The sequence below is a fragment of the Clavelina lepadiformis genome, chromosome 6 (genome assembly GCF_947623445.1).
Source record: "Clavelina lepadiformis chromosome 6, kaClaLepa1.1, whole genome shotgun sequence".
NCBI classification, from domain to species: Eukaryota; Metazoa; Chordata; class Ascidiacea; order Aplousobranchia; family Clavelinidae; genus Clavelina; species Clavelina lepadiformis.
In genome coordinates, this window is record NC_135245.1 from 4,085,597 (window position 1) to 4,228,094 (window position 142,498).

At 36.3% G+C, this 142,498-nt stretch overlaps 13 protein-coding genes and 2 long non-coding RNA genes across 16 annotated transcripts; 10 read left to right on the top strand and 5 right to left on the bottom strand.

Annotated features, from left to right (window-relative positions):
* The first annotated feature begins 1,618 nt into the window (after positions 1-1,618).
* Positions 1,619-5,975, top strand: LOC143462911 (retinoschisin-like). Its single transcript, XM_076961227.1, has 9 exons — positions 1,619-2,896; positions 3,136-3,201; positions 3,694-3,804; positions 3,939-4,133; positions 4,223-4,336; positions 4,457-4,576; positions 4,791-4,934; positions 5,194-5,366; positions 5,666-5,975. The coding sequence occupies exons 1-9, from the start codon at positions 2,629-2,631 to the stop codon at positions 5,804-5,806; spliced, it is 1,332 nt and encodes a 443-aa protein (XP_076817342.1). The 5' UTR covers positions 1,619-2,628; the 3' UTR covers positions 5,807-5,975.
* Positions 5,976-9,150: 3,175 nt separating this feature from the next.
* On the bottom strand, positions 9,151-14,331 carry LOC143462922 (UTP--glucose-1-phosphate uridylyltransferase-like). Its single transcript, XM_076961239.1, is given in 11 exon segments — positions 9,151-10,008; positions 10,360-10,464; positions 10,765-10,931; positions 11,078-11,156; positions 11,365-11,562; positions 11,776-11,867; positions 12,032-12,231; positions 12,904-13,021; positions 13,133-13,704; positions 13,845-13,979; positions 14,107-14,331. Coding segments are annotated over 8 exon segments (969 nt in total). The 5' UTR covers positions 12,924-13,021; positions 13,133-13,704; positions 13,845-13,979; positions 14,107-14,331; the 3' UTR covers positions 9,151-9,900.
* A 3,609-nt stretch (positions 14,332-17,940) lies between these two features.
* Positions 17,941-21,187, top strand: LOC143462913 (EGF-like repeat and discoidin I-like domain-containing protein 3). Its single transcript, XM_076961229.1, has 9 exons — positions 17,941-18,242; positions 18,540-18,605; positions 18,969-19,079; positions 19,225-19,419; positions 19,511-19,624; positions 19,742-19,861; positions 20,076-20,222; positions 20,464-20,633; positions 20,926-21,187. The coding sequence occupies exons 1-9, from the start codon at positions 17,975-17,977 to the stop codon at positions 21,064-21,066; spliced, it is 1,332 nt and encodes a 443-aa protein (XP_076817344.1). The 5' UTR covers positions 17,941-17,974; the 3' UTR covers positions 21,067-21,187.
* A 9,088-nt stretch (positions 21,188-30,275) lies between these two features.
* Positions 30,276-33,518, top strand: LOC143462179 (EGF-like repeat and discoidin I-like domain-containing protein 3). Its single transcript, XM_076960232.1, has 8 exons — positions 30,276-30,513; positions 31,281-31,391; positions 31,537-31,731; positions 31,825-31,938; positions 32,056-32,175; positions 32,389-32,529; positions 32,780-32,949; positions 33,248-33,518. Exons 1-8 carry the CDS (start codon positions 30,276-30,278, stop codon positions 33,386-33,388), a joined length of 1,230 nt encoding a protein of 409 aa, XP_076816347.1. The 3' UTR covers positions 33,389-33,518.
* Positions 33,519-37,445: 3,927 nt separating this feature from the next.
* Positions 37,446-41,803, bottom strand: LOC143462923 (UTP--glucose-1-phosphate uridylyltransferase-like). The gene is given in 9 exon segments (XM_076961240.1): positions 37,446-38,305; positions 38,657-38,761; positions 39,062-39,228; positions 39,375-39,453; positions 39,662-39,859; positions 40,073-40,164; positions 40,329-40,528; positions 41,201-41,318; positions 41,430-41,803. Coding segments are annotated over 8 exon segments (969 nt in total). The 5' UTR covers positions 41,221-41,318; positions 41,430-41,803; the 3' UTR covers positions 37,446-38,197.
* Positions 41,804-41,861: 58 nt separating this feature from the next.
* LOC143462927 (uncharacterized) lies at positions 41,862-42,813 on the bottom strand. Its single transcript, XR_013118228.1, has 3 exons — positions 42,404-42,813; positions 42,136-42,276; positions 41,862-42,001 (listed from the first exon to the last, which is right to left on the bottom strand). It is a non-coding gene; the product is annotated as an uncharacterized LOC143462927 (long non-coding RNA).
* Positions 42,814-46,237: 3,424 nt separating this feature from the next.
* Positions 46,238-55,705, top strand: LOC143462907 (EGF-like repeat and discoidin I-like domain-containing protein 3). Of its 2 annotated transcripts, none has more exons than XM_076961221.1 (9): positions 46,238-46,539; positions 46,837-46,902; positions 47,266-47,376; positions 47,522-47,716; positions 47,808-47,921; positions 52,558-52,677; positions 52,943-53,077; positions 53,343-53,512; positions 54,704-55,705. In XM_076961221.1, exons 1-9 carry the CDS (start codon positions 46,272-46,274, stop codon positions 54,848-54,850), a joined length of 1,326 nt encoding a protein of 441 aa, XP_076817336.1. In that variant the 5' UTR covers positions 46,238-46,271; the 3' UTR covers positions 54,851-55,705. The 2 variants fall into 2 exon arrangements, with proteins under 2 accessions (XP_076817336.1, XP_076817337.1); XM_076961222.1 differs by lacking the exons at positions 52,558-52,677; positions 52,943-53,077; positions 53,343-53,512; positions 54,704-55,705 and adding exons at positions 48,039-48,158; positions 48,373-48,513; positions 48,768-48,937; positions 49,235-49,549.
* Positions 55,706-56,976: 1,271 nt separating this feature from the next.
* Positions 56,977-61,259, bottom strand: LOC143462919 (lactadherin-like). The gene is made up of 9 exons (XM_076961234.1): positions 60,564-61,259; positions 60,226-60,291; positions 59,323-59,433; positions 58,818-59,009; positions 58,614-58,727; positions 58,358-58,483; positions 58,047-58,181; positions 57,632-57,804; positions 56,977-57,222 (listed from the first exon to the last, which is right to left on the bottom strand). The coding sequence occupies exons 1-9, from the start codon at positions 60,802-60,804 to the stop codon at positions 57,076-57,078; spliced, it is 1,305 nt and encodes a 434-aa protein (XP_076817349.1). The 5' UTR covers positions 60,805-61,259; the 3' UTR covers positions 56,977-57,075.
* Positions 61,260-69,787: 8,528 nt separating this feature from the next.
* Positions 69,788-72,680, top strand: LOC143461554 (EGF-like repeat and discoidin I-like domain-containing protein 3). The gene is made up of 9 exons (XM_076959307.1): positions 69,788-70,089; positions 70,388-70,453; positions 70,805-70,915; positions 71,061-71,255; positions 71,348-71,461; positions 71,579-71,704; positions 71,915-72,055; positions 72,308-72,471; positions 72,603-72,680. The coding sequence occupies exons 1-9, from the start codon at positions 69,822-69,824 to the stop codon at positions 72,678-72,680; spliced, it is 1,263 nt and encodes a 420-aa protein (XP_076815422.1). The 5' UTR covers positions 69,788-69,821.
* An 11,507-nt stretch (positions 72,681-84,187) lies between these two features.
* LOC143462921 (retinoschisin-like) lies at positions 84,188-86,523 on the top strand. The gene is made up of 7 exons (XM_076961238.1): positions 84,188-84,435; positions 84,581-84,775; positions 84,867-84,980; positions 85,097-85,216; positions 85,431-85,571; positions 85,825-85,994; positions 86,258-86,523. Exons 1-7 carry the CDS (start codon positions 84,309-84,311, stop codon positions 86,405-86,407), a joined length of 1,017 nt encoding a protein of 338 aa, XP_076817353.1. The 5' UTR covers positions 84,188-84,308; the 3' UTR covers positions 86,408-86,523.
* Positions 86,524-98,022: 11,499 nt separating this feature from the next.
* LOC143462916 (EGF-like repeat and discoidin I-like domain-containing protein 3) lies at positions 98,023-101,340 on the top strand. Its single transcript, XM_076961232.1, has 9 exons — positions 98,023-98,331; positions 98,630-98,695; positions 99,059-99,169; positions 99,315-99,509; positions 99,600-99,713; positions 99,834-99,953; positions 100,167-100,307; positions 100,559-100,728; positions 101,033-101,340. The coding sequence occupies exons 1-9, from the start codon at positions 98,064-98,066 to the stop codon at positions 101,174-101,176; spliced, it is 1,329 nt and encodes a 442-aa protein (XP_076817347.1). The 5' UTR covers positions 98,023-98,063; the 3' UTR covers positions 101,177-101,340.
* A 1,704-nt stretch (positions 101,341-103,044) lies between these two features.
* LOC143463103 (uncharacterized) lies at positions 103,045-104,030 on the bottom strand. The gene is made up of 3 exons (XR_013118251.1): positions 103,935-104,030; positions 103,692-103,843; positions 103,045-103,626 (listed from the first exon to the last, which is right to left on the bottom strand). It is a non-coding gene; the product is annotated as an uncharacterized LOC143463103 (long non-coding RNA).
* A 15,217-nt stretch (positions 104,031-119,247) lies between these two features.
* LOC143462906 (EGF-like repeat and discoidin I-like domain-containing protein 3) lies at positions 119,248-122,587 on the top strand. Its single transcript, XM_076961220.1, has 9 exons — positions 119,248-119,559; positions 119,867-119,932; positions 120,301-120,411; positions 120,557-120,751; positions 120,840-120,953; positions 121,074-121,193; positions 121,409-121,549; positions 121,798-121,967; positions 122,266-122,587. The coding sequence occupies exons 1-9, from the start codon at positions 119,292-119,294 to the stop codon at positions 122,425-122,427; spliced, it is 1,347 nt and encodes a 448-aa protein (XP_076817335.1). The 5' UTR covers positions 119,248-119,291; the 3' UTR covers positions 122,428-122,587.
* An 8,106-nt stretch (positions 122,588-130,693) lies between these two features.
* LOC143462912 (EGF-like repeat and discoidin I-like domain-containing protein 3) lies at positions 130,694-134,113 on the top strand. Its single transcript, XM_076961228.1, has 9 exons — positions 130,694-130,995; positions 131,297-131,362; positions 131,726-131,836; positions 131,982-132,176; positions 132,268-132,381; positions 132,492-132,611; positions 132,826-132,969; positions 133,220-133,389; positions 133,688-134,113. Exons 1-9 carry the CDS (start codon positions 130,728-130,730, stop codon positions 133,829-133,831), a joined length of 1,332 nt encoding a protein of 443 aa, XP_076817343.1. The 5' UTR covers positions 130,694-130,727; the 3' UTR covers positions 133,832-134,113.
* A 2,576-nt stretch (positions 134,114-136,689) lies between these two features.
* On the top strand, positions 136,690-140,589 carry LOC143462180 (lactadherin-like). Its single transcript, XM_076960234.1, has 7 exons — positions 136,690-136,765; positions 138,469-138,663; positions 138,755-138,868; positions 138,979-139,098; positions 139,313-139,456; positions 139,707-139,876; positions 140,175-140,589. The coding sequence occupies exons 1-7, from the start codon at positions 136,690-136,692 to the stop codon at positions 140,316-140,318; spliced, it is 963 nt and encodes a 320-aa protein (XP_076816349.1). The 3' UTR covers positions 140,319-140,589.
* The last annotated feature ends 1,909 nt before the right edge of the window (positions 140,590-142,498 follow it).

Below are 142,498 nucleotides of genomic sequence, written 5' to 3' on the forward strand. Positions count from 1 at the left end.
GTCCTAGGAATGACTTGCATACGTTCAGATAAACACATATTAATTTCCATTTGTTTAATTTGTTTGACCGTCTGGGCAAAAAGCCTGGACGGTCAAAAGTGGTCAATTCAAATTATTACATCTTTAACTGTTGTAAAACTAAGTGTGTCTTGGGACAGAGATACAGCTTCCTTTTTAAAATACCTTGTTGACACAACAATCACAGCAAGTTTTCAAGTACCAACACCAATTTCAACCGATTTTCAAAATATGCGAAACACAGCTACAACCTACGGCGCAGTCTGCGGTTTATGAATTAAAACAAATAATCTCAAAGTTCCACGCACATAAAAGATTAGGTTCCGCGACTTCTGATTCTAACGATCTTGTTGTTGAGATCATAAACACAAATTTTCAACATACAGATTTGTTCAATAAGTAGGCTATATGTCTTAACCACTGGCGACAATTTTATCCACTGCGTGATTTCAGATGAATTGTTTTCAGCCATGTCTTGGAAAAACTGCCAAAAACAGGATTAATTTCTAAGACAACCTGTTGATCAAAACTTTTCAGTTGAATTCAACTTGTTTGTGTTAATAATTAAGTATAGTTGTAATAATTAGGTATTGTACCATGTCATGTGTATTCTCAATTCGCTTACTTATTCACTTAAACTTTGACCATAATGTTGCTGTTTAAGGTAGATGAAATAAAGGATAAAATTAATGTTTTTGTTATTTTGTGTCTAACTGTACCGACCCAACGGTGGGCCGATTGTAGCAGTATCGGTTAGTGTGACCAAGCGGATATTATGACACAAATAGTGTGGTCCCAAAGTGGTCATAATAATAAGCGGAGTCTACTGTAGTCTGTACATAATCATAAAAGCTAATTTTACAAATAAAAGTATTAAACATTGCTGCCATGGATACCGATTTGAATATTGGCCAGAATGACTGGCATATAGTGAATTCAATAGATTTCTTTTCAAGCTTTGTTTTGTTAAAATAAAAATCTTTTCAAAATTGTTAATAGTGCAATTGTTAAAATTTGCTCATCACTCGCAGCTTTTATGATTTGAGAAACATAACGTGCTTTCAAAGCCCTTTGGCGTAAGTTTTTAAACCATCTTCTGAGAGCTTGTAATATCAGATGGCACAGTTAAATGAATAGCATCCTTTGTGATTCCATGTTGTAGTCATCACCTCACAGTTACTGTGTGCCTTGGCTTCCTCCGGGCATTGAACATTTCCCAATTTATGTTTTCTATAAAGATTATATTTATGCGCTTGGCATTCGTGCGTTTGCGAAATTCGCTCTCAGTTAACTCATACTGTGTCTCTGTAAACGATAAATTATCTTCAGAATTCCCACTTCATCTACAGTCTTATGTATTAGTCATAGGTAAATTACTGATACTGCTGTACGATTGTGATAAACAAGGTACTTGACTTCACTTTGCTAATCCTTTCGCACTATGTCATTAACCTATTCAGTGACTAACTCTAACGTACAGTATATGTAATGTCACTTAGTCAAGATCGAAACCTAATCGTTAAAGCCAATGACGATCGACCTTCGTGTTCGAAAAAAAGGTTTACAAGTTCGGTCTGAATCAGTAAAACTTATCAACCAAGAGTCGTAGGAACAATTTTGTCAGCAAATACACTTGGCCCAGTATGGAATGTAAGTTTTTGTGCACCGGCGGCGTCATTTTCAAAGACTGGTGAGCACCAGTAGGCAACAAAAAGTGTGCATCGGTATGCGCGAGTGTGCATTAAATGTCCCCGATTTGGAATTACTTAGATTACAAAGGAGCTTTTTTGACCCATTTTGAGCACCAGATAGTTACGTTTTGCACCCGAGAAAGCTTTCTTTCCGAATGGACATTTAGCTGTGAAAAGACAATCACCACCAGAGAAAGTATGTAGACTTGTTATAGTCAGTCAGACCATCATCTCTTGATGCAAATATGATTGTGATGTCAGCATCAACAGAGGAAGCAATTCTGCTGATCCTTTGGTTAAAACTTACGCAATATAAATCAATAAAATATAAACCCCAATCGGTAAAATAAAACGTTGAAAATCTTCAAAAAGTTCGAACTAAATATTTTGATCCACAAAGTTCATTCGAGTGTATTACTAAATGAAACCTAAAACGACAGTTGACAATACATTTGAATTAACTGAAACCACGTGGGCGAGATTACAAATCTTGATAAGCTTTCACTAACCGTTGTGAATATTTTTACATTAGCCTGTGTGCTTCGCTAATGAAGTGCAGAAAATGAACGAAAAAAGCAAATAGAAAAGAAAAAAGCTTTGTGTGGAGTGAGAAAAAGATTTCCAGGATTTTTAGTCTTATCTTGCATGCATGTGATATAACAGCGGATGATATTATAAGTGCCATTGAACACAACGAAAATTTAAGTAAACTTCCAGTAGGCGTTGATTTCGTAAAGAAAAAATACTCACTTTTACTCACCAGTGAAACAGATCTCTAAATGTAATAATAGCTTCATATCTTTATAGTGCAAGGCAGATTCGTTTTCAGCAAAAACATTTGATAAATTAAACCGATTAACTCTAATGTGCTCATTAATTCTCAGATCGCAAACGTTACGATTTTGTTGAACCAATCAAAATGATTTCTCTCCATATTTCGTGGTTATTGCTGATGACGTATTTCTCGTGGAAAGGAGTGATGAGCTTGGATAGAGAAGCGTGTATGCCCATACGATTATCACCGACCCAGCAGGATTCGTTACCAGATATGGAAACGTTAAGGACTCAAAGAGGATTACCTGGCAAAGCTGGAGGAATTGGGCCAGTTGGACCCCAGGGAGCTCAAGGACCCAGGGGGCTTCCCGGAACTTGTACTTGTGATCCGAGCGAAATTGCTCAAATACATGGTAAGTTCGAAAAAAATAAAATTCATATCTTTTATATCATAACTGAATTGCTTATATCGAATAACTTCACCTGCATGGTTATATTAATGGCAGTTTGAAAATTAACCTTATCGGTGCAAAAATGTTAAGTTTTTATTGACCAATTCACTATTAAATCTCAAATACCACGTATTGCAATTTCTTAAATTACTTTACAAAAATTAAAAAACTATATAATAATTTATGCTGGATTTGTTCAGTTATCCTTGCAAATATTACCGCAAAGCTCGAAAGCTTGATTGGATTGCATCATTACGCTATGGAAGGTTGGTTATTTTTTTAATAACATTACTTTTTGTTGACTTAATATTATACTGTCGTATGGTTTTTGTAAATTTATTGTAATTATTACCAAGTTGGAAGATTTATCTTTAAACGCTTGCGAATTTAATTGCATCTCATAATACGATTTATCTTTTTATTTTGTCCATTCATGTTCGCCATTTTATTTCCCGGTTAACTGATTGTTACCTGATTTTTTTCTAATATACGACAAACAATAAAAGCATGTCACCTATAGCTGATTGCAATGTAATCTATTTCCAGCTGCGATAAAATTTTTTGGCTTTTCTAATTCTATTGTTTTTATTATTTTATTTATTTATTTATTTGTATAATGGACATATATTTAACCAATCAATGTCAATCATGTTTTCTCTGTGTTGTTAGTATTAACGTGACTAATTGTTATTGCTAATTGATTGATTGATGACAATGAGTTTATGAATATAATCCATTACATGCAAACAAATATTTAGTCGATCAATGCGACCACATGCCATGCAAAAATGGAGGAACTTGTATCAACGATGGAAACTCGTATATATGCAACTGCACTGATGATTACGAAGGACATGACTGCTCCATAAGTGAATAGTTTTCATAACAAAAATATAAACGAGTGTATTTGAGTTGATTTTTGGGATATTTTTAATGACGACTCCTTAAAATTTGATTATATCTATATAGTTTGGTTTATAAAAAATTGCATTATTTTGCGCAGGAATCTCGTGCGTGGTGCCGTCGGCGCCCAATAACGGAACGATCTCTCGAGAAATTGGTCAGCTGGTTCCTTATAAGGAAAACATTACATACAGATGCAACGATAGACACGTGGTGGCTTATGAAGTAAAAAATTTTCTAGTTGCAACTTGTCAGAAAACTAAACAATGGACAAAAGATACTCCAGTGTGTGTGGGTAGGTTTTTAACTGACTTTAAATTTGTTTTTACAAACAACAAGTCTAAATTTTGCATCTGTTTTTATCAAACTTGTTAAAATTTTCAGTTGATGATTGTAATTCCGACTCATGCTCTGGAAGAGGAACTTGCATCAATCAAATCGGCCGAACAATTTGTGAATGTGATGAAGGATACGAAGGAAGCGATTGTTCAGTTCAAAGTGAACTTTCTTGAAACAAACTCGGCGATTATTGCAGTAAATTCAAAGCAAATTGTGATTATGACGTAATATTGAGCTCAGCATTCAACTCGAATCACTCATAATAGAAAGTATTTGTAGGTAATCCCTGTGATCTATCTCCCTGCGGTCAAACAGGAGTTTGTGTGTGGGAAGAAGACATGAACTACACCTGCCGATGTCTCGCTGGATATTTCGGAACAAACTGCGAAACATATAACGGTTTGTAAATTTCCTTCACATAACTAAAAAGCCGATGTATGGGTTCGGTGATTTTCGTTTAAAAAAATTCAAACTTAAGGTTTTTTATTATGCGCTAATCGGATATGCTTTTTCAAAATTATTTAGTAAGAAGTTTAATATTTATATTGAATTTTATAACCATTTAGATTATAGCTTTATTTAACTCTTGTTTAACTCATTTTTGTAATTTCAGCAAGTGATTGTGTACGCGCTGTTGGTATGGAGGACGGCAGAGTAGGAAATAACGATATTACCGCCTCACGGTTACATAGTAGCAGTTACCCACCGTATCATGCCCGATTGGAAACATCTGGAAGTTGGCTGTCACCACATCCACGTAAATGAGCAACTAGATGAAGTTTTCATTGTGACTTGACAAATTGCCGCAGTTGCCAAATGTTGTTTTAATAATTTTAAATCACTTTTCTTCCGAAAACAGAAATATTTGCTATATTGTGATGTTGTTCGATAATATTGCTTAGATATTTATGCATTTTACATGGTTTTATTAAAAGCCTTTTAATTTAATTCGACATATATACGAGGAGAATGATTTGCCCACTTTTTAACTTACAGTTTTCTTACTTGTTTGTTAGCTCATCGCGATGACTGGCTTCAAGTGGATTTAAAAACATCTACGACTGTTGTTGCTGTTGCAACTCAAGGTATTCCATACGGTGGTTCATATTGGACGACTGGTTACAAAATAGCGCATGGCTTCACCGAGAACGATTTGCAGATTGTACAAAACAATCAAGGACAAGATTTGGTAAGTTCATTCTTGTGGTTCCTATATGATTGTTTCAGAGAGTTGACCGCAACAAAAACTAAATTACGTAAGCACCCATGCATAACTAAGCTAACTGTTAGTGTTCATGAAATGTTACGCGAATGGAACAGAAGCAATCCAGGGTTTCTGAATCGTGCATTGAAACTACGGTAGCAATTTTAACCATTAGCGTCTTAAGTATTATATAAGCATTCCACGTTGATGATTTTGCAAACTTTTGTGCTTATAAATTTTATCCAGTTAAATTTTTGAAATTATTAGTCAGCATTTTCCTGCAGATTTTTCAAGGTAACCGGGACAACAATGGCATCGTTAGAAACGATTTTCCGGCTCCAGTGACCGCGAGATATTTCCGAATCCTTGTACAAACATGGCATGGCACTTTAGCAGCCCTTCGTGTAGAATACTATACCTGTTAACGGTTAAGAATTTCTGCAAAACTTTTCAATGAATATTTGTCATCTGCTATTGAATCTTTCCTCTATATACCGTGTAAGTTTGTTTGCAATCTCATAATTCATATTCTTCACGAGCAAAGTTTCTACTGTACGGAACAATTAACATATCAATAATAAACATGTTAGCTCTTGATATTGTGTTATGTGAGCATACATTGCAAACGTTCGATTTAAGTGGTTGTTAGTATATAGCTGCATATGTCCAGGGCAATATTACAAATCTTTGAAGGACATAAATTGGGAAAACGCGGAAGCCTAAAAAATAACATATCATGGGAATCCTGTTCTCCGTTTTGCATTGCCGTAAATGGTAGGCTGAAGAATGTTAGAGAAATTAAGCTCGAGGAATTAATTACATCAAATTTTATCCTGGTGGCTTTAGGTTTGGGTGGGGAGATATAAAAATTTCTTTAATTTTCAATACAGTCCATACAGCTAATTAGCATTAACCAATGGTTCCTGTCCTGAAAAAATGTGACTATAGTTAACAATAATACTCGTATGCAATAGAAACAAATCAAGATATTACATTGCATAGTTCAGAACTAACTCAAATTTCAGTAAAACCATATCTTATATCTAATGACTTGACGTTCATCAGGTAAGTCGATAGTAAGGAAAATTTCTCGAGCTGTCGTGATGTTCTTTCCTGGCTGCCATAAAACATATGGGAAGTCAGCTGCATGGCGTTACCTCCAACTTGGCTCTGCTTAGAGCGTATCTCGATGTACAAGTTCAAATACATTAGCGAAAAAGTATTTCACCCATCTTGGACACTGGCCGTACATCTCCTTCGATTGCCAGAGTAAACGGAGTGAAGCATGATCTTTACGCAAAAGAAATAGCAGCAGAAAAGCAAATAGCAACCAAGCAAATAACAACAGAAAAGCTTTTTACGGGCGGCATGTGCGGCAATGCTGACACAAAAAAATTCTAACAGAAATTCTTCAAAGTCCTCGTTGGAATTGTATTTTGATGAGAGTACCACCGTATTAAAAGCCGTTATCGGTTCTGTGAGGGCAACCGGCAAACAAGACGTCAATACTTCGCGCTCTCCAATTTACGTTAGATTTCTTCCACTAACGGCCAGTCACATCAGCCAAATCTTATTAAAACCAAATTTATTTGCCGGCAAATGACAGCATAACAAAGACCTTCAAGCCAGGCACCACACCCAGACTAAAAATTTAATTACCATCCCGTCGGTCTACTTATTTTTCTGCGGCGAGTCAAAGAGCGCTGCGTTTCATGCCTAGGGCAGGACAGCTTCAAAATGAAGTGGAGAAAACATGTAAACGTGTAAACGCTTGAAAACGTGTACAAACAAACCTATAATGTGAAATACTAGAGAACAACTTAAAAAGTACAAAACGGTATACAACATGACGTATATCTATATGTATATCCGCAACATGTTACTTGCTTTTGTTAATCGTACCTCTGATATATAGCCTATAACTGCGGTATGGTGAAAATTCCGTTGCAAATACGCCACTGATTGCAGGGCGTACATTTTTTTGAAAGCAAAAGTGGGGCTTGGGACAAAAACGTTTGGGAAACACCGGCTTATTCTGTTGTTATCTGAACGTAAAAACGGTATATATGCATATATATACCATACGAATAAGTTACCGGTGTAGGCATAGCTCAGCTTGCCGGCACAAACCTGTTTGTGCCGGAAAATTGCTTCCTAAACACAGCAAGACGTCAGAATTAGCCAGACTGCAGCGTTATAAGTTACGTCACGTGCACACCACAGTTATTTGCACGCCAAAAGTGATGCACACCAAGGCGTATTACTCATTCCAAAAAAGTATAGTTTTTCATTATATCCTTACCAAAATTCCAAGCTAAAGCAAACTGTTTTCCGTATTAAGATTTAGCTCATTTTATTACTGATACCAAAAATCATCCCTTGCACAATTCGTCCTTTAGTAAAAGCGTTAAAATTCTCGGACACGTAAATGGTGGCCATCTCTTCTTCAAAACAAAGGCGAAAACAAGGGTTCCCAAACTTTTCTGATACATTTCTAGTGCAGCAGCAACACTCGGTTTTTCTTGGTTTCTGCGTTCTTCTGGCTTGTGGCAAAACGTCCAATATAAATGGCTATTGATAAAACAAAGGTAAAATTATAAGAGTTTATGAAATTTTGAGTTTATAACTTTCAATTAATTTCATTTTACTTTCGTTTTAAAAGATAAGGCTTTTTGTTATACAGTAAGATATTACTTTGGATTTATTGAAGAATACAACTTTAGGAATACAGAAAAAGTCAAGTTTGTACATGATTTGTGGTAAAGAAATGTAATTAAACCCTCATACGAGGTAGTCAGCATGCATGGCAGTTGCCAATCTAATTTTAATTGTTAAAAACTCACTCATGTTCAAGATACAAGTATACATCTGCCGCAAATACGATATTGTAAAGTAAAGTAAAGATCAATTATGTCAAAAGTAAAAAAACCTGATAAAGTATACCATTTATCAATTACTTTTGGAACAACGATTATAAAATATGTCTTTTGATATTCAAACGGATACTCAGAAACTATTGTACGTGAAACACAAACAACTAGTAGTAGTGCAAGTGTAGTTGTGACAAAAAATGTTCAATACAGGAATTTATTCAATTGTTTTCAACGCCAATTCTGTGTATTAAATTCTGTATATCCAAGTTTTCCTTTAAAACTTTGCACCCAAGTTTCATCAGAAGACTAATGCCTGGATCAAACTTAATGAAATTTTCTGACTTTCGGCGAATAAAAGTTTTTATCAAGATTACTGACGCCAGCACATATGCTTGTATAGTTAACATACTTTTTCGCAAATGTGATAGGGTATATCAATTTTTTTAAGTTTCTTCAAATTTTTTTGATTCTTTCTAAGTTTCTTGTAGTTACCATGAACTTATTTGAAATTCTTTAAAATTTTTGTTTCATTTGTGTTGATTTATTTGAATTTTTATTGCTTTGATAATTCAATTTATCAGAATTTTTTGCAACTTTTACTGATTTATTCAATTCTACAACAATTTCTGTGAATTTATTTAAATTCATAACTTTTACGACAGGAAGCAAAATTGTTAAGCAACTTCACATTTTGAATAACTGACTGATTAAGTATACCGGAAACCTCGAAACAATTTAACGACGGTTTAATTCCAAAAAAATCTGTCTTCTAGAAAATAAACAACAACTCATTTTCTATTTCGCGATAATTTATTAGATTATAATTATGCAGGCCCATTTGCAATGACAACTGAAACTCGTCAAGCGAAAACACTGACTGACTTAAGGTCGAGATGTATGGAAGAATTTTCATTGTTAAGAGAAATGTAGCAATTGGAAGGAATTAACGCAAACACATTGAACAACAACTACAATAAATAAGTCTACATAGAAGCTATAGTGTTATCAGAATCTTACAAAAAATCGCAATCCCAGTATAGTTAGATGGATATGAGGAGTTTACCAGAATACAAGAGTCTTACACAAACAAACAAGAAAAGGAACAAGCAACTCTGAAAATGGCGCACAATTACCGAATTTCATTGATCACGACTTAAACTGAAAAACACAAGTATTATACGTCTCAGGGACCCATTTGCCTGCGATGCAACAGCATATAGGAGATGCAAAGCATAGAATTTTGTTGAGCTTACACCAAGCAGAAAAGTAGAAGTTGCCAAAAACTTTTGGCAAATAAAATTGTATTAAGATTACTGACACCAGCAAGGAGCATATGAAATAAGTGTACACTGCGCATGCTCTTACCCAACAACGACACAGCATCAAGTTAGCAAAGTAGGTCGATAACCTCAGTTCGCTTATTATCTGGGCAATTTTGATAGAATGAAAGACAACTCAGTTCTCAAACAACTTTTACATATGTACGCATCGGGAAAGATTTTGTTTTGGATGTTTGTTGAATTATGAAAATATTTTTGCTTTTCATCACAAATTAAATTTTGCAGAACGCGCTTTGCATAATTTAAGATGTCATATATAAGAGGACGGAAGAAGAAAAAAAAACAAGTTGATGATGAAATGAGAATTCAATGATCGAGGATGCGGAGGTTGCCGGTCACGATCTTGTTCTCCAGGAAAGCTCCGGATGGGATATCGATCCTCTCTCCGTGATTAGCGATGATAATAACAGTTCCCTGATGAGAAGGATGAAAAACATTAAAAATCCTGAGGAAAAATTCTGATGAAGAGATGCGGAGTTACAAGATTCATGATGCGGAGACAGCATATTAACAATAATATTTATTTTTATGCAGAGACAAGTATGATTTTACATGAAAAATTGGATGTTGACATTAAATAGTTTTCGTCAACTTAGTAAATTTCAAATTATTGCTGTACAACTGAATGCAAGTGCTACAGATAAATTTTGTGGTTTGACAGAAAAAAAATTATCTGGAAGATATGACATAACAATAAATATTAAGAATAATCTAAAACCTCAAGAGTAAGTGTTTAGTAAAATATGAGCAAAATGCTAAAATCACCTTGAGAGTGACATCCTTCCCAAACGTGACGTCACCACTGACCGTGAGATGATCTAATTCGAGCATATCAGGGATGTTTGCGAACCGACCCAAAAACTTGTGAATCTGAAACGATAACTTCGGATGAATTAAACTGGTCAATAAGATTGCACATTAAAACATTCTAAATAATCGAACTGATAGAAAAACGCTCAGACGAGTAAAAGCAAACAATTTTAACACGCTTCATGAAATTTTAACTCGAACCATTAGTTTGAAATCGTTTTATTCTTTGATGAAAATAAACAAACAAATGGAAAGTCACTTATACTACAGCAACAAAAAGTACAGCAAAGAAAAGCATCTATGAAATAGGGATGTACTTTAGCTGAAGAAACAACTGAGTACTTTCACTGCTGACATTACCTTGGAGAAATGTTCATCTCCAAGCTTGACCAGCGGAGTGGTCGGGAATTGTCGATGACTGCTCATCCTCATACTGCCGTGGGTGAGCTCGTAGAGGTTGCTCATCACAAGGAGGAGGTCCGATGTCTTCTTCACTGGGAGGAAGCGACTACGCGGTACGTTGATGCCTGGAGGGTAGTAAAGGAAGTTAAGGTTGACGAAAACTCCGTTAAATTTTGAAAATTTGTAAATTTTCATTCAAAAGACAATGAGAGTTTTGAGACAAATGAGACAAATATCAAAAACTTTTGGGGTCATATATTTTTAGACTTACCAATTGCATTATTAAAATTTTATATTCCAGCGCCGCAAGCAGTCTCTAGCTGAATGACGTTGGTGCCGTTTGACAATCTCTGTTATGTATAAACAAGACAAATTTCTAAACTTCATAAAAAGTCTTTATTGACATGCACTACGCAGTAACAAATCCTCACCCAAGGAAACATAAAATAACAAAACTATAACTAATCATCAAAAGTTTTAAAGAGACCAGAAACAAATGCAGCAAAGTTAAATTATATTTCGTCAACCGCCAACAACTAAGAGGGATAAAAACCTCACCTTATTATTAACAATGACTTCCATGTCGAGTTCACTGGAGTCAGAAAGACGTTGGACGGCTGACATCTTCATCCATAAATTGTTGGTGTTGAAAATCTTGAACTTGGAGACGCTCTTGAACTCATCTACGTATTCCTTGGGCACTTGAGCGATCTCAAGCAAACGGAGTTTTTTCTCATACTCAATCAGAGTTCCTCCCTGTGAAATGAAAATGTTTCGGGATGAATTTAAAGTCATTTAACAAAGATATGAAATATTTGCAATTGCAGAGCTAAACAACGTTATAGACAGACGCAGTATTATCACCGTTGCGGTTATCCCTTGTAATTATTACACTTAACCACTACCAACGTCAATGACTATTAAAAAGCTATTTTATTAGTTGACTGAAGTTTCGAGTTAATTCCTTACTTTGACGTCGGCTCGCGTCTTATCAGTTACTTCCATGACGAATTCACAAGGCTTTGATTGGTCGGCAGGGTTGGCCAACATATTCAAGATACCTTTAACAAGACCAGTTAAGAAAAAACATAACATAAAGCTTATACTTTTTAATATTATATTTAACGAAACCAAAATGACTAAAAGTTTTGAAACGAGCTCAACAACTGCCGCTAGATGTCGCCAATAAACCACCGGAAATGCGTTGTTACTGTTAAAAGGATACGAAGGTCAACTGTAGCGCCAAGGTTGTCGATATTTGAAACGAACATGAACTCCCGGCCTTCGTCTAGAAATTTCTTGAGTAAATCGGATTTGGCGAAACACTCGTACACATCGCCGTGACCTGGAGGGTACCAGGCCTCCAGCGGGTCATCGCAGGTTTGTGCAATAGGAAGCAGAGATTCCTTGTTTATTCGCGGATATCTGTGGTAACAAAACACTCTTAATACATAAATCGGCAGAAGGATACAAGACAATAGCCCGGGTTTGCAGCACAAGCAAACACACCGAAGCTTGTGACGATGCAACAAAAAGAGTGTACGTAGTAGCAACAAAACAACAGGTTTTTGAAACAATCACATGCATATTTAAAAGTATGGCGAAACAATAGGGTTTTTTGCAATAAATTATTTGCATCCAAAAATGCATAGAATTTATGTTACACGAGAGCGGCTTCTACTTCAGGGTAGCTAAGAATAGTGACCACAGTATTGCGCCACGCGTAAGAGCGCCAATTTTTCTTGTAGGTCCCCAATTAAATTTTACTGCGGCGCCCTTCAAAACGATTTAATGCTTTTGCGGCGTCACAGCGAAAAGCTTAAAAGGGCCATAAAACGGGAGATTCAGCATCAAAACAAATCATTTACAACAATACGTTAGTTGCGCCAAACCAAAAACATAAACACGCAAATAAATTTCGATTTGTTTGCGACTTTGAAAATTTTACCAATTGCGCTTAGCACAAGTAGCCACCTATGGAGCAAGGTAATCAGGCTTAAACTTGTCTCATCGTTGAATGAAAATAGCAGTATATACTCACATGGTAACCCATCTGGTTTAGTTGTAACTGGTACCTTATATTATAAGGTTACAAACCTTATATTTTGACATTGCATGACGCGTATTTTCGCAGAATCATGTTCGTGTCGTCGTGGGTATTGAAAGAATTCATCAGCACCAACGGCACGCTAGCGTCGTACAACTTGTTCAAAGACTGGAATAAAAGACATCGCTTTTCAGTGATTTTTGTTTAATGGAAAAATTTACCATTTGGTTTTCCTTGCAGGCTACGAAATGATGTATTTCTTCGTGTTAGCTGCCTTACTGTGTACGATCCACAATCCAACCACCATTATTAATCAACGAGAAAAAGGATTCGCGGGTAGTGTGACTTGCTTCGGGAAAGAGTTGTAGGGAACAAAGGAAAACGTGTACGCGTATCTACATCTACAATTTGCTAAAAACGATAAAAGTGTCACAAGTGTCACAACGGTAAAATATTACTACACGATAACAAACTACACCGCAAAATAGTGTCTTAAACATTGGATTATATAATTAAAATGCAGTGCTTCTTAAAACAAGTGCATAAAGATATTCTGGTGTACAGACACTTAATCACGCGACACTTAATCACCGACACATAATTACTTAGACAGTTAATCACCCGAAATTTAATCGTGATTAAATTTTGTGGTTATGTATTATGTGATTATGTGTCGCGTGATTAAATGTCGTGTGATTAACTGTCCAAGTGATTAAGTGTCACCAAACCGATATTCTCGTGACACTTGTACCGAGGCCGCCATTGCTGAGTTTGACTACGACCAATTTGCTGAGCAGCTCTTGCTCTGAAGATTGCATAGGTCTCGCCGACATTTCGCTATATGACCTAATCTATAAATAAAACTCGCTAGTTGCAGTGAAACATCAGGAATGTTGCTAAGTGGAAGTTAAGATTGAGGAAAAATCAAAGAAAAAAATCATCAAAAGGTTAAAGACCGAAGTGGTAATGAGTAATGACACTTTACCTTTACCCGCAATAAATATGTCTGTGGCACGGGCTAGGACAAAATGCGTTTCTTCTGGTGATGCTGACATGGGTGCTTCTTCAACAGAGTTCAAACTATCCCGAACCGATTTCTTGATGAGGGACACGCTGGCACTAGTATCTACCAAGGCACGTATTACTTTATCCCGGAAAATTACCGTCACAAAACTATACAAATCTGCACTCGCATTCTATTCCGCAATAACGACTTTTTTAGTCATCGAAGAAATTTCTATCGAACCGTTTACCTGCTTGAGTTCTCGTCGGCCATCGTGACTGCTGTAAATGGAAAAATCAAGATTGTGTCTACATAGTCGCCGAAACTCCCTGAAAAGTTGCCTTACCAAACCGCATACAAAACGCTTATAATGGCGTCTCATCTTGGAAAATCCTCGGTTAAACAATGTAAGAGGAGTTATTGACGTACTTGTACAGTAAAAGCGATGATTAAAACTTGTTTAAAGCGGACTCGTGTAACACAACGAGAACGAAGGTTTTCACTCTGGGCCCGTAAGTCTAGAATGCCCCCTCGAGCAATGTTTTGCATCAAAGGAAAATCCAATTACACAACAATGCCTGCAAGCTACCAATCGCGAAAAGACGCCTATAACACCTTTGTGGTCAACTCTATCGAAGCGTTAAGCGACAAATTACATAAAAATCCACAAAGTTACAATACTGTGCACAAAAGAAATCAGTGTACGATAAAAACGTAAAAATACCAGAAAAAACCGAAGTTCGAGAGAAAGAAAACACAGATAACAAAAACAATTACAAGTGCAAATATTTTGCCACAACTGGATTGGGATATCGCTCTAGGTTTGCTGTTGCAATGAAAGATGATGCTTTTACGTCAAGTTATCAAGACTTTCTCGGTAATTTTCGTGACACAATGTTAAAATCGCGGTGGGCAACCGTTTGAGCATGACGACCGACTTAAAAGCAAACTGATGGGTTGCAATCGACCTATGGTCTATGGATCACTAAACACATCTTTTTTTGCTGTAATCATACATCTGTGAGTTGTTAAGTCAGTGTATTAGTCATAAACCGCTTTCTAACGGTGGGGTCTAAAGAAGCCAAATTTTTACAAAAAGTACATTTTGATACTGGACAAATTATAACCTTCATCGATTTTCGCTTAACTACTGAAGCGCTACGCCAAGGGTAAAAAATTATCCTACACCCTTTCTCGTAACCCACTTTTTCAAGAGAAGATAGAAAAGTGCGCATGCTGCACCTACACTAAATTATGCTTGACCAAAATGGTTGAACAAATTTTGATTATTTCACTTAAGAATAAGATTCATTAATTTTGATGATTAAAACATATTTAAAAAGACAAAGCATTTTTTTGTACTCTGCAAGCGTTAAATCGGACGTTTACAACCTACTGACCTACTGCAAAAGCAGAACCAACAAACAAGCCTTGTTACTGCACGTTAGCATTGACATCACACAAATGAATTATGATGTCTATGGCCAGTGCAAATATTTACAGTCTGAGCTAGCAGTGAAAGCAGGTAAGGTAAAGCTCATGTCCAAGTAATGACGATTGCAGTTATATTTTGAACACTTTGTGAAAATATTATTTAGTAATGGTTGTGCCATTTACGATGTGCATAATGCAATACACATACGCTAAATGTGACACAATAAAATCTTTACAATGATAATAATAATAATTACTCTGTAGAAACTAATGGTGGATTCAAAGTAGCCTACTGTACATGAACAAAAACGGTGAGAGCACTTCGCCGTAGTCATGCCTTCAACGGAGACCATCGATCGACAATTTGCAAACCATGGGCTTTAAAAATTGACTCAGAATTTTAAATCAGAGTAGGTGTATCCAGTGACGTATAGTTTACGTTGTTGCGGAAGTTGCGTTCACAGTACCACATAGACATCTAAAATTGGGTTTGACCTCAATTAATTGTATTTTTCCATGGAATATTATATATTGTTATATTTACATTATATTTGTTATAGCAGTGTATGATTTTTAGCTTTTTATTGACGTGTTTTCTCATTGGTTTGTTTGCGTGTCAATGTCACTGACCATGTTGACCGGTTAATTTATTTTGCAAATGTCACTGACAGGCGCACAGCATTTTATTTCGAGCGTGAAATAACAAATGAAATACGGTACAGATTGGTTTATGCGGCATTAGTTAAAGCTCTAGTTAAGGTACGGTCTAGACAAAAGACCATCCAAACAAACAACCACTGCTGCAGCAGCAATGTCAAATGTGAAACTTTGCAGGGTTTTATTTTGCAGCTGGGTTAAGGTAGTTCATGAGCATTGTAACGAAACATTTGAAATTTTCCAGGAAATAATTTAGGTTTGATTCCAATATTTTGGGTTACGCAAACGTGCTTGCAATTATTTAAATTGTCAATATTCAAGAAATAATTTCCTTTATTAAGCATTTCTGCTACTACATGGCGCCAATGTTACCTCAATTTAAGTTTATAAATGCGTTTATGGTTTGTACTTGGCAGTGAACTTTCTGGGAAACTCTAAGGCAAAAACAACTTTTAATTCAAATCAAACTTGTTGACCACATTTAAAATGTCAACGTCAGGCAAACAACTTCCACATTTCTATGTAATTTAAACTGCAGTGGAAAATTTATTTTGTTTAAATTTATTTTGTCTCGAGTCTTTGTCATAAGAAGTGCACCAATTATGAAAAGTTTACAGAACTGTCGATATGCCAGCAAGCTGTTTAGTGACTGAGTTCCCATATATTTATTACATTTTGGTGTTATTGACATTTCACTTTTTTTTTAATTTACGACAAAAATTACCAAAACACACAGTTTGTTTTGTTCATTTGTATAGGTGAAACTTCTTTCAACAGCTGAATTCAAACGATATAAAGCAGCAATCATGACAAAATGCTTTGCAAAATAGTATTTTCTCCTATTTTTATTTCGTAAATACAGTTTGTATTTGTAAAATAAGAATATAAAAGTCTATAAATAAATCGTCATTACATCGCTGCAACAGAATATACGCTATACGTGAGGCAAACACAAAACCTGCAAAAACGATTAAAACATAACCCACTGCCTACTGCGTGTAGCTCAGTATTTCATTAACGTGTGATAACTTTCGTCAGCATTCCTGTTTGGTTTATCTGGTGACAGAGGATCTCAGGGTTTCGACTTTGCATAGTCTGCAGTTTAAATTTAACACCAGGTACTTAAAAGTTCTCACGTGAAAAGATTTGGTTCCAAAATTACAGATTTCAACGATGTTGTTGGTCAGGCCAGAAACAAATATTTCCAACATACAACTTCCTCTGTGACGTATTTCTTTCAACTACTGGCGTCATTGTCAACCACCTGTTTTCGAGTAAATTGTTTTTAGCAATGTTTTGGAAAAACTGAACAAAAATAGTTAAATACCAGAGACAACGTTTTGATAAAACATTTTGAATTTAAATTGACTTATTCGTGTTAAAATTTGGTAAATTTACACTTGAAAAATTTGCTCAATTTTTACTACAATGTTCTGCAATACTGCATGAACCTTAAAGCGGTTCTTGACAAAACATTTGAACTGACTACACCACGTGGGCTAAAAACCCTATTGTGATAAGATTTTACTACAGTTTATCTGTGATTTCTTTTTGTAAGCTAATTGCGGCTCACGGAATGAGTGCTGGATAGGAAAGAAAAACGAAAAGAAAAAATGAAAAGAAAAAATGAAAAAGAAAAAATAAAAAGGTTTTGTGCGTTGTGAGAAAAAGGATTTCCACAATTTTCAGTTCTTGCATGCTTGTGGTGTAAATTGTATTTGTGAGCGCTTTGAAGCACATAAAGACAACGTAGCATACTTCAGCAATGCAGGTTTAAAGCGAAGATTGATGGAGGTGCTGCAAGGTTAGAGTATGAGGTTTTTAAATTATGACAAGGATTTTACCTTTAGTTGCACAAAATATACAAAAGAATGTATTCATCACTGAAGGGGACCTTTAAATACAGTAGCACCAAAACTATTGCACGTAGAAAATGTTTTCAGCAAATAAGTTGAGAAATTAAACCGACTGACTATAAGATTTTCGTCTCAGATTTGAAGCATTAAGAGTTTGTTGCAAAATTTAAAATGATTTCTCCACGTAATTTGTGGATATTGCTGATGACGTGTTCCTCGTGGAAAGGAGTTATGAGCTTGGATAGAGAAGCGTGTGTGCCAATACGATTATCGCCGAACCAGCAGGACACGTTACCAGATGTGGAAATGTTAAGAATTCAAAGAGGATTGCCTGGGAAAGCTGGAGGAATTGGGCCAGTTGGACCCCAGGGAGCTCAAGGACCCAGAGGACTTCCCGGCACTTGTGCTTGTGATCCGAGCGAAATTGCTCAAATACATGGTAAGTTCGAAAAATTGAATTTCATATTTATTAAACAATAACTGAAGTATTTAAACCGAATAACTTCAACTGCACGGTTATATTGATGGCAGCCCAAGAAATAACCTTGTTTGTGATAAATTAGTGTCTATATGTTAATCGAATGGAAAATCGTCATTTCTTGTTATGGGAAATGCAAATGTTTGTAGTCTTCGGATTTTGACTCGTTCAAACTATATAAGATCATGTTTAAATCTTTTCAAACCACTTTCAAAAATTAAAAAACTATATAAAAGGACTTGTGTTTTATCTCCTTAGTTTTCCTGGGAAATATAACCGCAAAGCTCGAAAGTTTGATTGCATTGCATCATTACGCTCTAAAAGGTTGGTCGTACTTTAAATATAATATTTTATAAAAATATTTTATTACTGTCGTAAGTTTCTTTTACATTTCTTTTAGACGTATTATTATAGCTAAGAGACAAGAGTATTTTTTAAGGGTTGGAATTTATTCGTATCCTATAACCACACTTTAGTCTTTCCAATTTATTCGTTAAACGTCGCCATTTTGTTTTAACGCTTAAAGAGCTGATTAAGTGTTCACATACTCTTTGAAATTTGAAACAATTTAAAAGAGCATCACCTATATTCCTCACTGTATTATGGCTTATTTCCTACCATGATATCATTTGTGGCTTTTTATCGTTTTTATTGCCAAGTTAAAATACATAATGGAAATATATTTAGTCGATCAATGCGACCACATGCCATGTAAAAATGGAGGAACTTGTATCAACGATGGAAACTCGTATATATGCAACTGCACTGATGGATATGAGGGAAATGACTGCTCCATAAGTAAAACGTTTTCGCAATAATAATATTAAAAAATTTATTTGAATTGACTTTAGTGATACTTTTGGTGACGACGCAATGGTGGTAAAAATTGTTTCCAATTTATTTGTATAGCTTGATTTATAAAAAATTGCATTATTTTGCGCAGGAATCCAGTGCGTGGTGCCGTCGGCGCCCAACAACGGAACGATCTCTCGAGAAAGTGGTCAGCTGGTTTCTTATAAGGAAAACATTACATACAGATGCAACGATAGACACGTGGTGGCGTATGAAGTGAAGAATTTTCTAGTTTCAACTTGTCAGAAAACTAAACAATGGACAAAAGATACTCCAGTGTGCGTGGGTAGGTCTTTTAACTGACTTTAAATATTTTTTTATAAACAACAAGTCTAAATTTTGCATCTGTTTTTTTCTAAACTTGTTAAAATTTTCAGTTGATGATTGTAATCCCGACTCATGCTCTGGAAGAGGAACTTGCATAAATCAAATCGGCCGAACAATTTGTGAATGTGATGAAGGATACGAAGGAAGCGTTTGTTCAGTTCAAAGTGAACTTTCTTGAAACAAACTCGGCGATTATTGCAATAAATTCAAAGAATATTGTGATTATGACGTAATGGTGAGCTCAATCAACTCGAATCACTCATAATAGAAAGTGTTTGTAGATAATCCGTGTGATCTATCTCCATGCGGTCAAAAAGGAGTTTGCGTGTGGGAAAAAGATATGAACTACAACTGCCGATGTCTCGCTGGATATCATGGAAAAAACTGCGAGACATTTATCGGTTTGTAAATTTCCTTCAAATAAATAAAAGCCGAGATATGGGTTCGGTGATTTTCGTTTTAAAAAAATTCAAACTTAAGATTTTTTATTATGCGCTAGTCGGATATGCTTTTTCAAAATTATTTAGTAAGAACTATTATATTTATATTGATTTTTACAACCATTTAGATTATAGCTTTATTTAACTCATGCTTAACTCATTTTTGTAATTTCAGCAAGTGATTGTGTACGAGCTGTTGGTATAGAGGACGGCAGGGTAGGAAATAACGATATTATCGCCTCACGGTCACATAGCATAGCAAGTTACCCACCGCATAAAGCCCGATTGAGACAACCTTCAAGTTGGCTGTCACCCCATCCACGTAAATGAGCAACCAGATGAAGTTTTCATTGTGACTTGACAAACTGCCGCAGTTACCAAATGTTGTTTCAATAATTTTGTTTCCGAACACAGAAATATATTAAATATTGTTCGAAAATTTTGCTTTGACATTTATGCATTTTATACGTTTTTATTAAAAATCTTTTACTTTAATTCGACATATATACGAGGAGAATGATTTACCCACATTTTTCTTTATAGTTTTCTTACTTGTTTGTTAGCTCAGCGAGATGACTGGCTTCAAGTGGATTTAAAAACATCTACCACTGTCGTCGCTGTTGCAACTCAAGGTCATTCAAATGGTGCATATTGGACGACAAGTTACAAAATAGCGCATGGCTTCACCGAGAACGATTTGCAGATTATACAAAACAATCAAGGACAAGATTTGGTAAGTTCATTCTTGTGGTTGCTAAATAATTGTTTCAGAGAGTTGATCGCAACAAAAACTAAATTACGTAAGCACCCATGCATGACTAAGCTAACTGTTAGTGTTCATGAAATGTTACGCGAATGGAACAGAGGCAATCTAGCATTTCTGAATCGTTCATTGAAACTACGGTAGCAATTTCAACCATTAGCGTCTTAAAAGTATTATATAAGAATTCCAAGTTGATGTTTTGCAAACTTTTGTACGTATCAATTTTATCCAGTTAAATTTATTAGTGAGCATTTTCCTGCAGATTTTTCAAGGTAACCGGGACTACAATAGCGTCGTTAGAAACAATTTTCCGGTTCCAGTGACCGCAAGATATTTCCGAATCCTTGTACAAACCTGGAATGGTTATTACGCACCTCTACGAGTAGAATACTATACCTGTTAAAGAAACCTTTCCTCTATTTACCATGTAAATTATTTTTCCATCTCATAATTCGAATTAATCACGAGCAAATTTTTTACTGTATGGAACAATTAACATACAAATAATAAACATGCTAGCTCATGATATTGTGTTATGTGAGCATGCAGTGCAAACGGTAGATTTAAGTGGTTGTGAGTATATAGCTGCATATGTCCAGGACAATATTAAGGGAGTTGAGTTGTTTTGTAACTTCTGAATCTGTAACAAAGTTATCAAGGAATGGGCCACGCGGCTAAAGCGTAAACAAATTGACAAATATTTAAAGGACATAAAATTGGGAAAACGCAGTACTCTTAAAATTAACATGTCTTGAGAAACCTTGTCTGCAAAATGTTAGAGAAATTAAGCTTGATAAATTAATGATATCAAATTTCCTCCTGTGTGTGCGCATAGACCTCACTGCAGCGGTGGCTTTAGGTTTGGTTGGGAAGACAAAATTTTTTTCTGAAGATTTTAGAAAGTTGCAACCATATTGCAACAAAACATTTCCATGTTTAACAAGTTAAGCTAAATAATACCTCGTATATTTGAGAATTCAATTTGTACAAACATAGAAAAAATATTTCGTAATTTCTCACTTTCCGTAAATTAGTATCGCCTTACTCGGTTTCCTCTTTCCGTAAATTAGTGTTGTTTTGGTCTTGGCATGATGTTTTAAATCACGTGACCGTTTAAGCATTATTAAAAAGTTTGTTTCCAAGCAAATAGCAGCGGAAAAGCTTTGAAGCATAAACAATCGCCAACAATTCATTTCTGGTCGTAGAATAGTTCCGTTCGCCTTTAAGGATCGATTGTCATAACTCATAAGCAAACATTTGTGCGCCGCCATCAACTTCCTGAGATAAGATTCAACCAACGGCGACACTGAAGCGTCGGTGTCGAAAATAAAAGCTTTATTAAAATCGGGGTAGCTTGAAACAGGTGAGCTTATTAAAACACGTTCTGGCACTCGCCGGTCCAGAAACACGTTTTTCCTATATCAGTAAGTTTATGTAGAGATGCTGCAATTAGTGCATAAAGTCTTGAATGAATTTTCTATAGTAAGAAGTCAATCCAACAAAACGTCTAACGTGCACGACGGACAGCGGAATTGGCCACTCCGTTACAACGCGAGCCTTGTCTGGATCGCATTTTATGCCCTATTGGGACACCACGTGATCAAAAAATGTGAACCTTGAAGTAAAACAACGCACATTTCGTAGGCTTAAGAGTGAAGCGCGCAACTTTAAACCGCTCCAGAATTAATTCAGCCTATCCAGGTGTTCTTCAAACGTACAACCATACACAATTATGTCATCGAAATTAGTTAAGACGCCGTTCCCCTCCACGCCATTATTCGCATAAGGCACTGAAAAATGGTAGTAGAGTTATTCACCCCCTTAGGCCAAGACTTCTCAAACCTTTTGGTTCTGCGACCTCATTATAGAAACGAATTTCTATGCGACCCCTTAAGGCAGGGGTTCCCAACCGGTGGTACGCGTACCACTAGTGGTACGCGGGAGCTTTTCAGGTGGTACGCGAGCAGCTCTCCGTTGCATGCGATATACAGCATAGTAGTATAACAATTTAATTTTGAGTTGCTAAAATATGCGAACAACACTTTTATTTCTTTCCGTACTAAATTCTCTGCACTCAGTAAGCTACTTTTGTCGATCTTGCTCCCTGCTGTCATTGTTATTAATACAATGCTGCTGTGCGAATACTGGATCAAATTAGTTGTTTTGAAAATAGTGGTACGTGTTGACAATCCGTGGTGGCTAAGTGGTACGAGAACATAAAAAGGTTGGGAACCCCTGCCTTAAGGGGTAGCCTACATGTTAAAGATATTAAGACAATAAACGCCCAATTACAAATCTCATGTGGTATTTTGTCTCTAGCAAAATCATACAAGTGCACACAATCCACCGAAGTACAGTGACTGTAGCCTGCAGTAATAAAAGAATCTCGTAATGGAAACAGTAAAGCGAATAAAAAATTGACAAAAAACAATTCAATTTTTAAAAATTGAATTCGTTTCCCGACACCAAAATTACATTTTGTGACTCCAAACGCGGTCGCGACCCACAGTTTGAGAAGCTCTGCCGTAAGCAATAAATTGAATTCGAAACGACTGACATGGCTTGTGAAGGCCGTAACCTTGCACGATGGCTCTTATTCATGGTGTCCGCCAATACTTTTGACTTCAAGCAGAGAAATATTTACAACCCACAAACTCGTCGAGACTATCGTTAATGCTGCAGTTCAGGAAACTATTTTTCTTGGCTTTTTTATTTACCTGACGGTAGTCGACACAAAATCACGTCCCACCTGCTTTCTTCTTCACCAACACCATTGGACTGGACCAAAGCGACTTAAAGGTGCTTATTAGGTCTTCTTTGGGCATGTCTTTGATAATATCTTCCACATGTATTTTCTGCTGAAATCCCGTCCGCTCTGCGTCTGTCGCGTTGGATTGGCGCCTTGTATCTATAACATGATGAATAAATTCAGTGCAGCCAAGATTGTTTTTCCTAACTGAAAAGGCACTTTGGTGTTTTTTTTAAACTGCTAAAACCGCTTGTGTTTGCTTGCCAGACACCCCATCGTTAAAGTTGAACTCACCTTGTATCTTATGTGCCAGTTTACAGGATTATTTTGCAGGGCCTTCGCGAGTACAGTAGGTTAAACTGTTCACTGCATAAACACATCCGTAACCAATATAACTGCTGCACTTTCGAATAAGATTCTCAATTAAGGCACATAATTGCCGGGCACTTTGTAAGTCACTTTAACTATTACAGAGATCGGGAAAACGGTGGTAACTTGCGTACCATTGGGTATTATAACGCTGTCGTCGCTAAAGTTTGCCAGCAACACTGGAACACGTGCATCAAACGCAGTCACAATACAACTAGCTGTAAAAATTCCATACTTAACTCTAAATTCAGTATTCCGCTCTAAATAAGCTGAAAAGGATAAACATATTCTCTATGGACGTCGTTGTTGAGTTTAATGACGCTGATCTCGGAAGAAGGCGGAACGACTACGATCGCTGTCACAAAGATCTCGTTGCGTTTCGAGACAAGCGGCCGTTTTAGTAGAGGAACGTCAGCTTCGCTTATAGACATGCTCATAAAAGTATAGCACAAAGCTCAATGACGAAACTTAAGGAAATCAAGGCCGATTATAAAATCATGCACTTAATTGGAACAAACAAAATGATCAACATTAAAGGTTAAACACCCAAGTGTGAACGAGACTTTACCTTGACCCACAATGACGAAGTCGCTTCCGCCGGCTCGGACAAAATGCGTTTCTTCCGGTGATGCTGACATGGGTACTTTTACAACAGAGTTCAAACCATCCCAAAACGATGTCTTGATGAGGGACACGCAGGCACCAGTATCTACCCAGGCACATACTACTTTATCTCGAAAAATTACGTCAAAAAACGGTGCAAATCTGCACTCGCGTTCTGTCCTGCAATAATTACATTTTCAGTTATCGAAGAAATTTCTGTCGAACCTTCCACCGGTTTGGGTTCCCGTCGGATATCGTGACTGCTGTAAACAGACGAATCAAAATTGTTGTTACAACATCGCGGACACCCCTTAACAAGATACTTTACCGAACCGCATACAAATTATTTAAGACGGCGCCGGACGGTGTTGGTAGATAGGCACCAACCATCACCTTTATTCGAAAAAACGTTAAGCATTAGTTGCATCGATCTGTTCGTTGGCTTATCTCACCTATTAGTTCTGAAGCGGTTTCACAGTGGCGTTCTTTATACGCTTTCATCTCTCGCTCCATACTTTACTTTGCTTAAAACGGCAGAAACGTCCTGGGATGAGGGCAGCGCTGAACAAGTTTGAGTCGACTCCAGCCCCACTGAAACATTGGAGTTTGCGCTGAAAACTTTGTCGGCCGTGGCCATAAAATCACGTTCATACCTGAGCGTTGCTGGTATGCTGGAGGCCAATCGCCGGTCTCTCTAACACTTGTTCAGTCACAAGTACAGTACTTCGTTCCTCAGGAGGATGTCGTCGTCTTTAAGGTGACATCTACTGTGGAATGCTTTCAGTGTATAAACAAAATCCTGCGAATCTTCTTGTGGCGGTTCGATACGCTGGACCAATTCCAAACGCAGCTTGTGGGCAAATTTTGCGCTGTTGCTGGCTTCGTTGGCCCTTTCGACTAAAGATTCGAACGAAATCACGTAAAAATAAATTATCCTCACTTCGAATCTTCCACTTCAAATCGTGATTGATGGCATTCACGAACAAATGCCTTTTAACATTTTCGAAAGCCTGAGCAATAACACAATAAGATAATAAACTTTCAAAACTTGACCAGATCATCACCTGGATTGAAGCGAGGCGGTGTCATCAATAAGTCAGAGACCATTTCACATCAGCAAAGCTGGTAATCCTAGAAATGGGGATTAATCTTGGAGCGCTCGCCAATTTGTTACCGAATTCGGCTGCCAGATACTCTGTTACAGCTTTCACGGTGAGCTCCAAACAAAACGAGCAGAACAAAACCAGCTAGCAATTGTATTATAACGTGAAACTCGTCGATTAAAACATATAAGAAGAGTCACTAACGAACTGGTATAGTAATGAGATAATTAAAACTTGTTTACAGCGGACCCGTGAAACACAACAAGAACGAAGGTTTTCAATCTGGGCCCGGACTTCTGGAATGCCCTCTCAAGAAATATTTTGCATCAAAGGAAAATCCAATTACACAACAATGCCTGCAAGCTACCAATCGCGATAAGACGCCTATAACAGCTTTGTGGTCAACTCTATCGAAGCGTTAAGCGACAAATTACATAAAAATCCACAAAGTAACGATACTGTGCATAAAAGAAATCAGTGTACGATAAAAACGTAAAAATACCAGAAACGAGAAAAATTCGAGAGAAGGAAAACACAGATAATACAAACAATTACAAGTGCAAATATTTTGCCACAACTGTACCGGGCTATCGCTCTAGTTTTGCTGATGCAATGAAAGATGATGCTTTTACGTCAAGTTATCAAGACTTTCTCGGTAATTTTCGTGACACAATGTTAAAATCGCGGTGGGCAACAGTTTGAGCATAACGACCAACTCGAAAGCAAACTGATGGATTGCAATCGACCTATGGTCTATGGATCACTAAACACATCTTTTTTATGCTGTAATCATACATTTGTGATTTGTTATCTCAGTGCGTTAGGCACAAACCGCTTTCTAACGGTGGGGTCTGAAGATGCCAAATTTTTACATTTCGACACTGGACAAATTATAACTTTCATCGATTTTCCCTTAACCACTGAAGCGTTGCGCCAAGGGTAAAAAAATATTCTACACCCTTTCCCTTAACCCACTTTCTCAAGGGAAGATGGAAAAGTGCGCGTGCTGCACCTACACTAGATTATTCTTGACCATAATGGTTGAACAAATTTTGATTACTTCATTTAAGAATAGGATTCATTAATTTTGATGATTAAAACATATTTAAAACGACAAAGCATTTTTTTTACTTTGCGATCGATAAATCGGACGTTTACAAACCTACTGACCTACTGCAAAACCAGAAACAAGAAACAAGTCTTGTTACTGCACGTTAGCATTGACATCACAAAAATTAATTATGATGTCTATGGCCAGTGCAAATATTTCCAGTCTGAGCTAGCAGTGAAAGCAGGTAAAGTAAAGCTCATGTCCAAAAGTAATGACGATTGCAGTTATATTTTGAACACTTAATGAAAATATTATTTAATAATGGTTGTGTCATTTACGATTGCGTCGCGACCCCCTGTTGGGTTGTTTGCCTTTTCTCCGGGGGTCGCGAAGACGACAATTAAATACCAATCACTATTACGAGAATGCAAATTAATTACCATAAAAAATTAACTCTAATGAGGGATGTGCATGAATTCAATAAATGAGTATTTTTTTCAACAGGGTGGTATCATAATTTATTTTATTTTTAATTATAAATTTTTGTGCTATTGCGCTTACACAAATGTATTACATACGCCTTAATCAAAATTTTTGGAAGGGGGTCGTTAGCTACATTGGGTTGTTAAAATGGGTCGCGGTATGAAAAAGGTTGAAAACCACTGGTCTAGACAAAGGACCATCCAAACAAACAACCACTGCTGCAATGTCAAATGTGAAACTTTGCAGGTTTTTATTTTGCAGCTGGGTTATGGTAGTTCATCAGCATTGTAACGAAATATTTGAAATTTTCCAGGAAATAATTTAGGTTTGATTCCAAGATTTAGGGTTACGCAAACGTGCTTACCCTCATTTAAATTGTCAATATTCAAGAAATAATTTCCTTTATTAAGCATTTCTGCTACTACATGGCGCCAATGTTACCTCAATTTAAGTTTATAAATGCGTTTATGGTTTGTACTTGGCAGTGAGCTTTCTGGGAAACTCTATGGCAAAAACAACTTTTAATTCAAAACAAATTTGTTGACCACATTTAAAATGGCAACGTCAGACAAACAACTTCCACATTTCTATGTAATTTGAACTGCAGTGGAAAATTTGTTTTGTTGAAATATATTTTGTCACGAGTTTTTGTCATAAAAAGTGCACCAATTATGAAAAGTTTTCAGAACTGCGGATATGCCAGCAAGCTGTTTTGTGACTGATTTCCTATACATATTTATTACATTTTTTTAAGATTCCGACAAAAATTATCACCAAAACACACAGTTTGTTTTCGTTCATTTGCATAAGTGAAACTTCTTTCAACAGCGGAATTCAAACTTTAAAAAGCAGCCATCATGACAAAATGCTTTGCAAAATAGAATTTTCTCCTATGTTTATTTCGTAAATACAGTTTGTATTTGTAAAATAACAATATAATAGTCTATAAATAAATCGTTATTACATCGCTGCTACAGAATATACCCTATACGTGACGCAAACACAAAACATGCAAAAACGATTTAAACATAACCCACTGCCTAATGCGTGTAAATCAGTATTTCATTAACGTGTGATGACTTTCGTCAGCATTCCTGTTTGGTTTATATAGACAGATATAATAGATATAATTATATTGTATTTGTTATAGCAGTCTACGGTTTTTAGCTTTTATTGACGTGTTTTCTCATTGGTTTGTTTGCGTGTCAAGGCCACTGACCATGTTGACCGGTTAATTTATTTTACTCATGTCACTGACAGGCACACAGCATTTTATTTCCAGCGTGAAATAACAAGTGAAATACGGTACAGATTGGTTTATGCGGCATTAGTTAAAGCTGTAGTTATTAAGGTACGGTCTATCGAAAGGACCATCCAAAAAAACAACCACTGCGGCAAAGTCAAATGTTAAACTTTGCAGGTTTTTATTTTGCAGCTGGGTTAAGGTAGTTCATCAGCATTGTAATGAAATATTTGAAAATTTCCAGGAAATAATTTAGGTTTGATTCCAAGATTTTGGGTTACTCAAACGTGCTTGCCCATATTTAAATTGTCAATGTTCAAGAAATAGTTTCCTTTATTAAACATTTCTGCTACTACATGGCGTCAATGTTAACTCAATTTAAGTTTATAAATGCGTTTATGGTTTGTACTTGGCAGTGAGCTTTCTGGGAAACTTTACGGCAAAAACAACTTTTAATTCAAAACAAACTTGTTGACCACATTTAAAATGGCAACGTCAGGCAAACAACTTCCACATTTCTATGTAATTTGAACTGCAGTGGATAATTTGTTTTGTTGAAATTTATTTTGTCACGAGTTTTGTCATAAGAAATGCACCAGTTATGAAACGTTTTCAAAATTTTCGATATGCCAGCAAGCTGTTTTGTGACTGAGTTCCCACATATTTATTACATTTTGGTGTTATTGACATTTCATATTCTTTTAAAATTCCAACAAAGGTTATTAGTTTATTACCAAAACACACAATTTGTGTTTGTTCATTTGCATAGGTGAAACATCTTTCAACAGCGGAATTCAAACTTTAAAAAGCAGCCATCATGACAAAATGCTTTGCAAAATAGAATTTTCTCCTAAGTTTATTTCGTAAATACGGTTTGTATTTGTAAAATAAAAATATAATAGTCTATAAATAAATCGTCATTACATCGCTGCTACAGAATATAGGCTGACGTGACGCAAACACAAAACATGCAAAAACGATTAAAACATAACCCACTGCCTACTGCGTGTAGCTCAGTATTTCATTAACGTGTGATGACTTTCGTCAGCATTCCTGTTTGGTTTATCTGGTGACAGAGGATCTCAGGGTTTCGACTTTGCATAGTTTGCAGTTTAAATTTAACACCAGGTACTTAAAAATTCCCACGTGAAAAGATTTGGTTCCACGATTTCATATTTCAACGATGTTGTTGGTCAGGTCAGAAACAAATATTTCCAACTTACAACTTCTTCTGTGACGTATTTCTTTCAACTACTGGCGTCATTGTCAACCACCTTGTGTTTTCGAGTAAATTGTTTTCAGCAATGTTTTGGAAAAACTTAACAAAAATAGTTAAATACCAGAGACAACTATTTGATCAAACATTTTGAATTTAAATTGACTTATTCGTGTTAAAATTTGGTAAATTTACACCTGAAAAATTTGCTCAATTTTTAATATAATGTTCTGCAATATTGCATGAACCTTAAAGCGGCACTTGACAAAACATTTGAGCTGACTACACCACGTGGGCTAAAAAACTTATTGTGACAAGACTTTTCTATAGTTTATATGTGATTTCTTTTCGTGAGCTTTGCGGCTCACGGAATGGGTGCTGGAAATGAACGAAAAAATGAAAAGAAAAAAGAAAAAGGTTTTGGGCGTTGTGAGAAAAAGGATTTCCACAATTTTCAGTTCTTGCATGCTTGTGGTATAAATTGTGTTATCGAACGCCTTGAAATATATTAAGACAACGAAGCATGTTTTTGCAATGCAGGTTTAATGCGTATATCGATGGATGTGCTGCAAGGTTAAAAGACGAGGTTTCTAATTTTGACAAGGTTTTTACCTTTGGTTGCACAAAATACACAAAAGAATGTATTCATCACTGAAGGGGACCTTTAAATACAGTAGCACCAAAACTATTGTACATAGAAAATGTTTTCAGCAAATAGGTTGAGAAACTAAACCGACTGTCATTAAGTGTTTATTCTCAGATTTGAAGCATCGAGAGTTTGTCGCAAAATTTAAAATGATTTCTCCACGTATTTTGTGGATATTGTTGATAACGTGTTCCTCGTGGAAAGGAGTGATGAGCTTGGATAGAGAAGCGTGTGTGCCAATACGATTATCACCGAACCAGCAGGACACGTTACCAGATATGGAAACGTTAAGGACTCAAAGAGGATTACCTGGAAAAGCTGGAGGAATTGGGCCAGTTGGACCCCAGGGAGCTCAAGGACCCAGGGGACTTCCCGGAATTTGTGCTTGTGATCCGAGCGAAATTGCTCAAATACATGGAAAGTTCGAAAAATTGAATTTCATATTTATTAAATAATAACTGAAGTATTTAAACCGAATAACTTCAACTGCACGGTTATATTGATGACAGCCCAAGAAATAACCTTGTTTGTGATAAATTCAAAGCCAATTAGTGTCTATATATCGAATGGAAAATCGTCATTTCTTGTTATGGGAAATGCAAATGTTTAGGCTTCGGATTTTGAATCGTTCAACCTGTATAAGATCATGTTTAAAATCTTTTCAAACCACTTTCAAAAATTAAAAAACTATATAAAATGACTTGTGTTTTATCTCATTAGTTTTCCTAAAAAATTTAACCGCAAAGCTCGAAAGTTTGATTGCATTGCATCATTACGCTCTAAGAGGTTGGTCTTACTTTAAATATAATAAGTTTATTTATAAAAATATATTATTACTGTCGTAACTTTCTTTTACATTTCTTTTAGATATATTATTGTAGCTAAGTGACAAGAGTACTTTTTAAGGGTTGGAATTTATTCGTATCCTATAATCACACTTTACTCTTTCCAATTTATTCATTAAAAGTCGCCATTTTGTTTTAACGCTTAAAGAGCTGATTTAGTGTTCACATACTCTTTGAAATTTGAAACAATTTAAAAGAGCATCACCTATATTCCTCTCTGTATCATGGCTTATTTCCTGCCATGATATCATTTGTGACTTTTTATCGTTTTTATTACCAAGTTTAAATATATAATGGAAATATGTTTAGTCGATCAATGCGACCACATGCCATGTAAAAATGGAGGAACTTGTATTAACGATGGAAACTCGTATATATGCAACTGCACTGACGGATATGAGGGAAATGACTGCTCCATAAGTAAAACGTTTTTGCAATAATAATATAAAAAAATTTATTTGAATTGACTTTAGTGATACTTTTGGTGACGACGCAATGGTGGTAAAAAATGTTTCCAATTTATTTGTATAGCTTGATTTATAAAAAATTGCATTATTTTGCGCAGGAATCCAGTGCGTGGTGCCGTCGGCGCCCAACAACGGAACGATCTCTCGAGAAAGTGGTCAGCTGGTTCCTTATAAGGAAAACATTAGATACAGATGCAACGATAGACACGTGGTGGCGTATGAAGTGAATAATTTTCTAGTTGCAACTTGTCAGCAAAATAAACAATGGACAAAAGATACTCCAGTGTGCGTGGGTAGGTCTTTTAACTGACTTTAAATATTTTTTTTTACAAACAACAAGTCTAAATTTTGCATTTGTTTTTTTCTAAACTTGTTAAAATTTTCAGTTGATGATTGTAATCCCGACTCATGCTCTGGAAGAGGAACTTGCATAAATCAAATCGGCCGAACGATTTGTGAATGTGATGAAGGATACGAAGGAAGCGTTTGTTCAGTTCAAAGTGAACTTTCTTGAAACAAACTCGGCGATTATTGCAATAAATTCAAAGAATATTGTGATTATGACATAATGGTGAGCTCAATCAACTCGAATCACTCATAATAGAAAGTGTTTGTAGATAATCCGTGTGATCTATCTCCATGCGGTCAAAAAGGAATTTGCGTGTGGGAAAAAGGTATGAACTACAACTGCCGATGTCTCGCTGGATATCATGGAAAAAACTGCGAGTCAATTATCGGTTTGTAAATTTCCTTCAAATAAATGAAAGCCGAGATATGGGTTCCGTGATTTTCGTTTTAAAAATATTCAATCTTAAGATTTTTTATTATGCGCAAGTCGGATATGCTTTTTCAAAATTATTTAGTAAGCACTGTTATATTTATATTGATTTTTACAACCATTTAGATTATACCTTTATTTAACTCTTGTTTAACTATTTTCGTAATTTCAGCAAGTGATTGTGTACGCACTGTTGGTATGGAGGACGGCAGAGTAGGAAATAACGATATTACCGCCTCACGGTCACTTAGCGGTCACCCACCGCATAAAGCTCGATTGAGACAAATAGGAAGTTGGCTGTCACCACATCCACGTAAATGAGCAACTAGATGAAGTTTTCATTGTGACTTGACAAACTGTCGCAGTAACCAAATGTTGTTTTAATATTTTTGAATAATTTTGTTTCCGAACACAGAAATATATTAAATAAGTCCGAAAATTTTGCTTTGACATTTATGCATTTTATACGTTTTTATTAAAAATCTTTTACTTTAATTCGACATATATACGAGGAGAATAATTTGCCCACATTTTAACTTACAGTTTTCTTACTTGTTTGTTAGCTCAGCGCGATGATTGGCTTCAAGTGGATTTAAAAACATCTACCACTGTCGTCGCTGTTGCAACTCAAGGTTATTCATATGGTTCATCTTGGACAACAAGTTACAAAATAGCGCATGGCTTCACCGAGAACGATTTGCAGATTATACAAAACAATCAAGGACGAGATTTGGTAAGTTCATTCTTGTGGTTGCTAAATGATTGTTTCAGAGAGTTGATCGCAACAAAAACTAAATTACGTAAGCACCCATGCATAACTAAGTTAACTTGTAGTGTTTATAAAATGTTACGAAAATGGAACAGAAGCAATCCATGGTTTCTGGATCGTTTATTGAAACTATGGTAGCAATTTTAACCATTAGCGTTTTAAGCACTATATAAGCATTCCAGGTTGATATTTTGAATACTTTTGTGCTTATAAATTTTATCCAGTTAAATTTTTGAAATTATTAGTCAGCATTTTCTTGCAGATTTTTCAAGGTAACCGGAACTACAATAGCGTCGTTAGAAACAATTTTCCGGCTCCAGTGACCGCGAGATATCTCCGACTCCTCATACAAACATGGAATGGCTATTACACAGGTCTTCGTGTAGAATACTATATCAGTTAACGGTTAAGAATTTCTGCAAAACTTTTCATTGGATATTTGTCATCTGCTATTGAATCTTTCCTCTATGTACCGTGTTAATTTGTTTGCAATCTCATAATTTATATTATTCACGAGCAAAGTTTCTACTGAACGGAACAATTAACATACACATTCTAGACATGCTGGTGTAACCATGATTTTCCTTAGACAGGAAATTTCCCGCTTTTATGGCTAGTGAATTTAGCTCCTTTTGCTTTTCTGTTTTTTTTTAGCATTTCTTTGATAAAAACAGCCATCTGTCTTCTATTACATCCAATAGTAGACTGACTCAACACTCGCCCAGCACTTCCCAGCCGAGTGCAACATCACACAAACACAGATTCCACCATTGTCACGCAATGAGAAAATAAACGCGGGACTCTAAATACCATTTAGGCCCTATAGTGGTAGCGATGTAAGACGTCACAAGAGATTACTAAAAACATGTGTACATATGAATAGGTAATATACTGCAGCACATGTGTAAACATAAGAAAACCTGACGAGTGAGAAACATACGAATGAGACAATGCATAACGCAATTAAAAACAGAAGTTGACCCGCACATTGGAATAAATTAACCTATAAGAGTGGTGCGAAAAAGCAGTGCACAATGTGAACAATTGACTCCCTAATTGGGTAACTAAAATGCAGTCTACCTAAAACAGGTAACAACTCACACCGTAAACAAGTAACTTACAAATTTGGTCACCAATATTAAAAGGTATTGGTTCTAAAACGGGTGCATAAAAATAATCCTGTGACACTAGCTCTTGATATTGTATTACATGAGCATGCAGTGCAAACGTTCGATTGAAGTGGTTGTGAGTATATAGCTGCATATGTCCAGGGCAGTATTCAAGGAGTCAAAGTGTTTTGTAACTTCAAAATTTGTTAAAAAGTTATCAGGGATTGGGCAACGCGGCTAAAGCGTAAATGATTTTACAAATCTTTAAAAAACATAAATTGGGAAAACGCAGAAGCCTAAATAATAACATATCATGCGAATCCAGTTCTCTGTTTTGCATTGCCGTAAATGGTAGGCTGAAGAATGTGAGAGAAATTAAGCTCGAGAAATTAATTATATCAAATTTCCTCCTGGGTGTGCACAATGACCTCACCGCGGTGGTGGCTTTAGGTTTGGTTGGGGAGACATAAATATTTCTTTAATTTTCAATACAGTCCATACAGCTAATTAGCATTAACCAATCATTCCTGTCTTAAAAAAGTGTGACTGTAGTTAACAATATTACTCGTAAGCTTATAGAATATAAACAATAGAAACAAATCAAGATATTACATTGCATAGTTCAGAACTAACACAAATTTCAGTAAAACTATATTTTATATCTAATGACTTGACGTCCATCAGGTAAGTCGATAGTAAGGAAATTTTCTCGAGCTGTCGTGATGTCTTTTCCTGACTGCCATAAAACATATGGGAAGTCAGCTGGCGTTACTTCTAACTTGGCTCTGCTTACAACGTAACTCGATGTAAAAGTTCAAATTCATTAGCGAAAAAGTATTTCACCCATCTTGGACACTGGCCGTACATCTCCTTCGATTACCAGAGCCAACGGAGTGAAGCATGATCTTTACGCAAAAGAAATTTTTTACCAAGCAAATAGTAGCAGAAAAGCTTTTTACGGTCGGCATGTGCGGTAATGCCAACATACAAACATTCAAACAGAAATTTTTCCAAGGCCTCGTTGGAATTGTATTTTGATGGGAGCACCACAGTATTAAAAGCCCTTATCGGTTTTGTGAGGGCAACCGGCAAACAAGACGTCAACACTTCTCGCTCGCCAATTTACGTTAGATTTTTTCCGCTAACGACCTGTCACATCAGCCAAATCTTATTAAAACCAAATTTAATGCCGGCAAAAGACTGCATAACAAAGACCTTCTCGGTCAGACACCACACCCAGGCTAAAAATTTAATTACAGTACCATCGCGTCGGTCTACTTATTTTTCTACAGCGAGTCAAAGAGAGCTGCATTTCATGCCTAGGGCAGGACAGCTTCAAAATGAAGTGGAGAAGACATGTAAACGTGTACAAACAAACCTATAACGTGAAATACTACAGAACAACTTAAAAAGTACAATACGGTAAACAACATGACGTATATCTATATGTATATCCGCAACATGTTACCTGATTTTGTTAATCGTACGTCTGATATATAGCTTATAACTGCGGTATAGTGAAAATACCGTTGCAAATACGCCACTGATTGCAGGGCGTACATTTTTTGAAAGCAAAAGTGGGGCTTGGGACAAAAACGTTTGAGAAACACCGGCTTATTCTGTTGTTATCTGAACGTAAGAACCGTATATATATATATATATATATATACCATACGAATAAGTTACCGGTGTAGGCATACCTCAGCTTGCCGGCATAAACCAGTCTGTGCGGGAAAATTGCTTCCCACACACAGCAAGACGTCAGAATTAGCCAGACTTCAGAGTTATAAGTTACGTTACGTGCACACCACAGTTATTTGCACGCCAACAGTGTTGCACACCAAGGCGTATTTGCCCATTCCAAAAAAGTATAGTTTTTCATTATATCCTTACCAAAATTCCAAGCTAAAGCAAACTGTTTTCCGTATTAAAATTTAGCTCATTTTATCACTGATACCAAAATTCATCCCTTGCACAATTCGTACTTTAGTAAAAGCGTTAAAATTCTTGGACACATGAATGGCGGCCATCTCTACGTCAAAACAAAGGTTTCCAAAATTTTATGATACGTTTCTAGTGCAGCAGCAGCACTCGGTTTTTCTTGGTTTCTGCGTTCTGCTGGTTTGTGGCAAAACGTCTAATATAAATGGCTATTGATAAAACAAAGGTAAAATTATAAGAATTTATGAAATTTTGAGTTTTTAACTTTGAATTAATTTAATTTTCATTTCGTTTTAAAAGATAAGGTTTTTTGTTATACAGTAAGATATTAGCCTACTTTGGATTTATTGAAGAATACAACTTTAGGAATACAGAAAATGTCGAGTTTGTACATGATTTGTGGTAAAGAAATGTAATTAAACCCTCATACGAGGTAGTCAGCATGCATGGCAGTTGCCAATCTAATTTTAATTGTTAAAAACTCACTCATGTTCAAGATACAAGTATACATCTGCCGCAAATACGATATTGTAAAGTAAAGTATAGATCAATTATGTCAAAAGTAAAAAAACCTGATAAAGTATACCATTTATCAATTACTTTTGAAACAACGATTATAAAATATGTCTTTTGATATTCAAACGGATACTCAGAAACTATTGTACGTGAAACACAAACAACTAGTAGTAGTGCAAGTGTAGTTGTGACAAAAAATGTTCAATACAGGAATTTATTCAATTGTTTTCAACGCCAATTCTGTGTATTAAATTCTGTATATCCAAGTTTTCCTTTAAAACTTTGCACCCAAGTTTCATCAGAAGACTAATGCCTGGATCAAACTTAATGAAATTTTCTGACTTTCGGCGAATAAAAGTTTTTATCAAGATTACTGACGCCAGCACATATGCTTGTATAGTTAACATACTTTTTCGCAAATGTGATAGGGTATATCAATTTTTTTAAGTTTCTTCAAATTTTTTTGATTCTTTCTAAGTTTCTTGTAGTTACCATGAACTTATTTGAAATTCTTTAAAATTTTTGTTTCATTTGTGTTGATTTATTTGAATTTTTATTGCTTTGATAATTCAATTTATCAGAATTTTTTGCAACTTTTACTGATTTATTCAATTCTACAACAATTTCTGTGAATTTATTTAAATTCATAACTTTTACGACAGGAAGCAAAATTGTTAAGCAACTTCACATTTTGAATAACTGACTGATTAAGTATACCGGAAACCTCGAAACAATTTAACGACGGTTTAATTCCAAAAAAATCTGTCTTCTAGAAAATAAACAACAACTCATTTTCTATTTCGCGATAATTTATTAGATTATAATTATGCAGGCCCATTTGCAATGACAACTGAAACTCGTCAAGCGAAAACACTGACTGACTTAAGGTCGAGATGTATGGAAGAATTTTCATTGTTAAGAGAAATGTAGCAATTGGAAGGAATTAACGCAAACACATTGAACAACAACTACAATAAATAAGTCTACATAGAAGCTATAGTGTTATCAGAATCTTACAAAAAATCGCAATCCCAGTATAGTTAGATGGATATGAGGAGTTTACCAGAATACAAGAGTCTTACACAAACAAACAAGAAAAGGAACAAGCAACTCTGAAAATGGCGCACAATTACCGAATTTCATTGATCACGACTTAAACTGAAAAACACAAGTATTATACGTCTCAGGGACCCATTTGCCTGCGATGCAACAGCATATAGGAGATGCAAAGCATAGAATTTTGTTGAGCTTACACCAAGCAGAAAAGTAGAAGTTGCCAAAAACTTTTGGCAAATAAAATTGTATTAAGATTACTGACACCAGCAAGGAGCATATGAAATAAGTGTACACTGCGCATGCTCTTACCCAACAACGACACAGCATCAAGTTAGCAAAGTAGGTCGATAACCTCAGTTCGCTTATTATCTGGGCAATTTTGATAGAATGAAAGACAACTCAGTTCTCAAACAACTTTTACATATGTACGCATCGGGAAAGATTTTGTTTTGGATGTTTGTTGAATTATGAAAATATTTTTGCTTTTCATCACAAATTCAATTTTCCAGAACGCGCTTTGCATAATTTAAGATGTCATATATAAGAGGACGGAAGAAGAAAAAAAAACAAGTTGATGATGAAATGAGAATTCAATGATCGAGGATGCGGAGGTTGCCGGTCACGATCTTGTTCTCCAGGAAAGCTCCGGATGGGATATCGATCCTCTCTCCGTGATTAGCGATGATAATAACAGTTCCCTGATGAGAAGGATGAAAAACATTAAAAATCCTGAGGAAAAATTCTGATGAAGAGATGCGGAGTTACAAGATTCATGATGCGGAGACAGCATATTAACAATAATATTTATTTTTATGCAGAGACAAGTATGATTTTACATGAAAAATTGGATGTTGACATTAAATAGTTTTCGTCAACTTAGTAAATTTCAAATTATTGCTGTACAACTGAATGCAAGTGCTACAGATAAATTTTGTGGTTTGACAGAAAAAAAATTATCTGGAAGATATGACATAACAATAAATATTAAGAATAATCTAAAACCTCAAGAGTAAGTGTTTAGTAAAATATGAGCAAAATGCTAAAATCACCTTGAGAGTGACATCCTTCCCAAACGTGACGTCACCACTGACCGTGAGATGATCTAATTCGAGCATATCAGGGATGTTTGCGAACCGACCCAAAAACTTGTGAATCTGAAACGATAACTTCGGATGAATTAAACTGGTCAATAAGATTGCACATTAAAACATTCTAAATAATCGAACTGATAGAAAAACGCTCAGACGAGTAAAAGCAAACAATTTTAACACGCTTCATGAAATTTTAACTCGAACCATTAGTTTGAAATCGTTTTATTCTTTGATGAAAATAAACAAACAAATGGAAAGTCACTTATACTACAGCAACAAAAAGTACAGCAAAGAAAAGCATCTATGAAATAGGGATGTACTTTAGCTGAAGAAACAACTGAGTACTTTCACTGCTGACATTACCTTGGAGAAATGTTCATCTCCAAGCTTGACCAGCGGAGTGGTCGGGAATTGTCGATGACTGCTCATCCTCATACTGCCGTGGGTGAGCTCGTAGAGGTTGCTCATCACAAGGAGGAGGTCCGATGTCTTCTTCACTGGGAGGAAGCGACTACGCGGTACGTTGATGCCTGGAGGGTAGTAAAGGAAGTTAAGGTTGACGAAAACTCCGTTAAATTTTGAAAATTTGTAAATTTTCATTCAAAAGACAATGAGAGTTTTGAGACAAATGAGACAAATATCAAAAACTTTTGGGGTCATATATTTTTAGACTTACCAATTGCATTATTAAAATTTTATATTCCAGCGCCGCAAGCAGTCTCTAGCTGAATGACGTTGGTGCCGTTTGACAATCTCTGTTATGTATAAACAAGACAAATTTCTAAACTTCATAAAAAGTCTTTATTGACATGCACTACGCAGTAACAAATCCTCACCCAAGGAAACATAAAATAACAAAACTATAACTAATCATCAAAAGTTTTAAAGAGACCAGAAACAAATGCAGCAAAGTTAAATTATATTTCGTCAACCGCCAACAACTAAGAGGGATAAAAACCTCACCTTATTATTAACAATGACTTCCATGTCGAGTTCACTGGAGTCAGAAAGACGTTGGACGGCTGACATCTTCATCCATAAATTGTTGGTGTTGAAAATCTTGAACTTGGAGACGCTCTTGAACTCATCTACGTATTCCTTGGGCACTTGAGCGATCTCAAGCAAACGGAGTTTTTTCTCATACTCAATCAGAGTTCCTCCCTGTGAAATGAAAATGTTTCGGGATGAATTTAAAGTCATTTAACAAAGATATGAAATATTTGCAATTGCAGAGCTAAACAACGTTATAGACAGACGCAGTATTATCACCGTTGCGGTTATCCCTTGTAATTATTACACTTAACCACTACCAACGTCAATGACTATTAAAAAGCTATTTTATTAGTTGACTGAAGTTTCGAGTTAATTCCTTACTTTGACGTCGGCTCGCGTCTTATCAGTTACTTCCATGACGAATTCACAAGGCTTTGATTGGTCGGCAGGGTTGGCCAACATATTCAAGATACCTTTAACAAGACCAGTTAAGAAAAAACATAACATAAAGCTTATACTTTTTAATATTATATTTAACGAAACCAAAATGACTAAAAGTTTTGAAACGAGCTCAACAACTGCCGCTAGATGTCGCCAATAAACCACCGGAAATGCGTTGTTACTGTTAAAAGGATACGAAGGTCAACTGTAGCGCCAAGGTTGTCGATATTTGAAACGAACATGAACTCCCGGCCTTCGTCTAGAAATTTCTTGAGTAAATCGGATTTGGCGAAACACTCGTACACATCGCCGTGACCTGGAGGGTACCAGGCCTCCAGCGGGTCATCGCAGGTTTGTGCAATAGGAAGCAGAGATTCCTTGTTTATTCGCGGATATCTGTGGTAACAAAACACTCTTAATACATAAATCGGCAGAAGGATACAAGACAATAGCCCGGGTTTGCAGCACAAGCAAACACACCGAAGCTTGTGACGATGCAACAAAAAGAGTGTACGTAGTAGCAACAAAACAACAGGTTTTTGAAACAATCACATGCATATTTAAAAGTATGGCGAAACAATAGGGTTTTTTGCAATAAATTATTTGCATCCAAAAATGCATAGAATTTATGTTACACGAGAGCGGCTTCTACTTCAGGGTAGCTAAGAATAGTGACCACAGTATTGCGCCACGCGTAAGAGCGCCAATTTTTCTTGTAGGTCCCCAATTAAATTTTACTGCGGCGCCCTTCAAAACGATTTAATGCTTTTGCGGCGTCACAGCGAAAAGCTTAAAAGGGCCATAAAACGGGAGATTCAGCATCAAAACAAATCATTTACAACAATACGTTAGTTGCGCCAAACCAAAAACATAAACACGCAAATAAATTTCGATTTGTTTGCGACTTTGAAAATTTTACCAATTGCGCTTAGCACAAGTAGCCACCTATGGAGCAAGGTAATCAGGCTTAAACTTGTCTCATCGTTGAATGAAAATAGCAGTATATACTCACATGGTAACCCATCTGGTTTAGTTGTAACTGGTACCTTATATTATAAGGTTACAAACCTTATATTTTGACATTGCATGACGCGTATTTTCGCAGAATCATGTTCGTGTCGTCGTGGGTATTGAAAGAATTCATCAGCACCAACGGCACGCTAGCGTCGTACAACTTGTTCAAAGACTGGAATAAAAGACATCGCTTTTCAGTGATTTTTGTTTAATGGAAAAATTTACCATTTGGTTTTCCTTGCAGGCTACGAAATGATGTATTTCTTCGTGTTAGCTGCCTTACTGTGTACGATCCACAATCCAACCACCATTATTAATCAACGAGAAAAAGGATTCGCGGGTAGTGTGACTTGCTTCGGGAAAGAGTTGTAGGGAACAAAGGAAAACGTGTACGCGTATCTACATCTACAATTTGCTAAAAACGATAAAAGTGTCACAAGTGTCACAACGGTAAAATATTACTACACGATAACAAACTACACCGCAAAATAGTGTCTTAAACATTGGATTATATAATTAAAATGCAGTGCTTCTTAAAACAAGTGCATAAAGATATTCTGGTGTACAGACACTTAATCACGCGACACTTAATCACCGACACATAATTACTTAGACAGTTAATCACCCGAAATTTAATCGTGATTAAATTTTGTGGTTATGTATTATGTGATTATGTGTCGCGTGATTAAATGTCGTGTGATTAACTGTCCAAGTGATTAAGTGTCACCAAACCGATATTCTCGTGACACTTGTACCGAGGCCGCCATTGCTGAGTTTGACTACGACCAATTTGCTGAGCAGCTCTTGCTCTGAAGATTGCATAGGTCTCGCCGACATTTCGCTATATGACCTAATCTATAAATAAAACTCGCTAGTTGCAGTGAAACATCAGGAATGTTGCTAAGTGGAAGTTAAGATTGAGGAAAAATCAAAGAAAAAAATCATCAAAAGGTTAAAGACCGAAGTGGTAATGAGTAATGACACTTTACCTTTACCCGCAATAAATATGTCTGTGGCACGGGCTAGGACAAAATGCGTTTCTTCTGGTGATGCTGACATGGGTGCTTCTTCAACAGAGTTCAAACTATCCCGAACCGATTTCTTGATGAGGGACACGCTGGCACTAGTATCTACCAAGGCACGTATTACTTTATCCCGGAAAATTACCGTCACAAAACTATACAAATCTGCACTCGCATTCTATTCCGCAATAACGACTTTTTTAGTCATCGAAGAAATTTCTATCGAACCGTTTACCTGCTTGAGTTCTCGTCGGCCATCGTGACTGCTGTAAATGGAAAAATCAAGATTGTGTCTACATAGTCGCCGAAACTCCCTGAAAAGTTGCCTTACCAAACCGCATACAAAACGCTTATAATGGCGTCTCATCTTGGAAAATCCTCGGTTAAACAATGTAAGAGGAGTTATTGACGTACTTGTACAGTAAAAGCGATGATTAAAACTTGTTTAAAGCGGACTCGTGTAACACAACGAGAACGAAGGTTTTCACTCTGGGCCCGTAAGTCTAGAATGCCCCCTCGAGCAATGTTTTGCATCAAAGGAAAATCCAATTACACAACAATGCCTGCAAGCTACCAATCGCGAAAAGACGCCTATAACACCTTTGTGGTCAACTCTATCGAAGCGTTAAGCGACAAATTACATAAAAATCCACAAAGTTACAATACTGTGCACAAAAGAAATCAGTGTACGATAAAAACGTAAAAATACCAGAAAAAACCGAAGTTCGAGAGAAAGAAAACACAGATAACAAAAACAATTACAAGTGCAAATATTTTGCCACAACTGGATTGGGATATCGCTCTAGGTTTACTGTTGCAATGAAAGATGATGCTTTTACGTCAAGTTATCAAGACTTTCTCGGTAATTTTCGTGACACAATGTTAAAATCGCGGTGGGCAACCGTTTGAGCATGACGACCGACTTAAAAGCAAACTGATGGGTTGCAATCGACCTATGGTCTATGGATCACTAAACACATCTTTTTTTGCTGTAATCATACATCTGTGAGTTGTTAAGTCAGTGTATTAGTCATAAACCGCTTTCTAACGGTGGGGTCTAAAGAAGCCAAATTTTTACAAAAAGTACATTTTGATACTGGACAAATTATAACCTTCATCGATTTTCGCTTAACTACTGAAGCGCTACGCCAAGGGTAAAAAATTATCCTACACCCTTTCTCGTAACCCACTTTTTCAAGAGAAGATAGAAAAGTGCGCATGCTGCACCTACACTAAATTATGCTTGACCAAAATGGTTGAACAAATTTTGATTATTTCACTTAAGAATAAGATTCGTTAATTTTGATGATTAAAACATATTTAAAAAGACAAAGCATTTTTTTGTACTCTGCAAGCGTTAAATCGGACGTTTACAACCTACTGACCTACTGCAAAAGCAGAACCAACAAACAAGCCTTGTTACTGCACGTTAGCATTGACATCACACAAATGAATTATGATGTCTATGGCCAGTGCAAATATTTACAGTCTGAGCTAGCAGTGAAAGCAGGTAAGGTAAAGCTCATGTCCAAGTAATGACGATTGCAGTTATATTTTGAACACTTTGTGAAAATATTATTTAGTAATGGTTGTGCCATTTACGATGTGCATAATGCAATACACATACGCTAAATGTGACACAATAAAATCTTTACAATGATAATAATAATAATTACTCTGTAGAAACTAATGGTGGATTCAAAGTAGCCTACTGTACATGAACAAAAACGGTGAGAGCACTTCGCCGTAGTCATGCCTTCAACGGAGACCATCGATCGACAATTTGCAAACCATGGGCTTTAAAAATTGACTCAGAATTTTAAATCAGAGTAGGTGTATCCAGTGACGTATAGTTTACGTTGTTGCGGAAGTTGCGTTCACAGTACCACATAGACATCTAAAATTGGGTTTGACCTCAATTAATTGTATTTTTCCATGGAATATTATATATTGTTATATTTACATTATATTTGTTATAGCAGTGTATGATTTTTAGCTTTTTATTGACGTGTTTTCTCATTGGTTTGTTTGCGTGTCAATGTCACTGACCATGTTGACCGGTTAATTTATTTTGCAAATGTCACTGACAGGCGCACAGCATTTTATTTCGAGCGTGAAATAACAAATGAAATACGGTACAGATTGGTTTATGCGGCATTAGTTAAAGCTCTAGTTAAGGTACGGTCTAGACAAAAGACCATCCAAACAAACAACCACTGCTGCAGCAGCAATGTCAAATGTGAAACTTTGCAGGGTTTTATTTTGCAGCTGGGTTAAGGTAGTTCATGAGCATTGTAACGAAACATTTGAAATTTTCCAGGAAATAATTTAGGTTTGATTCCAATATTTTGGGTTACGCAAACGTGCTTGCAATTATTTAAATTGTCAATATTCAAGAAATAATTTCCTTTATTAAGCATTTCTGCTACTACATGGCGCCAATGTTACCTCAATTTAAGTTTATAAATGCGTTTATGGTTTGTACTTGGCAGTGAACTTTCTGGGAAACTCTAAGGCAAAAACAACTTTTAATTCAAATCAAACTTGTTGACCACATTTAAAATGTCAACGTCAGGCAAACAACTTCCACATTTCTATGTAATTTAAACTGCAGTGGAAAATTTATTTTGTTTAAATTTATTTTGTCTCGAGTCTTTGTCATAAGAAGTGCACCAATTATGAAAAGTTTACAGAACTGTCGATATGCCAGCAAGCTGTTTAGTGACTGAGTTCCCATATATTTATTACATTTTGGTGTTATTGACATTTCACTTTTTTTTTAATTTACGACAAAAATTACCAAAACACACAGTTTGTTTTGTTCATTTGTATAGGTGAAACTTCTTTCAACAGCTGAATTCAAACGATATAAAGCAGCAATCATGACAAAATGCTTTGCAAAATAGTATTTTCTCCTATTTTTATTTCGTAAATACAGTTTGTATTTGTAAAATAAGAATATAAAAGTCTATAAATAAATCGTCATTACATCGCTGCAACAGAATATACGCTATACGTGAGGCAAACACAAAACCTGCAAAAACGATTAAAACATAACCCACTGCCTACTGCGTGTAGCTCAGTATTTCATTAACGTGTGATAACTTTCGTCAGCATTCCTGTTTGGTTTATCTGGTGACAGAGGATCTCAGGGTTTCGACTTTGCATAGTCTGCAGTTTAAATTTAACACCAGGTACTTAAAAGTTCTCACGTGAAAAGATTTGGTTCCAAAATTACAGATTTCAACGATGTTGTTGGTCAGGCCAGAAACAAATATTTCCAACATACAACTTCCTCTGTGACGTATTTCTTTCAACTACTGGCGTCATTGTCAACCACCTGTTTTCGAGTAAATTGTTTTTAGCAATGTTTTGGAAAAACTGAACAAAAATAGTTAAATACCAGAGACAACGTTTTGATAAAACATTTTGAATTTAAATTGACTTATTCGTGTTAAAATTTGGTAAATTTACACTTGAAAAATTTGCTCAATTTTTACTACAATGTTCTGCAATACTGCATGAACCTTAAAGCGGTTCTTGACAAAACATTTGAACTGACTACACCACGTGGGCTAAAAACCCTATTGTGATAAGATTTTACTACAGTTTATCTGTGATTTCTTTTTGTAAGCTAATTGCGGCTCACGGAATGAGTGCTGGATAGGAAAGAAAAACGAAAAGAAAAAATGAAAAGAAAAAATGAAAAAGAAAAAATAAAAAGGTTTTGTGCGTTGTGAGAAAAAGGATTTCCACAATTTTCAGTTCTTGCATGCTTGTGGTGTAAATTGTATTTGTGAGCGCTTTGAAGCACATAAAGACAACGTAGCATACTTCAGCAATGCAGGTTTAAACCGAAGATTGATGGAGGTGCTGCAAGGTTAGAGTATGAGGTTTTTAAATTATGACAAGGATTTTACCTTTAGTTGCACAAAATATACAAAAGAATGTATTCATCACTGAAGGGGACCTTTAAATACAGTAGCACCAAAACTATTGCACGTAGAAAATGTTTTCAGCAAATAAGTTTAGAAATTAAACCGACTGACTATAAGATTTTAGTCTCAGATTTGAAGCATTAAGAGTTTGTTGCAAAATTTAAAATGATTTCTCCACGTATTTTGTGGATATTGCTGATGACGTTTTCCACGTGGAAAGGAGTGATGACCTTGGATAGAGAAGCGTGTGTGCCAATACGATTATCACCGAACCAGCAGGACACGTTACCAGATGTGGAAACGTTAAGAATTCAAAGAGGATTACCTGGAAAAGCTGGAGGAATTGGGCCAGTTGGACCCCAGGGAGCTCAAGGACCCAGAGGACTACCCGGAACTTGTGCTTGTGATCCGAGCGAAATTGCTCAAATACATGGTAAGTTCGAAAAATTGAATTTCTTATTTATTAAACAATAACTGAAGTATTTAAACCGAATACCTTCAACTGCACGGTTATATTGATGACAGCCAAAGAAATAACCTTGTTTGTGATAAATTAGTGTCTATATGTTAATCGAATGGAAAATCGTCATTTCTTGTTATGGGAAATGCAAATGTTTGTAGTCTTCGGATTTTGACTCGTTCAAACTATATAAGATCATGTTTAAATCTTTTCAAACCATTTTCAAAAATTAAAAAACTATATAAAAGGACTTGTGTTTTATCTTCTTAGTTTTCCTGGGAAATATAACCGCAAAGCTCGAAAGTTTGATTGCATTGCATCATTACGCTCTAAAAGGTTGGTCGTACTTTAAATATAATATTTTATAAAAATATTTTATTACTGTCGTAAGTTTCTTTTACATTTCTTTTAGACGTATTATTATAGCTAAGAGACAAGAGTATTTTTTAAGGGTTGGAATTTATTCGAATCCTATAACCACACTTTAGTCTTTCCAATTTATTCGTTAAACGTCGCCATTTTGTTTTAACGCTTAAAGAGCTGATTAAGTGTTCACATACTCTTTGAAATTTGAAACAATTTAAAAGAGCATCACCTATATTCCTCAATGTATTATGGCTTATTTCCTACCATGATATCATTTGTGGATTTTTATCGTTTTTATTGCCAAGTTAAAATACATAATGGAAATATATTTAGTCGATCAATGCGACCACATGCCATGTAAAAATGGAGGAACTTGTATCAACGATGGAAACTCGTATATATGCAACTGCACCGATGGATATGAGGGACATGACTGCTCCATAAGTAAAACGTTTTCGCAATAATAATATTAAAAAATTTATTTGAATTGACTTTAGTGATACTTTTGGTGACGACGCAATGGTGGTAAAAAATGTTTCCAATTTATTTGTATAGCTTGATTTATAAAAAATTGCATTATTTTGCGCAGGAATCCAGTGCGTGGTGCCGTCGTCGCCCAACAACGGAACGATCTCTCGAGAAAGTGGTCAGCTGGTTCCTTATAAGGAAAACATTACATACAGATGCAACGATAGACACGTGGTGGCGTATCAAGTGAATAATTTTCTTGTTACAACTTGTCAGGAAACTAAACAATGGACAAAAGATGCTCCAGTGTGCGTGGGTAGGTCTATTAACAGACTTTAAATATTATTTTATAAACAGCAAGTCTAAATTTTGCATCTGTTTTTTTCTAAACTTGTTAAAATTTTCAGTTGATGATTGTAATCCCGACTCATGCTCTGGAAGAGGAACTTGCATAAATCAAATCGGCCGAACAATTTGTGAATGTGATGAAGGATACGAAGGAAGCGATTGTTCAGTTCAAAGTGAACTTTCTTGAAACAAACTCGACGATTATTGCAATAAATTCAAAGAATATTGTGATTATGACGAAATGGTGAGCTCAATCAACTCGAATCACTCATAATAGAAAGTGTTTGTAGATAATCCGTGTCATCTATTTCCCTGCGGGCAAAAAGGAATTTGCGTGCGGGAAAAAGGTATGAACTACAACTGCCGATGTCTCGCTGGATATCATGGAAAAAACTGCGAGACATTTATCGGTTTGTAAATTTCCTTCAAATAAATAAAAGCCGAGATATGGGTTCGGTGGTTTTCGTTTTTAAAAAATTCAAATTTAAGATTTTTTATTATGCGCAAGTCGGATATGCTTTTTCAAAATGATTTAGTAAGAACTATTATATTTATATTGATTTTTACAACCATTTAGATTATAGCTTTATTTAACTCATGTTTAACTCATTTTTGTAATTTTAGCAAGTAATTGTGTACGAGCTGTTGGTATGGAGGACGGCAGAGTAGGAAATAACGATATTACCGCCTCACGGTCACTTAGCGGCCACCCACCGCATAAAGCCCGATTGAGACAAGCTTCAAGTTGGCTGTCACCACATACACGTAACTGAGCAACTAGATGAAGTTTTCATTGTGACTTGACAAACTGCCGTAGTTACCAAATGTTGTTTTAATATTTTTGAATAATGTTTTTTTTTTCGAACACAGAAATATATTAAATATTGTTCGAAAATTTTGCTTTGACATTTATGCATTTTATACGTTTTTATTAAAAATCTTTTACTTTAATTCGACATATATACGAGGAGAATGATTTGCCCACATTTTTCTTTATAGTTTTCTTACTTGTTTGTTAGCTCCGCACGATGACTGGCTTCAAGTGGATTTAAAAACATCTACCACTGTCGTCGCTGTTGCAACTCAAGGTCATTCATATGGTTCATATTGGACAACAAGTTACAAAATAGCGCATGGCTTCACCGAGAACGATTTGCAGATTATACAAAACGATCAAGGACAAGATTTAGTAAGTTCATTCTTGTGGTTGCTAAATGATTGTTTCAGAGAGTTGACCGCAACAAAAACTAAATGACGTAAGCACCCATGCATAAGTAAGTTAACTGTTAGTGTTCATGAAGTGTTACGCGAATGGAACAGAGGCAATCCAGGGTTTCTGAATCGTGCATTGAAACTGATAGAACTTTTTACCATTAGCGTTTTAAGTATTATATAAGCATTCCAGGTTGATGTTTTTGCAAACTTTTGAGCTTATAAATTTTATCCAGTTAAATCCTTGAAATTGTTAATCAACATGTTCCTGCAGATTTTTCAAGGCAACCGGGACCCCAATAGCGTCGTTAGAAACAATTTTCCGGCTCCAGTGACCGCGAGATATTTCCGACTCCTTGCACAAACATGGCAATATTATTACGCAACCCTTCGTCTAGAATACTATACCTGTTAACGGTTAAGAATTTCTGCATAACTTTTCATTGATTATATTTGTCATCTGCTATTGGACCTTTCCTTTATATACCGTGTAAATTTGTTTACACTCTCATAATTCATATTCTTCACCAGCAAAGTTTCTACTGTACGGAACAATTAACATATCAATAATAAACATGCTAGCTCTTGATATTGTGTTATGTGAGCATGCAGTGCAAACGTTAGATTTAACTGGTTGTGAATATATAGCTGCATATTTCCAGGGCAATATTAAGGGAGTTGAGTTGTTTTGTAACTTCAGAATTTGTGACAAAGATATCAGGGAATGATCCACGCGGCTCAAGCGTAAAAGATTGACAAATACTTAAAGGACATAAAATTGGGAAAACGCAGCACTCTAAAAATTAACATGTCATGTGAAACCTCATTTACACCTCCGTTTTGCATTGCCGTAAAGGGTAGGCTGAAGAATGTTAGACTAATTAAGCTTGATAAATTAATTATATCAAACTACCTTCTGTGTGTGCGCATTGACCTCACTGCAGCGGTGGCTTTAGGCTTGGGTGGGGAGACAAAAATGTTTTCTTTGAAGATTTTAGAAAGTTCCAAACACATTGCGACAAAAATATTTCCATGTTTTCTACTAGCATTTACTACAAACATAGAAAAAAGTATTTCGTAATTTTTCACTTTCTATAAAATAATGTCGCCTTACTTAGTTTCCACCTTCCGTAAATTAGTGTTGTCCTCGTCTTGGCATGATGCTTTAACCACTTGATCGTTTAAACAACAAGCTATATGAAAATAATCTCAATGCAGGAGCGGACCAATTTACACGGAGGTTTGATTTTCACAACTTTCCCCAATTCTATATTCAGTTCTTACAGCTAATTAGCAATAACCAATGATCAATTCCTGTCCCGGGAAATCGCGAATAGTAATACTCGTAACAATAATACTCGTATGCAATGTTTGTTCCTTTAGAGCGCGTATACACAATCAGGGGGGCCCACTTGGAGGGGGGATTTCAGGCAACCGTCTTGCTCGCCTCATCTTGAAGCCCTTTTAAAAAACGGTCAAAACATTTGAAAAGTTTAGCATTGTTTATTGGGATTTTAAACATATTGCATTAAATTAGGTAATAATCTTATCGAGCACAAATATTTGCCTATAATGGCTAATACGCCTATTTATTTATAACTAATACATTAAAAACGAATAAACATCGGCTAAAATTTGGGATATATAAATAGTATACATTTCGTATTTACAACCCCTTCAAGATCTTTTGCACTTACCATTAAAGTTGATGGCCGTTTTAACAAGAGATTGATTTAATCTCATCTTGGGTCTATATCGGACAAAAGTAAAAAGAAAACAAACATTTAAATCTTCGTCAAAAATGAAGTAAACATAGAAACAAGTCAAGATATTACTTTGCATTTTTCAGTACCAACACAAACTTCAGTCAAATGCATGATTCCACCATAATCTTAATCAAGATGTTACAAGTTTATAATTAAAGAGCTAACTTCTAAACTTCAGTCTGTCATCCCGCCTCGAAAAAGGTCTTGGTTATACGTTTCACAGTGCAAGGTAAATAACTTTTCTACGCAAACACAAACGTTTTAAAAATATTTTTAAAAGACGATCTTCCATCTGGAAATAAGATGTTCGTAAATGCTATATCTGGCCATTATTTTCTCATGATGCTATAACTTGGAAGGTCGATAGAAGAGACACACGTAACAGAATTACCGCTGTAAGAACGTGGTTCCTGCTGAGGCAAATACTATATACACAGTCATCACCATTGTCCCACGACAAAGGTAGCTCTGAGCGACTGTAATGAAGAAACAGCTGTGGTTCCTTGTACAGTTAATGCATAAAGAAGCTTTCTAGATCTTCATACATACCGGGAAAACAGGCAGGCAGTCGTGCCTAGAATATAGAAAAGAAAGGTGTTCCAGCCATCTTGCACACTGGCCGTACATCTCCTTCGATCATCAGAGCCAATGGAGTAAAGCATGATTTGTACGCAAAAAAAATTATTACCAAACAAATAACAGCAGAAAAGCTTTGAAGCATAAACAATCGCAACAACTCTTTTATGGTCTTAGAATAGTTCCGTTCGCTTTTACATAGTGATCGGTTGTAATAAGCAACCACTTGTTCGACGCCATCAACTTTCTGGGGTAAGACACAACCAACGGCGACATCTGAAGCATCGGTGTCCAAAATAAAATGTTTATTAAAACCGGAATAGCTTGAAACAGGTGAGCTTATTAAAACACGTTCTGACACTCGCCGATCCAGAAAAAACGATTTTGCTATTTCGGTAAGTTTATGTAGAAGTGCTGCAATCAGTGCATAAAGTCTTTAATGAATTTTCTATAGTCAGAAGTCAAGCCAACAAAATGTTTAACGTGTTTGATGGACAGCGGAATTGGCAACTCCGTTACGACGGAAGTCTTGTCAGGATCGCATTTTATACTCCGATGGGACACCACGTGACCACAAAAACGAACCTCGGTGTTAAACAACGTACATTTCGTAGGCTTAAAATTGAAGCCAGCAACTTCAATCCGCTCCAGAACCAATTCAAGCCTATCCAGATATTCGTTTAAAGTACGACAGTACACAATTATGTCATCGAGGTTATCATAAACGCCGTTCCACTTCACGCCATTATTCGCATAAGGCGCTGAAAACTAGGAGCAGAGTTACACAACCCCGTTAGCTTTACATTAAATTCTAAAAGACCGAAATGGCTTGTGAAGGCCGTAGTCTCGAGAGAAATCTTATCCATTGGTATCTGCCAATATCCTTCAAGTCTAGAGTAGAAAAATATTTGCAAAAATAATTTCTACCGGTGATGCTAACATGGGTGCTTTTTCAACAGAGTTCAAACCATTCCAAAGCAATTTCCTGACGAGTGACACGCTGGCCCAGTATTCACCAAACTACATCTTATTTTGTCCTGGAAAAATTACTATAGGTAATATTGATGAAGGGTACGAAGGAAACGATTGTTCAGTTCAAAGTAAAATTTTCTTAGAGCAAACGCAGTAAATATCGCAATTAATGCAATGATGATTGTCATTATTTCGTCATATTGAGATCATCCGATTCTACGATATGTAAAGTTCTATATTTCTATACAAAATCACATTTGCTTACAGGCTACACTTTATATAGGTAATCCCTGTGATTTGTTTCCCTGCGGTGAAAGGGGTGTTTGTATCTGGAATGGTGGTACCAGCTACACTTGCAGATGTCTCGTTGAATTTCGAGGAAACGACTGCGAGACATATGACGGTTGGTAAATTTCTAATAGAGTTAACAATAGAAGTGCTCGTCTCCAATTTAGAGATATCAGTTTTGCATATTGGGGTGCTAGATCAATCAAAATTGCTGACTACTGACTACTGACTACTCATTGCTCACCACTGGAGCAATAGCTGCATCTATTTCATTTATATTACAGCTTTAATTTTGCTTGACAATTGTCTTGATTTACGTTTGCAAAACTAGTGCTTGTATAGCGTACAGGTAAAGTTGATTTTATTCTGCTGTTTTTCAGCTAACTTGTGTGTACATACCGTTGGTATGGAAGATGGCAGAGTGGAAAACGGAGATATTACGGCATCACGTAGTAGTAATTATCCATCGTACCGAGCTCGATTGCATAATTCTTACGGATGGGAAATATATTCAGGTATATCATATAATGTGCACATTTATCTACGATATTTTGCTACATGACCATCGTCATATAAAGTTAGGCTGTATTATAAAGATGTCAATTTTTATAAGTATTTACAGCTATTATGTACATATTTGAGTAGTTTATTAAGTTATATTTATTATAAGGTATATTAAGTTTGTATTATTTCTATGAATATATTAGTAGCATAGCCTAATTCTAGTGCATAAATAAATCCGGCCTTTTATTTACCATTTATCATTCTTATCTCTTATAGCCAACATTTATGACTGGCTTCAAGTGGATTTGAAGAAAAATACAACCGTTGTAGCTGTAGCGTCCCAGGGGAGCGCGAGTGGTTCATACTACGTGAGAAGTTACAAAATTGCATATGGGTTTGCCCCAAACGCTCTGCAAATCATCAAAGACAGCAACGGAGAAGATATGGTAAGTGTATTCTATGGTTTCATAAAGTAACCAAAGCGATTATTTTATCAAAAATATAAGTCGAAATATAACGATATATATTAAAGTTGCTAGATAAGGAAAACGAAAGGGCGGTAATAGGTTAGCGAAATGAATCCGCAAAAGCTGAATTTAGTTATTTTAGATTACACCTTTAATAGTGTTATGAAATACAAGATAAATTTGGAATAGGTTGAAATTAGCAAGCGATACCTTTCAAAGTTGTATAATGTTGAAATCTTTAAAGTTCAGGATATCCCACCTTAACGGTTATTCAATTTAGCCAAACCTACAATTTCCTGAATGCCTCCATCTGTCGACCGAATCAAAGCAACGATTTGTTTAATTCTCATAAAAACTCATAATTCGGGCAGAACTTCATTCGAAAATACTTGTCGTGATCGCCCTCCGTCCTTCCAATCATGTTAAATCAAACAATAAAATCAACGCACCGTTCATCAAGATACAGTAATTAAAAGTTGCAATGGGCATTCCTTGCTTCGAGGAGGGAAGGCGTAAGAGGGATTCGAGACAGTTCGGTACACTGATCGCAAATTTGATAAAACGTGCGAGTTTTCAATCAAAACTTAAACACTTGTTTACAAACGAATAATATTCTTTATAACTGTGTGGGTTCGAGATGTCATATCGGTATATACAAAAAAATACAAAAGGCAAAGTCTGTGTTAACTTATACCCTATGGCCTATAGCCCTATACAGTGCAACAAACAGATACGTAACAAGCATACGTGTGCGTGCAAGCAAGTTACATACGTTCAGTATAAAACGTTAAAAACGAAAACATATAAAAGTACAAGACAACAAAACATTCATTTCGTAACAGTTGTTTAAGATTTAATCAAAATTAGTATAGCTCTGAACGCTCGAAATATTGACAGTTTATAATTGTTAAACAATGACGTGTAAAAGCCTGATCGTTTTAGCAAATGCACCAAGTAAAATCTCCGTCAAAAAGTGAGTCCAGTGCTGTAACACATCTGTGTTTAATATAAAAGAAAACATGACAAAAACTTTTAAAATGCCTTGTTGATACAGTATATGTAGACCTACCCTCAATGAATTTCGAGGAATGAAATGCATTTATATGCAGCAAGTATGTCTAACCTATTTCAACAAAGTTTAAGAAACTAAACATTCAGCTTTTTCCCCAGATTTTTCAAGGAAATTCGAACCACAATACAGTCGTGAGAAACAATTTCCCTTCTCCGGTTACAGCGAGATATTTCAGGATTCTTCTACAAAGTTGGAATGGCAATTATGGAGGCCTACGCCTAGAGTACTATTCCTGCTATCCTTAAACATTTTTTGACCGCAAAGTTTAAGATGAGATTGAATGTTAATCATACTTCTCTTACTGTTGCTTTTATTTTGTTTACAATTTAACCTAATAATTGTATGGGAAAGATTCCTTGATACGTTGGTTGTTTCAAACGTCCAATAACACATAAGCAGCAGCATATGTAATGAATATTACAGGGAAATCTTATAAAAAGAAAAATATCTCTAAGTACCTTGATATTATTCCATCAAAGACGTATATATTTGCTTTTGTACTTAACAATTGCATACCCTACATACTGTATAAATGAACTCTGTTTTTTAAAATGTTTTCTTGGAATGTTTTATTAGGACTCGGCGAAAAGCAAACATAAGGTTGAATAAATTGTACCCAATATAACGCGGTGCTTGTCCGAGTGTCAGCTCGTGTCACATTTATATATATCATATAACATCATTTATACAACACATTTTTCGAGTAATCTGTATCGTTCTTGTTTATAACTCGTGAGTGAAACTGTTTTGCTTCGTGCGTATTAGTGGTGATGTGTATCACTACATTGATAAATGTACTTACGATAACAAGAAAAAAATGATATGGCTTGCAATTTAAATGGTCTAATCTAAGCTTTGAAATAAAAGCAGCAGCTAAGGTAAAGCAGACATGACGGAAAGTTATTATTTTGTTTATTTAGCAGAATTGTGTCTTAGTAAGAATGTAACAGAAAGCTTTCGCTTGAAACATTTTTCATTTTATATTTAAATTTTTGCATCAATTCTCATTTTTGAAATCTCCATAAATATTTAAGGACCGTTATATAAATGTTTTCAAAAAGATAAAAACAAATATATTTGTAAAACTGCATTGCGTATTACACAATTGCCGAAACACTGTAAAAAATAATAATACAGCATATTATGGACAACCTATCTAACACGTAATTTAATTATGGCATCATAACCATGCATGTATATGCTTGCATGTCAAAATTCCTAAACTACCTAATTCTTTGTTTTCAATAAAATTTCTGGACATAAAGGAAGCGGCGTGAAATGGGTTAAACTTTCCTAGTTTTATAGTTGTTCAGTTACCAATTCATTATCGCCAACCAACAATATTTACAAATGAATTAGTTAACAAAAAGGTGTAATAAGGACTGGAATTCACGTTTTGAGTATATTACTGAATAAATAGCTAGAAAACCGGAAAACAACTTGAAACCAGTGCTAAAGTAGTGCGATTTGGATAATTTCACTTGAACCATTAGCGAACCGAACACGTGTAAGCTTTTTGAATCTGATGTGTGGTGGCCGACACGTGACACAGAAGCTTTTTCTTAATTTTGCCAATTTTTCTATTGATTTTTATGTTTTATTTATTGTTTTTAATCTATTTTGTTAATTTTCACATTTTTTAAAAACGTTTTTGCATTATATTTTATAGTTTTTTTTTTTTTTTTTAAATATGTTTCTTTTCAAAATCATTATTTTTATAAAATATTTTTGTAATTAAATCTTTTTTATTTAAATGTTTTAAATTTATTTTTAATTAATTTTTTTAATTTAAGTTTTGAGAACCTTTTTTTAATTAAAAATATAATTAAATTTTTTTTAATAAAACATAAAACATTTCATAAAAATTTTCACACTGGGGGATTTTCACGAAATAAGTTGATTTTTTATCTCCAGAAGCCTCCTCTCTTCGAAGCCGAAAAGTGCCGAGGAAGTGTTTCCATGTCAGAAAATATCTTTTAGGGTACTGGAAGTTTGCTAGAGTAGACTTTAGAAGGTTAGTTAGGTTTTGTTGATGAATGTAATGTGATAAAACAAATTGTGTGATGGCTTGTTTTGGTTAATAACCTAGTTTGTCAACTTTTGAATGTACGAACAGTGCCGGTATATAGGACTACGGCACAAATTAACTACCAGTAGGTACCGTACCTCTGCATACCGTCATAAATCAGTCTGTTGGAAATTACTTTCCACACACAACAAGATGTGAGAATTAGCAAAGCTCTAACGCTAAAAAGAAATTTCGTGAAGCTTTAACCGAAATTTTGATTGAAACAAACAAATATGTTAATGACAGAATAATCTCAAAAGATCGTTAATATACTTAACAACATTTGTTCAACATTGAAGCAATTTATGTATTGCAAATATATCGGAAAAGTATCATTTATGTACATGCTAAACGTATAGGTAGAATTTTAATCATGTAGTTTCATTATCACAGAAAAAACTGTTAAGGATCGCAGGTATAGTATTCTACGCGTAGCCCTGCGTAATTGGTGTTCCAACTATGTAGAAGGATTTTAAAATATCTTGCTGTCACTGGAGCAGGAAAGTTGTTTCTGACGATAGTATGCGAGTCTCGATTACCTTGAAATATCTGAGAAAACAAACAAAAGCAATATTTAAAAAAATTCAATCACGTGTGTAATTGCATGGCATTTCTAATAAAGAAATGTGACTTGTTTAGTGAAGGTATCTATGTATTAAAGGTATAGCTTTAGCTATAATTAAAAGTGCGTTAAACGATGAGTTACAATAACTTTGCTGCTCTAAAACGTAACAGCAAATGCCAAATTAATTAGTCATCAGCTGTAACTAGATAAACATAACTCCACCAAAGTGAATTATTAATTTTTACTATTTTTTATCATTACCATTCATAGTATTCTTTGATAGACATACTTCATTTGCACTTTTTCTACATTTTAATTTGTTCTTTACATCTTTGATTTAAACGACCACACTTTACCTAAGAAATAATTCATAAAATACCAGACTGTATTTACCAAATCTTCTCCTCCACTATTTTGCATAATCTGCAAAGCGTCCTGGCTAAAGCCGTACGCTATTTTGTAACTTCTCACGTAGTATGACGAACTGCCTGGGTCACCTTGGGTTGCGACAGCCGCGACAGTTGTATTTTTCCTTAAATCCACTTGAAGCCAGTCAGTAGCATAAACTAAATAAAACAATTAAGAAACATACGGTTAGAAGCGAGAAATGATTCGATATTGCTTTATTTGTCAAAGTTTAATTAATATTTTTATCTGATTCCACAGTAATACTTATTACAAGTGGATGATAAACATTGGCTTGTAATTATATACAAAATGCTACGGTATACTTCTCATATGACAATAGCAAAAAGATAAGAAAAAGTTTCTGAAACACATCGCCAATTTAAACGAGGTAAAGGTTAACCTGGATGTAGTCGCCAACTGTTAGAATACTGCAGTCGAGCATACGTTGCTGGGTAACTGCTGTAACGCGACGCCGTAATATCACGGTTCTGTACTCTTCTGTCTTCCATACCAACAGTGTACCGACATAAACTTGCTGAACCCATATCATAAAATTACAAAACTAAGCAAAATTTAATTTAATTTAGTTTAACGTTGCTGATAAGTTTACGATAAAGATAAATACATCAATAGGCAATACCTAGCTATAAGGTAAATGTGTGGTATAAGATTAATCTACATTGCTTTTCGACAACTTGATTTTTAATTTACTTTTAAATGTTTCGCAATGTCTTCCTTTATACCCTGGAAGACATCTGCACAAGTAGTTTCTGCCACCTTCTGGAAAGCAAACTCCGCTTTGGCCACAAGGAGGATTGGCCATGTGACAAGGATTACCTATAAGACAAGTGTCTTTTAAAATATTTATATATATAATCTCAAGATCGCGTCATATAGCAATAATAATAGTAATTTATGTCACCCATATAACAATAATTTTTGATTTTGTTTTCGAATTAGTTTTTACTTTCTACTAAACATTCGTTTCCTTCGTATCCTTCATCACATTCACAAATTATCCGGCCGATTTCATTGATACAAGTTCCTCTTCCAGAGCATGAGCCGGGATCACAATGATCCACTGAAAACAAAATTTCACATATTTTGACAGGAAGACGGAAATTAATGTAACTTGCAGGTATATTTTAAAACGCGATTGCGTTCGACTTACAGACACACACAGGAGTATATCTTGTCCATTTCTTTTTATGACAAGTTGCAACAAGATAATTATTCACGTCGTAGGCCACTACATATTTGTTGTTGCATCTGTACGTAATGTTTTCTTTGTGTGGAACAAGCTGTCCACTCTGAGGAAATACTGTTCCGTTATTGGGCGCCGCCGGCACTACGCATTGGACCCCTGATCATAACATTACAGAAATCAAATTGATTTTAATTAAATTATTTATGTAACAAATTCGAACTATCATTTGTTTCGCAAAGGTAAATGCAATGTAACTAAAATCTATGATAAGTACGAGAATGCCGTTTTCAAATATACAATAAATTTAGCAAAAATACCTGAACCAAATTTGTCCTTGAGCTGTTCGCATTTTTTCAATTTGTCCGTAAGTGTTACGTATGTTTACCATACCATTATTTACAAACGGCATCCCACATAAACAGTTGATATATAGAGAGATAGCTCGTGTATGATTAAAAACCATAATTACTTATGGAGCAGTCATGTCCTTCGTAATCATCAGTGCAGTTGCATATATACGAGTTTCTATCGTTGATACAAGTTCCTCCATTTTTACAAGGCATGTGGTCGCATTGATCGACTAAATATTTGTTTGCATGTAATGGATTATACTCATAAACTCGTTTTCATCAATCAATCAATTAGCATTAAAAACTAGTCACAGTAATACTAACAACACTTTAACTGCCAGAAAAGGCCTTAAAAAATGATTTGGAGGAATCAGAAAGTGGAAAATGTTTTTTCGGGTATGCATAATTTGTATTTATAATTACACTTTCCAACATTTTGAAATATTTAATTTTGGCACTAGTTTGTTTTCTGTATTTTTGATTGCATTTTTGACGTCACTTTTTATGACAGCAGCCGCCTTACTTTAATAGTACCCTATGACGTAAGAGGAATAACTTTTTACTTGCAAGCAATAAAACATGCATTTTCTTGTACAGCAATAATAATTACAAAATAATAGCGTGTTTTTTTAAATAAAAGTTAGTTCCATATTTTTGGCCATTGTATAGAGTAAACATAAAATGTTTATGGTTATTATGTAATCACTCAACATTTTACAGGCCTGCATGAACTTTAAAACCAACAAAATTTGCAGTATATCACAAGTGAGGAGTATATCATGCCTATAAGTTGCCTCTCAAGTTTTTGTATGATTCCTTTGATAATTAATGAAACAACAGGAAATACAGTCTAAACGCAAAGGTAAGAGTTAAAGCATTCGTGTAATAATTGAAAAGCAATAAAAGATGGCTGGAAGTAAAGTAACAATATACCACCCAAGACGTCAAATAGGTCCCTGCTGCTATAATTGCTTGAAATATTCTGTAAACGCAGCAGAGTCATATACAAATGAGTGACAAACCTGTGATAGCGTAATGATGCAATTCACTCAGACGTTCGAGCTTTGCCGTGATATTTTCCAGAGTATCTTAGGAAGTAAAACAATTTTTTAGGTTTAAAAACATTTGGCAAAACATACTAAGTATAATATAAATTTCAGAATACAGTATCTCAATTTGTTGTCGTTGTATTATTGTATTATTGTATGTATTATTATTAAGCATATTGGACTTTTAAACACTATAATGGACATAAAATTCTGCACATGATATTTTATTTCACATGATACATGATATTTTACATATCAGGTACAATTTAACTTGAATGAAGCTAAGTTATTGAACAAGCGCTTAGACACACCTTCAAGTTTTTCAAACTTTGTGTACATCTGTGCAATTTCACTTGGATCACAACCGCAACGGCCGGGAATTCCCCGTGGTCCTTGCGGTCCAACTGCTAGCTTAAAACCGTCAATTACTGTTGAAGAATTTTGGGTTGGCGATAAAGGTATGGGTGTATAGGCTTCGCTATACGAGTTAATTGCCCCATTCCCCAAAGAATATGTCATTAAAAAAATCCACAAGAAACGCGGAAAAATCATCCTTATTCAATATTCTAAAACAAACATTATAAAGTTTGTATGAAATAACGAATAATAAAATCTAACTGACTTAATGAAACAAAAATGCTTACTATATCAAAAATTATATTGCCGTACGTTACATGCTCATATCTTTTGTAAATGTGCAGCAATGGTGCAACGCTAACATCCTAAATACGTTCAAATATTTGCCGGCAAAAACTCGTAAATTTTAAAATACTTTATTGCAGCAGAAAATTATTCATGAATCTCGGTGGGCCACAACTCACTATACACATGTAGTGCAAGCCTATTACTTTACCATAAGATTCACTGCTATCATCTTATAATATACGCACACTCCTGCAAAAAGCACTGCTATTGTGGACTTCTTTAGTCACAATGACATCAACTTAGATATTTGGTTGCTGCATTTATTACCTTGTTTTACTTACAAATTTAACGTCTAGTTGTTACAATCTTTCTGTCTTAATTCAAAATAATTTTTGAGAAACGTTTTTCATCGTTTTGCTTGCTCACATTGTTTTTCCTGCGTTTTTTCCCGCTTGCAGGTAAACAAAATTACAGTTCTCGCAAGGCTAAGAATTTGCAAAAATGTGGCGTTTTTCTGCCTGCAGGCAAAGGTCGATATTCTGCAAACAAATGTTGTCTGCAATGTGCAAGCAGTTTGAAACGTAACCACAACTCAAACACAATTGTGTGTAGACTATTTTGACGCCATTTTTGTTGTTAGTTTGGTGGTGCTTTTAAATGATATTGTTTGGAACATAGTTCGAAATGTTTATACTGTATACCGATATGTTTGACACGCATGCTATAAGCGTTCTGCTAACCCACCAGACTGATCTTAGTCTGATCAGTGATACTGATAAAGATAATTCAACATGCAGAGGGAAACGACATTGAAAAGAAAAGAATGATCATAATAAGATAATTTAGTTTCCACTAAATCGGTTGATGTGCATGCTTAACTTGAGTTTGTGATTGATTCTGTGTTCAATCAATATAATTCATAGTGCTAGCGACCTCGTTAAGTAGCTGCAACTAGCCTGCTGATCGCAATCAATTTCTAAGGCATCATTTAAGTTGCTGGGAGGAGTTAAGAAACTTAGACCCAAAGGATGAGATAAACAAGCGGATAATCATGGCCTATGTATACAAAGGATAACCCAGTAATTTAAATAAACTTTTCGTCATCTGGTGACGCAATTTGCCAATTCTGAACTTTGCAAGTTATATTTTGAAGTAGTTTTATGCGTTTCAACAGCATTGAAAACAATTAATAGTTGAAAAACTTTCGTCATGGAAAAACATTTAGTTTAAAGAATTCAATAAAAGAACCAACCTTTTTGGCTGCGTTTAAAATATCAACTTTCCACAAACAATTCCCTTTACTACGCCATTATTGGCGAAACTGAAGTTTTGAACAGAGCGTGGTAAAGTTTTAACTTTCCAAGTACTTGATGGCGCCGAACAAGATTGCTTGTTGATCGGACTTAAAATAGAAACTTTCTACAAACAACTCCCAAGCTCATTTAATTAAATGTAATTAAACTGTCATTGAAACTTCCATTGGTGAAAAAATAATTTACCCCGTGTTTACGAAAACAAGATGCCCTCGACTTAAAAAAAGCCTTAGAGCTGTTGCTGCCATAACGAGCTCTTTTGATACTGCATTTCAACACATCCACCTTCGGTTTGGTTGAAATTTCGAATCTGTCTGACTTGCTTAAGAAAAATGAACCAAAGCCTCCAAATTCAGGTTTGGTAGTCTTATTTTGTCAACGTTTAAAAGCAAAAACATATTTCAAGCATAGAAATAACCTCGTTATAAGTGGTAATTAACGGAAAGAAGAATAGAGGCAATACAAAGCAAAATGTTCGAATTTTTAACTATATTAAATATTGATGTTTTCATCTGAATATGCGCTTCACCATTATAACATTTATCTTACATACATGAACACAAACCCGAAGATGTCAAGGTTGTTACGTTGTAAAATTCCTGTTTGTATCACCACGTGTAACATTGGTTTAATTGTTGATTAAACTCGTTTTCATCGAAGTGACCTGGCTTAAATAAAGGTAAGAAACCCGGCTTAAAGTAAGGAACTTAGGGGAAGTCCAAACATAAATTGGCCTTAAATCAAAGAGTAGTTGTCAGTAAATATGCTGGACGATTTGTACTAATACGTTGTAATTAAGCAGTTATTGCCATAAATAAGTGGCAAAAAAACGCAAATTCATTGCTTAATTATGACGTAAATTGCGGTTCTTATTACGTCATAATAAATAAAACAATACGGATGCCTCAAGTATTTAAACCAGGTATGAATAGAATGTTTCGTGCGGCCAGTAAATCAATAGTAATAGGAATAACTAAAGAGTATACTTAAGTACATAACTGGAATATTTTGTGTTAAATATAACTAATCTACAGTAGCTTACCGTTGGTGTATTTGTACTAGTTAATGTAGATGCTAACCTATACAAATTTTCTAAACAACCTAAATCAATTTTTAGTAAAACAGTTGTTGTTTCATTTGTAAAAAACGCTGCAAGGTTTGGACAACAATACAGGAAAATTACTTAAAAAGTAATTTTCATAACAGTAAATTAAGGGAATCTGTACAACTCGACTTGCTGTGCAATCTGATTACAATTGACGTCAATTAATTGGGTTTAACGCGGTTCAACAACATTGTACCAAAATATTTGCTTCTAGCTGGTAATTACAGGTTTTGGTTTCAAAAGTTTTAATTTTAAAAAACCTATAAATTTAAAATGTCAATTCAAATATTTATAATATCCTTTTTTACGTGAATCCTTTATAGCCTTGATGATATCAGCTACTGGGGCCATCATTCTTTATTTTGGTTTCCATAACAGGACAAAACTGTCTTAAAACGGTATGTTTTAAGACAAATTGAACTTTTTACAAACCTATAACATCGCCAAATAGGCAAGCAAAAAATCTGAAACATAAAGTTGCTATATAAATTAATGGTGCAATTAGACCAAAATGCCAACGAAGCTGGCACAAATGTGATATTACTTGAAACAAATTGGCATAAAACATCGATACCACTAATCTGTAGTTTATTTCAATTCTACTTTTGCTATGTTCCTGTGTTCTTTTGTTGGTATGAACTTAACTCTTAACTCTTTCAAACGAGATGCATGGAAAAAGATGTCCAACGGAAATCCCATTGAAATCCCTCGTTTTCCTGTGGAATGGGATGGATAAATGAACATAGACGTATATCTACAAATCATTCAAGCTTTCAATGAAAGCATCAGAAGACACAATAAAGTTTTTAAGCAACGAATTTTACTTTTAATATGCTAATGGCTGTCTATTTTTAATTTACTAGCAATACCAGTTTTTTTGTACAAAAGCAAATAATTGCCTGCATAGATATCACATTAACACTTTAATGTAGAGTTTATGCTGCAAGAGTTGTGGCGAAATTTGCTGAGTCACGAGTGTTGAAGAATACCTTAATTAATAGCTACACCTTAATAATACCGTAATAATTACTCTTTGTCAGCTCCAAGTGGTGAGCAATGTTAAAATACGAACTGCAGTTTGAAAATCAATGGACGTGTCGTTTCTGCTGAAATTGCAAAACACAATGCACTTGGATCTCAATCAAACGCTGGACCAATTCCAAACGCAGCTTGTGGCCAATGTTGCGCTGTTGCTGGCTTCAGTGGCCCTTTCGACCAAGGTTTAAAACGAAATCACGCAGATGTATTTATCCTCGCTTCGAATCTTCAACTTCAAATCGTGATTGATGGTATTCAAGAGCAAATGCCTTTTAACATCTTCGGAAGCATGAACAATAACATGGTAAGATTTAAAAACTTTCAACACTTGACCAAATCATCACCTGGATTGAAGCGAGACGGTGTCATCAATAAGTCAGAGACCATTTCACATCATCAAAGCTGGTAATCCTTGAAATTGTGATTAATCCTGGAGCGCTCGCCAATTTGTTACAGAATTCGTCTGCCAGATACTTTCTTACAGCTTTCACGGTCAACAACAAACCAAGCGAGCAGAATAAAAGCAGCTCGCAATTGGATTATAATGTAAAACTCGTCGATTAAAAAATGTAAGAAGAGTCACTAACGTACTTGTACAATAAAAGCGATGATTAATACTTCTTTATAGCGGATTCGTGTAACACAACAAGAATGAAGGTTTTGACTCTGGGCCCGTACGTCTGGAATGACCTCTCGAACAACGTTCTGCATCAAACGAAAACCCAATTACACAACAATGCCAGCAGGCCATCAATCAGGAAAATACGCCAATAGCAGTTATGTGGTCAACTGTATTGAAGCGTTAAGCGGCAAATTAAATACGAATCCACAAAATAACGATAACGTGCATAAAGGAAATCTGTGTACGAAAAACACGTAAAAATACCAGAAACAACAGAAATTCGAAAGAAAGAAAACACCGATAATAAAAACAAATACAATATTTTGCCACAATCGTACCAGGCAATCGCTTAATTTTTGCTGTTGCAATGAAATATGATGCTTTTACCCCAAGTTATCAAGACTTTCTCCGTAATTAACTGGTGACACACTGTTAAAATCGCGTTGGGCAACCGTTTCAGCATGACGACCAACTCAAAAGCAAAATGATGGTTTGCAATCGACCTATGTTTCGCTAAACACATCTTTTTTATGCGTTAATCATACATCTGTGTGTTGTTAAGTCAGTGGATTGGTCACAAACCGCTTTCTAACAGCGGGGTGTAAAAACACCAAATTTTTACAAAAGGTACATTTTGACACTGGTCAAATTGTAAACTCCATCGATTTTCGCTTAATTACCGAAGCGCTAGGCCAAGAGCAAAAAGTTATCCACATCCTTTCTCTTAACCCATTTTTTCAAGAAAAGATAGAAAAAAGCGCGTGCTGCACCTACACTAAATTATGTTTGAACAAAATGGTGGAACAATTTTGATTACTTTACCTAAAAATAGGATTCACTAATTTTGATGATTAAAACATATTTAACAAGACAAAGCATGTCTATTTTTGTACGTTGCAATCTATAAATTGAACGTTTACAAACCTACTGACCTACTGCAAAACCAGAACCAACAAACAAGCCTTATTACTGCACGTTAGCATTAACATCACACAAATGAATAATGATGTCTATGGTCAGTGCAAATATTTACAGTCTGAGTTGGCAGTGAAAGCAGGTAAAGTAAAGGTCATGTCAAAGTAATGACGTTTGCAGTTCTATTTTGAATACTTTGTGAAAATATTATTTAGTAATGGTTGTCTCCTTTACGATCTACACAATGCAGTACACATAGGCTAAATGTGAACCAATAAATCATTTACATTGATAATAATAATTACTTTGTAGAAATTAAGGTGGATTCAAAGTAGCCTAATGTATATGAATCTAAAACGATGAGAGCACTTCGCAGTAAAGGTGACTTCAAGGAAAGCCAACGATCGACAATTTGCAAACCACGGGCTTTAAAAATTAACTAAGAACTTTAAATCAGCGTAGGTGTATCCAGTGACGTATAGTTGACGTTGTGGCGGAAGTTACGTCCACAGTACCACATAGACATCTAAAATTAGGTTTGACCTCAATTAATTGTGTTTTTCCATAAAATATTAGCCTATATATTGTTATAGTTACAGTATATTTGTTATAGCAGTCTATGGTTTTTAGTTTTTATTGACGTGTTTTCTCATTGGTTTGTTTGCGTGTCAATGTCACTGACCATGTTGACCGGTTAATTTATTTTACTCCTGTCACTGACAGTCGCACAGCATTTTATTTCGAGCCTGAAATAACAAGTGAAATACGGTACAGATTGGTTTATGCGGCATTAGTTAAAGCTCTAATTAAGGAACAGTCTAGACTCTTTAGACAAAGGGCCACCCAAACAAACAACCACTGCTGCAATGTCAAATGTGAAACTTTGCAGGTTTTTATTTTGCAGCTGGGTTAAGGTAGTTCATCAGCATTGTAATGAAACATTTGAAATTTTCCAGGAAATAATTTAGGTTTAATTCTAAAATTTTGGGTTACGCAAACGTGCTTGCCCTTATTTAAATTGTCATTATTCAAGAAATAATTTCCTTTATTAAGCATTTCTGCTACTACATGGCGCCAATGTTAACTCAATTTAAGTTTATAAATGCGTTTATGGTTTGTACTTGGCAGTGAGCTTTCTGGGAAACTTTATTGCAAAAACAACTTTTAATGCAAATCAAACTTGTTGACCACATGTAAAATGGCAACTACAGGCAAACAACTTCCACATTTCTATGTATTTTGAACTGCAGTGGAAAATTTATTTTGTTTAAATTTATTTTGTCTCGAGTCTTTATTATAAGAAGTGCACCAATTATGAAAAGTTTTCAGAACTGTCGATATGCGAGCAAGCTGTTTAGTGACTGAGTTCCCATATATTTAGGCCTATTACATTTTGGTGTTATTGACATTTCACATTATTTTTAATTTATGACAAAAATTATTACCAAAACACACAGTTTGTTTTGTACATTTGTATTGGTGGAACTTCTTTCAACAGCTGAATTCAAACGATATAAAGTTGCCATCATGACAACATTATTTGCAAAATAGAACTTTCTCCTATGTTTATTTCGCAAATACAATTTGTATTTGTAAAATAAGAATATAATTGTCTATAAATAAACCGTTATTACATCGCTGCTACAGAATATACGCTATAAGTGACGCAAACACAAAACATGCAAAAACGATTAATACATAACCCACTGCCTCCTACGTGTAACTCAGTATTTCATTAACATGTTTTTATGTTTCCTGTTTGGTTTATATAGATAGATATAATTAATAAATATAATTATATTGTATTTTTTATAGCAGTCTACGGTTCTTAGCTTTTTATTGATGTGTTTTCTCATTGCTTTGTTTGCGTGTCAATGTCACTGACCATGTTGACCGGTTAATTGATTTTACTCATGTCACTGACAGTCGCATAGCATTTTATTTTGAGCGTGAAATAACAAGTGAAATTCGGTACAGATTGGTTTATGCGGCATTAGTTAAAGCTCTAGGGTACGGTCTAGATTCTAGAGTCTAGACAAAGGACCACCCAAACAAACAACCACTGCTGCAATGTCAAATGTTAAGTTTTGCAGGTTTTTATTTTGCAGCTGGGTTAAGGTAGTTCATCAGCATTGTAGCGAAATACTTGAAATTTTCCAGGAAATAATTTAGGTTTAATTCCAAGATTTTGGTTTACGCAAACGTGCTTGCCCTTATTTAAATTGTCAATATTCAAGAAATAATTTCCTTTATTAAGCATTTCTGCTACTACATGGAGCCAATGTTACCTCAATTTAAGTTTATAAATGCGTTTATGGTTTGTACTTGGCAGTAAGCTTTCTGGGAAACTTTATGGCAAAAACAACTTTTAATTCAAAACAAACTTGTTGACCACATTTAAAATAGCAACGTCGAGCAAATAGCTTCCACCTTTCTATGTAATTTGAACTTTATTGTTTTGTTGAAATTTATTTTGTCTCCAGTTTTTGTCAAAAGAAGTGCACCAACTTTGAAAAGTTTTCAGAACTGTCGATATGCCAGCAAGCTGTTTTGTGACTGATTTCCCATATATTTATTAAATTTTGATGTTATTGACATTTCACAATTTTTTAATTTCCGACAAAAATTATTACCAAAACACACAGTTTGTGTTTGTTCATTTGTGTAGGTGAAAGTTCTTTCAACAGAGGAAATCAAACTTTAAAAAGCAGCCATCATGACACAAATCTTTGCAAAATAGAATTTTCTCCTATGTTTATTTCATAAATACAGTGTGTATTTGTAAAATAAGACTGTAATAGTGTATAAATAAATCGTCATTACATCGCTGCTACAGAAAATACGCTATATGTGACGCAAACACAAAACATGCAAAAACGATTAAAACATAATCCACTGCATACTGCGTGTAACTCAGTATTTCATTAACGTGTGATGACTTTCGTCAGCATTCCTGTTTGGCTTATATGGTGACAGAGGGTCTCAAGGTTTCGGACTTTGCAGTATAACTTTAACACCAAGTACTTAAAATTTCCCACGTGAAAAGATTTGGTTCCACGACTTCATATTTCAACGATGTTGTTGGTCAGGCCAGAAACAAATATTTTCAACATACAACTTCCTTCGTGACGTATTTCTTTCAACTACTGGCGTCATTGTCAACCACCTTGTGTTTTCGAGTAAATTGTTTTTAGCAATGTTTTGGAAAAACTTAACAAAAATAGTTAAATACCAGAGACAACGTTTTGATAAAACATTTTGAATTTAAATTGACTTATTCGTGTTAAAATTTGGTAAATTTACACTTGAAAAATTTTCTCAATTTTTACGACAATGTTCTGCAATATTGCATGAACCTTAAAGCTGCACTTGACAAAACATTTGAACTGACTACACCACGTGGGCTAAAAACCCTATTGTGATAAGATTTTACTATAGTTTATCTGTGATTTCTTTTCGTAAGCTTTGCGGCTCACGGAATGAGTGCTGGATAGGAAAGAAAAACGAAAAGAAAAAATGAAAAGAAAAAATGAAAAAGAAAAAAGAAAAAGGTTTTGTGCGTTGTGAGAAAAAGGATTTCCACAATTTTCAGTTCTTGCATGCTTGTGGTGTAAATTGTATTTGTGAGCGCTTTGAAGCACATAAAGACAACGTAGCATACTTCAGCAATGCAAGTTTTAAAGCGAAGATTGATGGAGGTGCTGCAAGGTTAGAGTATGAGGTTTTTAAATTATGACAAGGATTTTACCTTTAGTTGCACAAAATATACAAAAGAATGCATTCATCACTGAAGGGGACCTTTAAATACAGTAGCACCAAAACTATTGCACGTAGAAAATGTTTTCAGCAAATAAGTTTAGAAATTAAACCGACTGACTATAAGATTTTAGTCTCAGATTTGAAGCATTAAGAGTTTGTTGCAAAATTTAAAATGATTTCTCCACGTAATTTGTGGATATTGCTGATGACGTGTTCCTCGTGGAAAGGAGTGATGACCTTGGATAGAGAAGCGTGTGTGCCAATACGATTATCACCGAACCAGCAGGATACGTTACCAGATGTGGAAACGTTAAGAATTCAAAGAGGATTACCTGGAAAAGCTGGAGGAATTGGGCCAGTTGGATCCCAGGGAGCTCAAGGACCCAGAGGACTACCCGGGACTTGTGCTTGTGATCCGAGCGAAATTGCTCAAATACATGGTAAGTTCGAAAAATTGAATTTCATATTTATTAAACAATAACTGAAGTATTTAAACCGAATAACTTCAACTGCACGGTTATATTGATGACAGCCCAAGAAATAACCTTGTTTGTGATAAATTAGTGTCTATATGTTAATCGAATGGAAAATCGTCATTTCTTGTTATGGGAAATGCAAATGTTTGTAGTCTTCGGATTTTGACTCGTTCAAACTATATAAGATCATGTTTAAAATCTTTTCAAACCACTTTCAAAAATTAAAAAACTATATAAAATGGCTTGTGTTTTATCTCCTTAGTTTTCCTGGGAAATATAACCGCAAAGCTCGAAAGTTTGATTGCATTGCATCATTACGCTCTAAAAGGTTGGTCTTACTTTAAATATAATATTTTATAAAAATATATTATTACTGTCGTAAGTTTCTTTTACATTTCTTTTAGATATATTATTATAGCTAAGAGACAAGAGTAGTTTTTAAGGGTTGGAATTTATTCGTATCCTATAACCACACTTTAATCTTTCCAATTTTTTCGTTAAACGTCGCCATTTTGTTTTAACGCTAAGTGTTCACATACTATTTGAAATTTGAAACAATTTGAAAGAGCATCGTCTATATTCCTCACTGTATTATGGTTTATCTCCTGCCACGATATCATTTGTGGCATTTTTATCGTTTTTATTACCAAGTTAAAATATATAATGCAAATATATTTAGTCGATCAATGCGACCACATGCCATGTAAAAATGGAGGAACTTGTATCAACGATGGAAACTCGTATATATGCAACTGCAATGATGAATATGAGGGACATGACTGCTCCATAAGTAAATAGTTTTCACAATAATAATATAAACAAGTTTATTTGAATCGATTTTTGTGATACTTTTCGTGACGACTCATTGTTGGTAAAAATTGTTTACAATTTATTTGTATAGTTCGGTTTATAAAAAATTGCATTATTTTGCGCAGGAATCCAGTGCGTGGTGCCGTCGGCGCCCAACAACGGAACGATCTCTCGAGAAAGTGGTCAGCTGGTTCCTTATAAGGAAAACATTACATACAGATGCAACGATAGACACGTGGTGGCGTATGAAGTGAATAATTTTCTAGTTGCAACTTGTCAGAAAACTAAGCAATGGACAAAAGATACTCCAGTGTGCGTAGGTTGGTCTTTTAACTGACTTTAAATTTATTTTTTTATAAACAACAAGTCTAAATTTTGCATCTGTTTTTATCAAACTTGTAAAAATTTTCAGTTGATGATTGTAATCCCGACTCATGCTCTGGAAGAGGAACTTGCATAAATCAAATCGGCCGAACAATTTGTGAATGTGATGAAGGATACGAAGGAAGCGATTGTTCAGTTCAAAGTGAACTTTCTTGAAACAAACTCGACGATTATTGCAATAAATTCAAAGAATATTGTGATAATGACGTAATGGTGAGCTCAATCAACTCAAATCACTCATAATAGAAACTGTTTGTAGATAATCCCTGTGATCTATCTCCATGCGGTCAAAAAGGAATTTGCGTGAGAGAAGAAGATATGAACTATACACCTGCCGATGTCATGCTGGATATCTTGGAAAAAACTGCGAGACATTTATCGGTTTGTAAATTTCCTTCAAATAAATAAAAGCCGAGATATGGGTTCGGTGATTTTCGTTTTAAAAAAATTCAAACTTAAGATTATTTATTATGCGCAAGTCGGATATGCTTTTTCAGAATTATTTAGTAAGAACTATTATATTTATATTGATTTTTACAACCATTTAGATTATACCTTTATTTAACTCTTGTTTAACTCATTTTTGTAATTTCAGCAAGTGATTGTGTACGCACTGTTGGTATGGAAGACGGCAGAGTAGGAAATAACGATATTACCGCCTCACGGTCACTTAGCGGCTACCCACCGCATAAAGCCCGATTGAGACAAATAGGAAGTTGGGTGTCAGCATATCCACGTAAATGAGCAACTAGATGAAGTTTTCATTGTGACTTGACAAACTGCCGCAGTTACCAAATGTTGTTTTAATAATTTTAAATAAGTTTTTTTTCCGAACACAGAAATATATTAAATATTGTTCGAAAATTTTGTTTTGACATTTATGCATTTTATACGTTTTTATTAAAAATCTTTTACTTTAATTCGACATATATACGAGGAGAATGATTTGCGCACATTTTTCTTTATAGTTTTCTTACTTGTTTGTTAGCTCGGCGCGATGACTGGCTTCAAGTGGATTTAAAAACATCTACCACTGTCGTCGCCGTTGCAACTCAAGGTTATGGTGGATATTGGACAATAAGTTACAAAATAGCGCATGGCTTCACCGAGAACGATTTGCAGATTATACAAAACGACCAAGGACAAGATTTGGTAAGTTCAATCTTGTGGTTGCTAAATGATTGTTTCAGAGAGTTGACCGCAACAAAAACTAAATTACGTAAGCACCCATGCATGACTAAGTTAACTGTTAGTGTTCATGAAATGTTACGAAAATGGAACAGAAGCAATCGAAGGTTTCTGCATCGTTTATTGAAACTATGGTAGCAATTTTAACCATTAGCGTTTTAAGCACTATATAAGCATTCCAGGTTGATGTTTTGCAAACTTTGTGCTTATAAATTTTATCCAGTTGAATTTTTCAAATTATTAGTCACCATTTTCCTGCAGATTTTTCAAGGTAACCGGGACCACAATAGCGTCGTTAGAAACAATTTTCCAGCTCCAGTGACCGCGAGATATTTCCGACTTCTTGTACAAACATGGTATGGCCCTAGTGGCAATGTAGCAGCCCTTCGTGTAGAATACTATACCTGTTAACGGTTAAGAATTTCTGCAAAACTTTTCAATGAATATTTGTCATCTGCTATTGAACCTTTCCTCTATGTACCGTTTAGAATTGTTTGCAATCTCATAATTCATGTTATTAACGAGCAAAGTTTCTACTGTACAGAACAATTAACACACAAATACTAAACATGCTAGCTCTTGATAATGTGCTATGTGAGCAAGCAGTGCAAACGTTCGATTGAAGTGGTTTTGAGTATATAGCTGCATATGTCCAGGACAATATTAAGGGAGTTGATTTGTTTTGTAACTTCAGAATTTGTGACAAAGTTATAAGGCCTTGTCAGCAGACGTGGCTAAAGGGTAAACAAATTGACATATATTTAAAGGACATAAAATTGGTAATACGCAGCACTCTAAACATTAACATGTCATGAGATACCTCGTTGGCATCTCCGTTTTGCATTGCCGTAAATGGTACCCGGCAGAATGATAGAAAAAATAGGCTCTAGTAAATTAGTGTTGTTTTGGTCTTGTTATAATGTTTTAAATCACGTGACCGTTTAAGCATTATTAAAAAGTTTGTTACCAAGCAAATAGCAGCGGAAAAGCTTTAAAGCATAAACAATCGCCAACAATACATTTCTGGTCGTAGAATAGTTCCGTTCGCCTTTAACGATCGATTGTCATAAGCAAACACTTGTTCGCCGCCATCAACTTCCTGAGATAAGACATAACCAATGGCGACATCTGAAGCATAGGTGTCGAAAATAAAAGGTTTATTAAAATTGAAGAATGAATTGCATTGCTTGAAACAGGTGAGCTTATTAAAACACGATCTGGCACTCGCCAATCCAGAAAAACGTATTCCCTATATCAGTAAGTTTATGTAGAGATACTGCAATCAGTTCATTAAGTCTTTAATGAATGTTTTCTATAGTAAGAAGTCAATCCAAGAACACGTTTAACGTGTATCACGGACAGTCGAATTGGCCACTCCGTTACAACGCGAGCCTTGTCTGGATCGCATTTTATGCCCTATTGGGACACCACGTGATCAAAAAATGTGAACCTTGAACAAAAACAACGTACATTTCGTAGGCTTAAGAGTGAAGCGCGTATCTTTAAACCGCTCCAGAATTAATTCAGCCTATCCAGGTGTTCTTCAAACGTACAACCATATACAATTACATCATCGAGATTAGTTAAGACGCTGTTCCCCTCCACGCCATTGTTCGCATAAGGCGCTGAAAACGGTTTGGTGACACTTAATCACGCGACACTTAATCACGCGACGCTTAATCACCGACACATAATCACTAGGACATTTAATCACGCGACATTTAGTCACGCGACACATAATCACTAGGACATTTAGTCACGCGACATTTAATCACACATTTACAATGTTTATTTACATTTACAATTTACAGCAATGTTATGCATGGGAAATGTAAGCAACTGCACGAAGATAGACTAAAATCTCGCTTGACAGATAACGGTCAACTGTGTTTTGCACACGCAGTTTCAGTGCCTTGTACCGCATTAGAATAGAAGGTTGAGTACCAGCAATTCCTTGCAGAAACGTTGCACGTTGCATTTGAATGTCTTTTTCAATTCCCTGTATGAAAGTCCACAATGTCGGGTGGTGGCATTGAAAAAGCACTTGGAGACCAAAATGCCAACCTTCGACTGCATTTGTGGTTCTTGCAATGCAACCTGCCCCGGCTTCGTAATGATTCCAACTTTCGATTGGAAAGATGGCTGAGCCGTAATTTTCACCACGTCCCGGACGTCGTCTGCCTCTGATATATGTGTGTTCGAAATACGAAAGCAGCTCAGGCATCTTCTCGTGATCGGGCATGCTATCAGCTAAGATCAGAAATGACTCGACTACGTCAGAGGAAGGGACCATGGCTAAGGCTGGTAAACACCGAACAGCTGTTCTTAATTCGTCATTAGACTCGTAGTCACATTGTTGGTGTTGATTTGCTGGTGTAGATTTAAAGAAACATTATAGAGAAACGGGCGCAACGGAGTCAAAGACAATTGTCGGGGAGTTCTAAAAGAAAGACTAATAGCCTTTGGCTTTAGGCCAACCTTAAAAGCAATCCACATCGCCATCCCCACAGAGAGATGCACACGAGCTTGAATTACTGAATTTTCCTCACGCTTTTCCGACATCCAAGTGATTATGTGTCGCGTGATTAAATGTCGCGTGATTAAGTATCCAAGTCGCGTGATTAAATGTCCTAGTGATTATGTATCGCGTGATTAAGTGTCCTAGTGATTATGTGTCGCGTGATTAAGCATCGCGTGATTAAGTGTCGGTACACCGCTGAAAACTGGTAGTAAGAGTTATTCACCCCCTTAGGCCAAGACTTCTCAAACCTTTTGGTTCTGCGACCTCGTTATAGAAAAAAAATTCTATGAGACCCCTTGAGGGGTAACTTACATGTTAAAGATGTTAAAACAATAACCGCCCAATTACAAATCTCAAGTGGTATTTTGTCTCTAGCAAAATCATACAAGTGCACACAATCCACCGAAGTACAGTGACTGTAGTCTGCAGTAATAAAAGAATCTCGTAATGGAAACAGTAAAGCGAATAAAAAATTAACAAAAAACAATTCAATTTATAAAAATTAAACTTGTTTCACGACCACAAAATTACATTTTGTGACCCGAAACGGGGTCACGACCCACAGTTTGAGAAGCTCTGCCGTAGGCAATAAATTGAATTCAAAACGACCGACATGGCTTGTGAAGGCCGTAACCTTGGGCGTTGGGTCTTATTCATTGGTATCCGCCAATACTCTTGACTTCAAGCAGAAAAGTATTTACAACTCGCCAACTCGTCGAGACTATCGTTAATGCTCTGGTTCAGCAAAATATATTTCTTGGCTTTTTTAATTACCTGGCGGTAGTCGACTCACAATCGCGTCACATCTGCTTTCTTCTTCACCAACAAAATTGGACTGGACCAAAGCGACTTCAAGGTGCTTATTAGATCTTCTTTGTGCATGTTTTTGATAATATCTTCTACATGTATTTTCTGCTGAAATCCCGTCCGCCCTGCGTCTGTATCGTTGGATTGGCGCCTTGTATCTATAACATGATGAATAAATTCAGTGCAGCCAAGATTGTTTTTCCTAACTGAAAAGGCACTTTGGTGTTTTTTTTTAACTGCTAAAACCGCTTGTGTTTACTTGCCAGACAGCCCATCGTTTAAGTTGAACTCACCTTGTATCTTACGTGCCAGTTTACAGGATTATTTTGCAGGACCTTCGCGCATACAGTAGGTTAAAATGTTCACTGCAGAAACACATCCGTAACCAATATAACTGCTGTACTTTCGAATAAGATTCTCAATTAAGACACATAATTGCCGGGCAATTTGTAAGTCACATTAATTATTACAGAGATCGGGAAAACGGTGGTAACTTGCGTACCATTGGGTATTATAACGCTGTCGTCGCTAAAGTTTGCCAGCAACACTGGAACACGTGCATCAAACGCAGTCACAATACAACTAGCTGTAAAAATTCCATACTTAACTCTAAATTCAGTATTCCGCTCTAAATAAGCTGAAAAGGATAAACATATTCTCTATGGACGTCGTTGTTGAGTTTAGCCGACACGCTGATCTCGGAAGAAGGCGGAACGACTACGATCGCTGTCACAAAGATCTCGTTGCGTTTCAAGACAAGCGGCCGTTTTAGCAGAGGAACTTCAGCTTCGATTATAGACATGCTCATAAAAGTATAGCACAAAGCTCAATGATGAAACTTAAGGAAATCAAGGCCGATTATAAAATCATGCACTTAATTGGAACAAACAAAATGATCAACATCAAAGGTTAAACACCCAAGTGTGAACGAGACTTTACCTTGACCCACAATGACGAAGTCGCTGCCGCCGGCTCGGACAAAATGCGTTTCTTCCGGTGATGCTGACATGGGTGCTTTTTCAACATAGTTCAAACCATCCCAAAGCGATTTCTTGATGAGGAAAACGCTGGCACCAGTATCTACCAAGGCACATATTGCTTTATCTCGAAAAATTACCGTCACAAAACGGTGCAAATCTGTACTCGCTTTCTGTCCTGCAGTAATTACATTTTCAGTTATCGTAGAAATTTCTGTCGAACCTTCCACCAGTTTGGGTTCCCGTCAGACATCGTGACTGCTGTAAACAGACGAATCAAGATTGTTGTTACGACATCGCGGACGCCCCTTAACAAGATGCTTTACCGAACCGCATCCAAAACATTTATGACGGCGCCGGACGGTGTTGGTAGATAGGCACCGACCATCACCTTTATTCGAAAAATCCTTAAGCATTAGTTGCATCGATCTGTTCGTTGGCTTATCTCACTTATTAGTTCTGAAGCGGTTTCACAGTGGCGTTCTTTATACGCTTTCGTCTCTCGCTCCATACTTTACTTTGCTTAAAACGGCAGAAACGTCTTGGGATGAGGGCAGCGCTGAACAAGTTTGAGACGACTCCAGCCCCACTAAAACATTGGAGTTTGCGTTGAACACTGTGAGGCCATAAAATCACGTTCATACCTGAACGTTGCTGGTATGCTGGAGGCCAATCGCCGGTCTCTCTAACACTTGTTCAGTGACAAGTGCTGTACTTCGTTCCTCAGGCGGTTGTCGTCGTCTTAAGGGTAACATCTATTACCGAGCGCTTTCACCGCATAACAAATTCCGGCAAATCTTCTTGTAGCTGTTCGACACGCTGGACCAATTCCAAGCGCAGCTTGTGACATATTTTGGGCTGTTGCTGGCTTCGGTGGCCCTTTCGACTAAGGTTTAAAACGAAATCAAGCAGATGTATTTAGTATTTATCGTCGCTTCGAATCTTCCACTTCAAATCGTGATTGATGGCATTCCAGAACAAATGCCTTTTAACATCTTCGGAAGCATGAATAATAACACAATAAGATTTAAAAACTTTAAAACCTTTACCAGATCATCACCTGGATTGAAGCGATGCGGTGTCATCAATAAGTCAGGGACCATTTCACATCAGCAAAACTGGTAATCCTTGAAATAGTGATTAATCCTGGAGCGCTCGCCAATTTGTTACAGAATTTGTCTGCCAGATACTTTCTTACAGCTTTCACGGTCAACTACAAACCAAGCGAGCAGAATAAAAGCAGCTCGCAATTGGATTATAATGTAAAACTCGTCGATTAAAAAATGTAAGAAGAGTCACTAACGTACTTGTACAATAAAAGCGATGATTAATACTTCTTTATAGCGGATTCGTGTAACACAACAAGAATGAAGGTTTTGACTCTGGGCCCGTACGTCTGGAATGACCTCTCGAACAACGTTCTGCATCAAACGAAAACCCAATTACACAACAATGCCAGCAGGCCATCAATCAGGAAAATACGCCAATAGCAGTTATGTGGTCAACTGTATTGAAGCGTTAAGCGGCAAATTAAATAAAAATCCACAAAATAACGATAACGTGCATAAAGGAAATCTGTGTACGAAAAAAACGTAAAAATACCAGAAACAACAGAAATTCGAAAGAAAGAAAACACCGATAATAAAAACAAATACAATATTTTGCCACAACCGTACCAGGCAATCGCTTAATTTTTGCTGTTGCAATGAAATATGATGCTTTTACCCCAAGTTATCAAGACTTTCTCCGTAATTAACTGGTGACACACTGTTAAAATCGCGTTGGGCAACCGTTTCAGCATGACGACCAACTCAAAAGCAAAATGATGGTTTGCAATCGACCTATGGTTCGCTAAACACATCTTTTTTATGCGTTAATCATACATCTGTGTGTTGTTAAGTCAGTGGATTGGTCACAAACCGCTTTCTAACGGCGGGGTGTAAAAACACCAAATTTTTACAAAAGGTACATTTTGACACTGGTCAAATTGTAAACTCCATCGATTTTCGCTTAATTACCGAAGCGCTAGGCCAAGAGCAAAAAGTTATCCACATCCTTTCTCTTAACCCATTTTTTCAAGAAAAGATAGAAAAAAGCGCGTGCTGCACCTACACTAAATTATGTTTGAACAAAATGGTGGAACAATTTTGATTACTTTACCTAAAAATAGGATTCACTAATTTTGATGATTAAAACATATTTAACAAGACAAAGCATGTCTATTTTTGTACGTTGCAATCTATAAATTGAACGTTTACAAACCTACTGACCTACTGCAAAACCAGAACCAAAAAACAAGCCTTATTACTGCACGTTAGCATTAACATCACACAAATGAATTATGATGTCTATGACCAGTGCAAATATTTACAGTCTGAGTTGGCAGTGAAAGCAGGTAAAGTAAAGGTCATGTCCAAGTAATGACGTTTGCAGTTCTATTTTGAATACTTTGTGAAAATATTATTTACTAATGGTTGTCTCCTTTACGATCTACACAATGCAGTACACATAGGCTAAATGTGAACCAATAAATCATTTACATTGATAATAATAATTACTTTGTAGAAATTAAAGGTGGATTCAAAGTAGCCTAATGTATATGAATCTAAAACGATGAGAGCACTTCGCAGTAAAGGTGACTTCAAGGAAAGCCAACGATCGACAATTTGCAAACCACGAGCTTTAAAAATTAACTAAGAACTTTAAATCAGCGTAGGTGTATCCAGTGACGTATAGTTGACGTTGTGGCGGAAATTACGTCCACAGTACCACATAGACATCTAAAATTAGGTTTGACCTCAATTAATTGTGTTTTTCCATAAAATATTAGCCTATATATTGTTATAGTTACAGTATATTTGTTATAGCAGTCTATGGTTTTTAGTTTTTATTGACGTGTTTTCCCATTGGTTTGTTTGCGTGTCAATGTCACTGACCATGTTGACCGGTTAATTTATTTTACTCATGTCACTGACAGTCGCACAGCATTTTATTTCGAGCCTGAAATAACAAGTGAAATACGGTACAGATTGGTTTATGCGGCATTAGTTAAAGCTCTAATTAAGGAACAGTCTAGACTCTTTAGACCAGTGATTCCCAAACTGTGTGCCGCGGCACACTAGTGTGCCGCCACAGATTCTCAGGTGTGCCGCGAATCTTTTTGGAATTTTGGAAAAGAACTTATAAATATTTAAAATAAGGCATGCAGACAAGCATATGCGACTTAAAAGCTTTCTAGCTGCTTCAATAGCTGAGAAATAAGCACATGTGACGATGAAACCAATTATAGCATTGTTGATAGAGTAGGGTAATTTTTTAAAGCAACATTTCTTCTCTTGTAAGTGTGCCGCGAGCGTTTTCTAATTTTTCTAGTGTGCCACAAGCTGAAAAAGTTTGGGAACCACTGCTTTAGACAAAGGGCCACCCAAACAAACAACCACTGCTGCAATGTCAAATGTGAAACTTTGCAGGTTTTTATTTTGCATCTGGGTTAAGGTAGTTCATCAGCATTGTAATGAAACATTTGAAATTTTCCAGGAAATAATTTAGGTTTAATTCTAAAATTTTGGGTTACGCAAACGTGCTTGCCCTTATTTAAATTGTCATTATTCAAGAAATAATTTCCTTTATTAAGCATTTCTGCTACTACATGGCGCCAATATTAACTCAATTTAAGTTTATAAATGCGTTTATGGTTTGTACTTGGCAGTGAGCTTTCTGGGAAACTTTATTGCAAAAACAACTTTTAATGCAAAACAAACTTGTTGACCACATTTAAAATAGCAACGTCAGGCAAACAACTTCCACATTTCTATGTATTTTGAACTGCAGTGGAAAATTTGTTTTGTTTAAATTTATTTTGTCTCGAGTCTTTATTATAAGAAGTGCACCAATTATGAAAAGTTTTCAGAACTGTCGATTTGCCAGCAAGCTGTTTAGTGACTGAGATCCCATATATTTAGGCCTATTACATTTTGGTGTTATTGACATTTCACATTATTTTTAATTTATGACAAAAATTATTACCAAAACACACAGTTTGTTTTGTACATTTGTATTGGTGGAACTTCTTTCAACAGCTGAATTCAAACGATATAAAGCAGCCATCATGACAAAATTATTAGCAAAATAGAACTTTCTCCTATGTTTATTTCGCAAATACAATTTGTATTTGTAAAATAAGAATATAATTGTCTATAAATAAACCGTTATTACATCGCTGCTACAGAATATACGCTATAAGTGACGCAAACACAAAACATGCAAAAACGTTTAATACATAACCCACTGCCTCCTACGTGTAACTCAGTATTTCATTAACATGTTTTTATGTTTCCTGTTTGGTTTATATAGATAGATAAAATTATTAAATATAATTATATTGTATTTGTTATAGCAGTCTACGGTTTTTAGCTTTTTATTGATGTGTTTTCTCATTGCTTTGTTTGCGTGTCAATGTCACTGACCATGTTGACCGGTTAATTGATTTTACTCATGTCACTGACAGTCGCATAGCATTTTATTTTGAGCGTGAAATAACAAGTGAAATTCGGTACAGATTGGTTTATGCGGCATTAGTTAAAGCTCTAGGGTACGGTCTAGATTCTAGAGTCTAGACAAAGGACCACCCAAACAAACAACCACTGCTGCAATGTCAAATGTTAAGTTTTGCAGGTTTTTATTTTGCAGCTGGGTTAAGGTAGTTCATCAGCATTGTAGCGAAATACTTGAAATTTTCCAGGAAATAATTTAGGTTTAATTCCAAGATTTTGAGTTACGCAAACGTGCTTGCCCTTATTTAAATTGTCAATATTCAAGAAATAATTTCCTTTTTTAAGCATTTCTGCTACTACATGGCGCCAATGTTACCTCAATTTAAGTTTATAAATGCGTTTATGGTTTGTACTTGGCAGTAAGCTTTCTGGGAAACTTTATGGCAAAAACAACTTTTAATTCAAAACAAACTTGTTGACCACATTTAAAATAGCAACGTCGAGCAAATAGCTTCCACCTTTCTATGTAATTTGAACTTTATTGTTTTGTTGAAATTTATTTTGTCTCCAGTTTTTGTCAAAAGAAGTGCACCAACTTTGAAAAGTTTTCAGAACTGTCGATATGCCAGCAAGCTGTTTTGTGACTGATTTCCCATATATTTATTAAATTTTGATGTTATTGACATTTCACAATTTTTTAATTTCCGACAAAAATTATTACCAAAACACACAGTTTGTGTTTGTTCATTTGTGTAGGTGAAAGTTCTTTCAACAGAGGAAATCAAACTTTAAAAAGCAGCCATCATGACACAAATCTTTGCAAAATAGAATTTTCTCCTATGTTTATTTCATAAATACAGTGTGTATTTGTAAAATAAGACTGTAATAGTGTATAAATAAATCGTCATTACATCGCTGCTACAGAAAATACGCTATATGTGACGCAAACACAAAACATGCAAAAACGATTAAAACATAATCCACTGCATACTGCGTGTAACTCAGTATTTCATTAACGTGTGATGACTTTCGTCAGCATTCCTGTTTGGCTTATATGGTGACAGAGGGTCTCAAGGTTTCGGACTTTGCATAGTTTGCAGTATAACTTTAACACCAAGTACTTAAAATTTCCCACGTGAAAAGATTTGGTTCCACGACTTCATATTCAACGATGTTGTTGGTCAGGCCAGAAACAAATATTTCCAACATACAACTTCCTTCGTGACGTATTTCTTTCAACTACTGGCGTCATTGTCAACCACCTTGTGTTTTCGAGTAAATTGTTTTTAGCAATGTTTTCGAAAAACTGAACAAAAATAGTTAAATACCAGAGACAACGTTTTGATAAAACATTTTGAATTTAAAATGACTTATTCGTGTTAAAATTAGGTAAATTTACTCTTGAAATATTTGCTCCATTTTTACGACAATTTTCTGCAGTATTGCATGAACCTTAAAGCGGTACTTGACAAAACATTTGAACTGACTACACCACGTGGGCTAAAAACCCTATTGTGATAAGATTTTATTATAGTTTATCTGTGATTTCTTTTTGTAAGCTTTGCGGCTCACGGAATGAGTGCTGGATAGGAAAGAAAACGAAAAGAAAAAATGAAAGAAAAAATGAAAAAGAAAAAAGAAAAAGGTTTTGTGCGTTGTGAGAAAAAGGATTTCCACAATTTTCAGTTCTTGCATGCTTGTGGTGTAAATTGTATTTGTGAGCGCTTTGAAGCACATAAAGACAACGTAGCATACTTCAGCAATGCAGGTTTAAAGCGAAGATTGATGGAGGTGCTGCAAGGTTAGAGTATGAGGTTTTTAAATTATGACAAGGGTTTTACTTTTAGTTGCACAAAATATGCAAAAGAATGTATTCATCACTGAATGGGACCTCTAAATACAGTAGCACCAAAACTAGTGCACGTAGAAAATGTTTTCAGCAAATAAGTTGAGAAATTAAACCGACTGACTATAAGATTTTAGTCTCAGATTTGAAGCATTAAGAGTTTGTTGCAAAATTTAAAATGATTTCTCCACGTATTTTGTGGATATTGCTGATGACGTATTTCTCGTGGAAAGGAGTGATGACCTTGATTAGAGAAGCGTGTATGCCAATACGATTATCACCGAGCCGGCAGGATTCGTTACCAGATGTGGAAACGTTAAGAATTCAAAGAGGATTACCTGGAAAAGCTGGAGGAATTGGGCCAGTTGGACCCCAGGGAGCTCAAGGACCCAGAGGACTACCCGGGACTTGTGCTTGTGATCCGAGCGAAATTGCTCAAATACATGGTAATATCGAAAAATTGAATTTCATATTTATTAAACAATAACTGAAGTATCTAAACCGAATAACTTCAACTGCACGGTTATACTGATGACAGCCCAAGAAATAACCTTATTTGTGATAAATTAGTGTCTATATGTTAATCGAATGGAAAATCGTCATTTCTTGTTATGGGAAATGCAAATGTTTGTAGTCTTCGGATTTTGACTCGTTCAAACTATATAAGATCATGTTTAAAATCTTTTCAAACCATTTTCAAATAATAAAAAACTATATAAAAGGACTTGTGTTTTATCTTCTTAGTTTTCCTGGGAAATATAACCGCAAAGCTCGAAAGTTTGATTGCATTGCATCATTACGCTCTAAAAGGTTGGTCGTACTTTAAATGTAATATTTTATAAAAATATTTTATTACTGTCGTAAGTTTCTTTTACATTTCTTTTAGATATATTATTATAGCTAAGAGACAAGAGTATTTTTTAAGGGTTGGAATTTATTCGTATAGTATAACCACACTTCAGTCTTTCCAATTTATTCGTTAAACGTCGCCATTTTGTTTTAACGCTTAAAGAGCTGATTAAGTGTTCACATACTCTTTGAAATTTGAAACAATTTAAAAGAGCATCACCTATATTCCTCACTGTATTATGGCTTATTTCCCACCATGATATCATTTGTGGCTTTTTATCGTTTTTATTGCCAAGTTAAAATACATAATGGAAATATATTTATTCGATCAATGCGACCACATGCCATGTAAAAATGGAGGAACTTGTATCAACGATGGAAACTCGTATATATGCAACTGCACTGATGGATATGAGGGAAATGACTGCTCCATAAGTAAAACGTTTTCGCAATAATAATATTAAAAAATTTATTTGAATTGACTTTAGTGATACTTTTGGTGACGACGCAATGGTGGTAAAAAATGTTTCCAATTTATTTGTATAGCTCGGTTTATAAAAAATTGCATTATTTTGCGCAGGAATCCAGTGCGTGGTGCCGTCGGCGCCCAACAACGGAACAATCTCTCGAGAAAGTGGTCAGCTGGTTCCTTATAAGGAAAACATTACATACAGATGCAACGATAGACACGTGGTGGCGTATCAAGTGAATAATTTTCTTGTTACAACTTGTCAGAAAACTAAACAATGGACAAAAGATACTCCAGTGTGCGTGGGTAGGTCTATTAACTGACTTTAAATATTTTTTTATAAACAACAAGTCTAAATTTTGCATCTGTTTTTTTCTAAACTTGTTAAAATTTTCAGTTGATGATTGTAATCCCGACTCATGCTCTGGAAGAGGAACTTGCATAAATCAAATCGGCCGAACAATTTGTGAATGTGATGAAGGATACGGAGGAAGCGATTGTTCAGTTCAAAGTGAACTTTCTTGAAACAAACTCGACGATTATTGCAATAAATTCAAAGAAATTGTGATTATGACGTAATGGTGAGCTCAATCAACTCGAATCACTCATAATAGAAAGTGTTTGTAGATAATCCGTGTGATCTATCTCCCTGCGGGCAAAAAGGAGTTTGCGTGCGGGAAAAAGGTATGAACTACAACTGCCGATGTCTCGCTGGATATCATGGAAAAAACTGCGAGACATTTATCGGTTTGTAAATTTCCTTCAAATAAATAAAAGCCGAGATATGGGTTCGGTGGTTTTCGTTTTTAAAAAATTCAAATTTAAGATTTTTTATTATGCGCTAGTCGTATATGCTTTTTCAAAATTATTTAGTAAGAACTATTATATTTATATTGATTTTTACAACCATTTAGATTATAGCTTTATTTAACTCATGTTTAACTCATTTTTGTAATTTTAGCAAGTGATTGTGTACGAGCTGTTGGTATAGAGGACGGCAGAGTAGCAAATAACGATATTACCGCCTCACGGTCACTTGGCGGTCACCCACCGCATAAAGCCCGATTGAGACAAGCTGGAAGTTGGCTGTCACCAAATCCACGTAAATGAGCAACTAGATGAAGTTTTCATTGTGACTTGACAAACTGTCGCAGTTACCAAATGTTGTTTTAATAATTTTAAATAAGTTTTTTTTTCCGAACACAGAAATATATTAAATATTGTTCGAAAATTTTGCTTTGACATTTATGCATTTTATACGTTTTTATTAAAAATCTTTTACTTTAAATCGACATATATACGAGGAGAATGATTTGCCCACATTTTTCTTTATAGTTTTCTTACTTGTTTGTTAGCTCAGCGCGATGAATGGCTTCAAGTGGATTTAAAAACATCTACCACTGTCGTCGCTGTTGCAACTCAAGGTTATTCAAGTGGTTCATATTGGACAACAAGTTACAAAATAGCGCATGGCTTCACCGAGAACCATTTGCAGATTATACAAAACAATGAAGGACAAGATTTGGTAAGTTCATTCTTGTGATTGCTAAATGATTGTTTCAGAGAGTTGACCGCAGCAAAAACTAAATTACGTAAACACACATGAATAACTAAGTTAATTGTTAGTGTTTATAAATTGTTACGGCAATGGAACAGAAGCAATCCAAGGTTTCTGAAACGTGCATTGAAACAATGGTAGCAATTTTAACCATTAGCGTTTTAAGTACTATATAAGCATTCCAGGTTGATGTATTGCAAACTTTTGTGCTTATCAATTTTATCCTGCAGATTTTTCAAGGTAACCAGGACTACAATAACGTCGTTAGAAACAATTTTCCGGCTCCAGTGACCGCGAGATATTTCCGAATCCTTGTACTAACATGGCGTGGCCCTAGTGGCTATTACGCAGCCCTTCGTGTAGAATACTATATCTGTTAACGATGAAGAATTTCTGTAAAACTTTTCATTGAATGTTTGTCATCTGCTATTGAAACTTTCCTCTATGTACCGTGTAAATTTGTTTGCAATCTCATAATTTATATTATTCACGAGCAGAGTTTCTCCTGTACAAAACACATAACATACACATACTAGACATGCTAGCTCTTGATATTGTGCTATGTGAGCATGATGCAGTGCAAACGTTCGATTGAAGTGGTTGTGAGTATATAGCTGCATGGTTGTGAGTATATAGCTGCATATGTCCAGGGCAATGTTAAGGGAGTTGAGTTGTTTTGTAACTTTAGAATTTGTGGCACATTATCAAGGAATGGACAACGCGGCTCAAACGTAAAGAAATTGACAAATATTTAAAGGACATAAAATTGGGAAAACGCAGTACTCTTAAAATTTACATGTCTTGAGAAACCTTGTCTGCAGAATGTTAGAGAAATTAAGCTCAAGAAATTAATTATATCAAATTTCCTCCTGTGTGTGCGCATTGACCTCACTGCAGCGGTGGCTTTAGGTTTGGTTGGGAAGACAAAATTTTTTTCTGAAGATTTTAGAAAGTTGCAACCATATTGCAACAAAACATTTCCATGTTTAACAAGTTAAGCTAAATAATACCTAGTATATTTGCGAATTCAATTTGTACAAACATAGAAAAAATATTTCGTAATTTCTCACTTTCCATAAATTAGTATCGCCTTACTCGGTTTCCTCTTTCCGTAAATTAGTGTTGTTTTGGTCTTGGCATGATGTTTTAAATCACGTGACCGTTTAAGCATTATTAAAAAGTTTGTTACCAAGCAAATAGCAGCGGAAAAGCTTTAAAGCATAAACAATCGCCAACAATACATTTCCGGTCGTAGAATAGTTCCGTTCGCCTTTAATCTTCTTCTTTCGTATGAGGTCGGCTCAAGCATATTCGGCTACCAATTGCAGCCATCTCTTCCCTTCCTCATCAGGGGTCTTTAGGTCGTCTTGGCCCATGGGTGGGTGCAGGACACGGCAGTCGAAGAGGATATGTTCTGCTGTTTGTGATTCTGCACCGCAAATGCATGATGGTGATGTTTTGAGGCCCCATCGGTGCATGCATTCGCCAAAACGACCTACTCCAGTTCTGAGGCGGTTCAGGGTTGTCCAGGCCTTTCGGGGAAGGTCTGCGCCAGCAGGGGTAGTGGTGGAGGGCTCCACATTAAACTGGGGGGGGGGGCGGGACACTTCTTTCCAGTCGTCGCACCATGCAGTGTTGATGTTGAAGCCGGCGGCCACAAGTGCAGTAGCATGCCTGTTAAAGGGGCGGCGAGAAACCAGCCGCTGACGGCCACCGTGGGGTTGGCCGCCCAGGGTTGCGTGTAAGGGATGGTTGATGCTATCCATGGCTTGGCATGCAATCTTGTGAGTTGCTTGTGCTCTCCGATGTTTGGAAGGAGCGATGCCTGCCAGCACCGGCATAAACGCAACAGGAGTGGGACGGAGGCAGCCAGTAATGTTCCTGAGGGTCTCATTTAAGGTGGTGTCCAGTTTCTTTGCATGTACACTTCTACACCAGACTGGAGCAGCGTACTCCGCAGCACTGTGAACAATCGCAAGCGCTGCTGTACGAAGGGTGGAGGTGCATGCACCCCATGAGGATCCAACCAGACATCTTAGAAGGTTGTTTCTTGCCGATATCTTGCTTCGGAGGGCTGTAATATGTGGTTTATACGTTAGCTGGCGGTCCAGTGTCACTCCAAGGTACCGTGGTTGCTGGCTGTTAGGCAGTACAGTCCCATTCAGTTGGATAGCTAACTGGCGGTTCGCCTCCCGGTTGTTGAGGTGGAACGCTGTAGTTGTTGTTTTTGCCAGGCTCAATTTTAGTCTCCATTTTTCAAGAAAGTCCGCGATGTTCTGCATGTCCTTTGTCAGGGTCTCTTCCACGTTATTCCAGTTTGTGTTGGCGTAGAGAAGAGCCAGGTCGTCTGCGTAGCCATACTGGTGTGAAGTTGTTTGTGGCAAGTCGCTGATGTAAATGTTGAAAAGCATTGGCGACAAGGTAGAGCCCTGGGGTACGCCATTTTTCAGCCGCCTGAGGCGGCTATTTTGTCCATCACTGGTCTTGGGGGTGAAACTGCGGTTGGACAAGATGTTAGTAATGAAACGCACTAGGTGTCTGTCAGGGATCATCCGAAGGAGTTTGAGGGTTAAGCCTTGCTGCCACACGGTGTCATAGGCAGCAGTGAGGTCTACCAAAACAACACCCGCTTTCTGTTTTCGCTCGAAGCAGTCCTCGATGTTGTCGGTGAGCTTCAGCACCTGCTGGACTGTCGATCTTCCCCGTCGGAATCCAGCCTGTTGTTGTGGGAGCTGCGGGTCAACGACAGGGTCAAGGCGGGCCAGCAGGAGCCTCTCCATGACTTTGTAGTGGACACAAAGTAGGGAGATGGGACGGTAACTCTTGGGGTTGTCTTTGGGTTTGTTAGGCTTTAGCAAGGCAATAACATTGGCCCTGCGCCAAATCTTCGGGATCGCCATGCGGCAGAGGCAGGATGAGAATAGGTTGTTGAGCCATGTTTGACATTTGGGTCCACACTGTTTGAGGAACTCTGGGGGGATGTTATCCGGTCCTTGTGCTTTCCCATTCTTCAGCTGCTTGATAGCACTGGAGAGCTCCTGGGTGGTGAATGGCGTGGAAAGATGTCCGTCCGGTCCAGGTGCCTTTAATGATCGATTGTCATAAGCAAACATTTGTGCGCCACCATCAACTTCCTGAGATAAGACTCAACCAACGGCGACATCTGAAGCGTCGGTGTCGAAAATAAAATGTTTATTAAAATCGGGGTAACTTGAAACAGGTGAGCTTATTAAAACACGTTCTGGCACTTGCCGGTCCAGAAAAACGTTTTTCCTATTTCGATAAGTTTATGTAGAGATGCTGCAATCAGTGCATAAAGTCTTGAATGAATTTTCTATAGTAAGAAGTCAATCCAACAAAACGTCTAACGTGTATGACGGACAGCGGAATTGGCCACTCCGTTACAACGCGAGCCTTGTCTGGATCGCATTTTTTGACCTATTGGGACACTAGGTGATCAAAAAATGTGAACCTTGATGTTAAACAACGTACATTTCGTACATTTCTCCGGTGTTAAACAACGTACATTTCGTAGGCTTAAGAGTGAAGCGCGCAACTTTAAACCGCTCCAGAATTAATTCAGCCTATCCAGGTGTTCTTCAAACGTACAAACATACACAATTATGTCATCGAGATTAGTTAAGACGCCGTTAATTCCCCTGCACGCCATTATTCGCATAAGGCGCTGAAAACTGGTAGTAGAGTTATTCACCCCCTTAGGCCAAGACTTCTCAAACTTCTTGGGTCTGCGACCTCAAATATAGAAACGAAATTTCTATGCGACCCCTTGAGGGGTAGCCTACATGTTAAAGATATTAAGACAATAAACGCCCAATTACAGATCTCAAGTGGTATTTTGTCTCTAGCAAAATCATACAAGTGCACACAATCCACCGAAGTACAGTGACTGTAGCCTGCAGTAATAAAAGAATCTCGTAATGGAAACAGTAAAGCGAAAAAAAAATTGACAAAAAACAATTCAATTTTTAAAAATCGAATTTGTTTCCCGACCCCAAAATTACATTTTGTGACTCCAAACGCGGTCGCAACCCACAGTTTGAGAAGCTCTGCCGTAAGCAATAAATTGAATTCAAAACGACCGACATGGCTTGTGTAATGAAAATTCCTGTGTTAAACTCGCCTCGTTTATCTTGATTACTTGCGTTTGTCTGCTTCGCGCATTCCTTAGTTGTAGACTAAGAATACTCCACGGTTCGTATTGTCACAAACGAACATCTTTTGAGCTGTGAGGTTGTGTTGCTTTTCAACTATTATTGTTTTACTATTATTCTATTATTTCAGGTGAATGATTTACGTTAAATAAAGCTAAGAATAACGGCATCATTTAGTACAGCTTGTGAAGGCCGTAACCTTGCGCGATGGGTCTTATACATGGCGTCCGCCAATACTTTTGACTTTAAGCAGAAAAGTTTTTACAACCTGCCAACTCGTCGAGATTATCGTTAATGCTGCAGTCCAGGAAACTATTTTTCTTGGCTTTTTTATTTACCTGACGGTAGTCGACACAAAATCGCGTCACACCTGCTTCCTACTTCACGAACAAAATTGGACTGGACCTAAGCGACTTAAAGGTGCTTATTAGGTCTTCTTTGTGCATGTCTTTGATAATATCTTGCACATGTATTTTCTGGTGAAATCCCGTCCGCCCTGCGTCTGTCGCGTTGAATTGGCGCCCTGTATCTATAACATGGTGAATAAATTCAGTGCAGCCAGGATTGTTTTTCCAAACTGAAACCGCACTTTGGTGTTTTTTTTAAAGCTGCTAAAACCGCTTGTGTTTGCTTGCCAGACAGTCCATCGTTGAGGTTAATGTCACCTTGTATCTTACGTGCCAGTTTACAGGATTATTTTGCAGAGCCTCCGCGATTACAATAGGTTAAACTGTTCACTGCATAAACACATCCGTAACCGATATAACTGCAGTACTTCCGAATAAGATTCTTAATTTAGGCAAGTAACTTCCGGGCACTTTGTAAGCCATGTTACTTATTACAGTGATCGGGAAAACGGTGGCAACTTGCGTACCATTGGACATTATAACGCTGTCATCACTAAAGTTTGCCATCAACACTGGAACACGTGCATCCAACGAAGTCACAATACAACTAGCTGTAAAAATTCCATATTTAACCCAAAATTCAGTATTGAGCTCTAAATAGTTTGAAAAGGATAAAAGATATTTTCTACGGACGTCGTTGTTGAGTTTAATGACGCTGATCTCGGAAGAAGGCAGAACGACTACGATCGCTGTCACAAAGATCTTGTTGCGTTTCGGGACGAGCGGCCGTTTTAGCAAAAGGACTTCTGCTATGGACATGCTCATAAAAGTATAGCACAATGCCCAATGATGAAACTGAAGAAGATCAAGACCGATTATAAAATCAAGCACTATATTGGAACAAATAATATGATCAACGAGTGAACGAGACTTTACCTTTAAGCTCAATGACGAAGTCGCTGCCGCCGGCTCAAACAAAATGCATTTCTACCGCTGATGCTGACATAGGTGCTTTTTCAACAGAGTTCAAACCATCCCGAAGCGATTTCTTGATCAGGAATATGCTGGCACCAGTATCTACCAAGGCACATATTACTTTATCTCGGAAAATCTTGAGACAAAACGGTGCAAATCTGCGCTGGCCTTCTGTCCCGCAATGATTACATTTTCAGTTATCGAAGAAATTTCTGTCCAACCGTCCACCGGTTTGCGTTCCCTTCGGACATCGTGATGGCTGTAAACAGACGAATCAGGATTGTGGTTACTAAATCGCGGACACCCCTTAACAAGATGCTTTACCGAACCGCATCCAAAACATTTATGACGGCGCTGGACGGTGTCGGTAGATAGGCACCGACCATCATCTTCATCCGAAAAAACGTTAAACATTAGTTGCATCGATCTGTTCGTTGGCTTATCTCACTTATTAGTTCTGAAGCGGTTTCACAGTGGCGTTCTTTATACGCTTTCGTCTCTCGCTCTATACTTTACTTTGCTTAAAACGGCAGAAACGTCTTGGGATGAGGGCAGCGCTGAACAAGTTTGAGACGACTCCAGCCCCACTGAAACATTGGAGTTTGCGTTGAACACTGTGAGGCCATAAAATCACGTTCATACCTGAACGTTGCTGGTATGCTGGAGGCCAATCGCCGGTCTCTCTAACGCTTGTTCAGTAACAAGTGCTGTACTTCGTTCCTCAGGCGGTTGTCGTCGTCTTAAGGGTAACATCTATTAAGAGCGCTTTCACCGCATAACAAATTCCGGCAAATCTTCTTGTAGCTGTTCGACACGCTGGACCAATTCCAAGCGCAGCTTGTGACATATTTTGGGCTGTTGCTGGCTTCGGTGGCCCTTTCGACTAAGGTTTAAAACGAAATCTCGTAGATATATTTATCCTCGCTTCGAATCTTCCACTTCAAATCGTGATTGATGGCATTCCAGAACAAATGCCATTTAACATCTTCGGAAGCATGAATAATAACACAATAAGATTTAAAAACTTTAAAACCTTTACCAGATCATCACCTGGATTGAAGCGATGCGGTGTCATCAATAAGTCAGGGACCATTTCACATCAGCAAAACTGGTAATCCTTGAAATAGTGATTAATCCTGGAGTGCTCGCCAATTTGTTACAGAATTTGTCTGCCAGATACTTTCTTACAGCTTTCACGGTCAACAACAAACCAAGCGAGCAGAATAAAAGCAGCTCGCAATTGGATTATAATGTAAAACTCGTCGATTAAAAGATGTAAGAAGAGTCTCTAACGTACTTGTACAGTAAAAGCGATGATTAATACTTCTTTATAGCGGATTCGTGTAACACAACAAGAATGAAGGTTTTGACTCTGGGCCCGTACGTCTGGAATGACCTCTCGAACAACGTTCTGCATCAAACGAAAACCCAATTACACAACAATGCCAGCAGGCCATCAATCAGGAAAATACGCCAATAGCAGTTATGTGGTCAACTGTATTGAAGCGTTAAGCGGCAAATTAAATAAAAATCCACAAAATAACGATAACGTGCATAAAGGAAATCTGTGTACGAAAAAAACGTAAAAATACCAGAAACAACAGAAATTCGAAAGAAAGAAAACACCGATAATAAAAACAAATACAATATTTTGCCACAACCGTACCAGGCAATCGCTTAATTTTTGCTGTTGCAATGAAATATGATGCTTTTACCCCAAGTTATCAAGACTTTCTCCGTAATTAACTGGTGACACACTGTTAAAATCGCGTTGGGCAACCGTTTCAGCATGACGACCAACTCAAAAGCAAAATGATGGTTTGCAATCGACCTATGGTTCGCTAAACACATCTTTTTTATGCGTTAATCATACATCTGTGTGTTGTTAAGTCAGTGGATTGGTCACAAACCGCTTTCTAACGGCGGGGTGTAAAAACACCAAATTTTTACAAAAGGTACATTTTGACACTGGTCAAATTGTAAACTCCATCGATTTTCGCTTAATTACCGAAGCGCTAGGCCAAGAGAAAAAAGTTATCCACATCCTTTCTCTTAACCCATTTTTTCAAGAAAAGATAGAAAAAAGCGCGTGCTGCACCTACACTAAATTATGTTTGAACAAAATGGTGGAACAATTTTGATTACTTTACCTAAAAATAGGATTCACTAATTTTGATGATTAAAACATATTTAACAAGACAAAGCATGTCTATTTTTGTGCGTTGCAATCTATAAATTGAACGTTTACAAACCTACTGACCTACTGCAAAACCAGAACCAACAAACAAGCCTTATTACTGCACGTTAGCATTAACATCACACAAATGAATTATGATGTCTATGGCCAGTGCAAATATTTACAGTCTGAGTTGGCAGTGAAAGCAGGTAAAGTAAAGGTCATGTCCAAGTAATGACGTTTGCAGTTCTATTTTGAATACTTTGTGAAAATATTATTTACTAATGGTTGTCTCCTTTACGATCTACACAATGCAGTACACATAGGCTAAATGTGAACCAATAAATCATTTACATTGATAATAATAATTACTTTGTAGAAACTAAAGGTGGATTCAAAGTAGCCTAATGTATATGAATCTAAAACGATGAGAGCACTTCGCAGTAAAGGTGACTTCAAGGAAAGCCAACGATCGACAATTTGCAAACCACGGGCTTTAAAAATTAACTAAGAACTTTAAATCAGCGTAGGTGTATCCAGTGACGTATAGTTGACGTTGTGGCGGAAGTTACGTCCACAGTACCACATAGACATCTAAAATTAGGTTTGACCTCAATTAATTGTGTTTTTCCATAAAATATTAGCCTATATATTGTTATAGTTACAGTATATTTGTTATAGCAGTCTATGGTTTTTAGTTTTTATTGACGTGTTTTCCCATTGGTTTGTTTGCGTGTCAATGTCACTGACCATGTTGACCGGTTAATTTATTTTACTCCTGTCACTGACAGTCGCACAGCATTTTATTTCGAGCCTGAAATAACAAGTGAAATACGGTACAGATTGGTTTATGCGGCATTAGTTAAAGCTCTAATTAAGGAACAGTCTAGACTCTTTAGACCAGTGATTCCCAAACTGCGTGCCGCGGCACACTAGTGTGCCGCCACAGATTCTCAGGTGTGCCGCGAATCTTTTTGGAATTTTGGAAAAGAACTTATAAATATTTAAAATAAGGCATGCAGACAAGCATATGCGACTTAAAAGCATTCTAGCTACTTCAATAGCTGAGAAATAAGCACATGTGACGATGAAACCAATTATAGCATTGTTGACAGAGTAGGGTAATTTTTTAAAGCAACATTTCTTCTCTTGTAAGTGCGCCGCGAGCGTTTTCTAATTTTTCTAGTGTGCCGCGAGCGTTTTCTAATTTTTCTAGTGTGCCACAAGCTGAAAAAGTTTGGGAACCACTGCTTTAGACAAAGGGCCACCCAAACAAACAACCACTGCTGCAATGTCAAATGTGAAACTTTGCAGGTTTTTATTTTGCATCTGGGTTAAGGTAGTTCATCAGCATTGTAATGAAACATTTGAAATTTTCCAGGAAATAATTTAGGTTTAATTCCAAGATTTTGGGTTACGCAAACGTGCTTGCCCTTATTTAAATTGTCATTATTCAAGAAATAGTTTCCTTTATTAAGCATTTCTGCTACTACATGGCGCCAATGTTAACTCAATTTAAGTTTATAAATGCGTTTATGGTTTGTACTTGGCAGTGAGCTTTCTGGGAAACTTTATTGCAAAAACAACTTTTAATGCAAAACAAACTTGTTGACCACATTTAAAATAGCAACGTCAGGCAAACAACTTCCACATTTCTATGTATTTTGAACTGCAGTGGAAAATTTGTTTTGTTTAAATTTATTTTGTCTCGAGTCTTTATTATAAGAAGTGCACCAATTATGAAAAGTTTTCAGAACTGTCGATATGCCAGCAAGCTGTTTAGTGACTGAGATCCCATATATTTAGGCCTATTACATTTTGGTGTTATTGACATTTCACATTATTTTTAATTTATGACAAAAATTATTACCAAAACACACAGTTTGTTTTGTACATTTGTATTGGTGGAACTTCTTTCAACAGCTGAATTCAAACGATATAAAGCAGCCATCATGACAAAATTATTTGCAAAATAGAACTTTCTCCTATGTTTATTTCGCAAATACAATTTGTATTTGTAAAATAAGAATATAATTGTCTATAAATAAACCGTTATTACATCGCTGCTACAGAATATACGCTATAAGTGACGCAAACACAAAACATGCAAAAACGTTTAATACATAACCCACTGCCTCCTACGTGTAACTCAGTATTTCATTAACATGTTTTTATGTTTCCTGTTTGGTTTATATAGATAGATATAATTATTAAATATAATTATATTGTATTTGTTATAGCAGTCTACGGTTTTTAGCTTTTTATTGATGTGTTTTCTCATTGCTTTGTTTGCGTGTCAATGTCACTGACCATGTTGACCGGTTAATTGATTTTACTCATGTCACTGACAGTCGCATAGCATTTTATTTTGAGCGTGAAATAACAAGTGAAATTCGGTACAGATTGGTTTATGCGGCATTAGTTAAAGCTCTAGGGTACGGTCTAGACTCTAGAGTCTAGACAAAGGACCACCCAAACAAACAACCACTGCTGCAATGTCAAATGTTAAGTTTTGCAGGTTTTTATTTTGCAGCTGGGTTAAGGTAGTTCATCAGCATTGTAGCGAAATACTTGAAATTTTCCAGGAAATAATTTAGGTTTAATTCCAAGATTTTGGGTTACGCAAACGTGCTTGCCCTTATTTAAATTGTCAATATTCAAGAAATAATTTCCTTTATTAAGCATTTCTGCTACTACATGGAGCCAATGTTACCTCAATTTAAGTTTATAAATGCGTTTATGGTTTGTACTTGGCAGTAAGCTTTCTGGGAAACTTTATGGCAAAAACAACTTTTAATTCAAAACAAACTTGTTGACCAAAGTTAAAATAGCAACGTCGAGCAAATAGCTTCCATGCACCTTTCTATGTAATTTGAACTTTATTGTTTTGTTGAAATTTATTTTGTCTCCAGTTTTTGTCAAAAGAAGTGCACCAACTTTGAAAAGTTTTCAGAACTGTCGATATGCCAGCAAGCTGTTTTGTGACTGATTTCCCATATATTTATTAAATTTTGATGTTATTGACATTTCACAATTTTTTAATTTCCGACAAAAATTATTACCAAAACACACAGTTTGTGTTTGTTCATTTGTGTAGGTGAAAGTTCTTTCAACAGAGGAAATCAAACTTTAAAAAGCAGCCATCATGACACAAATCTTTGCAAAATAGAATTTTCTCCTATGTTTATTTCATAAATACAGTGTGTATTTGTAAAATAAGACTGTAATAGTGTATAAATAAATCGTCATTACATCGCTGCTACAGAAAATACGCTATATGTGACGCAAACACAAAACATGCAAAAACGATTAAAACATAATCCACTGCATACTGCGTGTAACTCAGTATTTCATTAACGTGTGATGACTTTCGTCAGCATTCCTGTTTGGCTTATATGGTGACAGAGGGTCTCAAGGTTTCGGACTTTGCATAGTTTGCAGTATAACTTTAACACCAAGTACTTAAAATTTCCCACGTGAAAAGATTTGGTTCCACGACTTCATATTTCAACGATGTTGTTGGTCAGGCCAGAAACAAATATTTCCAACATACAACTTCTTTCGTGACGTATTTCTTTCAACTACTGGCGTCATTGTCAACCACCTTGTGTTTTCGAGTAAATTGTTTTTAGCAATGTTTTGGAAAAACTTAACAAAAATAGTTAAATACCAGAGACAACGTTTTGATAAAACATTTTGAATTTAAAATGACTTATTCGTGTTAAAATTAGTTAAATTTACTCTTGAAATATTTGCTCCATTTTTACGACAGTTTTCTGCAGTATTGCATGAACCTTAAAGCGGTACTTGACAAAACATTTGAACTGACTACACCACGTGGGCTAAAAACCCTATTGTGATAAGATTTTACTATAGTTTATCTGTGATTTCTTTTTGTAAGCTTTGCGGCTCACGGAATGAGTGCTGGATAGGAAAGAAAACGAAAAGAAAAAATGAAAGAAAAAATGAAAAAGAAAAAAGAAAAAGGTTTTGTGCGTTGTGAGAAAAAGAATTTCCACAATTTTCAGTTCATGCATGCTTGTGGTGTAAATTGTATTTGTGAGCGCTTTGAAGCACATAAAGACAACGTAGCATACTTCAGCAATGCAGGTTTAAAGCGAAGATTGATGGAGGTGCTGCAAGGTTAGAGTATGAGGTTTTCAAATTATGACAAGGATTTTACTTTTAGTTGCACAAAATATGCAAAAGAATGTATTCATCACTGAATGGGACCTCTAAATACAGTAGCACCAAAACTAGTGCACGTAGAAAATGTTTTCAGCAAATAAGTTGAGAAATTAAACCGACTGACTATAAGATTTTAGTCTCAGATTTGAAGCATTAAGAGTTTGTTGCAAAATTTAAAATGATTTCTCCACGTATTTTGTGGATATTGCTGATGACGTATTTCTCGTGGAAAGGAGTGATGACCTTGGATAGAGAAGCGTGTATGCCAATACGATTATCACCGAGCCGGCAGGATTCGTTACCAGATGTGGAAACGTTAAGAATTCAAAGAGGATTACCTGGAAAAGCTGGAGGATTTGGGCCAGTTGGACCCCAGGGAGCTCAAGGACCCAGGGGACTACCCGGGACTTGTGCTTGTGATCCGAGTGAAATTGCTCAAATACATGGTAATATCGAAAAATTGAATTTCATATTTATTAAACAATAACTGAAGTATCTAAACCGAATAACTTCAACTGCACGGTTATATTGATGACAGCCCAAGAAATAACCTTATTTGTGATAAATTAGTGTCTATATGTTAATCGAATGGAAAATCGTCATTTCTTGTTATGGGAAATGCAAATGTTTGTAGTCTTCGGATTTTGACTCGTTCAAACTATATAAGATCATGTTTAAAATCTTTTCAAACCATTTTCAAATATTAAAAAACTATATAAAAGGACTTGTGTTTTATCTTCTTAGTTTTCCTGGGAAATATAACCGCAAAGCTCGAAAGTTTGATTGCATTGCATCATTACGCTCTAAAAGGTTGGTCGTACTTTAAATGTAATATTTTATAAAAACATTTTATTACTGTCGTAAGTTTCTTTTACATTTCTTTTAGACGTATTATTATAGCTAAGAGACAAGAGTATTTTTTAAGGGTTGGAATTTATTCGTATCCTATAACCACACTTTGGTCTTTCCAATTTATTCATTAAACGTCGCCTTTTTGTTTTAACGCTTAAAGAGTTGATTAAGTGTTCACACACTCTTTGAAATTTGAAACAATTTAAAAGAGCATCACCTATATTCCTCACTGTATTATGGTTTATTTCCTGCCATGATATCATTTGTGGCTTTTTATCGTTTTTACGAACAAGTTAAAATATATAATGGAAACATATTTAGTCGATCAATGCGACCACATGCCATGTAAAAATGGAGGAACTTGTATCAACGATGGAAACTCGTATATATGCAACTGCACTGATGGATATGAGGGACATGACTGCTCCATAAGTGAATAGTTTTCGCAATAATAACATAAACAAGTTTATTTGAATCGATTTTTGTAATACTTTTGGTGACAACGCATTGGTGGTAAAAAATGTTTCCAATTTATTTGTATAGCTTGATTTATAAAAAATTGCATTATTTTGCGCAGGAATCCAGTGCGTGGTGCCGTCGGCGCCCAACAACGGAACGATCTCTCGAGAAAGTGGTCAGCTGGTTCCTTATAAGGAAAACATTACATACAGATGCAACGATAGACACGTGGTGGCGTATCAAGTGAATAATTGTCTAGTTGCAACTTGTCAGGAAACTAAACAATGGACAAAAGATACTCCAGTGTGCGTGGGTAGGTCTATTAACAGACTTTAAATATTTTTTTATAAACAACAAGTCTAAATTTTGCATCTGTTTTTATTAAACTTGTTAAAATTTTCAGTTGATGATTGTAATCCCGACTCATGCTCTGGAAGAGGAACTTGCATCAATCAAATCGGCCGAACAATTTGTGAATGTGATGAAGGATACGAAGGAAGCGATTGTTCAGTTCAAAGTGAACTTTCTTAAATCAAAATCGGCGATTATTGCCATAAATTCAAAGAAAATTGTGATTATGACGTAATGGTGAGCTCAATCAACTCGAATCACTCATAATAATAGAAAGTGTTTGTAGATAATCCCTGTGATCTATCTCCCTGCGGTCAAAAAGGAGTTTGCGTGAGAGAAGAAGGTATGAACTACACCTGCCGATGTCTCGCTGGATATCATGGGAAAACCTGCGAGATAAATATCGGTTTGTAAATTTCCTTCAAATAAATAAAAACCGATATATGGGTTCGGTGATTTTCGTTTTAAAAAAATTCAAATTTAAGATTATTTATTATGCGCAAGTCGGATATGCTTTTTCAAAATTATTTAGTAAGCACTATATATTTATATTGATTTTTACAACCATTGAGATTATATCTTTATTTAACTCATGTTTAACTCATTTTTGTAATTTCAGCAAGTGATTGTGTACGAGCTGTTGGTATGGAGGACGGCAGAGTAGCAAATAACGACATTACCGCCTCACGGTCAGTTAGCAGTTACCCACCGCATAAAGCCCGATTGAGACAAACTGGAGGTTGGCTGTCACAACGTCGACGTAAATGAGCAACTAGATGAAGTTTTCATTGTGACTTGACAAACTGCCGCAGTTACCAAATCTTGTTTTAATAATTTTGAATAATGTTTTTTCTGAACACAGAAATATATTAAATATTGTTCGAAAATTTTGCTTTGACATTTATGCATTTTATACGTTTTTATTGAAAATCTTTTACTTTAATTCGACATATATACGAGGAGAATGATTTGCCCACATTTTTCTTTATAGTTTTCTTACTTCTTTGTTAGCTCGGCGCGATGACTGGCTTCAAGTGGATTTAAAAACATCTACCACTGTCGTCGCTGTTGCAACTCAAGGTTTTTCAGGTGGTTCATATTGGACAATAAGTTACAAAATAGCGCACGGCTTCACCGAGAACGATTTGCAGATTATACAAAACAACCAAGGACAAGATTTGGTAAGTTCATTCTTGTGGTTGCTAAATGATTGTTTCAGAGAGTTGATCGCAACAAAAACTAAATTACGTAAGCACCCATGCATAACTAAGTTAACTGTTAGTGTTCATGAAATGTTACGCGAATGGAACAGAAGCAATCCAGCGTCTCTGGATCGTTTATTGAAACTTTGGTAGCAATTTTAACTATTAGCGTTTTAAGTAGGCCTACTATATAAGCATTCTAGGTTGATGTATTGCAAACTTTTGTGCTTATATATTTTATCCAATTAAATTTTTGAAATTATTAGTCAGCATTCTCTTGCAGATTTTTCAAGGCAACCGGGACTACAATAGCCTCGTTAGAAACAATTTTCCGGCTCCAGTGACCGCGAGATATTTCCGACTCCTTGTACAAACATGGAGAGACCCTAGATACGCAGCCCTTCGTGTAGAATACTATACTTGTTAACGGTTAAGAATTTCTGCAATACTTTTCGTTGAATATTTGTCATTTGCTATTGAATCTTTTCTCTATGTACCGTGTAAATTTGTTTGCAATCTCATAATTTATATTATTCACGAGCAAAGTTTCTACTGTACGGAACAATTAACATACACATACTAAACATGATAGCTCTTGATATTGTGTTATGTGAGCATGCAGTGCAAACGTTCGATTGAAGTGGTTGTGAGTATATAGCTGCATATGTCAGAATTTGTGACAAAGTTATCAGGGATTGGTCCATGCGGCTAAAGCATAGAAAATTGAAAAATCTTTAAAGGACATAAAATTGGGAAAAGCACAATTATGTCATCGAAATTAGTTAAGAAGCCGATCCCCTCCACGCCATTATTCGCATAAGGCGCTGAAAACTGGTAGTAGAGTTATTCAACCGTTTAGGACAAGACTTCTCAAGCCCTTTGGTTCTGCGACCTCATTATAGAAACAAAATTTCTATGCGATCCCTTGCCTACATGTTAAAGATATTAAAACAATAAACGCCCAATTACAAATCTCAGGTGGTATTTTGTCTCTGGCAAAATCATACAAGTGCACACAATCCACCGAAGTACAATGACTGTAGCCTGCAGTAATAAAAGAATTTCGTAATGGAAACAGCAAAGCGAATAAAAAATTAAAAAAAAAACAATTCAACTTATAAAAATTAAATTTGTTTCACGACCCCAAAATTACATTTTGTGACCCCAAACGGGGTCGCAACCCACAGTTTGAGAAGCTCTGTCGTAGGCAATAAATTGAATTCAAAACGCCCGACATGGCTTGTGAAGGCCGTAACCTTGCGCGATGGGTCTTATTCATTGGTATCTGCCAACACTCTTGACTTCAAGCAGAAAAGTCTTTACAGCCCGCCAACTCGTCGAGACTATCGTTAATGCTACAGTTCAGGAAAGTCACACGTTAATGTAAATCTGTAACTACTGTAAGTACAACTACTGTAAGTCTTGTTACTTATTACAGAGATCAGGAAAACGGTGGCTACTCGCGTACCATTGGGAATTATAACGCTGTCATCACTAAAGTTTGCCAGCAACACTGGAACACGTGTATCCAAAGAAGTCACAATACAACTAGCCGTTAAAATTCGATAGTTAACCCAAAATTCATTATTCCGCTCTAACTAGGCTGAAAAGGATAAAAGGTATTTTCTATGGACGTAACTGTTGAGTTTAACTTCGCTGATCTCGGAAAAAGGCAAAACGTCTACGATCGCTGTCACAAAGATCTCGTTGCATTTCGGGACGAGACGCCGATTTAGCAGAGAAACTTCTGCTTCGCCTATAGACATGCTCATAAAAGTATAATAATAAAAGCATTAAAGTATAAAAATAATCAACATTAAATGTTAAAGACCCAAGTGTGAACCAGACTTTACATTTACCCACAATGACAAAGTCGCTGCCGTCAGCTCGGACAAATTTCGTTTCTTCTGGTGATTCTGACATGGGTACTTTTACAACAAAGCTCAAACCATCCCAAAACGATGTCTTGATGAGAAACACGCAGGCACCAGTATCTACTAAGGCACATATTACTTTATCTCGAAAAATTACGTCAAAAAACGGTGCAAATCTGCACTCGCGTTCTGTCCCGCAATAATTACATTTTCAGTTATCGAAGAAATTTCTGTCGAACCTTCCACCGGTTTGTGTTCCCTTCGGATATCGTGACTGCTGTAAACAAACGAATCAAAATTGTTGTTACGACATCGCGGACACCCCTTAACAAGATGCTTTACCCAACCTCATACAAAACATTTATGACGGCGCCGGACGGTGTCGGTAGATAGGCACCGACCATCATCTTTATCCGAAAAATCCTTAAACATTAGTTGCATCGATCTGTTCGTTGGTTTATCTCACCTTTTAGTTCTGAAGCTGTTTCATTGTGGCGTTCTTTATACGCTTTCGTCTCTCGCTCCATACTTTACTTTGCTTAAAACGGCAGAAACGTCCTGGGATGAGGGCAGCGCTGAACAAGTTTGAGTCGACTCCAGCCCCACTGAAACATTGGAGTTTGTGCTGAAAACTGTGTAGGCCGTGGCCATAAAATCACGTTCATACCTGAGCGTTGCTGGTATGCTGGAGGCCAATCGCCGGTCTCTCTAACACTTGTTCAGTAACAAGTGCTGTACTTTGTTCCTCAGGAGGATGTCGTCGTCTTAAGGGTAACATCTGTTACCGAGCGCTTTCACCGCATAACAAATTCCGGCGAATCGTCTTGTAGCTGTTCGACACGCTGGACATAGCAGCTTGTGGCAAATTTTTCGCTGTTGCTGGCTTCGGTGGCCCTTTCGACTAAGGTTTCAAACGAAACCACGTAGATATATTTATCCTCACTTCGAATCTTCCACTTCAAATCGTGATTCATGGCATTCAAGAGCAAATGCCTTTTAACATCTTCGGAAGCATGAACAATAACACAATAAGATTTAAAAACTTTCAAAATTTGACCAGATTATTACCTGGATTGAAGCAAGGCGGTGTCATCAATAAGTCAGAGACCATTTCACGTCAGCAAACTGGTAATCCTTGAAATTGTGATTAATCCTGGAGCGCTCGCCAATTTGTTACAGAATTTGTCTGCCAGATACTTTCCTACAGCTTACACGTTCAACTACAAACCAAGCGAGCAAATTAAAAGCGGCTTGAAATTGGATTATAATGTACAACTCGTCCATTAAACAATGTAAGAGTCTCTAACGTACTTGTACTGTAAAAGCGATGATTGACGAAGGTTCTCACTCTTTGCCCGTACGTCTGGATTGCCTTCTCGAACAATGGTCTGCATCAAAGGAAAATCCAATTACACAACGATGCCTGCAGGCCACCAATCAGGAAAAGACGCCTATAGCAGTTATGTGGACAATTGTATCGAAACGTTAAGCGGCAAATTAAAGAAAAATCTTCAAAATAACGATAACGTGCATAAAGGAAATCTGTGTACGAAAAAAACGTAAAAATACCAGAAACAACCAAAATTTGAGAGAAAGAAAACACAAATAATAAAAACAAATACAATATTTTGCCACAACTGTACTAGGCAATTACTTTAGTTTTGCTGTTGCAATGAAGTATGTTGCTTTTACGGCAAGTAATCAAGACTTTCCCTGTAATTAACTTGTGACACACTGTTAAAATCGTATGTGGCAGAAGTGAGCACCCATTTGAGCATGACGACAGACTCAAAAGTCAACTGATGGGCAGCAATCGACATATGGATCATCTTTTTTATGCTGTAATCATACCTCTATGAGTTGTTAAGTCAGTGTGTTAGTCACAAACCGCTTTCTAATGATGAGGTCTAAAGATGCCAAATTTTTACAAATCGACACTGAACAAATTATAACTTTCATCGATTTTCGCTTAACTACCGAAGCGCTACCCCAAGGGCAAAAAATTATCCAACAGCCTTTCTCTTAATCTTAATTCACTTACTCGAGAATGTTTGATCATAATGGTTGACCAAATTTTGATTAGTTCAATTAAAAATAGAATTCATTAATTTTGATGATTAAAACATATTTAACAAGACAAAATATTTTTTGTACTTTGCAATCGATAAATCGGACGTTTACAAACATACTGAGCTACTGAAAAACCAGAACCAACAAACAAGCCTTGTTACAGCACGTTAGCATTTACATCACATAAATGAATTATGATGTCTATGGCCAGTGCAAATATTTCCAGTGTGAGCTAGCAGAGAAAGCAGATAAAGTAAAGCTCATGTCCAAGTAATGATGATTGCAGTTATTATTTGAAAACTTTGTGAAAATATTATTTAGTAATGGTTGTGTCATTTACGATGCACATAATGCAGTACACATAGGCTAAATGTGACCCAATAAAATCTTTACAATGATAATAATTATTACTTTGTAGAAACTAATGGTGGGTGCAAAGTAGCCTACTGTAACTATGAGAGCACTTCGCCGTAGTCATGCCTCCAAGGAAAGCCAATGATTGACAATTTGCAAACCGTGGGCTTTAAAAATTGACTCAGAAATTTAAATCAGCGTAGGTGTATCCAGTGACGTACAGTTTACGTTGTGGCGGAAGTTGCGTGCACAGTTCAACATAGACATTTAAAATTGGAATTTTATTGACGTGTTTTCTCATTGGTTTGTTTGCGTATCAAGGTTACTGACCATGTTGACCGGTTAATTTATTTTACTCATGTCACTGACGGGCGCACAACATTTTATTTTGAGCATGAAATTACAAGTGAAATACGACACAGATTGGTTTATGCGGCATTAGTTAAAGCTCTAGTTAAGATACGGTCTAGACTCTAGACAAAGGGCCTTCAAAAAAAACAACCACTGCTGCAATGTCAAATGTGAAACTTTGCAGGTTTTTATTTTGCATCTGGGTTAAGGTAGTTCATCAGCATTGTAACGAAATATTTGAAATTTTTCAGGAAATAATTTAGGTTTGATTCCAAGATTTTGGGTTACAAAAATGTGCTTGCCCTTATTTAAATTGTCAATATTCAAGAAATAGTTTCCTTTATTAAGCATTTCTGCTACTACATGGCGCCAATGTTACCTCAATTTAAGTTTGTAAATGCGTTTATGGTTTGTACGTGGCAGTGAGCTTTCTGGGAAACTTCATTACAAAAACAACATTTAATTCAAAACAAACTTGTTGACCACATTTAAAATGGCAACGTCAGGCAAACAACTTCCACATTTCTATGTAATTTGAACTTTATTGTTTTGTTGAAACTTATTTTGTCTCGAGTTTTTGTCATAAGAAGTGCACCAATTATGAAAAGTTTTCAGAACTGTCGATATGCCAGCAAGCTGCTTTGTGAGTGAGTTCCCATATATTTATTATATTTTGGTGTTATTGACATTTCACTTTTTTTTTAAGTTTCCGACAAAAATTATTACCAAAACACACAGTTTGTTTTTGTTCATTTGGATAGGTGAAACTTCTTTCAACAGCGGAATTCAAACTTTAAAAAGCAGCCATCATGACAAAATTCTTTGCAAAATAGAACTTTCTTCTATGTTTATTTCGCAAATACAATTTGTATTTGTAAAATAAGAATATAATAGTCTATAATTAAACCGTCATTACATCGCTGGTACAGAATATACGCTATACGTGACGCAAACACAAAACATGCAAAACGATTAAAACATTACTCACTGCCTACTGCGTGTAACTCAGCATTTCATTAACGTGTGATGACTTTGGTCAGCATTCCTGTTTGGTTTATCTGGTGACAGAGGATGTCAGGGTTTCGACTTTGCATAGTCTGCAGTTTAAATTTAACACCAAGTACTTAATAATTCTCACGTGAAAAGATTTGGTTCCACGATTTCATATTTCAACGATGTTGTTGGTCAGGTCAGAAACAAATATTTCCAACTTACAACTTCTTCTGTGACGTATTTCTTTCAACTACTGGCGTCATTGTCAACCACCTTGTGTTTTCGAGTAAATTGTTTTCAGCAATGTTTTGGAAAAACTTAACAAAAATAGTTAAATACCAGAGACAACTATTTGATCAAACATTTTGAATTTAAATTGACTTATTCGTGTTAAAATTAGGTAAATTTACACCTGAAAAATTTGCTCAATTTTTAATATAATGTTCTGCAATATTGCATGAACCTTAAAGCGACACTTGACAAAACATTTGAGCTGACTACACCACGTGGGCTAAAAAACTTATTGTGACAAGACTTTTCTATAGTTTATATGTGATTTCTTTTCGTGAGCTTTGCGGCTCACGGAATGGGTGCTGGAAATGAACGAAAAAATGAAAAGAAAAAAGAAAAAGGTTTTGGGCGTTGTGAGAAAAAGGATTTCCACAATTTTCAGTTCTTGCATGCTTGTGGTATAAATTGTGTTATCGAGCGCCTTGAAATATATTAAGACAACGAAGCATGTTTTTGCAATGCAGGTTTAATGCGTATATCGATGGATGTGCTGCAAGGTTAAAAGACGAGGTTTCTAATTTTGACAAGGTTTTTACCTTTGGTTGCACAAAATACACAAAAGAATGTATTCATCACTGAAGGGGACCTTTAAATACAGTAGCCCCAAAACTATTGTACATAGAAAATGTTTTCAGCAAATAGGTTGAGAAACTCAACCGACTTTCATTAAGTGTTTATTCTCAGATTTGAAGCATCGAGAGTTTGTCGCAAAATTTAAAATGATTTCTCCACGTATTTTGTGGATATTGTTGATAACGTGTTCCTCGTGGAAAGGAGTTATGAGCTTGGATAGAGAAGCGTGTGTGCCCATACGATTATCACCGACCCAGCAAGACACGTTACCAGATATGGAAACGTTAAGGACTCAAAGAGGATTACCTGGAAAAGCTGGAGGAATTGGGCCAGTTGGACCCCAGGGAGCTCAAGGACCCAGGGGACTTCCCGGAATTTGTGCTTGTGATCCGAGCGAAATTGCTCAAATACATGGAAAGTTCGAAAAATTGAATTTCATATTTATTAAATAATAACTGAAGTATTTAAACCGAATAACTTCAACTGCAAGGTTATTTTGATGACAGCCCAAGAAATAACCTTGTTTGTGATAAATTCAAAGCCAATTAGTGTCTATATATCGAATGGAAAATCGTCATTTCTTGTTATTGGAAATGCAAATGTTTAGGCTTCGGATTTTGAATCGTTCAACCTGTATAAGATCATGTTTAAAATCTTTTCAAACAACTTTCAAAAATTAAAAAACTATATAAAATGACTTGTGTTTTATCTCATTAGTTTTCCTAAAAAATTTAACCGCAAAGCTCGAAAGTTTGATTGCATTGCATCATTACGCTCTAAAAGGTTGGTCTTACTTTAAATATAATAAGTTTATTTATAAAAATATATTATTACTGTCGTAACTTTCTTTTACATTTCTTTTAGATATATTATTGTAGCTAAGTGACAAGAGTACTTTTTAAGGGTTGGAATTTAATTAATCACACTTTACTCTTTCCAATTTATTCATTAAAAGTCGCCATTTTGTTTTAACGCTTAAAGAGCTGATTTAGTGTTAAAATACTTTTTGAAATTTGAAACAATTTAAAAGAGCATCACCTATATTCCTCTCTGTATCATGGCTTATTTCCTGCCATGATATCATTTGTGACTTTTTATCGTTTTTATTACCAAGTTTAAATATATAATGGAAATATGTTTAGTCGATCAATGCGACCACATGCCATGTAAAAATGGAGGAACTTGTATTAACGATGGAAACTCGTATATATGCAACTGCACTGACGGATATGAGGGAAATGACTGCTCCATAAGTAAAACGTTTTTGCAATAATAATATAAAAAAATTTATTTGAATTGACTTTAGTGATACTTTTGGTGACGACGCAATGGTGGTAAAAAATGTTTCCAATTTATTTGTATAGCTTGATTTATAAAAAATTGCATTATTTTGCGCAGGAATCCAGTGCGTGGTGCCGTAGGCGCCCAACAACGGAACGGTCTCTGGAGAAAGTGGTCAGCTGGTTCCTTATAAGGAAAACATTACATACAGATGCAACGATAGACACGTGGTGGCGTATGAAGTGAATAATTTTCTAGTTGCAACTTGTCAGCAAAATAAACAATGGACAAAAGATACTCCAGTGTGCGTGGGTAGGTCTTTTAACTGACTTTAAATATTTTTTTTTACAAACAACAAGTCTAAATTTTGCATCTGTTTTTTTCTAAACTTGTTAAAATTTTCAGTTGATGATTGTAATCCCGACTCATGCTCTGGAAGAGGAACTTGCATAAATCAAATCGGCCGAACGATTTGTGAATGTGATGAAGGATACGAAGGAAGCGTTTGTTCAGTTCAAAGTGAACTTTCTTGAAACAAACTCGGCGATTATTGCAATAAATTCAAAGAATATTGTGATTATGACGTAATGGTGAGCTCAATCAACTCGAATCACTCATAATAGAAAGTGTTTGTAGATAATCCGTGTGATCTATCTCCATGCGGTCAAAAAGGAATTTGCGTGTGGGAAGAAGGTATGAACTACAACTGCCGATGTCTCGCTGGATATCATGGAAAAAACTGCGAGACATTTATCGGTTTGTAAATTTCCTTCAAATAAATAAAAGCCGAGATATGGGTTCGGTGATTTTCGTTTTAAAAAAATTCAAACTTAAGATTTTTTATTATGCGCTAGTCGGATATGCTTTTTCAAAATTATTTAGTCAGAACTATTATATTTACATTGATTTTTACAACCATTTAGATTATACCTTTATTTAACTCATGCTTAACTCATTTTTGTAATTTCAGCAAGTGATTGTGTACGAGCTGTTGGTATAGAGGACGGCAGAGTAGGAAATAACGATATTACCGCCTCACGGTCATATAGCGGTTACCTACCACATAAAGCTCGATTGAGACAAATAGAAAGTTGGCTGTCACCACATCCACGTAAATGAGCAACTAGATGAAGTTTTCATTGTGACTTGACAAACTGCCGCAGTTACCAAATGTTGTTTCAATAATTTTGTTTCCGAACACAGAAATATATTAAATATTGTTCGAAAATTTTGCTTAGACATTTATGCATTTTATACGTTTTTATTAAAAATCTTTTACTTTAATTCGACATATATACGAGGAAAATGATTTACCCACATTTTTCTTTATAGTTTTCTTACTTGTTTGTTAGCTCAGCGCGATGACTGGCTTCAAGTGGATTTAAAATCATCTACCACTGTCGTCGCTGTTGCAACTCAAGGTCATTCATATGGTTCATTTTGGACGACAAGTTACAAAATAGCGCATGGCTTCACCGAGAACGATTTGCAGATTATACAAAACAATCAAGGACAAGATTTGGTAAGTTCATTCTTGTGGTTGCTAAATAATTGTTTCAGAGAGTTGACCGCAGCAAAAACTAAATTACGTAAACACACATGAATAACTAAGTTAATTGTTAGTGTTTATAAATTGTTACGGCAATGGAACAGAAGCAATCCAGCATTTCTGAATCGTTCATTGAAACTACGGTAGCAATTTCAACCATTAGCGTCTTAAAAGTATTATATAAGAATTCCAAGTTGATGTTTTGCAAACTTTTGTACGTATCAATTTTATCCAGTTAAATTTATTAGTGAGCATTTTCCTGCAGATTTTTCAAGGTAACCGGGACTACAATAGCGTCGTTAGAAACAATTTTCCGGTTCCAGTGACGGCAAGATATTTCCGAATCCTTGTACAAACCTGGAATGATTATTCCGCATCTCTACGAGTAGAATACTATACCTGTTAAAGAAACCTTTCCTCTATTTACCATGTAAATTATTTTTCCATCTCATAATTCGAATTAATCACGAGCAAATTTTTTCTGTATGGAACAATTAACATACAAATAATAAACATGCTAGCTCATGATATTGTGTTATGTGAGCATGCAGTGCAAACGTTAGATTTAAGTGGTTGTGTGTATATAGCTGCATATGTCCAGGACAATATTAAGGGAGTTGAGTTGTTTTGTAACTTCTGAATCTGTAACAAAGTTATCAAGGAATGGGCCACGCGGCTAAAGCGTAAACAAATTGACAAAATTTAAAGGACATAAAATTGGGAAAACGCAGTACTCTTAAAATTAACATGTCTTGAGAAACCTTGTCTGCAGAATGTTAGAGAAATTAAGCTTGATAAATTAATGATATCAAATTTCCTCCTGTGTGTGCGCATTGACCTCACTGCAGCGGTGGCTTTAGGTTTGGTTGGGAAGACAAAATTTTTTTCTGAAGATTTTAGAAAGTTGCAACCATATTGCAACAAAACATTTCCATGTTTAACAAGTTAAGCTAAATAATAGCTCGTATATTTGAGAATTCAATTTGTACAAACATAGAAAAAATATTTCGTAATTTCTCACTTTCCGTAAATTAGTATCGCCTTACTCGGTTTCCTCTTTCCGTAAATTAGTGTTGTTTTGGTCTTGGCATGATGTTTTAAATCACGTGACCGTTTAAGCATTATTAAAAAGTTTGTTTCCAAGCAAATAGCAGCGGAAAAGCTTTGAAGCATAAACAATCGCCAACAATTCATTTCTGGTCGTAGAATAGTTCCGTTCGCCTTTAATGATCGATTGTCATAAGCAAACATTTGTTCGCCGCCATCAACTTCCTGAGATAAGATTCAACCAACGGCGACACTGAAGCATCGGTGTCGAAAATAAAAGCTTTATTAAAATCGGAGTAGCTTGAAACAGTGAGCTTATTAAAACACGTTCTGACACTCGCCGGTCCAGAAACACGTTTTTCCTATATCAGTAAGTTTATGTAGAGATGCTGCAATTAGTGCATAAAGTCTTGAATGAATTTTCTATAGTAAGAAGTCAATCCAACAAAACGTCTAACGTTTATGACGGACAGCGGAATTGGCCACTCCATTTCAACGCGAGCCTTGTCTGGATCGCATTTTATGCCCTATTGGGACACCACGTGATCAAAAAATGTGAACCTTGAAGTAAAACAACGCACATTTCGTAGGCTTAAGAGTGAAGCGCGCAACTTTAAACCGTTCCAGAATTAATTCAGCCTATCCAGGTGTTCTTCAAACGTACAACCATACACAATTATGTCATCGAAATTAGTTAAGACGCTGTTCCCCTCCACGCCATTATTCGCATAAGGCGCTGAAAAATGGTAGTAGAGTTATTCACCCCCTTAGGCCAAGACTTCTCAAACCTTTTGGTTCTGCGACCTCATTATAGAAACGAATTTCTATGCGACCCCTTAAGGCAGGGGTTCCCAACCGGTGGTACGCGTACCACTAGTGGTACGCGGGAGCTTTTCAGGTGGTACGCGAGCAGCTCTCCGTTGCATGCGATATACAGAATAGTAGTATAACAATTTAATTTTGAGTTGCTAAAATATGCGAACAACACTTTTATTTCTTTCCGTACTAAATTCTCTGCACTCAGTAAGCTACTTTTGTCGATCTTGCTCCCTGCTGTCATTGTTATTAATACAATGCTGCTGTGCGAATACTGGATCAAATTAGTTGTTTTGAAAATAGTGGTACGTGTTGACAATCCGTGGTGGCTAAGTGGTACGAGAACATAAAAAGGTTGGGAACCCCTGCCTTAAGGGGTAGCCTACATGTTAAAGATATTAAGACAATAAACGCCCAATTACAAATCTCATGTGGTATTTTGTCTCTAGCAAAATCATACAAGTGCACACAATCCACCGAAATACAGTGACTGTAGCCTGCAGTAATAAAAGAATCTCGTAATGCAAACAGTAAAGCGAATAAAAAATTAACAAAAAATATTCAATTTAAATTGAATTCGTTTCCCGACACCAAAATTACATTTTATGACTCCAAACGGGGTCGCGACCCACAGTTTGAGAAGCTCTGTCGTAAGCAATATATTGAATTCAAAACGACCGACATGGCTTGTGAAGGCCGTAACCTTGCGCGATGGGTCTTATTCATGGTGTCCGCCAATACTCTTGACTTCAAGCAGAGAAATATTTACAACCCACAAACTCGTCGACACTATCGTTAATGCTACAGTTCAGGAAACTATATTTCTTGGCTTTTTTATTTACCTGGCGGTAGTCGACACAAAATCGCTTCACACCTGCTTTCTTTTTCACCAACACAATTGGACTGAACCAAAGCGACTTAAAGGTGCTTATTAGGTCTTCTTTGGGCATGTCTTTGATAATATCTTCCACATGTATTTTATGCTGAAATCCCGTCCGCCCTGCGTCTGTCGCGTTGGATTGGCGCCCTGTATCTATAACATGATGAATAAATTCAGTGCAGCCAAGATTGTTTTGTTACGTTGTGTTCTGCTTTGTTTGTCGTGCCTTTGTTTTTTCTGCCTTCGGCCAGAAGCACTTATAATTGTGATTACGCCTTGCCCGTTGTCGAACGTGTGTGATTCTACCGATGGCTGTACTGCTGTGTATACGTGCCTAGTTTTTACCATTTTATGAAATACAATCCTATATAGGTTTCTTCGAACCAGCACTAGAAAAAGTTGGCCTCACCTTGTGTCTTGTGCCAGTGTTCACGATTATTTTGCAGGGCCTTCGTAAGTACAGTAGGTTAAACTGTTCACTGCAGAAACAGATCCGTAACCAATATAACTGCTGTACTTTCGAATAAGACTCTCCATTAAGGCACATAATTGCCGGAAAGTTTGTAAGTCACGTTAATTATTACAGAGATCGGGAAAACGGTAGTAACTCGCGTACCATTGGGTATTATAACGCTGTCGTCGCTAAAGTTTGCCAGCAACACTGGAACAAGTGCATCCAACGCAGTCACAATACAACTAGCTATAAAAATTCCATACTTAACTCTAAATTCAGTATTCCGCTCTAAATAAGCTGAAAAGGATAAACATATTCTCTATGGACGTCGTTGTTGAGTTTAGCCGACAAGCTGATCTCGGAAGAAGGCGGAACGACTACGATCGCTGTCACAAAGATCTCGTTGCGTTTCGGGACAAGCGGCCGTTTTAGCAGAGGAACTTCAGCTTCGCCTATAGACATGCTCATAAAAGTATAGCACAAAGCTCAATGACGAAATTTAAGGAAATCAAGGCCGATTATAAAATCATGCACTTAATTGGAACAAACAAAATGATCAACATCAAAGGTTAAACACCCAAGTGTGAACGAGACTTTACCTTGACCCACAATGACGAAGCCGCTTCCGCCGGCTCAAACAAAATGTGTTTCTTCCGGTGATGCTGACATAGGTGCTTTTTCAACTGAGTTAAAACCATCCCAAAGCGATTTCTTGATGAGGAAAACGCTGGCACCAATATCTACCAAGGCACATATTACTTTATCTCGAAAAATTACGTCACAAAACGGTGCAAATCTGTACTCGCGTTCTGTCCTGCAATAATTACATTTTCAGTAATCGAAGAAATTTCTGTCGAACCGTCCACCGGTTTGTGTTCCCTTCGGACATCGTGATGACTGTAAACAGACGAATCAGGATTGTGATTACAACATCGCGGACACCCCTTAACAAAATGCTTTACCGAACCGCATCCAAAACATTTATGACGGCGCCGGACGGTGTCGGTAGATAGGCACCGACCATCATCTTTATCCGAAAAATCCTTAAACATTAGTTGCATCGATCTGTTCGTTGGCTTATTTCACCTTTTAGTTCTGAAGCTGTTTCATTGTGGCGTTCTTTATACGCTTTCGTCTCTCGTTCCATACTTTACTTAATTTGCTTAAAACGGCAGAAACTTCCCGGGATGAGGGCAGCACTGAACAAGTTTGAGTCGACTCCAGCCCCACAGAAACATTCGAGTTAGCGCTGTAAACTGTGTCGGCTGTGGCCACAAAATCACGTTCATACCTGAGCGTTGCTGGTATGCTGGAGGCCAATCGCCGGTCTCTCTAACACTTGTTCAGTCACAAGTGCTGTACTTTGTTCCTCAGACAGATGTCGTCGTCTTAATTACGTCGCTGGACAGAGCAGCTTGTGGCAAATTTTTCGCTGTTGCTGGCTTCGGTGGCCCTTTCGACTAAGGTTTCAAACGAAACCACGTAGATATATTTATCCTCGCTTCGAATCTTCCACTTCAAATCGTGATTGATGACATTCCAGAACAAATGCATTTTAACATCTTCGGAAGCATGAACAATAACACAATAAGATTTAAAAACTTTTAAAACTTGACCAGATCATCACCTGGATTGAAGCGAGACGGTGTCATGAATAAGTCAGAGACCATTCCACATCAGCAAACTGGTAATCCTTGAAATGGTGATTAATCCTGGAGCGCTCGCCAATTTGTTACAGAATTTGTCTGCCAGATACTTTCCTACAGCTTACACGTTCAACTACAAACCAAGCGAGCAAATTAAAAGCGGCTTGAAATTGGATTATAATGTACAACTCGTCCATTAAACAATGTAAGAGTCACTAACGTACTTGTACTGTAAAAGCGATGATTGACGAAGGTTCGGTAAAGATCAACGAAGATCACTCTTTGCCCGTACGTCTGGAATTCCCTCTCGAGCAATGTTTTGCATCAAAAGAAAATCCAATTACACAACAATGCCTGCAAGCCACCAATCAGGAAAAGAAGCCTATAGCAGTTATGTGGACAATTGTATCGAAGCGTTAAGCGGCAAATTAAATAAAAATCTTCAAAATAACGATAACGTGCATAGAGGAATTCTGTGTACGAAAAAAACGTAAAAATACCAGAAACAACCAAAATTTGAGAGAAAGAAAACACAAATAATAAAAACAAATACAATATATTTGCCACAACTGTACCAGGCAATTGCTTTAGTTTTGCTGTTGCAATGAAGTATGTTGCTTTTACGGCAAGTAATCAAGACTTTCCCTGTAATTAACTTGTGACATACTGTTAAAATCGTCTGTGGCAGAAGTGAGCAACCGTTTGAGCATGACGACCGACTCAAAAGTCAACTGATGGGCAGCAATCGACATATGGATCGTTAAACACATCTTTTTTATGCTGTAATCATACCTCTATGAGTTGTTAAGTCAGTGTGTTAGTCACAAACCGCTTTCTAATGATGAGGTCTAAAGATGCCAAATTTTTACAAATCGACACTGAACAAATTATAACTTTCATCGATTTTCGCTTAACTACCGAAGCGCTACGCCAAGGGCAAAAAAATTATCCAACACCCTTTCTCTTAATCTTAACCCACTTACTCGAGAGAAGATGGAAAAAGTGGGCGTGCTGCACCTACAATAAATAATGTTTGACCATAATGGTTGAACAAATTTTGATTAGTTCAATTAAAAATAGAATTCATTAATTTTGATGATTAAAACATATTTAACAAGACAAAATAGTTTTTGTATTTTGCAATCGATAAATCGGACGTTTACAAACATACTGAGCTACTGAAAACCCAGAACCAACAAACAAGCCTTGTTACTGCACGTTAGCATTGACATCACACAAATGAATTATGATGTCTATGGTCAGTGCAAATATTTCCAGTGTGAGCTAGCAGTGAAAGCAGGTAAATTAAAGCTCATGTCCAAGTAACGACGATTGCAGTTATATTTTGAACACTTTGTGAAAATATTATTCAGTAATGGTTGTGTCATTTACGATGTACATAATGCAGTACACATAGGCTAAATGTGACCCAATAAAATCTTTACAATGATAATAATAATTACTTTGTAGAAACTAATGGTGGGTGCAAAGTAGCCTACTGTAACTATGAGAGCACTTCGCCGTAGTCATGCCTCCAAGAAAAGCCAAGGATTGACAATTTGCAAACCGTGGGCTTTAAAAATTGACTCAGAATTTTAAATCAGGGTAGGTGTATCCAGTGACGTACAGTTTACGTTGTGGCGAAAGTTGCGTGCACAGTTCAACATAGACATCTAAAATTGGAATTTTATTGACGTGTTTTCTCATTAGTTTGTTTGCGTGTCAAGGTCTCTGACCATGTTAACCGGTTAATTTATTTTACTCATGTCACTGACAGGCGCACAACATTTTATTTTGAGCGTGAAATTACAAGTGAAATACGACACAGATTGGTTTATGCGGCATTAGTTAAAGCTCTAGTTAAGGTACGGTCTAGAGTCTAGACCAGTGATTCCCAAACTGTGTGCCGCGGCACACTAGTGTGCCGCCACAGATTCTCAGGTGTGCCGCGAATCTTTTTGGAATTTTGGAAAAGAACTGTATAAATATTTAAAATAAGGCATGCAGACAAGCATATGCGACTTAAAAGTTTTCTAGCTGCTTCAATAGCTGAGAAATAAGCACATGTGACGATGAAACCAATTATGGCATTGTCGATAGAGTAGGGTAATTTTTTAAAGCAACATTTCTTCTCTTGTAAGTGTGCCGCGAGCGTTTTCTAATTTTTCTAGTGGGCCACAAGCTGAAAAAGTTTGGGAACCACTGCTCTAGACAAAGGGCCATCCAAACAAACAGCCACTGCTGCAATGTCAAATGTGAAACTTTGCAGGTTTTTATTGACGTGTTTTCTCATTGGTTTATTTGCGTGTCAATGTCACTGACCATGTTGACAGGTTAATTTATTTTACAAATGTCACTGACAGGCGCACAGCATTTTATTTCGAGCGTGAAATAACAAGTGAAATACGACACAGGTTGGTTTATGCGGCATTAGTTAAAGCTCTAGTTAAGGTACGGTCTAAACAAAGGACCATCCAAACAAACAACCACTGCTGCAATGTCAAATGTGAAACTTTGCAGGTTTTTATTTTGCAGCTGGGTTAAGGTAGTTCATCAGCATTGTAGCGAAATATTTGAAATTTTTCATGAAATAATTTAGGTTTGATTCCAATATTTTGGGTTACGCAAACGTGCTTGCCCTTATTTAAATTGTCAATATTCAAGAAATAATTTCCTTTATTAAGCATTTCTGCTACTACATGGCGCCAATGTTACCTCAATTTAAGTTTATAAATGGTTTTATGGTTTGTACTTGGCAGTGAGCTTTCTGAGAAACTTTATGGCAAAAACAACTTTTAATTCAAAACAAACTTGTTGACCACATTTAAAATGTCAACGTCAGGCAAACAACTTCCACATTTCTATGTAATTTGAACTGTGGTGGAAAATTTGTTTTGTTGAAATATATGTTGTCTCGCGATTTTGTCATAAGAAGTGCACCAATTATGAAAGATTTTCAGAATTGTCGATTTGCCAGCAAGCTGCTTTGCAAATGAGTTCCCATATACTTATTACATTTTGGTGTTATTGACATTTCACATTTTTTTTAATTTTCCACAAAAATTATTACCAAGACACACAGTTTGTTTTTCTTCATTTTTATAGGTGAAACCTCTTTCAACAGCGGAATTCAAACTTTAAAAAGCAGCCATCATGACAAAATGCTTTGCAAAATAGAATTTTCTCCTAAGTTTATTTCGTAAATGTAATTTGTATTTGTAAAATAAGAATATAATAGTCTATAAATAAACCGTCATTATACATCGCTGCTACAGAATATACGCTATAAGTGACCGAAACACAAAACATGCAAAAACGATTGAAACATAACCCACTGCCTACTGCGTGTAACTCAGTATTTCATTAACGTGTGATAACTTTCGTCAGCATTCCTATTTGGCTTATCTGGTGACAGAGGATCTCAGGGTTTCGACTTTGCATAGTTTGCAGTTTAAATTTAACTCCAAGTACTTACTGTAAAAACTCCCACGTGAAAAGATTTGGTTCCACGATTCGTGTTTTCGACGATGTTGTTGGTCACGTCATGAACAAACATTTCCACATACAGCTTCCTTTTTGACGTATTTCTTTCAACTATACTTGCGTCGTTGTCAACCACCCAGTGTTTTCGAGTAGATTGTTTTCAGCAATGTTTTGGAAAATCTTAACCGATATAGTTAAATATCAAAGACAGAACTTTGATTAAACATTTTGGATTTAAATTAACTTAGTTGTGTTAAAATTTGGAAAAGTTAAACTTGAAAGATTTGCTCAATTTTACTGCAATGTTCTGCAAAATTGCATCAACCTTAAAGCGGCACTTAACAAAACATTTTAACTGACTACACCACGTGGGCTAAAAGCCTTATTATGATAAGATTTTACTATAGTTTATCTGTGATTTCTTTTTCTAAGCTTTGTGGCTGACAGAATGAGTGCTGGAAATGAAAGAAAAAGAAAAAGAAAAAAGAAAAAAGAAAAAGGTTTTGTGCGTTGTGAGAAAAAGGATTTCCACAATTTTCAGTTCTTGCATGCTTGTGGTATGAATTGTATTTGTGAGCGCCTTGAAATTTATAAAGTCAAAGAAGCAAGTTTCTGCAATGCAGGTTTAATGCGTAGATTTATGGAAGTGCGGCAAGGTTAAAATATGAGGTTTTTAAATTTTGAAAAGGGTTCTAATTTTAGTTGCACAAAATATACAAAAGAATGTATTCATCACCGAAGGAGAACTGTAAATACAGTAGCTCCATATTTATTGTACGTATAGAAAATGTTTTAGCAAATAAGTTGAGAAACTAAACCAACTGTTTTTAAGTGTTTATTCTCAGATTTTAAGCATCGAGATTTTGTCGCAAAATTTAAAATGATTTCTCCACGTATTTTGTGGATATTGCTGATGACGTGTTCCTCGTGGAAAGGAGTGATGAGCTTGGATAGAGAAGCGTGTATGCCAATACGATTATCACCGAGCCGGCAGGGATCGTTACCAGATATGGAAACGTTAATGATTCAAAGAGGATTACCTGGCAAAGCTGGAGGAATTGGGCCAGTTGGACCCCAGGGAGCTCAAGGACCCAGGGGATTTGCCGGCACTTGTGCTTGTGATCCGAGCGAAATTGCTCAAATACATGGTAATTTCGAAAAATTGAATTTCATATTTATTAAACAATAACTGAAGTATTTAAACCGAATAACTTCAACTGCATGGTTATATTGATGGCAACTTGAGAAATAACCTTGTTTGTGATAAATTCAAAGCCAATCAGTGTCTCTATATTAATCGAATGGAAAATCGTCATTTCTTGTTATGGGAAATGCAAATGTTTAGCCTTCGGATTTTGACTCGTTCAAACTATATAAGATCATGTTTAAAATCTTTTCAAACCACTTTCAAAAATCAAAAAACTGTATAAAATGACTTGTGTTTTATCTCCTTAGTTTTCCTGGGAAATATAACCGCAAAGCTCGAAAGTTTGATTGCATTGCATCATTACGCTCTAAAAGGTTGGTCGTACTTTAAATATAATAAGTTTTTTATAAAAATATAGTTTTGCTGTCGTAAGTTTCTGTTACATTTCTTTTAGACATATTATTATAGCTAAGTGACAAGTGCAGTTTTTAAGGGTTGGAATTTATTCGTACTCTATAACCACACTTTAGTCTCTCCAATTTATTTATTAAACGTCGCCATTTTGTTTTAACGCTTAAAGAGCTGATTAAGTGTTAACATACTCTTTGAAATTTAAAACAATTTGAAAGAGTATCACCTATATTCCTCACTGTATTATGGTTTAATTTTCTGCCACGATATCATTTGTGGCTTTTTATCGTTTTTATTGCCAAGTTAAAATATATAATGGAAATATATTTAGTCGATCAATGCGACCACATGCCATGTAAAAATGGAGGAACTTGTATCAACGATGGAAACTCGTACATATGCAACTGCACTGATGAATATGAGGGACACGACTGCTCCATACGTAAATAGTTTTCACAATAAAAATATAAACAAGTTTATTTGAATCGATTTTTGTGATACTTTTGGTGACGACGCATTGATGGCAAAAATTGTTTACAATTTATTGGTATAGTTCGGTTTATAAAAAATTGCATTATTTTGCGCAGGAATCCAGTGCGTGGTGCCGTCGGCGCCCAATAATGGAACGATCTCTCAAGAAATTGGTCAGCTGGTTCCTTATAAGGAAAACATTACATACAGATGCAACGATAGACATGTGGTGGCGTATGAAATAAAAAATTTTCTAGTTGCAACTTGTCAGAAAACTAAACAATGGACAAAAGATACTCCAGTGTGCGTGGGTAGGTCTTTTAACTGACTTTAAATATTTTTACAAACAACAAGTCTAACTTTTGCATCTGTTTTTATCAAACTTGTTAAAATTTTCAGTTGATGATTGTAATCCCGACTCATGCTCTGGAAGAGGAACTTGCATCAATCAAATCGGCCGAACAATTTGTGAATGTGACGAAGGATACGAAGGAAGCGATTGTTCAGTTCAAAGTGAACTTTCTTAAATCAAACTCAACAATAATTGCAATAAACTCAAAGAGAATTGTGATTATGACGTAATATTGCGCTCAGCATTCAACTCCAAGCACTCGTAATAGAAACTGTTTGTAGATAATCCGTGTGATCTATTTCCCTGCGGTCAAAGAGGAGTTTGCGTGTGGAAAGAAGATGTGAACTACACCTGCCGATGTCTCGCTGGATATCATGGAAAAAACTGCGAGACAATTATCGGTTTGTAAATTTCCTTCACATAACTAAAAAGCCGAGATATGGGTTCGGTGGTTTTCGTTTTCATAAATATAAAACTTAAGATTTTTTATAACGCGCTAATCGGATATGTTTTTTCAGAATTATTTTGCAATAACTTTTATATTTATATTGATTTTTAAAACCATTTAGATTATAGCTTTATTTAGCTCATGTTTAATTCATTTTCGTCATTTCAGCAAGTGATTGTGTACACGCTGTTGGTATGGAGGACGGCAGGGTAGGAAATAACGATATTACCGCCTCACGGTCATATAGCGGTTACCCACCGTATAAAGCCCGATTGAGACAATCTGGAGGTTGGATGTCACCATATCCACGTAACTGAGCAACTAGATGAAGTTTTCATTGTGACTTGACAAACTGCCGCAGTTATCAAATGTTGTTTTAATAATTTTGAATATTTTTTTTCCGAACACAGAAATATATTTAATATCTTTCAAAAATTTTGCTTTGACATTTATGCGATTTATACGTTTGTATTAAAAATCTTTTACTTTTACTCGACATATATACGAGGAGAATGATTTGTCCACATTTTTTAATAGTTTTCTTACTTGTTTGTTAGCTCAGCGCGATGAATGGCTTCAAGTGGATTTAAAAACATCTACCACTGTCGTCGCTGTTGCAACTCAAGGTTTTTCATATGGTTCACATTGGACGACAAGTTACAAAATAGCGCATGGCTTCACCGAGAACGATTTGCAGATTATACAAAACAATCAAGGACAAGATTTGGTAAGTTCATTCTTGTGGTTGCTGAATGATTGTTTCAGAGAGTTGATCGCAACAAAAACTAAATTACGTAAGCACCCATGCATAAGTAAGTTAACTGTTAGTGTTCATGAAGTGTTACGCGAATGGAACAGAAGCAATCCAGGGTTTCGAAATCGTGTATTGAAACTTTGGTAGCAATTTTAACCATTAGTGTTTTTAGTATTATATAAGCATTCTAGGTTGATGTATTGCAAACTTTTGAGCTTATATATTTTATCCAGTTAAATTTTTGAAATTATTAGACAGCATTTACCTGCAGGTTTTTAAAGGCAACCGGGACTACAATAGCGTCGTTAGAAACAATTTTCCGGCTCCAGTGACCGCGAGATATTTCCGACTTCTTGTACAAACATGGTATAGCCCTTCTGTATCTTCTAGTGGCTATCCCGCAGCCCTTCGTGTAGAATACTATACCTGTTAACGGTTAAGAATTTCTGCAAAACTTTTCAATGTATATTTGTCATCTGCTATTGAACCTTTCCTCTATATACCGTGTAAATTTGTTTACAATCTTATAATTCATATTATTCACCAGCAAAATTTTTAGTGCACGGAACAATTAACATACAAATAATAAACATGCTAACTCTTAATATTGTGCTATGTGAGCATGCATTGCAAACGTTCGATTGAAGTGGTTGTGAGTATATAGCTGCATATGTCCAGGACAATATTAAGGGAGTTGAGTTGTTTTGTAACTTCAGAATTTGTGACAAAGTTATCAGGGATTAGTCCACGCGGCTAAAGCGTAAACAAATTGACAAATACTTAAATGACATAAAATTGGTTAAACGCAGCAATCTAAAAATTAACATGTCTTGAGAAACCTTGTTTGCACCTCCGTTTTGTATTGCCGTAAATGGTACCCGGCAGAATGTTAGAAAAATTAAGCTCAAGAAATTATTTATATCAAATTTCCTCCTGCGTGTGCGCATAGACCTTACTGCAGCGGTGGCTTTAGGTTTGGTTGGAAAGACAAAATTTTTTTCTGAAGATTTTAGAACGTTGCAAACATATTGCGACAAAATATTTCCATGTTTAACCAGTTAAGCTAAATAATACCTCGTATATTTGCGAATTCAATTACTACAAACATAGAAAAAATATTTCGTAATTTCTCACATTCCGTAAATTAGTATCGCCTTACTCGGTTTCCTCCTTCCGTAAATTAGTGTTGTTTTGGTCTTGGCATAATTCTTTAAATCACGTGACTGTTTAAGCATTATTAAAAAGTTTGTTACCAAGCAAATAGCAACGGAAAAGCTTTAAAGCATAAACAATCGCCAACAATTCATTTCTGGTCGTAGAATAGTTCCGTTCGATTTTAACGATCGATTGTCATAAGCAACCATTTGTTCGCTGTCATCAACTTCCTGAAATAAGGCTCAACCAACGGCGACATCTGAAGCATCGGTGTCCAAAATAAAAGGCTTATTAAAATCGGAGTAGCTTGAAACAGGTGAGCTTATTAAAACACGTTCTGACACTCGCCGATCCAGAAAAACGTTTTTCCTATATCAGTAAGTTTATGTAGAGATACTGCAATCAGTGCATAAAGTTTTTAATGAATTTTCTATAGTAAGAAGTCAATCCAACAAAACGTCTAACGTGTATGACGGACAGCGGAATTGGCCACTCCATTACAACGCGAGCCTTGTCTGGATCGCATTTTTTGACCTATTGGGACACCACGTGATCAAAAAATGTGAACCTTGATGTAAAACAACGTACATTTCGTAGGCTTAAGAGTGAAGCGCGCAACTTTAAACCGCTCCAGAATTAATTCAGCCTATCCAGATGTGCTTCAGGGGCTGTAGTACGATTTTCAGTAGTTTTAAAACGGCAACCCGGCGATTGTTACGAAGGTCGCATGCAAGACGTCACTATAGAAAAAGTATCAATGGTTCCGGTCCAGTGCGCATGTGACCTTAATCTGTGGAGGTTTGCTGTTGTTATGGCGTGTGCGCAGTGTAGGTTCAGGCTAAAGTTAACGTTTTGTGTTGGTTCAAAGTTAAGGCTTTTTGGCTGATTTTTTTGAGAAATGTAAGGGAAAAAGTTGTTAAAAAGTTGAAGCATTTGGTGCGAGAATTTCAGATACGAGAATTTTCTCAAAATACCGCATTAAGTCCTTTTGACCTACATCTCGGCGGATACAAAAACTCAGCAAGGTGACCGGGCTTGTTTAGAAGCAAATTCAAATTGAAAAATTGTACTTTGCATTGTTTTAGATAGGGCTTCAGATGGACCTACAGCCCCTTCAAACGTACAACCATACACAATTACGTCATCGAGATTGGTTAAGACGCCGTTCCCCTCCACGCCATTATTCGCATAAGGCGCTGAAAAATGGTAGTAGAGTTATTCACCCCCATAGGCCAAGACTTCTCAAACCTTTTGGTTCTGCAACCTCATTATAGAAACGAATTTCTATGCGACCCCTTGAGGAGTAACTTACATGTTAAAGATATTAAAACAATAAACGCCCAATTACAAATCTCATGTGGTATTTTGTCTCTAGCAAAATCATACAAGTGCACACAATCCAACGAAGTACAGTGACTGTAACCTGCAGTAATAAAAGAATCTCGTAATGGAAACAGTAAAGCTAATAAAAAATTAACAAAACACAATTCAATTTTTAGAAATTGAATGCGTTTCCTGACACCAAAATTACATTTTATGACCCTAAACGGGGTCGCGACCCACAGTTTGAGAAGCTCTGCCGTAAGCAATAAATTGTATTCGAAACGACCGACATATGGCTTGTGAAGGCGGTAACCTTGCGCGACCGGTCTTATTCATGGCGTCCGCCAATACTCTTGACTTCAAGCAGAAAAATATTTACCACCCGCCAACTCGTCGAGACTATCGTTAATGCTATCGTTAATGCAGTCGACACAAAATCGCGTCACACTTGCTTTCTTCTTCACCAACACAATTGGACTGGACCAAAGCGACTTCAAGGTGCTTATTAGGTCTTCTTTGTGCATGTCTTTGATAATATCTTCTACATGTATTTTCTGCTGAAATCACGTCCGCCCTGCGTCTGTATCGTTGGATTGGCGCCCTGTATCCTGTATCTATAACATGGTGAATAAGTTCAGTGCAGCCAAGATTGTTTTTCCTAACTGAAAAGGCACTTTGGTGTTTTTTTTTTTAACTGTTAAAACCGCTTGTGTTTGCTTGCCAGACAGCCCATCGTTAAAGTTGAACTCACCTTGTATCTTATGTGCCAGTTTACAGGATTATTTTGCAGGGCCTTCGCGAGTACAGTAGGTTAAACTGTTCACTGCATAAACACATCCGTAACCAATATAACTGCTGTACTTTCGAATAAGATTCTCAATTAAGGCACATAATTGCCGGGCAGTTTGTAAGTCACGTTAATTATTACAGAGATCGGGAAAACGGTGGTAACTTGCGTACCATTGGGTATTATAACGCTGTCGTCGCTAAAGTTTGCCAGCAACACCGGAACACGTGCATCAAACGCAGTCACAATACAACTAGCTGTAAAAATTCCATACTTAACTCTAAATTCAGTATTCCGCTCTAAATAAGCTGAAAAGGATAAACATATTCTCTATGGACGTCGTTGTTGAGTTTAGCCGACAAGCTGATCTCGGAAGAAAGCGGAACGACTACGATCGCTGTCACAAAGATCTCGTTGCGTTTCAAGACAAGCGGCCGTTTTAGCAGAGGAACTTCAGCTTCGCTTATAGACATGCTCATAAAAGTATAGCACAAAGCTCAATGATGAAACTTAAGGAAATCAAGGCCGATTATAAAATCATGCACTTAATTGGAACAAACAAAATGAGCAACATCAAAGGTTAAACACCCAAGTGTGAACGAGACTTTACCTTGACCCACAATGACGAAGTCGCTGCCGCCGGCTCGGACAAAATGCGTTTCTACCGCTGATGCTGACATAGGTGCTTTTACAACAGAGTTCAAACCATCCCAAAGCGATTTCTTGATGAGGAAAACGCTGGCACCAGTATCTACCAAGGCACATATTGCTTTATCTCGAAAAATTACCGTCACAAAACGGTGCAAATCTGTACTCGCGTTCTGTCCTGCAATAATTACATTTTCAGTTATCGAAGAAATTTCTGTCGAACCTTCCACCGGTTTGGGTTCCCGTCAGACATCGTGACTGCTGTAAACAGACGAATCAAGATTGTTGTTATAACATCGCGGACGCCCCTTAACAAGATGCTTTACCGAACCGCATCCAAAACATTTATGACGGCGCCGGACGGTGTTGGTAGCTAGGCACCGACCATCACCTTTATTCGAAAAATCCTTAAGCATTAGTTGCATCGATCTGTTCGTTGGTTTATCTCACCTTTTAGTTCTGAAGCTGTTTCACAGTGGCGTTCTTTATACGCTTTCATCTCTCGCTCCAGACTTTACTTTACTTGAAACGGCAGAAACGTCCTGGGATGAGGGCAGGGCTGAACAAGTTTGAGTCGACTCCAGCCCCACTGAAACATTGGAGTTTGTGCTGAAAACTGTGTAGGCCGTGGCCATAAAATCACGTTCATACCCGAGCGTTGCTGGTATGCTGGAGGCCAATCGCCGGTCTCTCTAACACTTGTTCAGACACAAGTACTTCGTTCCTCAGGCGGATGTCGTCGTCTTAAGGGTAACATCTATTACCGAGCGCTTTCACCGCATAAAATATTCCGGCGAATCTTCTTCTAGTTGTTCAACAAGCTGGACCAATTCCAAACGCAGCTTGTGGCAAATTTTGCGCTGTTGCTGGCTTTGGTGGCCCTTTCGACTAAGGTTTAAAACGAAATCTCGTAGATATATTTATCCTCGCTTCGAATCTTCAACTTCAAATCGTGATTGATGGCATTCCAGAACAAATGCCTTTTAACATCTTCGGAAGCATGAACAATAACCCAATAAGATTTAAAAACTTACAAAACTTGACCAGATCATCACCTGGATTGAAGCAAGGCGATGTCATGAATAAGTCAGAGACCATTTCACATCAGCAAAGCTGGTAATCCCTGAAATGGTGATTAATCCTGGATCGCTCGCCAATGTGTTACAGAATTTGTCTGCCAGATACTTTCTTACAGCTTACACGTTCAACTACAAACCAAGCGAGCAAATTAAAAGCGGCTTGAAATTGGATTATAATGTACAACTCGTCCATTAAACAATGTAAGAGTCACTAACATACTTGTACAGGAAAAGCGATGATTGACGAAGGTTCTCACTCTTTGCCCGTACGTCTGGAATGCCTTCTCGAACAATGGTCTGCATCAAAGGAAAACCCAATTACGCAACAATGCCGGCAGGCCACCAATCAGGAAAAGACGCCTATAGCAGTCATGTGGACAATTGTATCGAAGCGTTAAGCGGCAAATTAAATAAAAATCCACAAAATAACGATAACGTGCATAAAAGAAATCTGTGTACGAAAAAAACGTAAAAATACCAGAAACAACCAAAATTTGAGAGAAAGAAAACACAGAAAATAAAAACAAATACAATATTTTGCCACAACTGTACCAGGCAATCGCTTTAGTTTTGCTGTTGCAATGAAATATGTTGCTTTTACGGCAAGTTATTAAGACTTTCTCCGTAATTAACTTGTGACACACTGTTAAAATCGTCTGTGGCAGAAGTGAGCAACCGTTTGAGCATGACGACCGCTTGAAAAGCAAACTGATGGGCTGCAATCGACCTATGGATCGCTAAACACATCTTTTTCATGCGTTAATCATACATCTGTGAGTTGTTAAGTCAGTTGGTTAGTCACAAACCACTTTCTAATGGTGAGGTCTAAAGATGCCAAATTTTTACAAATCGACACTGGACAAATTATAACTTTCCTCGATTTTCGCTTAACTACCGAATCTCTACGCCAAGGGCCAAAAATTATCCAACACCCTTTCTCTTAACCCACTATCTCGAGAGAAGATGGAAAAAGTGGGCGTGCTGCACGTACACTAAATAATGTTTGACCATAATGGTTGAACAAATTTTGATTAGTTCAATTAAAAATAGAATTCATTAATTTTGATGATTAAAACATATTTAACAAGACAAAATATTTTTTGTACTTTGCAATCGATAAATCGGACGTTTACAAACATACTAACCTACTGAAAATCCAGAACCAACAAACAAGCCTTGTTACTGCACGTTAGCATTGACATCACACAAATGAATTATGATGTCTATGGTCAGTGCAAATATTTCCAGTGTGAGCTAGCAGCGAAGGGCAGGTAAAGTAAAGCTAATGTCCAAGTAATGATGATTACAGTTATTATTTGAACACTTTGTGAAAATTATATTTACTAATGGTTGTGTCATTTACGATGTACATAATGCAGTACACATACGCTAAATGTGACCCAATAAAATCTTTACAATGATAATAATAATTACTTTGTAGAAACTAATGGTGGGAGCAAAGTAGCCTACTGTAACGATGAGAGCACTTCGCCGTAGTCATGCCTTCAAGGAAAGCCAACGATCGACAATTTGCAAAATGTGGGCTTTAAAAATTGACTCAGAAATTTAAATCAGCGTAGGTGTATGCAGTGACGTACAGTTTACGTTGTGGCAGAAGTTGCGTCCACACTACCACATACACATCTAAAATTGGAATTTTATTGACGTGTTTTCTCATTGGTTTGTTTGCGTGTCAAGGTCACTGACCATGTTGACCGGTTAATTTATTTTACTCATGTTACTGACAGGCGCACAGCATTTTGTTTCGAGCGTGAAATAACAAGTTAAATACGGTACAGATTGGTTTATGCAGCATTAGTTAAAACTCTAGTTAAGGTACGGTCTAGACTCTAGACCAAGGACCATCCAAACAAACAACCACTGCTGCAATGTCAAATGTGAAACTTTGCAGGTTTTTATTTTGCAGCTGGGTTAAGGTAGTTCATCAGCATTGTAACGAAATACTTGAATTCCAAGATTTTGAGTTACGCAAATGTGCTTGCCCTTATTTAAATTGTCAATATTCAAGAAATAATTTCCTTTATTAAGCATTTCTGCTACTACATGGCGCCAATGTTACCTCAATTTAAGTTTATAAATGCGTTTATGGTTTGTACTTGGCAGTAAGCTTTCTGGGAAACTTTATGGCAAAAACAACTTTTAATTCAAAACAAACTTGTTGACCACATTTAAAATAGCAACGTCGGGCAAATAGCTTCCACCTTTCTATGTAATTTGAACTTTATTGTTTTGTTGAAATTTATTTTGTCTCCAGTTTTTGTCATAAGAAGTGCACCAATTATGAAAAGTTTTCAGAACTGTCGATATGCTAGTAAGCTGTTTTGTGACTGATTTCCCATATATTTATTAAATTTTGATGTTATTGACATTTCACAATTTTTTAATTTCCGACAAAAATTATTACCAAAACACACAGTTTGTGTTTGTTCATTTGTGTAGGTGAAACTACTTTCAACAGTGAAATTCGAACTTTAAAAATCAATCATCATGACACAAATCTTTGCAAAATAGAATTTTCTCCAATGTTTAGTTCATAAATACAGTGTGTATTTGTAAAATAAGAATGTAATAGTGTATAAATAAATCGTCATTACATCGCTGCTACAGAATATACGCTATACGTGACGCAAACACAAAACATGCAAAAACGATTAAAACATAATCCACTGCATACTGCGTGTAACTCAGTATTTCATTAACGTGTAATGACTTTCGTCAGCATTCCTGTTTGGCTTATATGGTGACAGAGGGTCTCAAGGTTTCAGACTTTGCATAGTTTGCAGTATAACTTTAACACCAAGTACTTAAAATTTCCACGTGAAAAGATTTGGTTCCACGATTTCAGATTTCAACGATGTTGTTGATGGTCAGGCCAGAAACAAATATTTCCAACATACAACTTCCTTCGTGACGTATTTCTTTCAACTACTGGCGTCATTGTCAACCACCTTGTGTTTTCGAGTAAATTGTTTTTAGCAATGTTTTGGAAAAACTTAACAAAAATAGTTAAATACCAGAGACAACGTTTTGATAAAACATTTTGAATTTAAAATGACTTATTCGTGTTAAAATTTGGTAAATTTACACTTGAAAAATTTGATCAGTTTTTACAATAATGTTCTGCATGTTCTGCAATATTGCATGAACCTTAAAGCGGTACTTGACAAAACATTTGAACTGACTACACCACGTGGGCTAAAAACCCTATTGTGATAAGATTTTACTATAGTTTATCTGTGATTTCTATTTGTAAGCTTTGCGGCTCACGGAATGAGTGCTGGATAGGAAAGAAAACGAAAAGAAAAAATGAAAAGAAAAAATGAAAAAGAAAAAAGAAAAAGGTTTTGTGCGTTGTGAGAAAAAGGATTTCCACAATTTTCAGTTCTTGCATGCTTGTGGTGTAAATTGTATTTGTGAGCGCTTTGAAGCACATAAAGACAACGTAGCATACTTCAGCAATGCAGGTTTAAAGCGAAGATTGATGGAGGTGCTGCAAGGTTAGAGTATGAGGTTTTTAAATTATGACAAGGATTTTACCTTTAGTTGCACAAAATATGCAAAAGAATGTATTCATCACTGAAGGAGACCTCTAAATACAGCAGCTTCATAACTATTGTACGTAGAAAATGTTATCAGCAAATAAGTTGAGAAATTAAACCGACTGACTATAAGATTTTAGTCTCAGATTTGAAGCATTAAGAGTTTCTCGCAAAATTTAAAATGATTTCTCCACGTATTTTGTGGATATTGCTGATGACGTGTTCCTCGTGGAAAGGAGTGATGACCTTGGATAGAGAAGCGTGTGTGCCAATACGATTATCACCGAACCAGCAGGACACGTTACCAGATGTGGAAACGTTAAGAATTCAAAGAGGATTACCTGGAAAAGCTGGAGGAATTGGGCCAGTTGGACCCCAGGGAGCTCAAGGACCCAGAGGACTACCCGGAACTTGTGCTTGTGATCCGAGCGAAATTGCTCAAATACATGGTAAGTTCGAAAAATTGAATTTCATATTTATTAAACAATAACTGAAGTATTTAAACCGAATAACTTCAACTGCACGGTTATATTGATGACAGCCCAAGAAATAACCTTGTTTGTGATAAATTAGTGTCTATATGTTAATCGAATGGAAAATCGTCATTTCTTGTTATGGGAAATGCAAATGTTTGTAGTCTTCGGATTTTGACTCGTTCAAACTATATAAGATCATGCATGTTTAAATCTTTTCAAACCATTTTCAAAAATTAAAAAACTATATAAAAGGACTTGTGTTTTATCTTCTTAGTTTTCCTGGGAAATATAACCGCAAAGCTCGAAAGTTTGATTGCATTGCATCATTACGCTCTAAAAGGTTGGTCGTACTTTAAATATAATATTTTATAAAAATATTTTATTACTGTCGTAAGTTTCTTTTACATTTCTTTTAGACGTATTATTATAGCTAAGAGACAAGAGTATTTTTTAAGGGTTGGAATTTATTCGTATCCTATAACCACACTTTAGTCTTTCCAATTTATTCGTTAAACGTCGCCATTTTGTTTTAACGCTTAAAGAGCTGATTAAGTGTTCACATACTCTTTGAAATTTGAAACAATTTAAAAGAGCATCACCTATATTCCTCACTGTATTATGGTTTATTTCCTGCCATGATATCATTTGTGCCTTTTTATCGTTTTTATTGCCAAGTTAAAATACATAATGGAAATATATTTAGTCGATCAATGCGACCACATGCCATGTAAAAATGGAGGAACTTGTATCAACGATGGAAACTCGTATATATGCAACTGCACTGATGGATATGAGGGACATGACTGCTCCATAAGTAAATAGTTTTCGCAATAAAAACATAAACAAGTTTATTTGAATTGACTTTAGTGATACTTTTCGTGACGACTCATTGATGATAAAAATTGTTTACAAATTATTTGTATAGCTCGGTTTATAAAAAATCGCATTATTTTGCGCAGGAATCCAGTGCGTGGTGCCGTCGGCGCCCAACAACGGAACGATCTCTCGAGAAAGTGGTCAGCTGGTTCCTTATAAGGAAAACATTACATACAGATGCAACAATAGACACGTGGTGGCGTATGAAGTGAATAACTTTCTAGTTGCAACTTGTCAGGAAACTAAACAATGGACAAAAGATACTCCAGTGTGTGTGGGTAGGTCTTTTAACTGACTTTAAATTTTTTTTTTACAAACAACAAGTCTAAATTTTACATCTGTTTTTATTAAACTTGTTAAAATTTTCAGTTGATGATTGTAATCCCGACTCATGCTCTGGAAGAGGAACTTGCATAACTCAAATCGGTCGAACATATTGTGAATGTGATGAAGGATACGAAGGAAGCGATTGTTCAGTTCAAAGTGAACTTTCCTAAATCAAACTCAACGATTATTGCAATAAATTCAAAAAAATTGTGATTATGACGTAATAGTGAGCTCAGAATTCAACTCATAATAGAAACTGTTTGTAGATAATCCGTGTCATCTATCTCCCTGCGATCAAAGAGGAGTTTGCGTGTGGAAAGAAGATGTGAACTACACCTGCCGATGTCTCGCTGGATATCAAGGAAAAAACTGCGAGACAATTATCGGTTTGTAAATTTCCTTCAAATAAATAAAAACCGAGATATGGGTTCGGTGATTTTCGTTTCAAAAAAATGCAAACTTAAGATTTTTTATTATGCGCTAGTCGAATATGCTTTTTCAAAATTATTTAGTAAGAACTATTATATTTATATTGATTTTTAAAACCATTTAGGTTATACCTTTATTTAACTCATGTTTAACTCATTTTTGTAATTTCAGCAAGTAATTGTGTACGAGCTGTTGGTATGGAGGACGGCAGGGTAGGAAATAACGATATTACCGCCTCACGGTCACTTAATAGCGCTAACTCACCGCATAAAGCCCGATTGAGACAAACTGGAGGTTGGCTGTCACAACGTCGACGTAAATGAGCAACTAGATAAAGTTTTCATTGTGACTTGACAAACTGCCGCAGTTACCAAATGTTGTTGTAATAATTTTGAATAATTTTTTTTCTGAACACAGAAATATATTATATATTGTTCGAAAATTTTGCTTTGACATTTATGCATTTTATACGTTTTTATTAAAACTCTTTTACTTTAGATCGACGTATGTAGAAGGAGAATGATTTGCCCACATTTTTTTTATAGTTATCTTACTTGTTTGTTAGCTCGGCGCGATGAATGGCTTCAAGTAGATTTAAAAACATCTACCACTGTTGTCGCTGTTGCAACACAAGGTTATTCAACTGGTTCATATTTGACGACAAGTTACAAAATAGCGCATGGCTTCACCGAGAACGATTTGCAGATTATACAAAACAATCAAGGACAAGATTTGGTAAGTTCATTCTTGTGGTTGCTAAATGATTGTTTCAGAGAGTTGACCGCAACAAAAACTAAATGACGTAAGCACCTATGCATAACTAAGTTAACTGTTAGTGTTCATGAAATGTTACGCGAATGGAACAGAAGCAATCCAGCGTCTCTGGATCGTTCATTGAAACTATGGTAGCAATTTTAACTATTAGCGTTTTAAGTACTATATAAGCATTCCAGGTTGATGTATTGCAAACTTTTGTGCTTATATATTTTATCCAGTTAAATTTTTGAAATTATTAGTCAGCATTCTCTTGCAGATTTTTCAAGGCAACCGGGACTACAATAGCGTCGTTAGAAACAATTTTCCGGCTCCAGTGACCGCGAGATATTTCCGACTCCTTGTACAAACATGGAGAGACCCTAGATACGCAGCCCTTCGTGTAGAATACTATACCTGTTAACAGTTAAGAATTTCTGCAAAACTTTTCAATGAATATTTGTCATCTGCTATTGAATCTTTCCTCTATGTACCGTGTAAAATTGTTTGCAATCTCATAATTTGTATTATTCACAAGGAAAGTTACTACTGTACGGAACAATTAACATGCACATACTAAACATGCTAGCTCTTGATATTGTGCTATGTGAGCATGCAGTGCAAACGTTCGATTTAAGTGGTTGTGAGTATATAGCTGCATATGTCCAGGGCAATATTAAAGGAGTTGAGTTGTTTTGTAACTTCAGAATTTGTGACAAAGTTATCAGGGATTGGTCCATGCGGCTAAAGAATAAAAAATTGATAAATCTTTAAAGGACATAAAATTGGGAAAACGCAGCACTCTTAAAATTAACATGTCTTGAGAAACCTTGTCTGCAGAATGTTAGAGAAATTAAGCTTGATAAATTAATTATATCAAATTTCCTCCTGGGTGTGCGCATTGACCTCACTGCAGCGGTGGCTTTAGGTTTGGTTGGGAAAATAATTTTTTTTCTGAAGGTTTTAGAAAGTTGCAAACATATTGCAAAAAAATATTTCTATGTTTAACAAGTTAAGCTAAATAATACCTCGTATCTTTGCGAATTCAATTACTACAAACATAGAAAAAATATTTCGTAATTTCTCACTTTCCGTAAATTAGTATCGCCTTACTCGGTTTCCTTTTTCCGTAAATTAGTGTTGTTTTGGTCTTGGCATAATGTTTTAAATCACGTGACCGTTTAAGCATTATTAAAAAGTTTGTTACCAAGCAAATAACAGCGGAAAAGCTTTAAAGCATAAACAATCGCCAACAATTCATTTCTGGTCGTAAAATAGTTCCGTTCGCCTTTAACGATCGATTGTCATAAACAAACATTTGTTCGCCGCCATCAACTTCCTGAGATAAGACTCAACCAACGGCGACACTGAAGCGTCGGTGTCGAAAATAAAAGCTTTATTAAAATCGGAGTAGCTTGAAACAGGTGAGCTTATTAAAACACGTTCTAGCACTCGCCGATCCAGAAAAACGTTTTTCCGATATCAGTAAGTTTATGTAGAGCTGCTGCAATCAGTGCATAAAGTCTTGAATGAATTTTTTCCATAGTAAGAAGTCAATCCAACATAACGTCTAACGTGTATGACGGACAGCGGATATGGCCACTCCGTTACAACGCGAGCCTTGTCCGGAACGCATTTTATGCCCTATTGGAACACCACGTGGTCAAAAAATGTGAACCTTGATGTAAAACAACGTAAATTTCTCCGGTGTTAAACAACGTACATTATTATAGGGGCTTAAGAGTGAAGCGCGCAACTTTAAACCGTTCCAGAATTAATTCAGCCTATCCAGGTGTTCTTCAAACGTACAACCAAGCACAATTATGTCATCGAAATTGGTTAAAACGCCGTTCCCCTCCACGCCATTATTCGCATAAGGCGCTGAAAACTGGTAGTAGAGTTATTCGACCCCTTAGGCCAAGACTTCTCAAACCTTTTGGACATTTCCTTGCGACCCCTTGAAGGGGTAGCCTACATGTTAAAGATATTAAAACAATAAACGCCCAATTACAAATCTCAGGTGGTATTTTGTCTCTGGCAAAATCATACAAGAGCACACAATCCACCGAAGTACAGTGACTGTAGCCTGCAGCAATAAAAGAATCTCGTAATGGAAACAGTAAAGCGAATAAAAAATTAGCAAAAAACAATTCAATTTATAAAAATTAAATTTGTTTCACGACCCCAAAATTACATTGTGTGACCCCAAACGCGGTCGCGACCCACAGTTTGAGAAGCTCTGCCGTAAGCAATAAATTGAATTCAAAACGACCGACATGGCTTGTGAAGGTCGTAACCTTGCGCGATGGGTCTTATTCATGGTGTCCGCCAATACTCTTGACTTCAAGCAGAAAAGTATTTACAACCCACAAACTCGTCGAGACTATCGTTAATGCTACAGTCCAGGAAACTATTTTTCTTGGCTATTTTATTTACCTGGCGGTAGTCGACACAAAATCGCGTCACACCTGCTTCCTACTTCACCAACACAATTGGACTGGACCAAAGCGACTTCAAGGTGCTTATTAGGTCTTCTTTATGCATGTCTTTGATAATATCTTCCACATGTATTTTCTGCTGAAATCCCGTCCGCCCTGCGTCTGTCGCGTTGGATTGGCGCCCTGTATCTATAACATGGTGAATAAGTTTAGTGCAGCCAGGATTGTTTTTCCAAAGTGAAAACGCAGTTTGGTGTTTTTTTTTAAGCTGCTAAAACCGCTTGTGTTTCCTTGCCAGACAGTCCATCGTTGAAGTTAACGTCACCTTGTATCTTACGTGCCAGTGATCAGGATTATTTTGCAGAGCCTTCGCGATTACAGTAGGTTAAACTGTTCACTGCATAAACACATCCGTAACCGATATAACTGCAGTACTTTCGAATAAGATTCTCAATCAAGGCACATAATTGCCGGGCACTTTGTAAGCCATGTTACTTATTACAGAGATCGGGAAAACGGTGGCACCTCGCGTACCTTTGGGTATTGTAACGCTGCCATCACTAAAGTTTGCCAGCAACACTGGAACACGTGCATCCAAAGCAGTCACACTACAACTAGCTATAAAATTCCATACTTAGCTCTAAATAAGCCGAAAAGGATAAACATATTCTCTATGGACGTCGTTGTTGAGTTTAGTCGACACGCTGATCTCGGAAGAAGGCGGAACGACTACGATCGCTGTCACAAAGATCTCGTTGCATTTCGTGACGAGCGGCCGTTTTAGCAGAGGAACTTCAGCTTCGCCTATAGACATGCTCATAAAAGTATAGCACAAAGCTCAATGATGGAACCGAAGAAGATCAAGCCTGATTGTAAGATCAAGCACTATATTGGAACAAACAAAATGATCAACATTACAGGTAAAAGACCCAAGTGTGAACGAGACTTTACCTTTACCTTCAATGACGAAGTCGCTGCTGTCAGCTCGGACAAAATGCGTTTCTTCTGGTCATGCTGACATGGGTACTTTTACAACGGAGTTAAAATCATCCCAAAACAATTTCTTGATGAGAGACACGCTGGCACCAGTATCTACCAAGGCACATATTACTTTGTAGTGGCCTGGGTGGCATATTTAATACCATTATATCATTCTTGGGAAAGTGTTTGCCAGTTATTGATTGAAGTCTTGTTTATTGATAATACTGCAATTGTCGTTTAATATTTGGAAACTTGCTCTAAATAACTTCATGTGAAAACGCCGTTTAGTACGTTACCAGGTGATTTCAAAACGCCCTAGTTTTAACTGAATGTAATCCCCATTTACCAACGCTTTATTTTTATCGTTCGCACGTTCTGATATGTTCGTGTATTTTATGTCGGATATTTCCGCTCACATCGCTCCGCTTTATAAACTCAAACTTCTACGCGAGTAACCGCTCAGACGGAGAGATACAAAGTCGTACGAATGTATTACGTTAGTCGTGTTAATTGCAATTCTTTAGACCTGTTTTAAACGGTGATTACTAAGTTTGTGATTGTGTGTAATATTCGGAATCTGTACAGTTCCTACAATAAAGGACCGTTTCTGATAAACTGCTATCTGTAATAACGTAAGAGCTTTCGGCTAACAAGAGGTTAGAGAATTCTAACCGCACGCAACCACGGAGTCTTGCTAAGGCTCTTGATCACAATGGAGATTGCTTTAAGCATATCTGCTGCCTTCCCAAGTCTCAGTGAAGAAAAGAAAGAAAAAGGCTGGGGTTTTTAGTGGCCCACAAATAAGGAAGCTGCTCAGAGATCCAAACTTTACAGTATCAATGAACACAGTTAAAGCAAGGGCTTGGAATGCTTTTTCTTTAGTTGTTAGTAACTTTTTTGGCAACAGAAGGGCAGAGAACTATCGAGACCTCTTAAAAGAAATGTTATCCAGCATGCAAGAGATGAAATGCAATATGAGCATAAAGCTACATTTTCTGAAAAATCATTTATATTACTTTTCTGAAAACCTTGGGGACTTCAGTGAAGAATAAGGTGAGCGCTTTCACTAAGACATTAGAGTTATATGAAAGAGCGCTACCAAGGCCGATGGGACTGCCACATGATTGCAAATTACTGCTGGAACTTGAAGAGAGAAAATTACACCACTACCCATAAACGAAAACCATTAAAACGAAAATTTTCGAGCTCTAAAAGATTGTGCATTTCTGTATCATTACATTGATTCTTCAACGGCTAGTTTCTAGTGATGTTTTTTAAATGATTTCGAGGCTTTGTGTTCGTGTTTTGCTTGATTAAACGTTCCAGCAGTTCTGATTAAAACAACCTCTACATTTCAAGGTAGTTTCTGATTTGCGGTATTATTTATAATGAACATATATATTATCTCAAAAACGTGATGTGATAGAAAAAAAATAATGCCAGATGCGGATTCAGCGCCCCAAAATTAGATAAAAAAGACTCAAACACAGTCTGCCGCAAAAACCGTGTTGACCAGATAATATAAACAAGTTTATTTGAATCGACTTTTGTGATACTTTTGGTGACGACGCATTGGTGATAAAAGTTGTTTACAATTTATTTGTATAGTTCGGATTATAAAAAATCGCATTATTTTGCTCAGGAATCCAGTGCGTGGTGCCGTCGGCGCCCAACAACGGAACGATCTCTCGAGAAAGTGGTCAGCTGGTTCCTTATAAGGAAAACATTACATACAGATGCAACAATAGACACGTGGTGGCGTATGAAGTGAATAATTTTCTAGTTGCAACTTGTCAGCAAAATAAACAATGGACAAAAGATACTCCAGTGTGCGTGGGTAGGTCTTTTAACTGACTTTAAATTTTTTTTTTACAAACAACAAGTCTAAATTTTACATCTGTTTTTATTAAACTTGTTAAAATTTTCAGTTGATGATTGTAATCCCGACTCATGCTCTGGAAGAGGAACTTGCATAACTCAAATCGGTCGAACATATTGTGAATGTGATGAAGGATACGAAGGAAGCGATTGTTCAGTTCAAAGTGAACTTTCCTAAATCAAACTCGACGATTATTGCAATAACTTCAAAAAAATTGTGATTATGACGTAATAGTGAGCTCAGAATTCAACTCATAATAGAAACTGTTTGTAGATAATCCGTGTGATCTATCTCCCTGCGGTCAAAGAGGAGTTTGCGTGTGGAAAGAAGATGTGAACTACACCTGCCGATGTCTCACTGGATATGATGGGAAAAACTGCGAGACAATTATCGGTTTGTAAATTTCCTTCAAATAAATAAAAACCGAGATATGGGTTCGGTGATTTTCGTTTCAAAAAAATGCAAACTTAAGATTTTTTATTATGCGCTAGTCGAATATGCTTTTTCAAAATTATTTAGTAAGAACTATTATATTTATATTGATTTTTAAAACCATTTAGGTTATACCTTTATTTAACTCATGTTTAACTCATTTTTGTAATTTCAGCAAGTAATTGTGTACGAGCTGTTGGTATGGAGGACGGCAGGGTAGGAAATAACGATATTACCGCCTCACTGTCACTTAATAGCGCTAACTCACCGCATAAAGCCCGATTGAGACAAACTGGAGGTTGGCTGTCACAACGTCGACGTAAATGAGCAACTAGATAAAGTTTTCATTGTGACTTGACAAACTGCCGCAGTTACCAAATGTTGTTGTAATAATTTTGAATAATTTTTTTTCCGAACACAGAAATATATTATATATTGTTCGAAAATTTTGCTTTGACATTTATGCATTTTATACGTTTTTATTAAAAATCTTTTACTTTAGATCGACGTATGTAGAAGGAGAATGATTTGCCCACATTTTTTTTATAGTTATCTTACTTGTTTGTTAGCTCGGCGCGATGAATGGCTTCAAGTAGATTTAAAAACATCTACCACTGTTGTCGCTGTTGCAACACAAGGTTATTCAACTGGTTCATATTTGACGACAAGTTACAAAATAGCGCATGGCTTCACCGAGAACGATTTGCAGATTATACAAAACAATCAAGGACAAGATTTGGTAAGTTCATTCTTGTGGTTGCTAAATGATTGTTTCAGAGAGTTGACCGCAACAAAAACTAAATTAAGTAAGCACCTATGCATAACTAAGTTAACTGTTAGTGTTCATGAAATGTTACGCGAATGGAACAGAAGCAATCCAGCGTCTCTGGATCGTTCATTGAAACTATGGTAGCAATTTTAACTATTAGCGTTTTAAGTACTATATAAGCATTCCAGGTTGATGTATTGCAAACTTTTGTGCTTATATATTTTATCCAGTTAAATTTTTGAAATTATTAGTCAGCATTCTCTTGCAGATTTTTCAAGGCAACCGGGACTACAATAGCGTCGTTAGAAACAATTTTCCGGCTCCAGTGACCGCGAGATATTTCCGACTCCTTGTACAAACATGGAGAGACCCTAGATACGCAGCCCTTCGTGTAGAATACTATACCTGTTAACAGTTAAGAATTTCTGCAAAACTTTTCAATGAATATTTGTCATCTGCTATTGAATCTTTCCTCTATGTACCGTGTAAAATTGTTTGCAATCTCATAATTTGTATTATTCACAAGGAAAGTTACTACTGTACGGAACAATTAACATGCACATACTAAACATGCTAGCTCTTGATATTGTGCTATGTGAGCATGCAGTGCAAACGTTCGATTTAAGTGGTTGTGAGTATATAGCTGCATATGTCCAGGGCAATATTAAAGGAGTTGAGTTGTTTTGTAACTTCAGAATTTGTGACAAAGTTATCAGGGATTGGTCCATGCTGCTAAAGAATAAAAAATTGACAAATCTTTAAAGGACATAAAATTGGGAAAACGCAGCACTCTTAAAATTAACATGTCTTGAGAAACCTTGTCTGCAGAATGTTAGAAAAATTAAGCTTGATAAATTAATTATATCAAATTTCCTCCTGTGTGTGCGCATTGACCTCACTGCAGCGGTGGCTTTAGGTTTGGTTGGGAAAATAATTTTTTTTCTGAAGGTTTTAGAAAGTTGCAAACATATTGCAACAAATCATTTCTATGTTTAACAAGTTAAGCTAAATAATACCTCGTATCTTTGCGAATTAAATTACTACAAACATAGAAAAAATATTTCGTAATTTCTCACTTTCCGTAAATTAGTATCGCCTTACTCGGTTTCCTCTTTCCGTAAATTAGTGTTGTTTTGGTCTTGGCATGATGTTTTAAATCACGTGACCGTTTAAGCATTATTAAAAAGTTTGTTACCAAGCAAATAGCAGCGGAAAAGCTTTGAAGCATAAACAATCGCCAACAATTCATTTCTGGTCGTAGAATAGTTCCGTTCGCCTTTAATGATCGATTGTCATAACTCATAAGTAAACATTTGTGCGCCGCCATCAACTTCCTGAGATAAGATTCAACCAACGGCGACACTGAAGCGTCGGTGTCGAAAATAAAAGCTTTATTAAAATCGGAGTAGCTTGAAACAGGTGAGCTTATTAAAACACGTTCTAGCACTCGCCGGTCCAGAAACACGTTTTTCCTGTATCAGTAAGTTTATGTAGAGATGCTGCAATTAGTGCATAAAGTCTTTACTGAATTTTTTCTATAGTAAGAAGTCAATCCAACATAACGTCTAACGTGTATGACGGACAGCGGATATGGCCACTCCGTTACAACGCGAGCCTTGTCTGGATCGCATTTTATGCCCTATTGGGACACCACGTGATCAAAAAATGTGAACCTTGAAGTAAAACAACGCACATTTCGTAGGCTTAAGAGTGAAGCGCGTAACTTTAAACCGTTCCAGAATTAATTCAGCCTATCCAGGTGTTCTTCAAACGTACAACCATACACAATTATGTCATCGAAATTAGTTAAGACGCCGTTCCCCTCCACGCCATTATTCGCATAAGGCGCTGAAAAATGGTAGTAGAGTTATTCACCCCCTTAGGCCAAGACTTCTCAAACCTTTTGGTTCTGCGACCTCATTATAGAAACGAATTTCTATGCGACCCCTTAAGGCAGGGGTTCCCAACCGGTGGTACGCGTACCACTAGTGGTACGCGGGAGCTTTTCAGGTGGTACGCGAGCAGCTCTCCGTTGCATGCGATATACAGCATAGTAGTATAACAATTTAATTTTGAGTTGCTAAAATATGCGAACAACCCTTTTATTTCTTTCCGTACTAAATTCTCTGCACTCAGTAAGCTACTTTTGTCGATCTTGCTCCCTGCTGTCATTGTTATTAATACAATGCTGCTGTGCGAATACTGGATCAAATTAGTTGTTTTGAAAATAGTGGTACGTGTTGACAATCCGTGGTGGCTAAGTGGTACGAGAACATAAAAAGGTTGGGAACCCCTGCCTTAAGGGGTAGCCTACATGTTAAAGATATTAAGACAATAAACGCCCAATTACAAATCTCATGTGGTATTTTGTCTCTAGCAAAATCATACAAGAGCACACAATCCACCGAAGTACAGTGACTGTAGCCTGCAGTAATAAAATAATCTCGTAATGGAAACAGTAAAGCGAATAAAAAATTGACAAAAAACAATTCAATTTTCGCGACCCACAGTTTGAGAAGCTCTGCCGTAAGCAATAAATTGTATTCGAAACGACCGACATGGCTTGTGAAGGCCGTAACCTTGCGCGATGGG

What these genes read in the sequence shown, in the direction of transcription:
- LOC143462907 (XM_076961221.1), top strand. Translation starts at nt 46,272, where the DNA reads ATGATTTCTCCACGTATTTTGTGGATATTGCTGATGACGTTTTCCACG. An exon ending in AGATGCTCCAGTGTGCGTGG is followed by an intron (nt 47,717 to 47,807) that starts GTAGGTCTATTA and finishes TAAAATTTTCAG; the next exon opens with TTGATGATTGTAATCCCGAC. An exon ending in CGGATGGGAAATATATTCAG is followed by an intron (nt 53,078 to 53,342) that starts GTATATCATATA and finishes TATCTCTTATAG; the next exon opens with CCAACATTTATGACTGGCTT.
- LOC143462921 (XM_076961238.1), top strand. Translation starts at nt 84,309, where the DNA reads ATGGAAATATATTTATTCGATCAATGCGACCACATGCCATGTAAAAAT. An exon ending in AGATACTCCAGTGTGCGTGG is followed by an intron (nt 84,776 to 84,866) that starts GTAGGTCTATTA and finishes TAAAATTTTCAG; the next exon opens with TTGATGATTGTAATCCCGAC. An exon ending in ACAATGAAGGACAAGATTTG is followed by an intron (nt 85,995 to 86,257) that starts GTAAGTTCATTC and finishes TTTATCCTGCAG; the next exon opens with ATTTTTCAAGGTAACCAGGA.
- LOC143462180 (XM_076960234.1), top strand. Translation starts at nt 136,690, where the DNA reads ATGGAACCGAAGAAGATCAAGCCTGATTGTAAGATCAAGCACTATATT. An exon ending in AAGCGATTGTTCAGTTCAAA is followed by an intron (nt 138,869 to 138,978) that starts GTGAACTTTCCT and finishes AACTGTTTGTAG; the next exon opens with ATAATCCGTGTGATCTATCT. An exon ending in ACAATCAAGGACAAGATTTG is followed by an intron (nt 139,877 to 140,174) that starts GTAAGTTCATTC and finishes ATTCTCTTGCAG; the next exon opens with ATTTTTCAAGGCAACCGGGA.
- LOC143462913 (XM_076961229.1), top strand. Translation starts at nt 17,975, where the DNA reads ATGATTTCTCCACGTAATTTGTGGATATTGCTGATGACGTGTTCCTCG. An exon ending in AGATACTCCAGTGTGCGTGG is followed by an intron (nt 19,420 to 19,510) that starts GTAGGTCTTTTA and finishes TAAAATTTTCAG; the next exon opens with TTGATGATTGTAATCCCGAC. An exon ending in AAGCGTTTGTTCAGTTCAAA is followed by an intron (nt 19,625 to 19,741) that starts GTGAACTTTCTT and finishes AAGTGTTTGTAG; the next exon opens with ATAATCCGTGTGATCTATCT.
- LOC143462179 (XM_076960232.1), top strand. Translation starts at nt 30,276, where the DNA reads ATGATTTCTCCACGTATTTTGTGGATATTGTTGATAACGTGTTCCTCG. An exon ending in TTGGCTGTCACCACATCCAC is followed by an intron (nt 32,530 to 32,779) that starts GTAAATGAGCAA and finishes CTTGTTTGTTAG; the next exon opens with CTCAGCGCGATGATTGGCTT. An exon ending in ACAATCAAGGACGAGATTTG is followed by an intron (nt 32,950 to 33,247) that starts GTAAGTTCATTC and finishes ATTTTCTTGCAG; the next exon opens with ATTTTTCAAGGTAACCGGAA.
- LOC143462906 (XM_076961220.1), top strand. Translation starts at nt 119,292, where the DNA reads ATGATTTCTCCACGTATTTTGTGGATATTGCTGATGACGTGTTCCTCG. An exon ending in AGATACTCCAGTGTGCGTGG is followed by an intron (nt 120,752 to 120,839) that starts GTAGGTCTTTTA and finishes TAAAATTTTCAG; the next exon opens with TTGATGATTGTAATCCCGAC. An exon ending in ACAATCAAGGACAAGATTTG is followed by an intron (nt 121,968 to 122,265) that starts GTAAGTTCATTC and finishes ATTTACCTGCAG; the next exon opens with GTTTTTAAAGGCAACCGGGA.
- LOC143461554 (XM_076959307.1), top strand. Translation starts at nt 69,822, where the DNA reads ATGATTTCTCCACGTAATTTGTGGATATTGCTGATGACGTGTTCCTCG. An exon ending in GGGACATGACTGCTCCATAA is followed by an intron (nt 70,916 to 71,060) that starts GTAAATAGTTTT and finishes TATTTTGCGCAG; the next exon opens with GAATCCAGTGCGTGGTGCCG. An exon ending in AAGCGATTGTTCAGTTCAAA is followed by an intron (nt 71,462 to 71,578) that starts GTGAACTTTCTT and finishes AACTGTTTGTAG; the next exon opens with ATAATCCCTGTGATCTATCT.
- LOC143462912 (XM_076961228.1), top strand. Translation starts at nt 130,728, where the DNA reads ATGATTTCTCCACGTATTTTGTGGATATTGCTGATGACGTGTTCCTCG. An exon ending in GGGACATGACTGCTCCATAA is followed by an intron (nt 131,837 to 131,981) that starts GTAAATAGTTTT and finishes TATTTTGCGCAG; the next exon opens with GAATCCAGTGCGTGGTGCCG. An exon ending in AAACTGCGAGACAATTATCG is followed by an intron (nt 132,612 to 132,825) that starts GTTTGTAAATTT and finishes TTGTAATTTCAG; the next exon opens with CAAGTAATTGTGTACGAGCT.
- LOC143462911 (XM_076961227.1), top strand. Translation starts at nt 2,629, where the DNA reads ATGATTTCTCTCCATATTTCGTGGTTATTGCTGATGACGTATTTCTCG. An exon ending in GCATCATTACGCTATGGAAG is followed by an intron (nt 3,202 to 3,693) that starts GTTGGTTATTTT and finishes ACAAATATTTAG; the next exon opens with TCGATCAATGCGACCACATG. An exon ending in AGATACTCCAGTGTGTGTGG is followed by an intron (nt 4,134 to 4,222) that starts GTAGGTTTTTAA and finishes TAAAATTTTCAG; the next exon opens with TTGATGATTGTAATTCCGAC.
- LOC143462916 (XM_076961232.1), top strand. Translation starts at nt 98,064, where the DNA reads ATGATTTCTCCACGTATTTTGTGGATATTGCTGATGACGTATTTCTCG. An exon ending in GCATCATTACGCTCTAAAAG is followed by an intron (nt 98,696 to 99,058) that starts GTTGGTCGTACT and finishes AAACATATTTAG; the next exon opens with TCGATCAATGCGACCACATG. An exon ending in AACCTGCGAGATAAATATCG is followed by an intron (nt 99,954 to 100,166) that starts GTTTGTAAATTT and finishes TTGTAATTTCAG; the next exon opens with CAAGTGATTGTGTACGAGCT.
- LOC143462919 (XM_076961234.1), bottom strand. Translation starts at nt 60,804, where the DNA reads ATGATTTTTCCGCGTTTCTTGTGGATTTTTTTAATGACATATTCTTTG. An exon ending in ACATTGCGAAACATTTAAAA is followed by an intron (nt 58,182 to 58,357) that starts GTAAATTAAAAA and finishes ATATGGGTTCAG; the next exon opens with CAAGTTTATGTCGGTACACT. An exon ending in ATAGTGGAGGAGAAGATTTG is followed by an intron (nt 57,223 to 57,631) that starts GTAAATACAGTC and finishes TTGTTTTCTCAG; the next exon opens with ATATTTCAAGGTAATCGAGA.